This window comes from Corvus hawaiiensis, chromosome 4 (assembly GCF_020740725.1).
Source record: "Corvus hawaiiensis isolate bCorHaw1 chromosome 4, bCorHaw1.pri.cur, whole genome shotgun sequence".
NCBI lineage: Eukaryota > Metazoa > Chordata > Aves > Passeriformes > Corvidae > Corvus > Corvus hawaiiensis.
In genome coordinates, this window is record NC_063216.1 from 42,040,083 (window position 1) to 42,183,819 (window position 143,737).

General features: G+C 42.9%; 3 protein-coding genes and 1 long non-coding RNA gene across 8 annotated transcripts; 3 read left to right on the forward strand and 1 right to left on the reverse strand.

Annotated features, from left to right (window-relative positions):
• The first annotated feature begins 8,980 nt into the window (after nucleotides 1-8,980).
• NAP1L1 (nucleosome assembly protein 1 like 1) lies at nucleotides 8,981-44,765 on the forward strand. Of its 4 annotated transcripts, none has more exons than XM_048299951.1 (15): nucleotides 8,981-9,078; nucleotides 29,794-29,828; nucleotides 30,533-30,621; nucleotides 31,702-31,804; nucleotides 32,845-32,986; nucleotides 33,450-33,530; nucleotides 33,775-33,903; nucleotides 34,404-34,475; nucleotides 35,080-35,219; nucleotides 36,956-37,101; nucleotides 37,187-37,206; nucleotides 38,361-38,483; nucleotides 39,724-39,756; nucleotides 40,179-40,229; nucleotides 41,980-44,765. In XM_048299951.1, the coding sequence occupies exons 2-15, from the start codon at nucleotides 29,812-29,814 to the stop codon at nucleotides 42,013-42,015; spliced, it is 1,182 nt and encodes a 393-aa protein (XP_048155908.1). In that variant the 5' UTR covers nucleotides 8,981-9,078; nucleotides 29,794-29,811; the 3' UTR covers nucleotides 42,016-44,765. The 4 variants fall into 4 exon arrangements, with proteins under 4 accessions (XP_048155908.1, XP_048155910.1, XP_048155911.1 ...); XM_048299953.1 differs by having other exon boundaries at nucleotides 33,778-33,903; XM_048299952.1 differs by lacking the exon at nucleotides 8,981-9,078 and adding an exon at nucleotides 15,931-15,966.
• A 4,115-nt stretch (nucleotides 44,766-48,880) lies between these two features.
• On the forward strand, nucleotides 48,881-50,487 carry LOC125325137 (translation initiation factor IF-2-like). The gene is made up of 2 exons (XM_048301884.1): nucleotides 48,881-48,911; nucleotides 49,853-50,487. Exons 1-2 carry the CDS (start codon nucleotides 48,881-48,883, stop codon nucleotides 50,485-50,487), a joined length of 666 nt encoding a protein of 221 aa, XP_048157841.1.
• LOC125324302 (pleckstrin homology-like domain family A member 1) lies at nucleotides 50,402-54,815 on the forward strand. Its single transcript, XM_048299955.1, has 2 exons — nucleotides 50,402-50,961; nucleotides 51,069-54,815. Exon 1 carries the CDS (start codon nucleotides 50,501-50,503, stop codon nucleotides 50,954-50,956), a length of 456 nt encoding a protein of 151 aa, XP_048155912.1. The 5' UTR covers nucleotides 50,402-50,500; the 3' UTR covers nucleotides 50,957-50,961; nucleotides 51,069-54,815.
• Nucleotides 54,816-126,920: 72,105 nt separating this feature from the next.
• Nucleotides 126,921-127,691, reverse strand: LOC125324367. 2 transcript variants are annotated; one of them, XR_007202948.1, is made up of 3 exons: nucleotides 127,561-127,691; nucleotides 127,305-127,432; nucleotides 126,921-127,102 (listed from the first exon to the last, which is right to left on the reverse strand). It is a non-coding gene; the product is annotated as an uncharacterized LOC125324367 (long non-coding RNA). The 2 variants fall into 2 exon arrangements; XR_007202947.1 differs by lacking the exon at nucleotides 127,561-127,691 and having other exon boundaries at nucleotides 127,305-127,547.
• Between the last annotated feature and the right edge of the window lie 16,046 nt (nucleotides 127,692-143,737).

Sequence of the window (143,737 nt, forward strand, 5' to 3'; positions counted from 1 at the left end):
TTTTCTGCCTAGTTTCTGCCCTGCCTCCTTTTTCAGCTGATGTAGCAATACCACAGAGTTCTTAAGAACCCCAGGTCTGCTTATTGCAGTGGGAGACAGAGAAAGATGAAAAGCAAAAGCATCAAAACAAAGCAACAAAACAGAATGATAAGCAAAAAAGTCAAAGCAGTTTTAGCAGTACCATCAGCTTTTAAATACTGTTATATTTTGTAAGAAACCAGCCTAAATTAGGCTACAGATATGATTTGAAATGTGTAGAGATTATAAGGCCAAATGATGCAGAAGCAGTCTGCTCTCCTGCAGAATGCTAAAATGCTATATTTATAACTGGGACTCAGCATGGCTTTCTAGAAAGAGACCTAATAAATAACAGAAAATATAGACAACTTCCACTTCCCCAAGTATGAATGCTTTCTTTCACCATGCAAATCTGTCATGCAAACCATAGCGAACAATTTTGATTTGCCTTCCTCATGGACATTCTGGAATTAATCAGATGACATGTGAGCATTGTGTATGTGAGGCATGCTGTGCTACTGTTCTGGTGGTTTTAAACTAATGGTATTACATTGCAGTTTTCATAAGGAAAAATTTAGCTGAGAGGTTTTTTGCAGCTTTTCTATCTCACATCTTTCAACATCAAATGCCAACAAGGCTTTTATGTAAATATCATAGAATCACAGATAGTCATCTAGTCTAAACTCCTGCTCAAAGCAGGAACAGCTAGAGCAGGTTGCTGAGGGCTGTGCTCAGTTGGGGTTTGAGTATCTCCAAGCATTCAAACTGGTATCCTGTGCTAGTGTTTGATCACTCAGAGTGAATAATTTTTTCCATATGTGTAAATGAAATTTATCATATTTCAATTTGTGTCCGCTGCCCCTTGTCTTTTCACCGGGCACCACTGAGAAGAGTTTGGCTCTGTCTTCTTTATTACCCCTAGGCAGGTGTTCATAAATATTGATAAAATTGCCCTGAGTAGTCCCTTCACAAGACTAAACAGTCCCAGCTCTCTCAGCCTTTCCTCCTATGAGAGATGCCCCAGTCTCCTAAGAAGGACAGCTCTTTTCCAAAGCTGGTATGTACATCCATGTCTTATTGAAGAGCCCTTCAAAAAGGGAAGGGACTCAGCACTACAGATTCATCTCACCAGGGCGGATCAGAGGGGAAGGAACACCTTCCTAGACCTTATGCAACCCAGGAGGCTGTTGGGTCCAAACTTTCACTCTGTCTTCTGAGACCTGGAACTCCTGAAGGCAAATCTTACCTGTGAAAATGGAGGCAAAGGCAGCATTGTGCATCTTGGCCATTTTTGTGTCATTTGTTTGTCCTGTTCAACACAGGGCTCTTCCTGCTGAGACACTTGTAGGAGCCCTTCTGGTGGCCTTTCATGTCCCTTAACAGATTCAAGTCCTGGTAGGCTTTGCCTTTTCTAATTCTATTCTTGCATGCTCAGACAGCACCTCTATATTCCTTACAGGTTACATATCCCTAGTCCCACCCCTTGTGATGCTTCCTTTATATGACAGCATTTTTTCAGGAGCTCATTGTTTGTCCATGGAGATTTCTTGCCACCTTTGTCTGGCTTTCTGCAAATCAGGATGGACTGCTCTTAAGCTTCGAGGAGGGGGACCTTGAAAAATTAGTAAACTCACCAGGACCTCTCTTCTCTGCAGGCCTATCTCCTATGGGATTCATCTAAGTAGGTCCCTGAGCAGGCCTTTTACCAGGAAAAGTGTAAGAACTTCCCTCATAATGTTGTTATTTTAGCACTTTCTTATTTGGGTGTATATGCTTGAAGTCCCCTTCAGTCCTGTACTGCTGGTTTCAAGGTCTCTCTTTTTTACCCTGCATCTTTTACTTGTCAGCCCAGGCCATCCCTTCCTCACTTGACTATGGTTGTCATTTCCCTTTCCCATCTTTCCCATTTTCAAAACGTCTTTTACCATGTTGGCCAGCCTGTTTTTGGCCTGCCTACTGTGGTGGGACCCCATCTCTTCCCCAATGATCTTTGATCCTCACAAAGGGCCCAGGCTCATAAAAAAAAAATCTCTGTCATTGACACGAGCTGCACAATCACTTGTTGGTCCAAAGGATTCATTCGCTCCATGTCCAGCCCTTCCCCTTCACCAGCAGGATCAAGGACAAACGCATTTGGCCCCCATGCTCTTGCCCACAGTCATGTAGACACACTCCATACACTTCATGTCTTCCCTGGTAGTAGCTTTGGTGTCCGCCTGGAAGTGCAGCAGGGGTCAATATTCTGAGGACTGGGCAAGCCACATCAGTGTCTCCACAATGTCCCAGATCTAAGCTCCTAGCAAGTAGCAAACCTCCCTAGAAATCAGTTCAGGTGGGTAAACGGGACCTTGAGCAATATCAATATCCAGCATGATCTGATCAAAAGTGCGCTTTGGCTATTTCAGTAAACAGGATTTAAGCGTCTGAGAACCCCACTGGTACAAACTCTTCCAGACACCCTCTGGGACAGAACTGGTGTCAGCTCCTGCCATACTGTCCTAAGAATCTGCATTCAAGATAGTGCAGCCATTGGCCCAAACTCAAAGACCTTCAGCTGAATATCCTTACCGTTCCTTATGACTCCTCTCAGCTCTAGCCCCAAGCCACAGCTACAGAGGAAGCAGTACAGGAGCAAAGAGAAAATGAGTCTTACACACCATTTCTTACAAATTTACTTAATAAAGCTTGTTCATATCCCTATATTTACATGCTTCAGACAGCTTTCATCATGCAGCTGATCAGACTTTGAATGAATACTTGAAGTGCTGTGTTTTGAACTGTAATTTTGAGGCACCCTTAATTTTTTTGCTGACTGGAGCAGCTACCATTCTATCCACCTGTATTCTGTACAGCTATGTGGTGCCAAGGCACCTGCCTTCAGGGAAAAAAAAAAAAAGTTTTGCTCATGTTGCTGAAGAAAACAAAGATTTAGAAAACTGCATTGAGAAAAGCAAGCAGTGTCTGTGTCTATGTACATTGAAGATTCATCATCTTCTGAGAAATCCAGCTACAAGGGGGGAAGGAAGTAGCTCTCCTGCGCTAGGTCATACTCTGACTAGAGCTGCTGAGAATTTTGTTTTAAAGGCCAAGGTCATACATTAAGTTGGTTATTGTCAATTCATTGAAAATAAATTGCTTGTCCAAAAGGGTTAGTCTTAGCAAATGTTTCAACTCAAGACATGTATGGGACAAAAGTGCTAAAATTGTCAAAGTTCCATTTTGTTATTTTTAAATTACAAAATGCAAGATTTGACTTTATTATGACTTTTAGTTGCAAACATTAGAATTAATGCTAATAAAGGGATAGTGAAATAGTAAGAATAAAATTAAACAATTGAAGATGATCTAAATAGAATGTTTGTAACTGCTCCATCTGTGATTTTTTAGAGGGAAAAAAGGAGGGAGGGAATTCTGTCCACAAGAATGGGTTATTGTTTTTTCCCCCTTATTTGGGATGCTATTTTTTTTTTTTCATATGGCTCCAAACCATTTCCTGCCTCACTGTGAGGCTGAATATATATCCAGGGGTGCTACTGTGGGCACTTGAACAGCAACAGAGAGTTCTGGCACTGGCTAGTGCACTCTCTTACCATGAAAAACCCAAATCAAATCAAACCTAACTCCAAACCGTTAAACCTGATAAGGTCAAAGAACTGGAGTGGTTTAAGGGAGTGAGCTTACTCCTATCATGTATAAGCTATTGGACACCCTTTAAGTTATGTATTACATTCCTATGAAACCAAAGCAAACCCCTTGACTGTAACTATCAATTTTCATGGCATTTATTTTCTCAAGTGAAGTGACCAGTAATACTAGAAACAAGAACCCCTCTGGACATAGTTTTCCTGTTAGTATTAGATACATTAGTGTTAGATACTGTGTTAGTGTTAGATACATTAGCACCAATCTCAGGGACTACAAGAGATACGGCTTCTTTTTCTATTATTACTTAACTAATTCACATGCATTATAAAAAGATTTGTTCTAATGTAATGATTTAATAATTCATTAGTTTCCACATACAGCTTCTCTAAAAAGTCTGTTCTACAGTGACATTTCAGTTAGCACTCTTGATTTTTCCCCAATAAAATTATTTCACAGTAAGTACAATATTAAAAAAAACAAACAAACCTGTAGGGAGTTCTAGCCCCCAGCAATTACCCTAAAAATACCAAGTGTGCCGTACTTGAGATTTTAACTTCTGTACTACCTCTAATGTACTTGTACATACATTTCTTCATTGTTTTCAATACACGAGAATCATTTACATTTTTTTGTCCCACTTTATCACTATACACAGTATCCCTATTTTCTCTATCTCTCCTCTAGGTTTGGATTTTTTCTGGTTTTTTTCTTTCTGTTACTTTTAATTTATACCTTGTGCATCTATGTGCAATTGCTGTAATGTAAGGAAGAGTCATGATTTAGTCCCTGGACAGTTAAAAATACTGAAAAATGAAAGATGTTGAAGGTTTATTGTATCAAAAAGCGTATAATCTTATTTCAGCATTTCACTTTTTTTTTCAAACCATGTAATTTTTCTTTGTCTTTTATTACAGTATGTCAAAGGTTACACACACTGTATTTCTTTAGTTTGCTGCTAACCCCTGCATTCCCTGAGGGAAAATTTGCACTCATTTCACAAAAGTAGAAGCAAGTGCAAACCAGAAACCTGTGAGAACTGTTCACTCAGCTCTGCAGGGGAATTTGCATGATTTGCCACGTGTTATCTCAGCAGAACTTTCTATGCTGCCTGTGGCACTGTTTCTAAACTATGACTTTCTTTCTGGGATGATGTGTTTTCCTTTATAAAACAAGTAGCTCCTCAAAAAGTAAACAATACAAGGAAAAACTAACCATATCTGTGCTGTGTCATTCATTGTCTAGCCATATAATTTAGAATAATCCAGTAAGAGTTGAAAGAATTGCTTTTAGCCACAAGAAAGCAATCTAGTCTTTTTAAAGGAATACTCTGGATTCTCTGTTTTCACTGTGTACTGATTAACCTAGTAGTTCCACATGGGGTTTCAATGCTATTTGAAATTGTACCGAGGAAAAGGCATCTCTTTGTGGCACTTGGAGCTTTACTCTGTAAATGGTTGAGTGTTCTCATTTTCAGTGACTGATGATAACTTCCATGGTGATTGTAGCTCAGCCAGCTACCAGAGACACAAGTAGACAAGGAGCACTCATATCATCCATTGCTCTAACTCAGTGCTCACATTTGCCAACAGATTTCAGGAGACAGTAACCTTGGGCAATTGGTCCTTTGGAAAACAGTCAGAGTGAGCTGTTCTGAAATCAGCTATGATCAGAAGAGAATGTCTTGTCATAGCTTTTCATACATTGCAGGCTTGCAGTGCTGATCAGGACATAAGTCCTGTAAAACTGAGCCTTTGTTAGGTGCCAAACCTGTGCTAGTAGTCTGAAGGGATGTCTACGTGTTCAGGTAATCACATCCAGGTTCATACTAAGGACCTTCTGCATTTTTCTAGTAGTACAAAGGAGACTGAAAGCAGCTTTAATGTTCAGTGAATCAGCTGCCACAGCGAAGTACTTGATCCGAAGTAAGCATACTAGGCTTCATGGCCAACACATTTCTCTAGCTAAGGCACTGTGGCTTTAGCTTGGCTGTAGCCTGAATGCAGCACAAGCACACTGGATGCTGTGCTTAGCGAGACTGAGCCTGGATCTCAGTGCCAAACCCATCTGTTCTGCAACAGGCTGTTACAGAAACACTGGTTTAGCCTCCTGCAACAGCATCAGTGCTTGACCTTCTTCAGGGCCCACCATATACAAACCCAGAGCTGTGCTTCAGCCCTGAGTGCCCTCCAGGCTTCTGGAGACAGCCTCTGCTTGAGCCCCCCTCCACAGTCAACGACTGGGTCAGTGATGCAAGCTCTGCAGGGAAGGACTGAGAAGGGAGCATCACTTATAAGTGCCAGGCACTGAGGGAGAGGTCAGATTCCTTGGTATTGTATAGCTCCATGAGTAAGACACTCAACTAGCATGTGAGGGACTGGTTCAAACTCTTCTTCTGCTGATTTGGAGCAGCAATTTGACCTCAAGTCACTGTCCCCAGAAGACATATCCCAGCTTCTATGCTACAGGGAAGTTCTCCTAGTGTCTCTCATTAAGGTTCTTTGTCCCAGCTGGGAGAAAACAGTGTGTCTCTGTGTACTCAGTGACCACACCTCAACATTTCTTACACATACGTTCTGAGTCTTTTAAAAAAGTTTCAAGATGTAATATTAAAAAACCCCCATGTTTACAAGGAAAATATATCTATGTCAATATCTAAGATATTCTCAGGTTACTTTATTCCCATTATTCAAAAAATGGCATTAGTTTGATGTTCTGTGCAATTCCAAGGCAGTACATCAACTATCCAGACAGACTGAAACTAGAAGTTACAGAGCATGCTCATAGGAAACACACAAAAAGCAAAGAAAAATACATCAGTCATTAAAACTCAAAGTTTCTTTATATAATTTTCATGACTGTACAAATGTCAGGATAAGTTGAACCATTTGACAGCAAAACAACCGAAACTATAAAGCTTGCATGTGCATAAAATTCAGATATTGTAAGAAATAACTTTGTCTTTCCCTCTTTTCATACACCTGCGATGGCAGGTGCCACATGGAAGCAGGAGCTGTGGCCTTACATCCTGTCACTTGTCCCGTTCTAGCAGGTCACAGAAACTGCTTCTTATTAAAAAATGTTTCCATAACTTGTTTTAGCTGTTCTTCAAAAACTGCTAAAACGCCCTTGGTTAAGGACTTTGGTTTTATTTTGTCTTATGAGAAGGGGCTGACTTACTTGACTAATTCAAACCCCCAAAAGACATTTCCGAATTCTGGTTGAAAAGAATTTCCCTCCAACCTAGAGGTACGCTTCCAGCTTAGACATGCTTAGACCCGTGCCCAGTCCTTAGCTGTGGCTGTTGACTACCTTATGCTCTCTACTCCGCGCTGCTGGCTTCTGCACGTCTCATTCCTTCTGTACCTCTTCACTGGGTGTCACCTCAGGGTTCTGCAGGTCACGAGGTGCTAGATCTCAGAAAGACAAGCAAGGTGAGCCACTGCCTTGTGAATCACTTGTTTACAAGCTGATTGCCACTTTAGCTGATTGAATAAAGGGAACGCCTGCAATAGCATATAATTGTTGTCGCAATAATATCAGTCGACTGCTCATTTTTACCAAATGCCTTCTGTGCATCTCTGCCCTCTTCATATTCCCAAGCAGCAGATACCTCGGATAAATAAGACACTAGTATCCAGTGCAATTTTAAAAGGGTTGCAAGTGGGGGTAGAGGTATTTTAATTTTAGGATCATGTGGCATCTCCATCTCTGTTTCTCCCAATTCCTATCACTTGGACCATGCACCCCTTGTCCTGGGTCCTTCCTTTTCTTCCTTACAGTTTTGTGGTTTCTAGCTATTTAAAACTGCATGATATAAAGAAGCCCTTCAAAATTTCAGTGTGCTGGGGAATAGGAGGGCATCCTTAAGTTCTCTCCATAAACTTCTGTCTTGCAGATGGGATTTATTTACCACAAAGACATCTGCTTTTGGGGGCCAAGATTTTACTGCCAAACACTGGAACAAAGCTGGTGTGGCACCATATGGAATAGAATCCTTTACAGTTTCCTTGTTCTTAATATAGAATGTGTTGCAGATACTTGGCAGATCCACCACTTTTTCTTCTTCTTTTGCTTTCTGTTGTCATTTCCATTATTTAAATAGATACATTTACACTACAGAGTGCTTTGACAAGTAGATGGAAGACTTTGGTAAATTCCAAAGAGTACACATTAAGTATTTGGCAATATAATCCTCAGCAAACAGCTCTTATGCCATCACACCATGTGTCTGGCCATCCCACCTAACTATATTTGGAATCATTGGCTCATTCCAGCCAACGGGAGCTAGAAGTCTCAAAGACACTTACACTTCTGTAAGTTCAGAGTAGATCACAGATGTCTTCTCCAAGTGTGCTCCATGCTATTATTCAAGACCATGAGCATGGGACAGAAACCTTAGAATGGAAACAGCTTTAGGAAAGCCTTAGTTTGGACTTCGAAGTCAGGCATAACAGGCATTTGCAGGAAACCAAGTCCCTGGCAGGCAAGTACAGCAAGTCAAAACGGGAGGGTTGAAGCTGTTGCTGCCTCTGGCTGTTCACGCCAGCCAAGGCAGAAATGGTCGAAACCCTGATGAAAGAGCTTTCGAACCACCACAGTGCTCATCTTGGTCTTTCAAGGTAAGCAGTGCTGACTGTGGTTTTGTGGTACCTGTGGCCCGTGTGAGTAGAGTTTACCTGCCCGAGTAACTTCTACTGATACTCAGGTGCCTTCAGAAACCGCCGAGACGGGGCTCAAGGCAGCACCGAAGCAGTCGGAGCAGCATCACACCCTGACTGGCGGGCGGGTCCGCCCTGGCCCCGCTCCTGCCGGGGCGGCACCTGGCGGGTTGGCTGGCGGGCTGCCCCGCGGTGAGGGGCACGCTCCGTGGGCCCGCGGGCGAGCGGTACGTGAGCGGCCACACGTCCCGGGGGTGGCAGTGGCACGCGTCCCGGGGGTGGCAGTGGCACGCGTCCCGGGGGTGACAGGGCCACGCGTCCCGGGGGTGGCAGTGGCACGCGTCCCGGGGGTGGCAGTGGCACGCGTCCCGGGGGTGACAGGGCCACGCGTCCCGGGGGTGGCAGTGGCACGCGTCCCAGGGGTGACAGTGGAACGCGTCCCGGGGGTGACAGGGCCACGCGTCCCGGGGGTGACAGTGGAACGCGTCCCGGGGGTGACAGCGGGGGCGGCTCCGCGCGCGCCGCCGCTCGGGCCCAACGGCCCTCGGCCAAGGCCGGCGCGCGCTCCCGGGGCGGGCGGGCGGCGCGAGGGCGCGCGCACGCGTTGCCATGAGACGCGGGCGCGGGGGAGGGGGGTTACGTGCTGACGTTAATTCTATATGAGCGCGAGCGGCGGGAGCGCGGGTCCTTTCACCGCCGGCCGCGCGGCGCCTCCGCCTCGCTGCTCCTGAGTCACCGCCGCCCGCGGGCCGCGCAGGTACCGCCGGAGCGCGGCCGCCGCCGCCGCCCCGGGCCGGGGGCGTGGGGGGCACGGGGGGCGGGCGGGGGGCGCTGGGCCCCCGCTCCCGCGCGGGGAGGCCGTGGGTGCCGGCCCGGCCTAGCGGGGCCCCGCGGCTGGCGGGGCGCGGGGGGCCGGCGGTGCCCGTGGCACACCAATAACCCCCCCCCCCCCCCGCGCCGGCCGCGGGGCGGCGGCGCGGCGCCGCTGCTGCTCGCCCCCGGGCCCGCAGCGGGCAGCGCTGCTAGCCGCCTCCTGCGCGTCTCTCCGCCGCGCCCCGCGGAGCGCCCGGGCCGGGCTAGGCCGGGGCCCGTGGCGCGGCCGGCGCTGGGGGGAGGCGGGTCGGCCCCGCAACACGTGGGCGCCGAGCGGGGCCGCGCCTGGCCCGGCCGGGGAGCGGGAGGGCGGCGGGGCCGGAAAGCGGCGCGGGGAGGAGCCGGGTGAGCGTCCGGTCGGGCGCGGAGATGGCGCGGGAGGGGCTCGGTGCCGGTCCGGCGCGGGGCCCGCGCGGGGTGTGCGCACATGGCGAAGCGGGGAGCGGCGGATGGCACCGCGCCGTGGCCTTGTGCCGCCTTCCGCGCCTCGTTCCCGCTCCCGCGCGGAGCCGCGGCGCGGGTGTGCTGTGCTGGGCTGCTGGCAGGGGGACCCAGAGATTCAGCCAGGGGTCGGGCAGCTCCCGCGTCCTGCCTCAGGATGGAGTGGTGTCCGGGATTCAACATGTCGCTTCTCCGGGTACCTGTTAGCTGGTATCACCCAAATTAGTGTCCCCAAGGAAGGCTGAGAAACTACCTGGAAGATTTAGTAACTACAGGTGGAAGTATTATCTTGTGTTCAGCATTCATCTAGCTCTATCTGCGTATGAAACATACTCTGTCTACTCCGTATTGGATGTTTAGGGCCTTACACTGCCAATACTTGTGAGGCTTTCAATATTGAATAAAAAACCTACCTCATTTGCTTGCAGGAAAAAACACAAGCCTTTTTTCAAGTGACTGGTATAGTAATTGTTCATCAGCACCTTCCACAGTTTATCTCCAAGCTCACTCTAGTTATGTACGTGTTTGAAGCCCTTTTGAGATAAACTTAACATTTCATGTTCTAACTCATTTGTGGAGGGCAAGAGAAGTGGGCACGGTGTCTGCCAGGTATGACAAATACTGTCGTCTGCTCAGCCCCTCTTGGGATTTTAACATCTGCTGGTAGGTCCTACATTAATCAGGCAGGAGATAGTGCCTGATAATGTTAATTGCAGTCATTAAATAAAACTTGAGAGAAGAGGTAAGGCCTAAGGCTGTAAGCTGCTGAAGGTAGTTTTTGACAAAAATGTTAATAGTTTTTTAGCAGCCTTCCTGCTGTGCCCATTTTACAATGTACTCTTTAAAGAATGAGAGAAGCACTGTACTTTGAAGCAGGCTGAGTGGCTTCCAGTCTCTTGTAAGTCCAGAAGTTATATTAATCCTTAGTGGAAGATAGAATTTAAAATCTACATACATGGAAATTTACGTGACTTGGATGCTTCTGTACCAGACAAAAGTTGAGGCCTCTCAGGCTTTGGATACCCGAACCATTTATATAAGTGCTTAGAACAGGCCGTGATACCTAAGCTTGTGTTTCTGTGTCCCACTTAGTCCTGTGAGGGTGATACATGTTAGCAGTCTTACTGCCCTCCACTTTTTCTGTGTTTTGTCACAAGTCTTGGATATCACGGACTCTTGGTTTCTTAGGACAGAGTTGTAGAATGTTGGTTGTGTGCACAGGTGGTAGATTGGTGTTTTTCAGAGCTCCTAGTCTTTCTCTGACTTTGACAAGACTAGGAAGTGAGTGTTGGAAACACGTAGAAGTACTGTGCTGCATCTGTGCTGCCAGCCCAGTGTTCCCAGAAGTGCCAGATCTGCTGCAGTGCTCTCTGTTTATGAACAGCACAGTAATGCTCCTGCCATCCTTGTGCATCGTCTAGCCCCTGCCTCACTCAGAAACTATTCCTGGAAGCAGGTGGGGGTCTTGTTATGGTGACCTGCTTACTGAGCACCCTGGAAATGGGTGGTGTGGTTTTTTCTTAGCTTTGAGCATGTGTGCACAAGCAAAACTGAAACCAAGGCGCTGTGGACATGGTGTTATGAACCTTTGTTAACAGAGTTTTCACAACCCTGAGTGAGACCTGGATCTTCTAGGCTGAAGCTGTGTTCCCTAATACAGAACTCCACATCTACGAGAAAACTTTGGCTTACCCTGTACACTTGATAAAAAATTGTTTATTCACTTGGCTCCTAAAAGTTGAAGCAACTGTAACACGAAGAGCTTGACTCATCGTGGCAGAAATTGTGTTCCTTCAGGGAGTAAAATAGCTTGAGGATATTTATTTCAATAGTGAAAAGTCTTGGGAGGGGAAGAGGACAAGAATCTTGTATTTTGAATTTTGGTTCAATCCTTTGGTGAAAGCCAGCTTATTCCAGTAGAGCAACGGGTATAATGAACATGTCTCTGGTATCTTCACCTTTTTGCTAATGTAGTTATAACCCAGTTCATCTTAGGGTTCTTGTAAAACAGCTGCAAACACGGCATATCTCAAGCTAAGGATCTGATTCTAAAGGAAACTGCAGGAATTGGACAGGTTACAGAAAATGGAGATGCAGGTGTTCTTTCAATGCCTGTTTGTTTTTCTGCATTTGTATATGCATTCAGGGGAACTTCAGCTCTGTGACTTTCCATGAACTGGGAGTGCTTTGGTATTTGTGAGGTACTAATAGCCATTTACACAGAAGACAGTGCTTTGCAGACCGAAATGAGACTTTTTAATGCTGGTTTTATTTTAGTACAGCTGAGGAGTCTTCTCAACTGGTCTGGGAAACTGCATTCCATCGAGCTTCTCCTTAGGGAAGCGGCTAGTAAATAATAGAGTGGAACTTCATAGTACAAATTGTGTCTAATCTGAAGAAGGGTTGTGATGATAGGTTTAATGCTTATATGTCAGTTTTCATTTGGAAATTTCTTAGCGTTCAAAAGTGCTTATAATTAAAGCTAATTCAATCTATCTGAGTCTCACTCAGCTCAGAGGTTAGTGCATTTCCTCATCACCCAACATTGTTAATTTGGAGAGTAGGTCTGGTGTCATAATGTATTTGTCTAGAAAACCAGACATGCCCAGAAGGCATCACAGAAGTTGCTTGGGGATTTATTTGATGACCTTCTGAGAAATTAAGCTATTTAGAAGCTTTGTATGAGGGCTTTGAGGGCTTCCTACACTAAATGATTCTATGATTTTCTGAATCAGCAAAGTTAATGCAGAAAGAAAAAATCTTAATTACTGATGTGGCCTTGTGTATTTAGTCGTAACTTTTGATCTTTTCAGGAAGACTTCACATACTACAGATTAAAACTTCAGTTGCATTCAAAAGAAGAAAAAAAGAGTTCACTAATTTACCTTTGATACTCTAGGGTTACTTATAAATAACTTAAGATATGAAGTAACTTATATTTTCCTGAAAGATGAATATTTTAAATGAATTTGCATAATCTGCTTAAAGGAAGACATCATCTGCATCTTAACTATTTGTCAGAGGTTAAACTGCAGGTCTTTCCTAGATGGAAAGCTGTTTAGATTTTAGTACTGGAAAATACAGATGCATTTGGGGGCTGTGTGCTTAAATGTGCATCTGCACAGACATGACTTGAGCAGTGGTGATGTCTCAGTTTAAATCTTAACTTGCCATAATGAGTAGACAGTTTGCACATCAACTGTTTCACCTGGTCTTTGAGGACTTTAGAACAAAGTACTACCAGTTTATCTGTAGTAGGTTTTTATTTCAAAAGGTGAAAGCAAATTTCAGATATAAAAACTGTGGGGTTTGGATATACCTGTAGCTTTGAAGTATTCAATCGATGATTTTACATTTATTCTTAAAAAAACTACCACTACCACCCCCCAAATAACAAACAAACAATGAAGAAACCTTTGCCCAAAACATCAGAGATACTAGAATTAGCCAAGTATTGAAAATTCTTAAGGTATTTGACAAAGTGGGTACCTGGAAATCTGGAATGGACAAACCCCTAGACTTCTAAGACCCAGGTTAGAATCATAAATGCTTGTTATCTTTTCTGACCATTTGCACTGTGATTAGTTCAGTCCACTACTTTATTTAGGTATTGTTTAATATGCAGTGTTTCAAAGGAAGGAGAAGCAGTTCTTTCAGATTTCTTGCCCATGAGGGAAAGTTTTGGTTTAGTTCAGGCCCTAGTTAAAAACCTGACAGGCATTGAAAGGTCAAGTTGAGGAACACAGGGTGGGCACATAAAAGAAAGATTGTTCATACTGAAACCAAGTTTGAATCAGTTCCTTTTGAACTTCTTGTTAACATAGGTATTTTTGTGTCATTTCTTGTTGCTCTCCTCTCAAATACTGTTAATTTAAAATGTGAACCTCTTCTGTTGCTCAGGTATTCACGTTGCTAGGCCCTTAACTGAGCTGGTTCCTCTCTTCAGTGTTGAGCAGTGAATACAGTATTTTCATTCAGGGTACATGACTGAAATGCACGATGATCATATTTTGTGTTGTGTGTTTTAGTCACCATGCATTCATTTCAGACCTTCCCACTTACGCATGTTGAGTAGAAGTCTTCAGTGGGCTGCATGCCATCGTGTGTGTTTTTACATAGCAGGTTTTTGACCTTTTGAATTCTAAATTAGTAGGAATTGCATCTTTTTATTTGTTACTTTAGATTTTAATACTATTTATTTTGCCTCACTTGGGTCACCCTTTTAAGCAGTTGTTAATTTGTGATACCACAGTTTTGGAAATTACTAATCTTCAAATGTTTAAGTGTGAGCTGGCATACTGCTTTATGCTGTTTCTTGTATGTGCAGGGTGGCACCATCAGAAACGTGCTTGCTATGTTTGAACAGGTGAGATCTTCATGACGCAGCCTCTTGATTCTTTTGCCACCTTCAGTGTTTTGGAGGCATCTCGTACTTCTATAGTGGCACCAGAAGCGCGATGGAGTGAAATTCACAAGATAATTATTCTGAAGATAACTTTGTAAACAGTGCTCAAGTTCCATGGTTCAAGTTCTCTGTAGCCCTAGTACATGTTTACAGTTGCTTTTTAAACTGCACCTGTATTCATTAGAAAGTGACTTGCTGGAACCATAACTGTGGGCATTCTTCTGTTGGGTCTTAACTGCCAGTTGTTACATCTCATCCCAACAGCCTCCAAAATGTGTTAAACTTGTGGTTGTGTTCTTTTTTTGGTGCACACTAATTTGTTAGTTGAAAACTGGGTATTTTAAAGTTGATAGTTTAGTTAGAAGCTTGGCTTCCATGGAAAAAACACGGAATGGAAGCTAACAAAGAAGTTGTGAAATACATTTTAGGAATTTCACACATTTTCCACGTTTCAACTTTATAGTGCTCTTTAAAGTTTGTTGGTTAGTGAATGAATTTAAAATTGCATTCATCACATATTCTAGCAAAAAGCACACTTCTGAAACCTGTACATATTTTTCAGTGGTTTTTAACTTTCCTTTCACATAAGGATGCTTAGATGTTTTTGAAGTCAAATTGGATAAAAACTTTAATGCTGCAGCGTGTGAGTTTTGCAGATAGCAATGTAATTGCCAGTATGGTTGTGTTTGATTATGTGGCGATATAGGTAGCCAACTAATGCTCTCCTTCCCATTGTTTGATGTTGTGGCATGGACAAGTTGTTTTTCTTTTTAAACTGTTAGAGTGCACTTTGCTATGTGAAGAACTTTGTTAAAACACAATTATTTTTTTATTACTTTGCCACTTTTTAACGAACTGAATACCTATACCAACATGGACTGTATCAAGAAGTACTCTTTTAGGAAATTTCAAATATTTCTTTATACATAAAGACTTTGATTTCAACCCTCTAGGATGGCTGCTGTTCTTCCCATTATCTGTGAGGGAAAGTAAAACCTGTAGAAAGCTATACTGAGGAGTTTGTTTTAAAAGAAAATAAATAAAGATCTTGTTAATTTTTTCCAGGTTTAAATCTAAAACTTGTTACATTTCTAGTAATGAAAGATTGTTCTAAATAAAAATTGTTAGGTTTTCTGCTACAGAATCTTGGCATTCAGAACAAAGGCAACATTGTGTGTTAATTACCCTATTTTTAGAACATGATCAGGGAGCTCAGGTCAGTAGCATAGACAAGCATGCAGATATAATTTAGTCCTGCTTTTAAATTGTAATTTTGTAGTCCATCTACTTCTCAGTGTGTGGAGGTTCTTTCTGGTGAGAAACAGGCACTATCTACAATGCAGTAAAAATGCTGCAAAGATAGGAGTTCAGTATTTGTTGATTGAATCCTCATTTCCTGATTGAAAAATTGTTTCAAGGAAAGCTTAGAATGGGTTTCCACATGAATGAAAACAAATCCTGCAGTTACTGATACCAGTTACTTATATGTATTATCCCTCTGTTTTGTTTTGCAGATTTTGACTTTTTCCCATCAAGTAACTGGTATTCTCATGCAGCTGTAGAGCACTTTAAAGTTGAAATGTGGAGAATGTGTTTTCATGCTGTAACATGTATACATGTATTGTGCAGAGGCCTGTACGCACTAGTGAAATAGTTGCATTGGCAAATGGCTGAAGTTGATGCCTCTACCTCAGGAGTTATTAGAGAGTGCAAAAGGAAAAACACTTGAAGGGGAGAGAGCAGACAGTTTCAGTTAATTGTGTTGTGTTACTTGGTTCAGCATTATCATGTTTTAGTGATTTTTTTTTTTTTGTTCTCTACAGCCAGATTCTGAATTTTGCCATATTACCGTAAGCTGAGATGTAGCAGTACAGTTTCACAGTAACTTCAAACTTGCTTAACCCTTTTCATGAGTTGTTATAAAAGGTACGTGCTTGTGGCAGCCTCTGTCTCTTGACCTGCTGTTACTTGTGCGACTGAAGGTCTAACACTGTACAAAGAAATGCTTAAAACGTTTTTTAACTTTAGAGTCATTCAGACTGGAAGATCGTTTAGAAGAGAAACTGGGTGTTCCCTTTATGAAAAGAATGTATCTAGCCCTTGGTGGTATGAGTGCTTCCCATCTTGGATATTGTCCTGGGTTGCAGTGTATTCTATTACCATCCCCATCAGCTGTTGAAATCAGGTGGGGCAGTGTTTTCCTTGCCTCCTCCCCCTAGACTATCTTTCTGTTAATTGCCCATCATTGTCCTGCCGCCTGACTCAGAGATAACTCCCTCCGGACTATCTTCTGTTAATGAGCCTAATCAACACTTGGCCTCATGACTCGTTACCCCATTGTGAGATGCTCCACCCAGAGGGAGGAACCAAGCATCCCATCCTGGATATAATCTGAGGCTGAACACCAGAGACACCGGCTTCCCACTGGATTTCCAGAGGACAGGAGCTACACAGCCACCATTGGACTTCCTGAGGAAGAGCAGACTGTTTTACTACAGGATCACTGCTTCAGAGGACTGCAGCCACCATTCTACCAGACTGCTACCACCACCCTGCCTAACAGGGTGTCAGGTTGTACCTTGACTCTGTCAGTTTGACAGTGTTTTCTTTTACCTTTTTTTTCCCCTTTTCTTTAATTTCCATTAAATTGTTATTCTGACTTGGTGCCTCCCACTGGTTTGTTTTCAAACTAGTACATAATTTGGCGCCCAATGTGTGGGGCTTGCTCTGAGAAAAAGTCAGAATTACAATTTTGTATAAACAGAAATCTATTCACCATGGTGCTCAGCTGGTCTGCATGGGTACTATATCTTGCTCTCTGTATTTTTCCTCACATGGGGAACTACCTGCCTGTTGTATTACTCCTGTTAAAACCAGGGAATGGTATGAGAATTGCTTTATTGGTTTATTATGTCTATAGCATAATAACCTGCGAGGCGATGAATACCATTCGGAATATATACTCAATTTTGTTTGGCTGTCCTAGTCTGGGCTCCTATGTCTGGGACCTCTTCAACAATCACAGCCAGCCCCTGGTGGGAGGAGTAGAGAGTGGTTTCTTCCAGCCTTTCAGGCCAGGCACAGCAGTTTTTGAAAAAATTGAGTTCCCTCTGGATGTTAAGGATGGTATAATCTTCTTGTCAGTTCTCTTCTCTTTTTTCTCTATGGCCTGCATTGTGTACACCATGCTTAGAAACAAAACACTACTTAGTATGGTGCAACGTCTGCTTGAGGAGGAGGTAAAAAGGAGCAAAGCAGCAAATACCATGTCTACACAGACTGTCACACAGAAAGGAGCCAAAAGCAAAGCAACCGCATCCATTTCTACGCAGACTGACACAGAGGAGAAAGGAACCAAAAGCAAAGCAACCGCATCCATTTCTACGCAGACCGTCACAGAGGAGAAAGGAACCAAAAGCAAAGCAACCGCATCCATTTCTACGCAGACCGTCACAGAGGAGAAAGGAACCAAACAAAAAGCAGCAGTGTCCATCTCTACGCAGACTGTCACAGAGGAGAAAGGAACCAAACAAAAAGCAGCAGTGTCCATCTCTACGCAGACTGTCACAGAGGAGAAAGGAACCAAGAGCAAAGCAACCGCATCCATCTCTACGCAGACTGTCACAGAGGAGAAAGGAACCAAATGTAAAACAACAGCGTCCATGTCTACACAGACTGACTCAGAGGAGAAAGGAACCAAAAGCACTGTCAGCGTCCCCATGCAAACCATCACTGAACCAGAACAGCCTAAACCGATTGCAGTTGCCCCCGTGCAGAAGAAGAAATCAAAAAGCAAATCAGTCCGCATAGTGACTGACGAGGATGCAGCAGGACCTTCGCACCCAGCAGAAGAGGCAGAGCCAGAGATCATCACTCGGTCACTATCCCTGGATGAGCTGCGAGACCTGCGGAGGGAATTCACCCGCCAGATGAACGAGTCTATCCTGACCTGGCTGCTCTGCATCTGGGACGCTGCAGCCAATGACACCATTCTGGACGGAAGTGAGGCCAGGCAACTGGGATCTCTGTCCCGGGATGTGGTCATTGACCAGGGGATCGGGAGAACCCAAGAAACCCTCAGCCTCTGGCGGCGACTGCTTACAAGTGTAAGGGACAGGTACCTTTGTAAAGAAGACCTCCAGGTGTACCAAGGAAAATGGAGCACAATGGAACAAGGTATCCGGTGCCTGAGGGAATTGGCTGTGCTGGAGATCATTTTCTCAGAAGATGAGAGATTTCCTAAGAGCCCAGATGGTGTCCAGTGCACGTCACAGATGTGGTTGAGGTTTGCACGCCTTGGACCAGAGATATACTCCCGTTACCTGGCAACGCTGCAATGGAGGGAAGGCGAGGACAGGGTGGGCGTCTTGGTGAACAAACTGAGGATTTACGAGGACACTGTCACAGCCCCGTTTCGCACCCATGTCTCATCCGTGGAAACAAGTCTTTTGGCTGAGCAAGTCCGGAGCTTGATTGAAGAAGGCCATCAGAAATTGAAAAAGGAACTTAAGGAAGAGATTTACCAGATCTCACCAGAACCAACAAGAGTCTCTGCCATTAAGAGCCGGCGACCCCCAACCAGGGAGAGAGGATACACCCCACGAGGTAACCTCTGGTTTTTCCTTCAGGAACATGGAGAAGACATGAGTAAGTGGGATGGAAAACCCACCTCCTCCTTAGCAGCTCGGGTATGTGAACTAAAAAGAGGGACAACTACCACAAGAAGCGCATCTAGAGTCAACATTGCTCCGGTCTCCCACACACACAGAACTCCAGACGGTACCGGAATGATAATATGACCGATCCTCTTGAAGGGACCTCAGGAACGTATTCACCGGAAGGGAGCAACATGCAACATGACCAGGAATAGAGGGGCCCTGCCTCTAGCCAGGTAGAGGAAAGGGAGAATCGGGTCTTTTGGACTGTGTGGGTCCGATGGCCTGGCACATCTGACCCACAAAGATACACGGCTTTGGTTGACACCGGTGCTCAATGTACTCTGATGCCATCAAGGTATGTGGGAGCAGAACCCCTTTCTATTTCTGGGGTGACAGGAGGATCCCAGCAGCTGACTGTACTGGAAGCTGAAGTGAGTTTAACAGGGAACGAGTGGCAGAAACACCCCATCGTGACTGGCCCGGAGGCCCCGTGCATTCTCGGCATAGACTATCTCAGAAATGGATATTTCAAGGACCCAAAAGGACATCGCTGGGCTTTTGGGATAGCTGCTGTGGAGACAGAAGATATCAGACAACTGAGTACATTGCCTGGCCTCTCAGATGACCCCTCTGCCGTGGGACTGCTAAGAGTTGCAGAACAACAGGTGCCAATCGCCACAGCAACAGTGCACCGTCGGCAATACCGCACCGACAGAGACTCTGTGGTTCCCATCCATGAGATGATTCGCAAACCGGAGAGCCAAGGGGTGGTCAGCAAGGCCCATTCACCTTTCAACAGCCCTATATGGCCAGTGTGTAAGTCCAGTGGAGAATGGAGGCTGACGGTGGACTACCGTGGCCTGAATGAGGTCACGCCACCATTGAGCGCCGCTGTGCCGGACATGTTGGAACTTCAGTACGAGCTGGAGTCCAAAGCAGCGAAGTGGTACGCCACTATTGACATTGCCAATGCCTTCTTCTCCATTCCTTTGGCAGCAGAATGCAGGCCCCAGTTTGCTTTTACCTGGAAGGGTGTGCAATACACCTGGAACCGACTGCCCCAGGGGTGGAAGCACAGTCCCACCATTTGCCATGGACTGATCCAGACTGCATTGGAAAAGGGTGAGGCTCCAGAACATCTGCAATACATCGATGACATCATCGTGTGGGGAAACACAGCAAAGGAAGTGTTTGAGAAAGGACAGAAAATCATTCAGATTCTCCTGGAAGCCGGCTTTGCCATCAAAAGGAGCAAAGTCAAGGGACCTGCCCAAGAGATCCAGTTCCTGGGAGTAAAGTGGCAAGATGGACGACGTCAGATTCCCACCGAGGTCATCAATAAGATCACTGCGATGTCTCCACCGACCAGCAAGAAGGAAACACAAGCTTTCCTAGGCGCTATAGGTTTCTGGAGGATGCACATTCCCGAGTACAGCCAGATCGTGAGCCCTCTCTACCTGGTTACCCGCAAGAAGAGTGATTTCCACTGGGGCCCCGAACAGCAGCAAGCCTTTGCCCAGATCAAGCAGGAAATCGCTCTTGCGGTAGCCCTTGGCCCAGTCAGGACAGGACCAGAGGTGAAGAACGTGCTCTACTCTGCAGCCGGGAACAATGGTCTGTCCTGGAGCCTCTGGCAGAAGGTGCCTGGTGAGACTCGGGGCTGACCACTGGGATTCTGGAGCCGAAGCTACAGAGGGTCTGAAGCCAACTACACTCCCACAGAGAAGGAAATCTTGGCAGCCTATGAAGGAGTCCAAGCTGCCTCAGAGGTAATTGGCACTGAAGCACAGTTGCTTCTGGCACCCTGACTACCGGTGCTGGGTTGGATGTTCAAGGGAAAGGTTCCTTCCACGCATCATGCCACTGACACCACATGGAGCAAGTGGATCGCCCTCATCACACAGCGTGCTCGTATTGGAAACCCGAATCGCCCTGGGATTCTAGAAATTATAACAAACTGGCCTGAAGGTGAGACTTTTGGATTATCCTCTGAAGAAGAGGAAGAGCAAGTGACTTGTGCTGAGGAAGCCCCACCATATAATGAGCTACCGGAGACTGAAAGACGTTATGCCCTCTTCACTGATGGTTCCTGCCGAATTGTAGGCGCTAATCGAAAGTGGAAAGCTGCAGTATGGAGCCCCACACAACGAGCTGCACAAGCTACCGAGGGACAAGGTGGATCGAGTCAGGTTGCAGAGCTTAAAGCCGTCCAGCTGGCTTTGGATATTGCTGAACGAGAGAAGTGGCCGAGGCTCTATCTCTACACCGACTCATGGATGGTAGCTAATGCTCTGTGGGGTCGGCTGGCTCGCTGGAGAAAAGCCAACTGGCAGCGCAGAGGGAAACCCATCTGGGCTGCTGACATTTGGCAGGACATCGCCGCCCGAGTAGAGAAGCTGACCGTGAAGGTTCGACACGTGGATGCGCACGTACCCAAGAGTCGGGCTAATGAAGAGCATCGCAACAACGAGCAGGTGGACCGAGCTGCCAAGGTTTTCACCTTGTATCACAGGTGGATCTGGACTGGCAGCACAAGGGAGAATTATTCCTAGCTCATTGGGCCCATGATGCCTCTGGTCATCAGGGGAGAGATGCAACATACCGATGGGCCCGTGACCGAGGGGTGGACCTTTCCATGGACAGCATCTCACAGGTCATCCACAGTTGTGAGACCTGTGCTGCAATCAAACAGGCCAAGCGGGTGAAGCCTCTGTGGTACGGTGGACGATGGTCAAAGTACAGGTATGGTGAAGCCTGGCAAGTTGACTACATCACCCTTCCCCAAACCCGCCAAGGCAAGCACTACGTGTTGACCATGGTTGAAGCAACCACTGGATGGCTGGAGACCTACCCTGTGCCTCATGCTACAGCCCGGAACACCATCCTGGGCCTGGAAAAGCAAGTCCTGTGGAGACATGGCACCCCTGACAGGATCGAGTCAGACAACGGGACTCATTTTAAGAACAGCCTCATCAACACCTGGGCCAGAGAACACGGTATCGAATGGATATATCATATTCCTTATCATGCACCAGCTGCTGGAAAAGTTGAACGCTGCAATGGACTACTTAAAACTACCCTAAAGGCACTTGGTGGGGGGACCTTCAAAAATTGGGAAGTGAACTTAGCAAAGGCCACCTGGATAGTCAATACCTGAGGGTCCATCAATCGAGCTGGTCCTGCTGAGTCTGAACCCTTGCACACAGTGGATGGAGATAGAGTCCCTGTGGTACACCTGAGAGGTATTTTAGGAAAGACTGTTTGGATTTATCCCACCTCAGGCAAAGGCAAACCCATCCGTGGGATTGTCTTTGCTCAAGGACCTGGTTGCACTTGGTGGGTAATGCAGAAAGATGGGGAAACCCGTTGTGTACCACAAGGAGACCTAATCTTAGGTGAGAACGGTGTGTAGGTTTCACTGTGTATATATATATATGTATGTGTGTTTTAGAGTTTAAGAAGGTATTGATTTGGGATAATGTAGATGGTAATAGAATAAGGGGTGGATAATGTCCTGGGTTGCAGTGTATTCTATTACCATCCCCATCAGCCGTTGAAATCAGGTGGGGCAGTGTTTCCTTGCCTCCTCCCCCCAGACTATCTTTCTGTTAATGGCCCATCATTGTCCTGCCGCCTGACTCAGAGATAACTCCCTCCGGACTATCTTCTGTTAATGAGCCTAATCAACACTTGGCCTCATGACTCGTTACCCCATTGTGAGATGCTCCACCCAGAGGGAGGAACCAAGCATCCCATCCTGGATATAATCTGAGGCTGAACACCAGAGACACCGGCTTCCCACTGGATTTCCAGAGGACAGGAGCTACACAGCCACCACTGGACTTCCTGAGGAAGAGCAGACTGTTTTACTACAGGATCACTGCTTCAGAGGACTGCAGCCACCATTCTACCAGACTGCTACCACCACCCTGCCTAACAGGGTGTCAGGTTGTACCTTGACTCTGTCAGTTTGACAGTGTTTTCTTTTACCTTTTTTTTCCCCTTTTCTTTAATTTCCATTAAATTGTTATTCTGACTTGGTGCCTCCCACTGGTTTGTTTTCAAACTAGTACAGATATTTAAGCACATGCACATAGCTAGAAGTTCGGAGTGTGTTTTGTGAAATGCCGCTTCTCTTCTGAATTTCTTACCCTTTTCTGCTTGGTCAGGAGACCTTACTTCAGCTTCTGCTAAGGATTCCCATATGTTGCCATGCCAGTTAGCATTTCTGTTGTTAACTGTGCATGTCTTTTGCACATAGTGGATGAGTTGGTGCTAGGCACAGTAAGTTGTGTCAAAATGAAGGGATTTGAATTACTGCAAGGGTCCGGTGTCACCTTCTTGTTACTGTATTGAGGCACCTGATGCTTCCACTGACCATTAGCTCCTTAGTCTCTTTATCCAGAACTTAGTAGCTTCTATATTAGTACTGTCGTCTTTATTGTATCACATTCCTGTTTTCTGTGCTTGTATTTGGGCAGACAGTTTTAATTATCTACTCTAGATTTGAAAATTTAAATAAATTTTGTCAAATTTGCTCCTACATTAACAGTTAGAAATCTTTTGTTAACATAATAATTTTGATGCACTAATAAAGGAATTGTCTCTGGGGAGTTTGGTGGCTGATAATGTCTTTCATCACATAGATATGGTATCTTGATGTTGTAGCACTTCACTGCTCTTGCTCATTTAATTGACATTGATTTTTTTTTTTTTTTTTTTGGACCTTCAGCTTACCTGAGAAGGCATATTTTTTCCCCAAGATGAATGATATAATCTGTTTAACGTGTTTATCTGCCATGTTAAATCATAGAAACATAGAATTGTTTAGGTTGAAAAAGGCCTCTCCTCTAAGATTGAGTCCAGCTGTTAACCCAGCACTGCTGTGTTCACTGCTTAACTGTATCCTCGAGTGCCACATTACATATCTTTTGAATGCTTCCAGGGATGGTGATTGCAGCACTTCCCTAGGCTGCTTGTTTCAATGCCTGACAACCTTTTCAGTGAAGAAAGTTTTCCTAATATACAATCTAAACATGCCCTGGCATAACTTGCGGGCATTTCCTCTCATCCTGTTACTTGTTAACCTGGGAGAGGAGACCACTTCCCACTCAGCTACAGCCTCCTTTCTGGTAGTAGTAGAGAGTGATGAGATCTCCCCTCAGGATAGTAATAGATACACTCTCCCCTTGTTTCATGACCAGTTTTCATGCTAATGGTAATAGATGCATGAATTTGATCTCACACATATAAAGGAAACACTCGGTCTTCTACTTTATTCCCTTTTTAAAATGGCATTTTCAGCCTGATGTATTATTCGATTGGCTCTTTTTGAAGAAGAGCTAAATGTTCTCCTGGTTTCTTCTTTTCTCTCGTAACGATTTCCCTACCCAGTGATATAGTAGAAGTGGGATAGCTTCTACTAACAGTTTTGGAATGATAGGTGCATTTTTTGGGTTGTAGTACCAAGACATTTGAAGTGTGAAGCTCTATACCGTGTACTGTGCACTTTTTAAGCAGTTCACTCAGTTCTCACAGAATTGTTTAGGTTGGAAAAGACCTTTAAGATCACTATGCAGAGCATCTGAGGTCTTCAAAGTTACAAACCTCTGTTAGAGGTTTTGAGGAAACTACTCCAGACAATTATTTTGAACATTTCCAGTCAAAGAGTGCTTTCTAATGGATCTCTACACTGTTTTAATTTTTGTTTTCTGTATTTAATGATGATTATGTAAGGAGAAATCTTACAAGTTGTCCTGGAATTCTAGGCAAGAACATCAGTTTGAAGTAACTTGTAGTGAATGTATTGCTCTTGAGTTTGCCAGTCTTCAGTGAGAGTTGAACTTGGCTGGTATGATGTCATTTGTCTGGCACCTTTGGTTTCTGCACACATTGCAAATAGTTTACCAGACTTAATCCTGATGATTTTTTTAATACAACTAGCTGTCCTCCAGCTGGACCTCCCATTTCTTCACTGGCATCTGACTTAGTCCACTGCTTAGTTTGTTATGTTACATTGCAGCTTCTGAATGCCCTATAGGGCTCATTTGTTTTAGGTATTTTCTGTTAATGTATTGCTTTCAGTTGCCCAAGGCTTGCCAGGGACAGGAAGAGGCTGATATGCTAGTCTGTGGACAAGCTGACTTGTATTTGTAGTGCTCTGAATTAGTGACTTCTGAGGAAATCAGTTTATGCAAAATGAGTATTTCTTTTAAAAGTGTGGCTTAACAAGGCTTGGCTGTAGTTGGCGTCTCATGGCCTCAAAAAGCCCATTTGTGACTCTTGAACAACTTGAAAAATTTCTTTTAATTGCTATTCCAAGGTAATTGTGTGAGCAGTTTGTCTAGAGAAGGGTAAGAGGTGTTTCCTGAAAAGGAGGGTATGGGTACTGTTTGTAGCATGTTATGCTCAGAGGTGCTGAGCAGCTGAGATGTGTTGTGAGCCTGCCAGCCTTAGGGCTTGTGCAAAAATGCTGTTGTTTTGCTGGAGGAACTGTGTCTCAGGAATGTCTTGCTGCCTCAGCTGACTTGTCGTTCACCTTGCTGTGACCTGTCTTCCTGAGGGAGAGCGGATGTCCGGGTAATCTAATAGTGGCCTGCTTACTTGGGACATGTAAAGCTGGTCTGAAAAAAAAAGCTTTCTTACCAAAGCCTGTGTCCTAGCTGTAACATGGCTGGTGCCTCTGTGCAAATTCAGATTAGTTTCTGTGTGGATAAAGGAAAGATTAGGAAGTGCTGAACACTTAAAGTTTGTATTTCTATCTTCACTTGTGCAAAATCACTTAGTGAAGAAACAATAACCCTTGAAAACTGAAAGCTCACTTATGACTAACTTGAGGATGAATACATGAACATTCTGCATGTATCAAACTCCATTTCTTGAAAAACATGGCAGATTAACAAGATCAAATGATCTTTATGCCTAATGAAAATAGCAAATTGTCATACGGTTTTGATAAGTTTTAAATTTTAGGGGGATTTTTCTAATTTTTAATAATTCTGCAGGATGTGCTCAAAACTGTGGGTAAGCTAGTGCTAGTCTTCTAACCTTTCCATTTTGATAAAGAACATGCTTTCTTGTGATGGCAGGCTTAAGATACCTGTATGAAAGAGGTTTTAAATTTGAACCTTTAGGAAACTTACACAGTAGCTTGCTTTTCTGTACTTTTGCTTTCTTTTTGTAGCACAGACTTCCTACACATTCTCTTTAAAGCGCTGCAAAGATAATGTAACTGTTTCTTTTCTTCTGCATATTTTTACAATGAGCAGCAAAACATTGTAAGCAAAGCCTGTGGGCACCTTTGTATTTGACCATAATGCAGTCTACTGCATTCAAACAGCTAGTGGCTGTAGCTGTTCAAGTAACAAGGAAATAAAATATTTTACTAATAAGGTTTTTTGCATGCTGGCTTTATACAGGGGTGGAGACTACCCTTTATTTGTGCTCATAAGCCTTTTCTTGCAGTGAGGAGGCTTAGATTCCAAGCAGTATCTCAGTCCAAAACAATCACCTAGACACTGAGGCTTGAAGTAATACACCAGGAGTAGCCAGGTTTGTTATAATCCTGCATTGACAACTGGTGAACTGATATCTCCCTGGAACTACTTCAGGGAGTGATGGAAGTGGTTCTTGTTGCTCACATGCCAAGGTACAGCTGCTGTCTGCAAACCTAAATGCACCTATGAATGAACTGGGAAGGACAGCTGTGTCTTATGGAAAGTGGAGTGATAAGAGTTCTATATTTAAATATTTAGTGTTGGGGAGATAGTGCAAAATAAATACTGCAGTGATGTATTCTAACGTTACTGATTGTGGTATGTAGTGTATTTGAAACTCTGAAGACTAGATCAGGACCTTGTACTGGGTACTGCACGATGATAGTGGAGTTTGTTTGCTCTTAAGGAATGCATTTTCTCAGTGCATTTCTGCAGTGTTTTTGTTTCTGTTTGGCTTTTTTTAGCCAGTAGAGCTGTGTTTGCAGAGAAGCTTATGGTTGTTTAAGTAAATGACAGTAAACAAAATGGAATGCAACTACATCTCTTCCATGCTAGTGGGTTGCACAGATTAGCCTAAATGTCTGCCAGCATAGTTTTCTTGGCAGTGCCTTATAGTCTCCTTACTCAAGAACAGTTGTCTAGAGCTGGCACATAATTGTCGTGACAGACACTAGTATCTCCTCAGTTTTCAGAAGATCTCTTCCAACTGTATGCATTCTGATACTGAGTTGTGTAAAAAGTGGAGGGAAGATTAAAGGATGGGACATGAAAAAAAGACTGATGCAAGGAGAATAGGAAAAATTGGATATGAGAAACACTAGAGGGAGGCTCTGAAGTTGACAGCTGCTTGATACAGTCTATTTTAATTTCAAAAAAAATCTTTGAAGAACGTTTTTCAAAATCTTTGAGTGAACTGGGCCATAATTTGAAAACATAGTGCTTGCATGGATTGTTTAAGAGCTAGAAAGCAGACGGTGATAACTGCCCATTGCTATGAGGAGAGAGGCAGATGCTGGAGTCCCACAGGGTGCTGTAGCAAGATGAATGCTTTTAGCAGGGTCAGAAGTGATCTTGGAAAGAGGATGAACAGTGAAAGGATGGATGAAAGTTTATGATGACAAGTAGTTGTTCAGAGGGTGAAAACAAGGGCCCAGGGAGAAATTCAGTAACACCAGACTGCTGGTGAAACTTCCTCTGCTACACAGTTGTGTAGTGTAGAAAAATCTTAGTTCTGAGCTGAATATTGCAACTCAGAAACTTGAGTGATATCATCAGCTTACCTGCATGGTTTGGGGGAAAATGAGGACTCCCTTCTGAAATAAAAATTTATGACATTGTCGAATACCTGCACTTCTGAGCCAGTGTGTTTTTTCTGAATGTGATTGAAAGGTAGAAGTGTTTCTGGGGGAATTCTTACCATGTCATTGCTTTTTTCCAAGGCATTGGCCAATGGCTGTTGTTGGAGATGGGATGGCTGTTTCTTAAAGTTTTTAGACATCATTTGTTCATAGACAGCCTTATTTTCATTTAGGAAAAAAAAAGTTTAACTGTAGAAGTCGGTCTCTTTCAGAAAACCTCTGAGGTGTTTCAGCTGCTGTTTCATCTAGCCCCCTGGCTAAGAGAGACCACAGGGTTTGTGCTGCCACTGGTCATACGTTTGTTGAAAGAACTGCCTTTCATTTTATGGATGTTGAAGCTTTATTTGATAGGGAGAACAGAGAGAGGAAATGCTGGTTGCTGCAAGGAGCATCGCTGTGTTCCATTTGCAGAAAAATGTGGGGAAGGGCAAGTGAGCTGTGCATCGTCTTGTGTTCTTTTGCACAGCAATACTGTCAGCCTCTGTGAAATGGTCCTGCATTAAAAACAAGTTAAGAGGAAGTGTGTAAGGAAAAAGTTGACTATTTTGCATGGATACAATGTTCTGTAAATCAAAACTAATGCTAATTATGTTGCTCAAGAAAAACAGGGACCTGTATATGAGAGTTGTAATTGTAGTATGCTTTCAGTTTCTGTAGGTCTGCAATCCATGCTATCTTTGAGAATGGTATTTGAAGGAGAGCCATTGAAATTGTTACATGGACAGCCTGCATCCATGTGTAAAACTAAAATCACAAGACAGGCAAATGTGATCTGAATAAAATGAGTCAAGAGCATTGTTGTAGTTCCTGTTACTGAACTGTCAGATGTACTTTGGTTTATAGCAGTGCTGCCATTCTATTTATTAGCAAATACTATATTATTTTTCTGATACAGATGGACAAGTACTTGATTCTTTCATTTCTCTGCATATTAGGGAATTGAATCTTTTGGATTACATTCTAGATCTTTAATTTGCACTATAAAGTTTTGGTCCTAAATGATGCCATCAGATACTTTCTTTCTATGTAATTGTTGGGAAGTAGTTATGACGGCAGGAAAAATAGATTATATTTACATACATGTAGGTGTTTAATTCTGAAGCTTAGATTCTAACATGATTCTTCATATTGACTGTTAATATCCTGATCTTACTGGGATTGTGTTTTTGTGTTACACTTTGGACAGATCAAATGCAGTTTTCACTTTTTCTGGACCACATCCCTCCAATACTTTGCTAAAATTCCCATTGGAATGCATTATAAGAAGTTGAAATTCCTGAAGGAAACTTGAATTTTTTTAGTTTTTTTTAGTTTGCAGGACAGCAGGTAAAATAGAGACTCTAAAGCATTGGTTTCCATGCTTTGTGAGCCAGTGAATTATTCCTGGTGGCTGGAGCCTCCTGAATTACTGGAAGATGGCAGTAACGGGACAGTGTTTTCTTGTGCTTGGTATTGTCTTAGACTTCAAGTTACCTGAAACATCTTTTTGGAAACTAGACTCCCAAGTACTGTTTTGCTGGTAGAAAATGTTACTCATTTTATAATATGTTTGGGAACATAGGTGCTTCATGGTATGCAAGATTTGCAATAGTCTCAATATTAAATGTTTCTAGTTACTATGTATGGAATACGTTTATGATAATACTGAGATATTTTAAGAAATTAATGATCATTCAGGACATGGGAATTAGTCATGTTCAATAGCCTGGCACCAATTTTTTTTGTAAAATGTTGCAATATTGTGAATATTCTGATGAGCTACTTGGATTGGTTTTATAAAGTTGGGATTAAAAGTAAAGCCACAGAAAGGCATCTTCATTCTTAAATTGATTTAGCTGTTAAGTATCCCCTGTCTGCAATTACATGCTGGAAATGAGTAAATAGTTACCAGCACACTTTTTGCTTCAGTTTTTCTCAGGTTATATTCCAATTTTGTACTTAGGACTAGTTTTCAGTCAGTGATAATAATACAGTCCTAAGATCCAAAACTCAACATGGCATTTTGCTGATACTTGGTACTTCAATTTGTGAGTAGGTCTATAGGTTCTAAACCAGAACAAAGTTTTTCAGTATTTCTGTGTGTTTTAGACTGAGAGCTCAAAATGTGCGTAAGAGATGTATCACTCATGTTTCGTAAAGCTGACATGGTTTGTGTTTTTTAGTGGCAAGTGACCACAGAGTTTATAACTGAAATCTAGTGCTGCTGTTCTTACGTGTTGATTTTTTTTTTTTTTTCCTTAGGGTTTGAAATCTAGCAGAATGGCAGACATAGACAAGTAAGTAAAATCTGTAGGTTACTGAGGCTCTGAGTGTGTCCTGTGCTGTACTTTACATGGCTGGGCTCTCCAGATACTGGATAGGCAGGGTCTAGATACTGCCCTTGAGCACTGTGGCAAGACCTGTGGTTTATAGCATGCGGGAGAAAAGCTTATGTTGCTCATGATAAATGGGTTTGTGATCTTAATTATAAGTAATATAAAAGTGGAAGAAGGCACGAGTCAACTTCCTATGTTAGTTGGAATTCCAGAGGGGAAAAACAGATAGTATTGCCCATTCCTATTGTTTCACTCTCTGTAGGGTTTTTCTGTACTTTGAGTGCTCTTATTTTGTGGCATTTGAAGTATAGATTAGGTGAACCTACCCACAGTTCTCAAGGCGTGCATGTCTTAAGGAAGATGATATGTAGAGCAGAAGGAGGCTTTGACTTGTTGATGAGAACATGAGATGAAGGACTTCTGCAGAAAGGAAACTTTGTAATTCTGGAAAGTTGCTAATGCTTTAAACTGTTCTGGGTTTGTCAAATGTGAAACTTCTATGAAGGCAAATTTGGCTTTTTTTGGCTATTAAGACTTGTTTGTCATAGAACAAAAGATGCAACAGTTTGCTTCTACCCATGCAATCTCTAGTTTGATGTCTTTAAACTCATTATAGTGTTTTATAAAATTAATCTATTGATGCTGTTTTTGAATATTTCTAATAGCAAAGAACAGTCTGAACTTGATCAACAGGATATGGAAGATGTTGAAGAAGTAGAAGAAGAAGAAACTGGTGAAGATGCCAACAGCAAAGGTAATGTTGAAACAGAGTTTCTAAACATCTAAGCATATGTGGTTTCTAGTTAGTGTTAAAAGGATTTTACTGCAAAAAATAATAGGAAATGGTAAAAGAATTTCAGAAGTACAATTGTCTTTGAGTTCTGAAGCAAGGACTTCATTTTTTTTAAATTGTGAGATTTTTATTTGTTGTCTGCAGTTATTCATTTTAGTAATGGTCAGGCAGTGCTGGCCATCTGTATAATTGGGAAAGACAGGATTGTTGTGGATATGTGACTGGATTATTTGAAAGCTGTAAACAGTTAAAAACTTCACAAATCTGAAGCTTTGGGTATAAAAAATTAATGTACATATATGTGTATGTGTATCTTACTTTTTGATTAGTACTTTGCTGCTGAGTTGACTGTGAACAGAACAAATTATGCTTAATGTTACCACTCTTAAAATTAATAAATCGGTTTTTTTCCCCTCAAGAAAAATTTGAATGCATATCATAATGCTTGTTTTGTCAGTGCTGAACAGTCTTACTCATGCTTTGTATTTAAGGTCTGGGGGCACAGATAGAATCTAAAGAGCAATTAGCCAGAAGAGAAATAACTAATAAACTGCAACAAAATTACTTGGACTGCTAATAGTGCCATGTTATGTGATTGCTTGAAAAGAATAATAACATGAAAGTAGAACATTTTGCTCAAGATGTTATGCTTTGCTAACCTATTCAAAGAAGTGTTTTCAAAACTGGATTGCAAAATTTTGGGGAACACATTCACTAGCTGAAGTAATTAAATGGCGTACAGTAATTAAATGGTAAGTGTCCCACAGCAACCTAGAGATGAATAATGTGTATTTTCAGTGATTTCCTAGCTATTATAGGTGAGAATCAGAGGGGAAATTATACTGTAGGAATTCTGGAGAGAAATTGGATTTTATAAATCAGAAACATGTTTTGGTAGTAGGGAAACTTGACACAGTTTTCAGCAGTTCTTCTGCATCTGTAATTCTTGTCTAATTTTCTTCTTTTATATACACAATTCTTTCTTTCAAGATTAGTCCAAAAGATGCACTTTTTGCTTACATAATTTTCTTTTTTAATTAGCTCGGCAGTTGACTGTGCAGATGATGCAAAATCCTCAGATTCTTGCAGCCCTTCAGGAAAGACTTGATGGTCTCGTAGGAACATCTGCAGGATATGTAGAAAGGTACAGCATTTGTTTAGCATGAGCAGAGTGTTATAAATAGTTCTTTTGCTTTCTGAACAGTATTGTCTATGGCATTAGTGGTCATAAACCACTGTGCTGCTCAGATAGTAGAAAAACGAATACGGTCTGTATGTAGTGCATCTCAGAATTGAAGAGTTTTTAGTTGAGTTTTTATGAAGAAAAGAATGCTAATATTTATAGTGGCTGATCTTTTCCCCTGCAGTTACAATATGGCACACTTAAAACACTTTTCTGCTCCTTGGAATCTCTTTTTTAACTTTGCCTTAGTCATGAAACATCAGTTATTTAAACTATAGAGAGATACTTGGAGGCCTAGTGTCTCTAATATAGTCATTTTATGCTTTGAGTGTAGCCACTAGCTGATAGAGGAAACCACTTCATGTGGTTTTTTCATGTATCAAAACTTGCTATAAATTCTTGACAAAATTTTCCATAGTTGATCTGCATTTATGAGGAATGCAATAATTGCTTTCCTTTTACACATTTGTAATAGTGGCTCATTTAGCAAACCAGTTCTGGCTCACTTTGGTACAGACAGTGTGTTTCAAGACAATGCTACCATATGCTTTGCTCAGTGAAACAAAGCAGCAAATTTTGAAGATTAAATTTCTTAAAGAATAACTCAACTGTCTAACTTTTTCGTAAAACCAAGCAAAGTAATGGTGAGTCCTTTCTTAGTTGTACTCAATACTATGAATTTACTTTGTTACTCATTGGTAATTTAGAACTTGTTTTAGAATGAAGATTTATTGCACAAGTTTCTCTCATGATTTGCCCAGGTGTTTGTAATACTCTGGTTCTAACTGTGGTTGAGCCTCAGTTTAAGAGCTTGTGCTAAGGATTTCAAACTCGGTGGTGAAATTTGGTTGTAGTTTTGATTTAAGATTTCTAAATCTTGAAATAGTGTGTAAAATGTGTTGTGGTACGAGTTGGTTAACTTGCAAGGGGTCTGGTTAAGGAGGGATCAATATGTGCTTAAAATGCAGTGTTAGTAACAGTTCTGCCACTGAATTTTTCAGCTTGCCTAAAGTTGTTAAAAGACGTGTGAATGCTCTCAAGAACCTTCAAGTTCAATGCGCACAGATAGAAGCGAAGTTCTATGAGGAAGTTCATGAGCTGGAAAGAAAGTATGCTGCTCTCTATCAGCCCTTATTTGACAAGGTATTTTAATGCTACTCTGATTTGGACTGTAAAGCTTCATCTAAAATACAAAGGAATATAAAAACCAGAAAACATATTCGTGTTCCTAATTACTTTGGTCTCATATGTGCCCCTTCAATTCAACTGATACAATTTTGCCATTCAAGGGAATATCAACTAAGATTAAGAGAGCGAAAGGTTAAGTCTGTTTCATGGTTACCAAAATGACTTCAATATATCAGCCTTCATTTTAGTTGGGCAGATGTCAGATGATACTGTATCTTTTCTGGGACTTCAGTGTTTATTCTAGTGTGTTGAAAACCTCCTAACTGCTGAATCTATCCTCTAGAGCCAGAAGAAAAAGTTTTGATAAGTAGTTAATATATTACTAATTGTGTAATTTAGGATTAGGAATTTATTGGTTAGGGCATTGCTGATTGCAATGACTAGGAAATTTGAAAATATTCTTGGTTTAATCTTCCAGCGAAGTGAAATCATCAATGCGATTTATGAACCTACAGAAGAAGAATGTGAATGGAAAGCAGATGCTGATGAAGAAATTTCAGTGAGTATCTTAATTGGTTCTCATCAATATCTCGAGCTTTAGCATGAAACAAGATTCAATAACCTGAAATTTTTTTACAAAATCAGGTTTGTAATGATTACTTGCTGTTAATAACAATATTAATTCTTAATGGTTGCTTAAAGCATCCACATGAAACCTAATCCATACTGCTATCGACAAAGAACTGATGAACCTTTTGGACACTCTTAAAATTAAGGAAACGTAATATTTTTATTTTCTCAAGGAGGAAATGAAAGAGAAAGCTAAGCTTGAAGAAGAAAAAAAAGATGAAGAAAAAGAAGACCCTAAAGGAATCCCTGAGTTTTGGCTGACAGTATTCAAGAATGTGGACTTGCTCAGTGATATGGTTCAGGTAGGTGGTGGTCTAGGCTTGTTTAAAGTTGCATTGGTAATTAATCCTTGTGTCTTTAAGAAAGCAGTGGATACACTATGATGCTTGATATGTCTGTTGGAGAGCAATAATGGAACTGTTAGTTGGATGTCATCTCTGGTAACTTTCCAAGTGAGAGTATAAAGCACTGAAATACTTCCCTACTGTTTTATTTTTTGAACCTATTCTATGATCCTAATACATTTTCGGTGCTTATAAAGTGTGTGTGAAACGTGTGTTAGATGTTACCAGAAACTATACTTGGTGTTTGCATGGGTTTTCGTTGTGTGCTCTGTTGGAGACTCTGTACCCAGCCATTGTTGCCATCTGCTGGTCATGTTCATGGAAATATTTCAGTATTTTAACAAGGTTTTTGTTCTGAGGGAAACTTGTCCTAAACGTGGCTTTTTATCTCTGCAAGGCCTTAAATCTGTGTATAATTTAATGTTATGAAAATTAAATACACTCTGTTTTCTCTACAGGAGCATGATGAACCTATCCTGAAATATTTAAAAGATATAAAAGTGAAATTTTCAGAAGTTGGACAGCCTATGGTTAGTTTAACACTTTTGTGTTATCTTAAGAATTATTTGTATTTTAGCAACATGGTCTGTGATTGCCAATTGTCTTGTGGAAGTCATGAGAAAATATACAGCTGCTGCTTCTGAGAAAGGAGTACAAGGACTAGTGGTAGTCTTGCACCACCCTGTGAATAAACATGTACTAGATTCAACCTTCAGCTTCTGACGAGATTGGCCTTAATATCTGGTGACTTAAGTTTCACCATCTCATTTTGATACTTTTGGGTACTTTTTGTGTAACTGATGTAATTTCATAGATTTCCCTGGCAGAAATCAGACAGTTTTCTAAGTTCTAATATTTTTAAATTTAGAAGTTCTCCCTGTACATCAGCAGCAGGAAAGCTGTGTGCTTGGGAGATCTGTCATTACTGCAAGCAGTATAACAACTAGTAAGTGCAAGATCAAGTAAATGAAAGGATTTGAAGATTTATGTAGAACTTGGGTAGCAAATAGAATAAGCTGTGGATGTATTGGAGAGAAGGTGTATTCTGTTGCATGGGTATTTTTTGGGTTTGGCTTTTAGGTGTTAAAGGTGTTTGTAAATAACTAAAGTTACTGCTCTGCAATTTTTTTCAAGAGTTTCACATTAGAATTTCATTTCGAACCAAATGACTACTTCACAAACGAAGTGTTGACAAAGACGTATAGAATGAGGTCAGAGCCAGATGATTCTGATCCCTTCTCCTTTGATGGACCAGAAATCATGGGTTGTACAGGGTAAGTGCTAATAGATAGCTTTAAGGCAATATAACAGTTTCTTCCTTAGCATTATCCAACTATAGACTTATACAGCATCTTGGGGAGGTGCTGGAAAAGATAATTCCCCTAGTAACTTGTGAACAACTAGGTTTGACTTGAGTGTTTTAGTTGTTATCCGTAACACCAATACAATATAGAAAAAACATATGATTTATATTGCATAGTTTATAATCATATATATTATATAGGCATATAAATTAAAAATTTAGTCAGTATTGTATTTTTTTCGTAATACTGTTCTGCAATCACAAAAGGTGAATTGAAAGGTGGATGGTGGTATCTTTTAGTAGGCCTGGAAAGCTTTTGCTAGAATTTGTTTGATCGCTTCTTTTAATCTTTTTGTATTTCTGACATACAGCATTTTGGGGAATTTATTACAGATTTACTTTTAATGTTGCAGTTACTCATTTTTTTTTTTTGTGTTGACTGTTTGCCTCTGAATATCTATCCATTTGTGAAATGGGGAATAGTCATCAGTTTATTCCAGGTTACTCATTTTTAAAAAGCTGTCATATTCCTTTCTTAGTGAAATCTTCTGTTTTAAATTAGCTAAGTAATTTTTTCTCTACATGCCCTTTTTTTGTGAACAGAGGGATGAGAGAAAACTGTTGTACATAATTACCTTATGAGTATACTTGGGCCTGTTCAGTAGCTTTTGTGTTCACGTCTCCAATGTTCTGACTGCTCTTCTGAGTAGTGATGTAGTGATACGGCCTATCACTGCATAGTCAGTGTTGGTTTTATTCTTACATTCATCTCCAGTTGCTCATACTGACTTATTTACCACTTTATTTCCCAGTCACTTCACATATTTTGCAAAGTCCTGTAAGTTTTAAATGCTTAGGTAGCTTTGATAAACTGTTTTGTCTTCCCCAGTTTGGACTGTTTTTGAAAAGCATGAATCCTGGCAGAGTTTGGTGTGAGATGCCACCGCTTCTGTAAAAATGATTAACTCCTAGTCCTTGTTGTGTCTTTTAGCTAAGATAGCCCCTTCTTGTCCCAAAGCAACTCACTCCATTTTTTTGAGTCTTTAAAAGAATCTAATCAGGTACTTTAGCAAATGCAGTTAGTTTCACTGATGTAACTTTTTCATTTATGTGGTGCCAGAATGCTTTGGCTGTTAGAGAAGCCTGTAGACATGATTTTGCTCTGTAAGCAGGGTGGAGTTAAAAAACCCCAAAACAATAAAACCCAAACAAACAAATAAAACACAAGAAGACAAAACCCTCACAAACAACTCAAAATCAGCCAAAAAATACATGCCTGCTTGATGCATTACTTTAAGGACTTACTGGTTATAATGATAGATGCAGTGAACTTTGGCATATTACTAACAGGCCCAAATATGACATTACTTTATAGTGGATGGGTGGCTCTAAAAATGGTGCAGTACTAGTGGTTGATAGGAAGCTAGGCAGTACTTGGTAGCTAATGAAAATTAGCATTTCAGAGATTGAGTGGAGAAGGAAAAACTTCTGGATGGAAATAATCCTAAAATGAACCCGTTACTTTTGTTCTCAACGTATAAACTAATGAAAAGATAGCACTGAATAAATACAACCTTAAAATTTTCTCTTCCCTGTGTCTCTTGCAGTTGTGATAGTCTCAGTAGATACTTGTAACAAGGCGAATGGTATGAAGCTGCAGCTGGTTGTGGGGGTTTTTGTGTCATTTGTTTTTTATTTACTCTTTAGTTGCCAAATAGACTGGAAAAAAGGAAAGAACGTTACTCTGAAAACCATTAAGAAGAAGCAGAAACATAAGGGCCGTGGAACAGTTAGGACGGTGACAAAAACCGTTTCCAATGACTCTTTCTTCAACTTCTTTAGTCCTCCGGAGGGTAAGCTGAACACTAGTTTATGTGCATTAACTTTAAATGTAGAATGTACCTCACTCACTTGTTTCTTCTGTTCTTTTTTCTACAGTTCCTGAAAGTGGAGACCTGGTAAGTTGACTTATTTAAAAAATGATGGTGGAGTGTTTATGGAATTTTAGAATTTGTTAAACAGCCTCAACTTAAAGACAAATTCTGTCTTTAACTGAGAATACCTGTGAAGACTAGTATGTATTTGAGTTTTCTTCTTTAGAAGGAGTGTTTGTTGAGTTGGATGGTAGAGTTTCATTTAGTCAACTTTAACAGTTTATGCTTCCTGAAAGCTACCTTGTGAATTGTTAACAGTTGTAGAAATGTAGTGATCCACATTGTCAGTCTTCGATTTAATGGGTGGTATAAGTCTCTCCCTTCAGGCATTCTTTGGATGATTTTATCTAATGGCTGAATGTATCCAGTTTGTATTTTATTTTGTTAAAAATTTCTCAAGCTGTTACATCGTGAAGAAAGTAATAAAATAAGAATGGAAAACTGCAAGAGCCCGCTTTTCTGTGTGCTCACTATGGCAATAAGCCATGTTTTTGTAAGGAGAAAAACTACCAAAAATACTTAACAGTAGGGAATATGTTACACAGTTTGAGTGAGAAATACGAAATTAAAGCTTCCAGAAGCATGCTGTTAGAACCCTAGTTGGCATGGACACCAAAAGCTGTATGTTCATGTTTAGGAAAAAAAAACAACCCAACCCAAAAAGAAGTCTTTTGAATTGAAAATAATTGCTCAGATGGGAGACAGCAGAACACTTGGGATTGGATCAGGGAACATTTTTAGGTGTTCAGGTGCTTCAATAGTTGCCTGTCTAATGGGAATCAAGAAGGAGATGTGCTGTAGGAATCAGAAGTAGGTTGTAAAATCTTTAATGTGATAAGCTCACCTGGCTATTGTTCAGTTCTTAAAGAACATTGTGCATATGAACTGAAAAGTCTATGAGAGATACTAAATAATCTTTCTACTTGGAACAAAAGGAACTCCAGAATTGTATATAATTAGGCTTACTGAAGCAGCAGCTCCTGACTGTATAATGTAGATGGGCTGTTGAAAGTGTCAAACTTGGCTCCTCAGTTTCAGTTTGGTTAAGCGGGTCTTGGAACAAAAAAGCCAGTAATGGGATTTGTGTAAATCTGGCCACATCAAAATCCATGTAACTTGTGTGTATGTGTAAAGTAGTTACCATCTTATAGTTCAGGAAATAATATTGTTTTATACAGGATGATGATTCCGAGGCAATCCTTGCTGCAGACTTTGAAATTGGTCATTTCTTGCGTGAACGCATAGTCCCCCGGTCAGTATTGTACTTCACTGGAGAAGCTATTGAAGATGATGACGATGATGTAAGTGTAATAGTTCATTCAGAACACTATAAACCTTGAAATAGTGCTGCTTAAAGACCTTGGGTAATTTCTTACATTGGTATCTTTAGAATGGGATGTACCAACGTTAGTTGCAGCAGAGCTTCCTTGATTGTTCAAGAAAGCATGAAAATAATTCATCTTTGAAGTAGTGACTTCAGAGTTTTGTGGCAAAAGCAGTGGTAGAAGCTGAGCATCTAGAGGATGTCATAGTAGCATTTTGTGTGTAAGGCATTCCTAGAGAGGTGTACCCAATACTTTGTAGAACTGTAATGAGCTGCCAGAGAACAAATGAGAACTGTATCTAGCTGCTCAGCCTGTTCTTTGTGCTTGCAGTGATATTGGGCTATGAAATTTCATAAGATTCAAGCCTCTTCCATTCAAAAGTACTCTCTTAAAAAAAAGCTAGATAAGCACATTCAAAGCATGCCAAGATAATCACAGCAAGTTCTGCAAAAGCTTAAGTATTTTAAAAGAGCTAAACTAAACTTGAAATTGACAAACCATGAAGCCTCAAATTTATACAGGTGTAAAACATTTTTCTGTCTCCTGCCTCCGCTCAAACAAGGACAGTTTGATAGTTAAAATGGCTTACATAAGTCCTGTCTTAAAATTAGTTCTTAGAATCCAAACTGTTGGCCCTTGTTGCAAAGGCTTGGCTGCCTGCGGCTTAGGAGGAGGGAGGTACTGACAGGTCTGGTTGCCTTGGGCTCTGCTGTCCCCTGCCGTCCCCAAATGGTACCGCAGTGTAATCAGCTCCTCTCGGGCTGCATGGAAGGGTGGAACAGTCTGCTCTGCCAGAGCTTGGCAGGGGAAGTTGAACATCGCTCGTGCTGATGCAAAAAGCATTTTTAAATCTGACAGACACAGGAGCTTCTGGGCTGAAATTGAAAGAGCGTAGGTTTAGATTAGATATTAGGAAAAAAGTCTTTACTGTGAGGGTTGTGAGACGCTGGAACAGGTTGACCAGATAAACTGTGGATGTCCCATCCCTGCAGATGTTCAAGGCCAGGTTGGATGGGACTCCAAGCAATCTGATCTAGTGGAAGGTTTCCCTGCCCGTGGCAGGGTGCTTGGACCTAGATGACCCTCAAGGGCCCTTCCAACCCAAACCAGTCTATGATTCTCTTAAGAGCACAATACAGAGTGCTCTCTGACATCTACTTGAGCTATAAATGACTGCATTTATGGTGCTATCAAAACTATTTATTTTCTTTTCTAGTATGATGAAGAAGGTGAAGAGGCAGATGATGAGGTAAGATAAGATTCCTTTGACTCAAATAGTTTACCTGTTGTAGTTTATTTTCTGGAATAAGAGTTCCTTTAGTTTTTGAGTGCTCTGGACACTAAGTTTAAGAATTACTTCTGAAGTAAGATAGAACACATTGTTTTGTGGATCTCAGGTGAATAATTTAAAAAAAATCCAAAAAACTAGCAAGATGACAACAAAAAAAAAACCAACCCAAACCAAACTAAGACAATGCTTAAGGTATCCTAAAAATTAAGCTACAACTCATGTCAAAAGATGCACTTTATGGAGGATAAACTAATACAATATGTATAACATAAAGTGGTAATATTGTATTTCTGAGTACAATTTAATGTTAATTTTCATTAAAATGGCTCAGAAACCTGGATGTGGATAAGCTAGAGAAATATTAACAAGTTTTCTTTCAGGAGGGAGAAGAAGAAGCAGATGAAGAAAATGATCCTGATTATGACCCAAAAGTAAGGAATTAAAATGAATGTTTGAAGTTTGTGTATGCAACAGACATTTAAAATTTTATGTATGTTGAATCTTGATTTTAATTTAAGTATTAAATCAATAGTTCCTATGGTGAGCATGTGTTGTTTTGAGGCTGTTTCAGGCCTAGTTCTGACAGACTAGTATTGGTAGAGAAACTTCTACAAAGTTCTTTCTCCAGGAGTCATTTTGTAAAAGTAACTTTGGCTTTGAGCACTGAGGTTACTCAGGCTTGGTGTTCTATGAACTTGTCTTGCAGCAAGTTGCTGCCTAATGATGAAAATTGCAAAATGGTTGTAAGGACGTGGAGAGAACTGTGTAATCCAGGTTCAGTTTTTGGGAACTTGCTACAAGCTGGCTCTGGCACAGGTTTTCATTGCAAAATACAAAATAGGCCCTTTCAGGTTAGATAAGTGGCAAGTTTTTTATTGTTTGAGGTAGCAAAAGTCAAGGTTCAGGAACACATCTACAGCCAAGTGCTAAAATGAGAACAGCCAAGAGCAACTGGGAGCTTTCTTACACATGGGAAGGGCAGATCACTAATCAGGCTGGAAAAACAATTGTGAGCCACTCAATTCATAGCTTTTTAATAGCTGAGGGAGAGGTACATCTGGCCACCTGAAAGCATCTGATGGTGGTAGGTGAAAGTTGCAGTCATGAGGTCTGCTCCAAAATGCCTGCTGTTAAAAGGGCTTGTCATTTCAAATGAGTGCTTTTCAGTAGGAATGGTTTGAGCTACTATTAAAGTACTGTTGAAAAAATTACATAATCTTAGCATTGTACATAGAAAGACAGGGTACAAACTTGTAATCAAAATGTACAGCCCTCTCGGTGATGTTTCATCTGCTATAGTGTATTCAAATTGCTTCCTAGTCAAGAAAGCTTTGGAATCAAAATGAAACAGCTGCAAGTTGGACTTATTCCCACCATTTCAGATTGCTTTTCTGTTTCACTTTTCTCAGTGAAACAGAACTGAGAAAGGGCAAAGACTATGGTCTGTTTGAGAGCTGCTCAAGGGCTGGAGATAGTAGTGGTAGTATAGTGTTGTAAGCTGATTTCAGGCTGTAAGCCAGCTAAATGTATTAAAGCACTGTGGTCCTAGAATAGCTGTCCAGACCAAGGAAGGTAGTGGAGTAAAACCTGCAACTGAACTCTGCCCCCCAAAACACTTTCTTAAATTCCCATATTTCTGTGACAGATTGCTGGCTGTCTGTTTCAAGAACAGAAGACATTTTCTGTGTTAAAATTTTTTAATAACTGGAATTTATTGCAAAAGATATTTCCAGAGCATTAGGAACTGTGTTTTGACATTTCATTGCTTTGCTCTACAGTGTCTTTTGGCGTAAGGCCATGCTCTTGTTACTGCCCATAGGAAGTTTCTTTTGTCTCAAACTGTGAAGAGGGTCTGCATGCTTTTTCTGAGCTGGGTTGTTTGTTACTGCACATCACTCTTCTCCTTTCTCCAGTTAGTGTCTTTTAGAGTATTTTACCACACTTAGTTCTGAACAGATTTTTGTTCTGGATTTGTATCCTGATGGGTTGACAAAGCCAAAATGAATGCAATGTGGATGTTGCTGCATCTAAAGACAGCAGTGTTGCTAATTGTAGACAATTAGTGCAAGGAAAAGATGGAAGAACTTGAATATTGCAGCTTGAGAAAGCATGCTTAGCAATATTGATAGTTCTTTTAAAATACTGATTTCTGTAAACTGGTATTTCCTTTTTTCTCAACAGAAGGATCAAAACCCAGCAGAATGCAAGCAGCAGTGAAGCAGTGTGTCTGTGGCCTTGAGGATTACCTGCACTGTAATAGCCTAAACACAACTATTAGTTACTTACAGCCTTATGTTTTGTATCTTGGTAGAATTAAGTAACCAATTTGTTAAAAAAAGAAATCGAACACTTAAGAACCAGTTTAAAATGTAGGTTCAATCTACCTAGCATTTTAACAGTATAATTTTCTGCCAATATGTAGAATGCAGTAAATCCCCTAAAGCATGAATGTTAATTCATTGCTACATAGTTTGGTTCTTGTGAAGTCTTTGTCATGTAGCTATTAGACTGCAGCTGTGAAGATGATCAGAACTGTTAACTGAGACCAATATTTGTTTAGAGAAAACTCTCTCCTGAAGAACCAACCAAAGTATTTTTTCAGCCCAGTAGTCTGAACGGGTTTAAGTCTGCTTGCACTAGCTGTGCCTTTATTACTTTGTTATAGAAATGGCAGTGACCTGTACTAACTAGGAGATGATGATGCATTTTGAATTTGACTACTTGAGAAGACTAGTATAACTTGTTTAATTTCCCAATGAGACCACATTAAACATTCATAACTGTCAGCTTGTTTATGCTATGGGTTTTGTATTTTATGTGACATAGTGATCTACAAAAGAAACCTAGTCATCATATTAAGGTTATTGTTTACCACAGGGGTGTGAATAAAACCTAGTATTTTCAGAAGCTAGTCTTGTTTTATTACGTGTGTATCTGCATGTATAAACTGGTAATGCATATCTTACATGCTGCAGTTTGTTTTACTAGAAACAAAAGCTGGTAATTACTGAAAAGTAAATTATATAGCATTTGAAGAACAAACACAATAGTTTGGAAAGTTCGATGCATACTTTCCACTTGCAGTGTGATACTTGTGAATCTGAGCTTGATGTTTCAGTGATTGGTCCACACTGCCATTTTAGAGAAGACAAGTTCTTAGAAGTGGGGCTAGATCTGATAAAGGACTTCTGTATTGCTGTGCCTGACTCTAAGGCATTGCTTGTTAGTATGAGATCTGGAGCAAAGTGCCTTGGATTTTCAGTCTGTGTAGATGAAGCTAGGTGGTCCTGAACAAAACATGCCCTGCAGCCAAGGGGAGTGCTGGAACACTTGGCTGTATTCTAGTTTGTCCTCACTGTATCAAGCATTATGAGGAAACAAACCCAAAGAAATTCCACTTTCTTCACCTAATGTCTGTTCACTGTGCTTGTGTTTGTGCATTCTGGTTCATACTTTGTCCATATTGGATATTTTTGTCAGTTGAAACACATGGGCTAGAAGATCTTTCTCTTTCTGACCTTGCCCCTAGCCTAGCAGTGGAGGTGCTTGATGAGATGTGGATTTAAACATATTCAGCTGAAAGAGACTATGAACTGATGTATTCTGAGTTTTTCCAGTCAGTAGCATGCTACTGTACTCTGTGCTGTCTTGTCTTTCACACAACAGTATAAGTTCTGATCTTCTAAGCAAGTAGGTAGCTTTTTCAGGGATGGAAGGGTCCTTGTAGTGTTAAAAAGAAATATCCAGCTAGCCATGGATCTATTTCTGCAGTAGCTACTTTTTTTTTGTGACGCTTATACACTTAGCCATAAAGATTTGAAAAGAGCAGGGCAAGCAGGAGGTAACAACCACATTAGGATGGGGCTGGTGGAAAAGTTTCTCTAGCATGTCTCTTGCCTGGAGGGTAAGTAATACAGAATGAAGCTTATCCCAAGTGCCCTTCTGAATCCTCAGCCCCCCCCAAGAAAAGAAGGATGGGTCTAGTGTCCTCTGAGTAAACTGTTTTAGTTTTGTTACTGATTTTTCTTTTTAATTCCTTGAAGGCTTAAAATCACAGTGCTTCTTTTCAGAATCCCTGTCAGGCTTCATCTCTCTCCTCTCCAGATATCCATGGATTTGGGAGAAGGAGCTTGTTATCTGTAGCTGTATATAAAGCAGGACCATTGAAGCTGTGATCTTGGGTGGTTTTTAGGTAATACAGATCATAGCATAGAAAAAGCAGTTATAAAAGTTTAACAACCACTCTCAGTAGCTATGTGTTAAAGGAGATGTGGTTGGTTTTGTGGTATCAGAATATGCTTATCCTTTGAGGCACTGACCCTGCCAGGTGTTTGGGTTTCACATGGTCTCTTCTCTAAACATCTCCCAGGGTTAAGTTTAAACTTCAGGACATGTAGAGACCAAACTGTGATGGTATGTTCTGAGCTTGAGAAGTCATTAAGATGGGGCTTTGGAGTTCATACTTCTGGACACGGGAAGGCTCTGAAGTCCTTACTTAGATCTAGCCCATTTTTGCTAACAGCATCTGGTAACTGTATTTTAAAAAGAAAATGAACTTTTAAAAGTTGTAAGTTTCAAAATCCACTACTTAACAAATTCGGCTTGCTCTTTGATTACTTTCTCATTTAACACCTTCATAACATACAGTGGGATACAATATTTGAAAAGGGGAATTGTTAGATGTCAAAGCACACCTGCAGCCTGCAAGATTCAGGGTTGTGAATATATCCTATTGGCGCATTTTGGTAAGCTTCTCTCCAGATTGACATGCTAGTTCTAAATCAGCAGTTCTTGTGCTCTCCAGACTGCAGCAAAAAGAAGAAGAATATAAATGAGGTGCCAGTTCTTATGGCATTGGTTAAATTAAAACTGTTCTGGTGCTTACTGTAGTTTTGTTACCAATGACACTCTTGTTTAGCAGTTCTGAAAGGCAGTATGTAGCAGGAACATTAAACTTTCAACATTGATTGGAGTGTTGTGACTCATTCTTTTCACTTTTCATTTGTACCAGGTGTAGAGAATCCCATTTAGTGTTTGAGGAGGGTAAGTTACCTTGTTAAAACAGGTTCAGGCTAGGAAAATGTGTCACTGAAATAAAATGTCCTTGGCAGCAGTTGCAGGAATGCACCATAATTTAACATCTCTAAATGGTGTCTTCTGTCCAGTTTTGGTTGCTGTATTGAAGGGAGAATTATTTTTTGGGGAAAAGTGGTAGGTTGGTGAGGAAAGAGAATTAAGTGAGACTGGATGACAGGGAAGGGTGCTTGGGGCTTATGCTTGATAGAGAGGGAGGTTCCTTTGCAATCCTTTCATAGTTGCTTTTAGCAATCTAGGTTAGATTAGATTAGCACTGAAGAGTTTGCCTGTCTTATACAACTTTGTTCATGTTAAAAAAAAAAAAATTAACAGCATTGTGAAGTAAAGGAGCCCAGATTTAAGTTTAGCATTCTGAAGTTTACTTTTTGGAGAGGAGTAATGTCAGGTGCAGTTAGAAGTGTTACCTTGGATTATTTGAACACTGGGCATAGCAACACTGCTTACCAGCGTCTCATAGCTTCATAAGGTTAGATTGTGTTCTGCGTTCTTAAAATTGATGTTTCTGAAACTAATAGCAGATACTGTAATTTTGACTTCTTTTGCTTTTTAAGTGAAAAAGCCAGCAGAATATAGAAAAATGCAGAAAATGAATGTGTTCAACTTCGTTTTCAAGCTGATACTCAAACTTTCCCTGTGTTTCAGGGCCCATTGTTGCTGACCTGATTTGGAAATTGATAGGAAACTTACATAAAGATGAATGATTAACCTTTCTGCTAAAGGTTTCCTATTTCCAAAGGTGTCTCTGCAGCAGTTGTTTATCAAATGCCTTCTTTTGGGCAGAGGATTGTGCTGTGACACTGAGCATCTTAAGGAAGCACAATGCTACACCACTCAGTACAAACAGGGCAGCCTGATAATGAAAGCATGAACAGCCTTGATGGTCTGTTAGGTTGGGGCTAGAGCTACATGGATGTTGGAGTAGATAGACTCAGCTCTACAGCGCTTTCTCCTTTGTTCTGTGAAGTTGTGGTCTTCTCCAATCCAAGACTTTTCTTTTACAGGTTAGAGAAGTTGCAACCACATCTCTTCATTTTCATTTCTTAATAGCTGCTCAGTAACCTGTTTGAGGTTCCCCACAAGTTTTCAAGACTGTTGAAATGATGACTTTTAACTGCTAGTGCTTGCCTAAAGTGAACATAAATTATTTGCTGAAAATACTAAGTCTTACTTCTATACACCAGCGAGAGGAGGTAGAAGTTTGTCCACATGCCATTTGTCTCATTGCTCTTTAAATCCTCTTGTCAGACCTTTGCTCAGGCCAGGTAGTCTTCCACATGTGGCCTGTGCCTCATAGTTTGTAGGAAAATCAGAGTGAGTAAAGCAGACAAGACAGGGTACACCAAGCAGATAAGTTATTCCATATTTGCCTCTGCCTGGTGTATATCAGGGATGGGCAGACAAGGCTTAAGAGGCTATGGCAGAAGGGCTCTTGTGTTCACAAGTGTCTAACTAAAGCTTGTGAGTTGATTGACAACACAAGTTGCCTCTGCAGCTGCAGGAGGGGCTTAAGTCCTGAGCTTGCTGTTAGGAGCTTTGCTTCTGTGTGCTCAAGTGTTGGCCAGAAATGCTCAGATTTACATTTGCCCTGCAGTGGAGAAACTTCTGAACTCATAGCATGTTTTATTGCAGTGGTCAAATCTGAGAAGCTTAAAAGCCCCTTTACAGCCCAGCTTTTCTCTCCAATGTGTGTGCTTAAGTTGGAATATTTTTGGAAAAAAACTACCATGGAAATGCAGAGGACTTTGAAAAAGCCAGGCTGGAGAAGCTGCTGTGCCAATAGTTGGTGGATTGCCCACAGTTTCTTTATTTGGTACTGCCATGGGTTTTAAGGAATGCTAAGGCCTGGGGCAGTGTGGTTGTTGGTTATGGTAAATTTTTTGTCTATTTATGCTTGGCTTACTGAGGGGTATACACAGGTATCTGTGAGATGGAGTTCCTGAAAGGAAAAGTCTGCTCCTAGGTCACATTTTCAGTGCTCCAGTGTTCTTTCAGCAGAAAGTTCCAGTGAAATTACTGGGAGATAGTAATGGTCAAGAAAATTCTTTAAGGTTTAGCCACTTACTGTCTACTTGCTTTAATCACATGTTGCAACACATCTATTTGTCATGTATTTCTCATGAAATTTCCCCTGACTTTTTTTTTTTCCTCATTTTCCTTCTGTCTAGCAATGACCAGCTCATAATTAATTTAAGTTTCCCTCTTAAACCCTTTTCTGTTTTAGCCACTTCTCAGTAATAGAAGAAATGATGCTGAGGGGTTGTCAGTTGGGATGGGCTTAGCATCCCTTTGACACTAAAAGTTGATTGTCAAGCTGCTGGCTGCAAATTCATTACCTGGGAGAGCTAGTAAAATCATGGGCTTTTTAGTTTTTCACAATGGCTTCCCAAAATAATGTTTAACTTGCCTCAGGGCTTAAAAAGAACACTTTAAATACTCTTGCTATAATTACCCTTTAATTGAAGTTGCACATACAAAATTTCAACCACTTGAGTCTAAGTTATGGAGTTTATGATACAGGAGACCAGAGTACTTAACAAGCAGACGTTTCTGCAAGTATCAACTTCTAACATAGAAAAGGAAAAATTCAGTAAAAGAAGAAATAAGCAATACTCGTATCTGAGAAGTAGAGACGTCCGTGGATCAGTGTTTTTTTCAGACTGTAGTATTTCAGGATTGACAGTAGGAGGCATCTTCACACCAGCTATTTCTGGAGGAATGGCTGCAGAACCTGCCTAGTACTTAGTGAAACTTTGATAAAGGTAGCTGATGTGAAGCATTTAATATTAATGCAGTGGTTTAAATGTATATTTCAAGAAAAGTAACCTCTCAGTGGGATATTGTAGTGTGTCTGACTGTGTTGAATGTGGTTTTTCAAAATAGTAATGTAAGAAACATTACAGAAGTTCAGTTTTGACTTGCATCTAGGAAAAAGGAAGTTATCCTTTACTGGCAAATTCTGCACAATATTTTGTTCTTTTATCATGGAACTGTCAGTATTTCATCTTACACTAGTCTTGTAGCTTTTGACTGATCTGGTGGTTTTGGTCAAACAGTGTATTTTAAATGGCTGTTAATATTTGTTGGCTTATAGAATACAAATGTTTTGCATGTTTGCTTCTGACCACATGCTTAGGTGAATTTCACCAGGAATAAACAGTGCTGTGAGTCTGTATATTAGCAGAGTATGTCCATCAGTGTTTGGAATTGCGTTAAAAATCTCACATTCAATGCTTTGTCACGGAAGGGCAAAGTGGAATGAATTTAGTCTCTTTCTCCGGTACGTTTGATGGAATATTTGGCCTTCCACACTAGTCTCCCTTTTTTCATTTGATTAATTGCAGTTTACTGTCAGTACTGAGAACAAGTAAAAAAGCTCACATTAAATTATACAGATACAGGTTGTGTGTTAATGTCCTTAAGTGCTACAGTGCAGTGTTGCGGGGTGAAGGGGAGAGTTTTTTGAATGCTGTTGCAGCGTAACATGTGGCACTCTCAAATCTAATGCAAGTTTCCACACTACTGGTTAGTGCATTTACCTGGAATCAAATGACTGTTCGCTTACAGCAGTAGAGCAGCAACCAAAACTGAACAGGTGAATTGCTAGAAATTGGTCTTCTGTAGGTTTAGTCTAGTGTCCTATGCCTTACATAAACTCAGTATTTTAATTAAGCTGCTCTGCATAGAAGAGTGTATTTTAACCAGTTTGCTTTAGTAGAAGAGTTTCAAAATCATATGTCACATGCACAGAGACTTAATAAGGAGCAAAGAAATAGGTGCAAAACACATCAGGTGAAAAGGCAGGAGTTCTCTTATGTTGCTCAAGCCATTTTTGAGATACCTTGTATATGCACCAGCAGCTGGAGATGCAGATATTCGTGCTGGGAAATTTAGGTTCAAATGGCAGTCAACTGCTGTTTGAGGCAATTGTGAATGGTGTTCACATCTTTTGAAAATTAGCATGTGCCTCTGTTAAAATAGGTGTAAGATGGTTGTGAGAATGACTTACGTCTTACAGCGTATCTATTCAGCTTTGGGGAGAAGGGACTATTCTTTATATAAATGGATGTTTTAGGATATTAATTTCCTTTTTTGTTTTAATTTATGGCTAGTCAAGTTGCTTTTGTTGCTGAGTGTTTTCCAGTTACCGCAGGAAGGGTAAACCGGCTACATTTTTATTTGCTTTTATTGCCTTAATTGTTTACCCCTCAACAATTAATCAAAATTAACTTTGAACTTCAAGAGAAAAAGATTGTGAGAGGAAATCCTTTAAAAAATGTTATCAGAGATAAACTCCATTGAAGCTATCATTAATGTTGATTTTTTTTTTCTCTAATCTGTTGGAACACAGTACATGCTGCAGCATGATCTGCTTCCTAGCTGCCAAGATTGATGTGAAGAGGGTTTTTTAATGGCCATGATAAATGCATATTTAAAAACAGTGCTCTCAGACATAGCATGGAACTTACAGCATTCAGTTTACATTGGCTTTGTCAGCCAAATTCAGCTATGTGGGATTTTGATTTACATCTAATACATCAAAGGATTAAAAATTAAGTAGTTTCATGTTAACCTTAGATCACTGTACTTTTCTACTCAAATTTATTCAAAAGCTGACCTCGGGGTAACCAAACAATAAGCAAATGTGTGGCAACAAAGCAGAATAATAAAAACCCTCCTAGCGGTTTGCCAGTTGGGTTTTGTTTGTTTGTTTGGTTTTTTTCCCCTAGTCTGCTTTTGCAATTTCCATGTACTGAGGTTCTACTGTTTCCTTAAGGAAGTGGTACAGATCCATGCTTTCTTTAGACATTACTCAAACTGCTGCAGAAAGTAAATATTTATTTTATATATACAGTTGAAGCTGCTTCTCCCCAGCCCAGCGTAGGGATCAAGCTCTTGTACCAGGTTCTTTCAGGCTCTTTTCCTTTCTTTAATGAAGCGACGATCGCTTAAATATCAGGCAGGGTGTCGCTGAAAACTGGCACCGGGTTTACTGGGCTTGAATCAAAAACACGCAGAAGCGGGCTCTTGGCTGCTCTTGCTCAAGGAGGCAGGCTGAGGAAATGTGTTTCAACTAAACAGTGCGGGAACACCCCGAGGAAAGCAAACGAGCGGTGTATTAGCCTAGGGGGGGTTAACTACGGCACGGAAGCCCTTCCTTGCGCAGCCCCGCCGTGCTCTGCCGTAGCCTTGGGCGAGGGGCGGGGAGCCGGGCCGGGCCCGCTGCCGCCGGGGAGCGCAGCCCCCGCCCCGCCTGCCGGGCGGCCCCGCCGCGCCTCCCGGCTCCGCTCCCTCACCGCGCTGGGCTTCCCCGCGGCCGGCGGGCGGGAGGAGCCGCCGTTTCCGCTGGGTGTCACTCTGGGGTGGGAGAGGCGCGTTCAAAAGCGGAGGGGAGGGAAAGCCCGCCGACAACCCCGGCCGCCCGCTCTGGCAGCGCCCGCCGCTCGCCACGCCGCGGCACGGGCGGCAGCCGCTCCGCTTCCTGCGGGCTGGGGCACTCCCGGCCCTCCGCCTCGGAGCCGGCGCCCGGCGGAGAGTGCTCGGCTGGTGCCGGCTGCCCCCCGAGCCCAGCCCCTGCGGGCGGAGGCCGTCTAACTCTGCCAGAAGGATGCTGGAGAGCGGCTGTAAGGCGGTGAAGGAGGGCATGCTGGAGAAGAGGAGCGACGGGCTGCTGCAGCTCTGGAAGAAGAAGCGCTGTATCCTCACCGAGGAGGGGCTGCTCCTCATTCCCCCCAAGCACCCCCCGCCGCCACAGCAGCAGCAGCCGGCGCCGCCGGCCGAGCCGGCCGCCAAGATCAAGGAGCTTCACTTCTCCAACATGAAGACGGTGGACTGCGTGGAGCGGAAGGGCAAGTACGTGTACTTCACGGTGGTGATGGCCGAGGGGAAGGAGATCGACTTTCGGTGCGCGCAGGAGCAGGGCTGGAACGCGGCGATCACGCTGCAGATGGTGCAGTACAAGAACCGCCAGGCCATCCTGGCCGTGCGCTCCACCCGGCAGAAGCAGCAGCACCTGGCGGCGCCCCACGGCCCGCGCCTCCGCGGCGCCTCCAACTCCGCCTAGCGCAGGTACGGACCCGGCAGCGCGCCCGCCGCACCGCACCTGCGGGGCTGCCGGCCCCGGCCGCCGCCTTTCGCCTGACGGGCCGCCCTCTGTGCTCTCTGTCTCACTGCAGGTTACGCTCACGGAGCGCTTCGGGGAAGAGGGACAGAGCGCGTTCGTGGCGGACCTGCTTCAGGGGCTCAGAAAATGGGCAAGCGCCGGAGGTGCAGGTGGACCGGAGAGAAGCGGCTCAATAGCCTGAACCTCGGCCAGCTGCTGCTGCTGCTTTGCCGCCCTCGGTGCCGAGAAGCATTTCAAATCCATTATTTATGAACCTTGGAAAAGATCCTTTGGTGCGATGGGACTTCTAGGAGACATGATGTACTGTAACTTTATTTTAATGTATTTTATTTTATTTATTAGGGTTGTTTTCTTTTGTTTTCCTTTTTTTTTAAGGCTTATTTGCAAGAAATTTCTGAATGTAGGCCGTATCAAAAAATAAAGGAAAAAACGATATGCATGTTAGCTCCTAAAAAGAACTAAAAAGTTCTGGGTACTTCAACTGTGTGCAATTTGACAAAAAAGTTACTCGTTTTTTACCCAAAATACACTATATTCCACCAGCATGGAAAATGTGATGTGTGCTTCAAAATTTGGCTGAAACCTATACTGCATATGAAATCTGTTTTCTCTAATGAGAACGACAATTAGAGTCTGGGATTTAAATTTTTTTTTTTTTTAATATTAAGCATGGTGGAAGATGATAAGTTATTCATGCTCAGCTATTCAAAAAAGCAATGTGGCTTGTCATTCTGAGATTAAAACCAATCTGTTTAGTGTATGAGTGGAAGGAATCCGACTAACTTCTTTTGCGATACAGGAATCTGAGTTGGATTCCAGCTCTCTGTGTGATGTGTTTGCTCCTAGGCTGCTGGGCCGGAGCTGGGAAGTGTTCATGAACGTTTCTTATTGTCCAAGTTCAGGGCTCCCTCTGCATGCCCAGTTTTTAAGTGATCTGGACTCTCAACCTGTGTTGCATTTTCATGGTAGTTTTTAAATGCCTTGCATTAAAGCAGTTCATAGTTTAAAATCCATTTTATGTATGTCTTAGTGTACAAATGGATTATTTTGGTCACAGTTTTCATAAGCTGAAAGTTGCTCTCTAGCTGAGATGAACTAGATTAATTTTGGTGTTTAGCACTGTCAGATGTTGAGAGAGGCGTGCTATCTTGCCTCTAAAAACGTTGATGAAGCCATAAAGTTGGAAAACAAAGGGCTAATTGCACAGCTGGTGTGTGTTTCTCTGCCTCTTAAAAGTCAGTGGGAGTTTGGCTGCCGATGCTGGCGGGAGCAGGTCGGAGCTCTTTGCCCAGTGCAGAGGAGGGAGTCGGGCACGGGCTGGTGAGCTTTCTAGGACAGGGCCCTTCTGATGATGGGTGGCTTCACGTTGGGCACTGCTACCACCCTGGTTCTCTGGTTTAAATGAAGTGGGGAGGCTGCAAGTGGGACAGAGTAGTGTGGTCCATTATCTCTGGTCCAAGGTAAAATGTCAAAGCCATGGAGATACTTATTTTGACTAGTGTGATGAGGAAAATGGCTTTTGGACCCTTTGCAATTTACATTAATATAAACAAAATCTTTTAAGACTACATATCCAAGGCTTTTCTTTTTGTGTAAGTGAGGTGTAATTTTACAGCAAGAGCCTCATATTCTCAGTGCAAGCTCATTTCTGTAAGTGTTTAAAGCAAAAGGCTGAAGTGATACTCAAAGGAAGATTTTAGAATTCGCTACTGTGTATGTCGGCACCTTGCTCTGCACTCTAAGATTAAGCTCAGTCCTGTAAGGAGTAAGTTGAGGTCTGTGTTAGCCCTCCTCTTTTGTTCCTTCCCGCAGGTGTCAGGGTCACATACCTAGACAAGCAGAGCATGTCATGGTGCAGAATCAAAGCCCTGACGATCCTCTGTAGTTACTCCTGAGTGCTTGTCTCCCACCTGGCCCTTGACAAGGCTGCGTGATGAGCTCGGGGTGGTAGATTACAGCTGTCCTAACAAAGTCATTATTTTGCAATTAATTGAAATCGAAGGTGCCCTGCATCTTCCAGGATTAGGTTCGCTGGCTTGGCAATCATAATACTCAATTTCCACGTCTCTGTACATCTGCCATTATCATTCTGCTAACGCTTGGATGTTAGAGCTGCAAGGGGATTCTTTAATGTACTAGTCAAAGACTCACAAAATAGACTGTAATTTGTAATTTGGCTCCTCTCTTTAGAGTGATTAATTACAGTTTACTGAGTAACTAATCCACCTTTTCAGGTATACAGATGTATTGCTGATTTCACCTACTAAAATACATTTTAGCCTACTGAAGGATAAGTGTAACCGATGAGAATTAATTCCTGTTTGATCAGAGACACATGTATTTCTCTGAGAGAGGCAGTTATTCTTGTCCTCAGTGGATGCAAGCCTCTGAATGCCACAAAAGTCTATGGATGTAGTCTAAAGCTGAAATTTTACTGTTCTTCTGGCAGTATTTGTACTTTGAAAGCTAAAGGTGACGATTTTAGTGAGAAAATGGACATGAAGGTATGAGGAAACAACTTTTGTTTTGAATTTGCTGTTCTTTTTCACTGGTTCATGGTCAATACCCCACTTTTATCTTATGTTTCTTGTTTTAAGTTGTTCTGAAGGATGATCTGAAAACCTCTTGGACTGATGTAGTTCAACAAATTTTTGCTGGTTGTCATTGCCTGCTGTGTTACCTGTCTGAAACCCTTGGTGTCAGCCAGCCTCCTAGTGTGAGAGGTGGTCACATCACAAAATCTACCTTGATACCTCCAGCCTGAGTTGGTTGGATGAGTGTAAGGATCAAACCTTTCCCTTGTGTCTCCAAACTGTCTCCTGGAAACTGAGTGGGAACAAATTGGCTGGGGTCCCCTGGGGACAACTGGACTGTGTGGCTCATGCCCTGTCAGTATAAATAAGGCTAAATTGTCTGATGGGGACAGTCTGACAACTTTCTCACGCTCTGAATTCCACGGCGTGTGGGGTTTTTTTTGGTTTTTGGCCTATTTTTGGTTTTTGGGATTTTTTTGGATTTTTTTTGTTTGTTGGGTTTTTTTTTTTTTTTGCCTGATAGTAATTTTAGACCAAGAAGTTGTTTGATGTTGTAAAAAGTACTTCTGGGTTTTTTTTTATCTTGCCCCTCTATTACTGCATAGTCTTCATTTGAACTTCTGGATTTAATACTGTCTGTTACTGCCTTGTAAGCAATGGCTATGAAAATAGGTTCAGCACATCATGCTCCATCTTATTGGAGCTTTGCAAGTAAATAAGTCAAGTTGTCCTTCCTCTTCCAGAAAAACAAAAAGAAAAAAAAAAGAAAAGAAATTTGAGAGCATATGGCTGAAGTAAATTCATTAGGGAATAAACAAAAATGCCAGTAAAACACAGGCAAATGCTTGGTATAGATAGCAAAAGTGGGGACAGTCCGTTCATAAAGAGGTCAAAATTACTTGTAATCAAAAAAAAAGTAATCAAGGGGCAGATTCAGCAAGAAAATCTAAGCTGTGGTGACCAAGACAATTTAGGAACTGGGGGGAAAAGGAAGATCAAGTGGATGTTGTTTCTGTGACATCCTGAAGTAATTCTTCTTTTTTAAGGTTCATGATATGCAAATGCCAGCTTCTGAATTATAGCTGCAGTGATGTACCAAATGTTTTCTAGCATATCCTCTTGTGAGCAGAAATACCAGTGTTGTCAAAAAAATTTGTGTGTAAATATGACTCATAAATGATTTCTGAGAGATGTGATTTATTTTTCATATTTTTCAAGATACATTCCATTTCAAATAAAGAGGTATCTATTGAAAGAGCTCTCAATATGTTGGAAGAATGGTTGTTTGGTGGGCTATTCGTGATGATTAAAGCCTGGTCTAAACTTTTCCAATGTTTTAGGCTCAATCTAAGTGCCTAAGAGGAACACTTTGAGCCTGTGTAGAAGAAAAGACCCACTCAGATGCTCCAATTAATCTTCATATATATAGCACAGTTATGAGACTCGGAGTCCTCAGTTTTGCTTCTTGCAGTTTGTGATGTGTGAGCACCCACACCAAGTGTAGCTGATTTCTGTAATACTCAGTGTCACAGTTCATGTACAGCAGGTCTTTGGGACACAGAATTCAGGCTCATCACCTTTACCTGTAAATGCCTTGCTCTGTGTGACATTAGGAATCTAAACTGAAGCATTAAATGTGCCTTGTTTCTCTTTTTCACATATCTTAAACACTATGATTGAATTTCAAATAACCTGAAATTGATCCAGAAAAAACGCTTCCACCATTTGGCATTAACTCCAACCTGTTCTTTTCTGGCTTCATGGGAAAAGAAATGGGGTATGACAAGAAAAATGTGCTGCTTTGGAGTCTCCATAGAGCTGCAGCTGCTGAGATGTCTTGAACTCCCCTGACATGTATTTGTATTGCAGCAGGTCCTCATTTTCAAGCATCTCCCGAAGGCGTATTACTTTCAGTGACACAGTGTGCATTGACCTAGACTTGTTGGTGCTGTTTGCCTTCACTGGAGAGATGTCAGTAACCTCATCCATAAGAAGGTTTTTGCTGTAACAAGTTCTCTTTTCAATAGTAAACACACAAAATGTAGGCATTTGAACTTAATATTGATATGCAAATGATGGCTTAAAGATCTGATCTCTCACAAGCGCTGGTGCTCAGCAGCTTTGAAAAGTCAATTAAGCATCTCTAAATTTATTGTCTATTCAAGGACCCACTGTTGCTTACAGCTGTTAGAGGTATCTCTTATGAGCTTTTAATAACAGTGGTGTCTCTGAAAGGACATAAATATAGTAGAACAAAAGTTTTATAATTCATGGTTGTTTCTGCCCCAGCATCAATGGTGATATATTTACAAAAGTGCATCAAATACATGCTTCTCTGCTTTAACTTTGGATTAAGAGGATGTAAAATAAGACTGCTTGTATATTTATGGTACATATGAAATGGTCCTAGAAATAGGGCCATTATTTTCCTAATGGAGAATATTGTCTTACTAGGGTTTTCTCTTAAGTTTTCTCTCATCTGCAGTACAATGTGGGATACAGAGAGAAAATCTGGATCTGATTCAAAGTTCATTGAAATCAACCAGAATTTTTCTCGACTGGGACAGATGTTGACCTTTTTCACAAACGATGGCTGCTTTTCTTTTGATGTAGAAAACCCAGGAATGAAACCCCAGAAGCAAGACCTTTGCCCGTGATCTATGCCAATATTGATGATGTGTGATTAGGGTAACACTGACATTCTGGCCTTTCATATTTTCCAATTAAATGAGGGAGAGAGGAAGATGAAATAATGCCTATGCTTTTTGAGCAAAACAAAATACAAAAGAAGACCAATCTAAATGTGTGTGTTCTCCTTTCCCCAAATGAAATGTAGACCAGAATGCAATTTCACTGAATTCACAACACAGCTGAAACGGAACAATTTTCTTTGTAATTGAACCCAAACCAGAACAAAATGAAAGCCTTTACTCCTTTGACTGCTTGTTTCTAGCAGGAACATCTCAGTCCTTTTTAGAAAGTGCCAAATTATTTTCCACACCTATCCATATTTTTTTTTGTAAAATCAACCATCAACTTTCAGTCTTTTATAAATTTGAAATAAGCTTTTTTTAAAAAAAAAAAAAAAGTTATAAATAGTATTATGGGTGTTTGGGAAAAGATTTTTTTTCTGTCTTTCCAGTGTGGGAGTTTTGATGTGTAAGGTAAGGACCCTGGTACACACTTCTCAGAGCACTGCTTTGTGCCTTCTGTGCTGAAGATGAGCAGAGCAAAGGTGCCTTTGAGCCTGCTAAGAGCTGAACCATCCTCAAGGTGTCCTGACACCCAAAGGACCTGGGAGCTGCTTGGGACCTCAGCATGGGGCACGATTACTTGTAGAGTCTTGGCCTAATGGTACACACTGAATTTACGCAGAAAGGGACATCAGCTCCTGGGTGAAGCACTGGGAAGTGAGGCTGTACTGCCAGCTGGCATCTGCATGAAGCTCATGCTGTGCCTCAACAGCCTGGTTGGATTGCAGCACCTACAAGTTTTCCTTAGGAGACTTGTAGAAAAAGCAGAGGGGAGGTTTCTGTGCTTAAGTGCTTGGGATGTTTTTTGGTTTTGCTTAGGCTTTTAGAAAAATATCAAAGCAGAGAGATGTATCCCAGCACAGACTCAACACGGGAACTTTAAATTAGCCACTTCTACAGCCTTTCCTGGTCTTCTCGTAGATGTCTCTGACTATGCCAGCCACCAGTGCAGGGGAAATTATTGTTTGAATAGGGGTTTGATTTACCTTTTGTTTTGTATTGTGCTATGACCACAGTGGATTTTGCATAAACAAAATTTCTAATGACCCTGCTTCCTAATCTTTACCTTGCAATAGTTTGTGAGCAGCCGTAGTAGATTAACTGAACCAGTAAATATGTATAGAATCACTAACCATTACAATGAAGCATACAGCCCTCTGTGGTCAGCAGAATATTTCAATTGAGACAATTTACCCCATGTTTTGTAAGGCTTCCAGTGAGATGAAGAAATCACTGCTTTTGTTTTTAAGATCTTGTCTGTGTTTTGTAAATATTTCTGATATTTATGACTGTACATATGGCTTTGATTGTAACTCACAGGAGGCTCAAGAACTGGGTTATATACCATCTAGGAGGAGATTATTTCATTATTGGTAATTTTTGTTGGGTTTTGAGGCTCAGCCTTTAGGATCTCTTGCACCTAGTGCCGTTTACAAATGTAAAAGTATAGCAGTGAACCTGCAGCTCAGAGAACACATACAGCCTGTTCTTGGCTTGGGTGCCAGAGCCAGGGTCCTTTGAGGGAATGGCTCTCCATGTTGCTGTGCGCTTTGGACCTGGGCCTGGGGATGATAATTCCCTGTACCAGCGATAGCACCTCTCTGCAAGGCTCTCAGCCCACTTGTTTATCATATCTCTCTTTTGGAGAAGAGGAAACTCGGGACCAGAGAGCCCCTGCTGCCTGCCCAAGGTCACGCCTTGGGAGCCAGAGGGCAGCGTTCCATCCATGGCCAGGGTCCCTGTCCCTGTGTGAGAAGTGCTGCCTCTCACAGCAGAGGCTGCTTCATTTTCTGTGCTTGGTGGAGACCTTCCTTACAACCACCTGCACGTGCAGTGTCCAATCCCCCTGCCAGTGCCACGGGTCCTTGGATGGAGACCTAAATGAGTGACTGCCTTGCCATTTGACTTCCAGCCTTAAAAATTCATCCTTGCAGACAAGAGCAAGGCACAAACAGCTCGGCTTCACTTGGGATTTAGCAGAGTCTTGGAGGACTTCAGATTATTAGATCAGCTTCTAGTTATTCCCAGCACTAGGCATTGTGCAAACAGTGTACTAGGAATGAAGGAATCTGCGAGTTGTTCCTTATTTCCTGAGTGATTAAGCTCCTCTATTTACTGTGGATTACAAGGACGAAGAGAGCTTATCAGCCCCATAACAACTTGAAAGGACTCTGTAGATATGAATCCAGTGTTAACGAAGCTTTTCCAGCCTGATACCTACTTTGACTAAAACACACAAAGAAATAAAAGGGGGGGAATAATTTTCTTTACTACTCTGCTATCATTTAACCATTTCACTCAGAAACAAGGTGCTTTGAGAGAAATCCTTTTAGGCAAAGACACTTATCCCAATCTTGTTTTTCTAGCAGAAAAAACCAAAACCTGACTGGTGCACAAAGCTGTAGTAGCCAACCCCGCTTATCCTAACTTGCGGCTGGAGGGTGATGGGGCTGTCTATCTTTGTGGGCTTTCACAACAGCTCCTTCAACCATCTGTGGAGCTGAAAGCTCCATGTCCTTTCCTGTGCTGCAATATACAGATGACTTTGCTTAAGGGCTTTTCTTGTACACAGATGAACACATGAAAAATTACTGTTCTTTTGAAAGTTAGTCTTGAACTGGAAAAGCTATTTCTTTATTGTTTTTTTTCGGAGGCTGTTGCTACTCGCAGCCAGTCATGGAGCTGTGCCTCCAGCTGAGTTAGATGTGTACTGGCTGCTTTTTTCATTTTTATCACAGATTGTTGATATTTCCTATTCCACTAAGCCACGTTTCCCTGGTACTCTTTCCTAGTGCTTGGCTCCTAAACAAAGTCACAGCTCTTGTCACAAGGCAGCAGGCTGCATACTTATCCTTTGTGTGAGTGATGACTGAGGGCTCAGCAGTAGGGAAGTAACGCTGACAGCTCTGCTCCAGGACGGCAGATTGTCAGCATTCCTCACCGGGGCACCCAGCTGGCCTGGGAAAAGGCTGCTGTTTTGGGGGGTGGGGGTTGGGCCTCTAAAATAAACTGGCTGTCCTTCCAGAGCTGAGGAAGATGGAGAGGGGTGGTCGAATGACCTCTTTCTGATCAGAGGCAGAGTCAGAGTTATGCATCTGCAGAGCCCAGAGCGAATGCTCCGATTCTGCAGGCACAAGCTGAGTTGTTGAGTGAGAAGAGAGAGGGGTATCTGAAGGCTGAGATGGCAGTAAGACATCATAACATGATGATAAATACGAACACTTAGCCATTTCCCCCTTCTCCCCCCTCCTCCTCATCAAGAGAAAAGAGTAGCTTGCATAAAAGGGGAGGATGACAGGTGGGCCTGTTCCTGTGCTGAAGATTTAGCCCAGAGAGTTGAGAGCAGCAGCTGCAAAGGAGCACTTAGCTTCTGCTGCCGCAGGGAAGCTGCTACAATCACTCCCAAACAATTTGGAAAGCGTTCCTATGTGTTTTCCTGAGGGCTTGAGAAGCTTGCAGTCCTGGCCCACAGATGGCTAGAGTTGTGAAACTGCAGCCATGGGGCAATCAGCTGCCTGCCAGCCTCACCGTCATCCTTAGTCATCTGGGAGGGAGGCTGAGGAGGGGCTCCCCAGACAGGAGCTGCCTCCCAGAGCGACTCGGGGCAGCCAGATGGGTGGGCTCTGCACTCACCTCTGTCCTTCTGCTAGGTACACCTGATCAGAGAAGTCTTCCTGGGCCACTCACTCCAAAGGCTTCTGTATCATGAAAGAGGGACAAGCTTTGTCGTAAATGACATTGAAGGCACTCACTAGCCCCCCAGGGCTGTATCATGCCGCTGCCTTGCTGGCAGCTTCACCAGCACTGCCGTTCCTCACCAGGGTTCTGTGAGCTCCAACACTGCAATGAGCAGCTGAATGGGTTTACAGGGCTCTGCAGAACACCTTCAACCCTGCAGTTCTGCTGCTAATTAGCTCAGAAACAGCTCCAGTGACCTGTCTTGAAATGGCCTGGGTGGAAATTGGTGCTCTGAGCTGAAGGCATGAGGTAAACACACCTGGAAGACAGAGGTCCCCTTGCCCGGTGGGCTTGGTGCTGGTCATCCCAGGAGTGGGACTGGAGCATCCTTGCTTGGTGGCACCTGCACTTGCAGGATTGGGGTCTTTCTTTCTAGTTTTTCCCTAATTCTGCTGGTTTCAGCTATAGAGCTACCCACCAAAGGGTATTTTCTTCTCAAAGGTAATTCTAAATAATTTCGTCAATTTTCCTGGCGGTAGAAAATCCTCAGCAATCTCTTTTGCTGCTGAAACACAGTGCAAAAGCGTGAGTGCTTATGCAGGTAATCTTAATGTAGTATTTCATTTTTGGCCTGGGCAATGGTAGAGATCTAATACAATGCAAAGCTTGCAAAAAAGTAAAGATTATATATATTTGCAAATCTGTTATGGCTACAAAGATCATATGGCTGCCTTTGATTTCCTAATGTTTAATTTAACTGAATCTGAGCAGATTTAATGGTTAATTTTCAGAGTATTCACTTAACAATTTTTTTCACTCAAAGTTGAAACCTTAAATCAAGCTGAGTTTGAGAGAAGTAATTTACTTTTGCTGAGCTCTGGATATGCTTAGTCTTTCTTCAGCCCTCTTTTTTCCTTTTTCTCATCTCTGAGTTGAGCACGCAGCGTTTGGTGGGACCCATGATGACAGCAGCTGCTCCACCACCCACTCTGTGTGCCTTACTGATGAGGTTAGTGTCTCCTAAAGGTATGGTAGCCCTGGAGCAGCCACAGCTATGTCCTCTGCTCAGTCTGTATGCAGCCATCCTCTATTAGATTTGCCCTTGTAAAATGAAATTCCAGCACAGCTGGAGCTTGCTCTTAATTCAGCTGTCACAGTCTGCACTGAACTGGCCCAGGGGTACTTGGTAGGCAAAGCCCTACAATAGCAGTGCTGCACCAGTGTCCTTCAGGAGGGTCTTTTTTATTGCCACACCTTTGTTGCAGTCACTGAAAAGCATTCACAGAAATCAAGATGGGATGGTGCTCCCCCTCTCACAACTGCGAACATTGCTTTCCTCATGTGATTGATTAAGGTGAAATCTGGTTTGCCTTTGCCGCCATCATTGCTGTCTTTCTGCTGAAGGCAAGAGTTAAGGTGCACTGAAAGGCAAGAATGGTCTAAAAGCTCAGGGAATTTATGTGGTACTCTTAACAGGTCTTCCAATACTGTGTGTGTGGCCTTTCTTCAGCCTAGATTTCACAGAACTGCTGTAAAATCCAGCATCTCACTGACCTGTAGCCTGGGAGAGGTCAGGGTGGCAAGGTTTGTATGTACCACTTGGAAAAGAAAAATGCTTTTATAACAAAGACTTTCCGGTTTGTGATGCAGTGCAAGCCAGGTCTCGTTCAGTATGATTCTTATAGAGGTACCTAACTCCTAATAGCAAAACATTCTCTGGGTTAGCCCACATTTAGGGCCACTCATGAGCGCCACCCCTGTTCCTGTGCACAAAGGCATACCAGGATACAGCTGTTTTCAGCTCCCAGATGTTGACTACATGACACTAGAAAGCTGTATCTGAAATTTACTATTGCTGGTCTGTTTAGCAGTGTTGCTATAGATGCTACAGTGTCAGTGGACTAAAAAGCTCAGAACCACAGTGAACTATATTAATTGCTGCCCACTCTCAACCCATAAAAATCCTCAGCTTTTATAAACTCTGTCTCCTTTTCTCCAGCCCTTTACATCCTCTTCTGGCTTTTTGAAGAGGAAAGCTCAGTTTTTGTATACTTCACCTCTCCAAGAAACCTTGCTCTTAAGTTTGTCAGCAGTTTCAAAGAGATCTCCAGCCCCCAGGTTTGCACACCACCTACTCAGGGTGTTCAGTTCCTTCATGTTCACAGAACACGTGCAAGTGAGGTGCTAGGAATGAGGAAAAATTAGTATATTCAGCAGCCAGAGATGTTCAGTAGCTGCCCATCCTTGACAAGCTGTCATATTCCTCCATCTTGCAACTCAGGACATAGGGAGTGTTTGAATTTTTCATACTGGATGATTTCAAAACTCTTGGGTCTACTCTGCTGAAGAAATTAATGCCTGTACTTCAGTGTGCGTGGAGGCATGCACAGGAGCAGAAATGCACACATCCCCAGGGTTGCTCATGGGAGTGATGGAACACAGAGGGCTCCGTGACAGGAGCCAGAGCCCAGGTGCCCACAATGGAGGTGAGTCCCAGGTAGAGACATCTAGATTGCTCCTCTCTGGTCTATGGCACTCTGCAAGGCTATTCTGCCTTGGATTTGCTGCTGGCATGTTGATGGAAAGTGGATGGTGGAGGGGGCTGCATAACTCACCCCCCTCCCTCTGACTTACAGCTTGGTCTCCTTGGCAATTTGATCTGAGGCCAGCCCAGAGGAAAGGACACACCATACTTTAACATTCGCCCTTAGGCCTAAGCGTTACCTAGGGGCCCAGGGAGAGCCTTGGTCCTTTGGTGGGAGCAACACATTGGTGAAATGGCCTAAGAAACAGTGACCTCAAAACGAGCAGCTCCATGAAAGGTCTTGAGGATATGGGACACCAAGGCCTCTCCCTGCCCCTCCCTGGCCTTGTAATCAGATAGTGCCCATATGTGAGGGAGTCTTTCTAAGAGACTTCAAAACATGCTGGTGGAAGCTTTAGCGAAGACCAGACCTGGCTTTCCTCAGACAGGCACCACCCATGGAGACCCCTTCGACCCCCAGGTGAACATGTTTCTGGTGCAGCCACCTTTGCCATGCTAACAGCACTGATTAAACCTTTCCAGAAATTTAGAACAGCTAAAGTGAATGGGGCATTGAGGAAAATAAAGAATAAAGCTCTAGAGGTGTAATTACGGCACTGCTGAAATCTGTGACAGAATTTCGCTGACTTCAGTGAAGGGCTTGCTGCTTTAGGAAGTCTGTGATCAAAATGGGAAGCTTGGGATCCATATCCATATTGGGATTCATATTCAATTTATATTCAATATGAAAAAGACATTAAGAAACAAAATCAGTTGCATTTGTCATAATTTGCTTTAGCTACCCAGTTATTGGGAGGAGAGGTAGGCACCAAAAGGAAAAAGTACCAGATATTCAGGTATTCACCCTCTGATAGGGTGATTTCTGAGAAACTACTCCTGTTGGTCCCAGGAGAAGCTCCAGTGATTGCTTAGATGATAAAGAAAGAGCTTCATTGGCACATGGTGCCCAGTTGTGCACCTTTGAAGGGACAACTGACATGGGTCCAAGTCTGTAGCAGCCATTTCAACACAGTTCCACTTTCCCAATTGTCTCTGGGAATTCAAAATTTGTCAGTGGTAACAAAATAGGTATTGTTCATTAATGATGGAATTTTGCTATCTTTCTCTTTACTTACATTTCTCTGCAGGATGCTGCAGTTGGGAACGTGCTTTGAGGACAACAGAGAGGAAGGTAAACCTCTGTCATACTGGCAGGGATGGGTCTATATGGCACCAAGCGGCTGAAATGCTGCTCTTGGTCACTGGTTCCCCAGAACTCTTAAACCACGAAGCCTGGCTCATCTTGGTACCTCTGCCTGCTTGCCAACAGCTGCCTAATAATTCTTTTCTCTGTGCAGCATAAATAATTACTGAGCTGTCCTGTCCTCTGTTGCTCACCCTGCCTCTGAGCCAGCCCTTGCAACCACAGTTGTATTTATGCTGTCGCTGAGCCTGCCTGCAAACCCTGACATGCTGTCCCATGCAGCCTGCAAGGAGAGCTGTGCAGGGCAGGTGCTTCCCACGGAGGAGGGCCAAGGAGGAGGTGGCACTGTCCCACCTGCATGGCTGCCCTGAGGATGCTCTGTCAGACAGCTGCCTTCTCCTGGGCAGCTGGAACCCTGTGCACCCCACATTTGGATTCACAGCTGCTGCCTCCTTTGCAGAAACACTGTCACTGCTGGGAGGAAAAAAGTGGAAGTCCAAATTCATCACAGGGCACTGGGAGCAGGAGCAGGAGCAGGTGCTTAATCTGCCTTTGCATGGTCCTACATGCCCTACCCTGGCTGCAAGTCCATGTCCTCATGCTGTCGTCTGTAGGACTGGTTGGTCAGGCAGCCAGCTGCCTGGGGGCAAGCCAGGGCAATTCTGAGGGGCTGCCGCCCCAAACTCCAGCACAGCAGTGCCCATGGCAGCCTGCCACACTGGGGACTGCCTGCCCAACCCACTGCAGGCTGGCCACAGCTATGTGCTGCAGCTGGGGCCACCCCAATGTTTCAACTTGAGGAAAATTCCCACCTCTAAAGACTTATGCTTTCCCTGCGAGTACACGTTGGCTGTTATACCCTCCATCCATGTTCACTGTGTCCAAAGGTGGAGGTTCTGCTATATCTGGTACATGAAGAGCAACTTGTACCTAGAGGCAACTCTCACTAAAGGAGAGTGAACCGTTTGCCATTCTGTCTTCCTCTGTGGCAACTCCTCACAGAAGTATGGAGTTAAAACTAAGGAGCAAGTCTCTTTTGCCAGGTCCTGGTGACATTCCTGCTAGTTTAGGCATTTCTGGTGATAGCTGTATGAGGCATGCTGCAAGACTTGGGAATACTGCTCTGCTGAACGAAGTTGAAGCCCAAAATTGTGTGATAAAGAAATGAAAAGCGTTGGTCCTTTTGGTTGTCTTTGTATTTGGACTGAAACAAATTCTGGGATGCTTAAACTGGGAAGTTTCAATGAGAGATCTGCCTAGAAGTGGGGAGGACCTCCTAGGTCATGAGGATGGTTCACAAAGGAGACAAAGAGGAATCCATCCTTCCCTCTTGCGTTTGCCTACCATCTGCTGTACCCACTCCTGAGACAGAGCTTTGGGTCCCAACCCTTCATCCCCTCTTACCTGTGCAGCATGTTGATGCCAGGCTGCAAACCTAAGGTTGGGCATCCTATGTCCTGAGGAACTTGCAAATGATACCAAAGCGATATTATTCTTTAATGACTGCTGACCTGACACTGTGAATCCCACAGACTGTGTGTGGCATGAAGGATATTGGTTTTATTAACTCTGTCTATTTTTTTTATGAGACATTGACTTAACGTATCTGCAAAGAGGAGACCAAGGGATTTCATCCAGCTCTGACCCTTCCCTTTCAACCTCCCCTGAGTCACCTCCTCCTTGCCTAATTCATCTGTTTTGCCCCAGTTATGTTCTCCTATGAGTGTGCCTGGCTCACAGCAAACATCTCCACCATTAGCACAGGCAAGGAAGTGGTTGCGTGATGTTGCCGTCAGTGGATGGTTTATCTAGTTGTAATTCCCATGGCTCCAGCTCTGTGAGTGCTTATACACAGACCTCATTTTGCAGGGGTGGCAAGGGGAAAGGTCAGTATTTATGAATCATTTCCTCCTGGCTGTGGCAATGAGGTTGATTTGCGGAGTGAGTCATGGAAGAGCAGCCTGGAGAGGCAATGATGTCTGAGCAAAAGACCTTCAGGTTCTTAGTGACCCTTGGACATTGCAGCCAAGTTACCATCATCATTTCACATCCCCAGTCACAAATGTCTTCAGTTACTTAGAATTGTAGGCTCTGTAGGTATCATATACATGTCTGTGAGAAATCTTGCTTCTTCTAGAAGTATTGCAAGGACTCAAATATACGACTGCCCGATGGCAAATCAATTATCACATGGCAAAAAGACAGAGGGAAACCTATCATGCCTTCCTCTGTTATGAAGATGGACTTGTGTTTGAAATGCCTATTTGTTATGGAGGAGGAGAGGTTTCCCAAAGGGAAGTGACCTGATAAAACAGAGTAGTTGAGGCTGGGTTGATTACCCCTTGGAATGAAGTTTCCATGTTAGTACAGAAGTGATTCTGCTGCAGTGTTTTGTCTTTGTATTAACACTGAGAAGCCAGTGTAGTACTGCTGTGTTATGAGCTGCAAAAACTTGGAACAAGCCCATCCCCACAATGCAGAGCATAAAAACTAAAATGACTGAGATGCTGAGAGAAGTTGTATATGATCCACCTCAACACTTTTGAAGTAGCATCAGAAAATTAAGAAAAAAAATTTTCCATCATCAAGCAAAAAAAAGCATCTGCCCAAAGGATGCATCCTCTCACTCAAGAGATCCAGTTTTAGTGCAGACTTCCAGGGGAAACATTTAGTTCCCTGTATTAAAATGTTTTCCAGAAGACCTGCCCAGCTGCAAGCTCTAAAATGTTCAGAACTTCCTCCAGAGTAGAGCTATTTATTTTCGCTGCCCTCTTTCCCCCATGCTCTCTGTTGCTGCCATTAGGACCATAAGGAGCTGCGGTGGTGAGTCAGGCTCCTTCTTCACCGGATCATTTAGAGTTTTCCAGCCTTTTGTCTTGTCACGTGTTAGCCTGGCAGTGCCAGGACAGGTGGAGAGAGCAGGGCTGAGTTTTCTCCAGTGTTTGGCAGCGTCCAGACACATTTGGTGGAACAGAGCCTGACCAGTCCTAGAACTGTCCCTGCTGCAGATGGTCCCTCTTGGCTGTTGGACGTCTGAGAGGGAAGCATGCCCATCCCATCCCCACCCTGGTGTGGGAGTGCTCCTGCAGAAGCTGGAGTCAATATCTCCCTGTTTGTCCAGTCAGAGGGCAGAGGTTTGAGGGGCTAAAAGTAGAAGGGGAGCATGTCAGCTGGTGGTGGTTCTTGGGTGACCCACTTCCAAATAATATTCCCGGCTGTTTCTCTGACAGGGCATCCACCTGAACATCATCCTGGAGCCACACGGGGCTTTCACACTGCCACCATAAGGCCATGGCCCTACTGCACTAATTGTTAGCTGAAGACAGGAAAGCTAATTAAAAGGGAGATGAGCTACAAGGGGATAACATATGGTGTGCTCCCTCTCCATAGGCAGGAAAGGCAGGCAAGGGGAGGGCTCACTGTGAGGCATGGAAGGGTTGGGAAGCTCAGACCAAGATGCTTCAAGTGCTTGCTGCGCTAAGGGAAACCTCTGGCACCTCTAGCTGCCCTTGCACTGTGCAGGAATACATTCCTTGCAGGAATAATTTATCTTTGGCCAAAGAGCTTCCATTTACAGTGACCTTGAGGGCTCTCAGGCAGGGGGACGACCCTGGCAGCTGAGGGTCTGTACTGCTACCAATGGGATGCCATGAGCTGAGCGTGCCTGGGCATCCCACCTGCCTTGTCAGCCAGCAGTGCTGGAGGCTGCCGGGAAAGACTTGTGCTTATGCATTACAGCCTTCCCACTGCAGCAGGGTTTGGCTGGGCATCTTCTGCAGCACATCCCTGGGCAGGGACAGTGCCCACTGACCCAGCATGGCCACAGGAGGAGCGTGGCTGCTGGCAGTCTTGGCTGGGTGATGGGCTGTTGGCACTGAAACCCTGCCTGTGGCAGCCTCCAGAGAGTCTGACCACGTAGTGGGAAAGCAGGCTTTATTTAAGAACAGAAAGCACAAAATGAAGTACCCACCTGTGACCTCCTGCAAGCAATGACACTGTGGCTTGGGCAGCTGAGCTGGTCTTGCTGCCACCATGCTGGTTGTGACTGACACTGGCAGCATGAGGTCTCAGCATTCCACACACCTGAAGGCCCGATCATTTCCTCTGAAAGCAATCCATAGCCACCTCTGATCACCACAGAAACACAAAGGTTGTCTTAATATTGCAACATCCAGTGCTGAATGCTTTTAGTGCTGATGGCTGCACTGTGATTAGCGAAGAGGCACCCCAAATCGCAGCAGTGATTGTCACATATGCACGGAGGTATTGTTCATCCTCAGGGATTCAGAGCACTGTGGAACAGTATTAACAAATATAATCGCTCCATTCAGTTTAGGACTTGAAGTCTTTCTCATATATCTTCAGTACCCTCAGAACAGCTAGCTAATTCACAGGAAAAGCCTGAATGTGAAACACATGTTTCAGCAGAGTTTTAAATCCTCATAGTCAACATTTGGCTAGCTCTTTTTATTTCCCGCAGGAGTTTACTGATACTGTTGTTCAGGTGCACAGTAACCCTTGGAGGTTTTTGCTTCCTTTGTGCCTACTGAAAGGCAATGGGTTTGTCTTGCTGAGTGATCAGCAGTAATCAAGAAAGGGATATGAGATAATTTTAAAGTTGCACAGTGCTTTTCCAGGTTGGACTGTGCTCAGTTTCTTGGCACTACAGTCTTCCCCTGGGTATCCACAAGACAGTAACATGAAGCGCCTGTACTTCAAAAATCCTTCCTTCATTTTTTCTCTAGTCACAACTATTTGGCTCATTTTTCTTTACATGCCTCAATAGTGAATCCTCTGATTTAAACAAAATATTCAAGACTTTGTACTTCAAATATGTTACTAACATTGAGGAGACACGTTTATGGTCATGATCAGCGCTGTTGTGTCTATTCTGTATCATCACTGTTCTGAATCAACTGTGTGTGTAAGCCAGTGACAGGGTTTTTTTCAGCTTTCCTTTTTGGCTTATCTTCTTTCTTTGCTTGAATTCTCTTGTCATAAACCTATTTAGAGGAGGCAGGATGACATGCTCCACCTGTCTTTAAAACCACACAGCTCTCAGGGGTGTGTGTGGTCTTACTCCTGAGTGTGAATTAAGGCCATTCAAGCGCTTGGCACTGACCTTGGGGAGAGGCAGGAGATGGGTAGATGTGCCCAGACTGAAAGTCCTCTTTGCAAAGAGTTTTGAGCTATCAAATCTTTCTTTTAGATGTGAAGAGGAGGATCCCACTCCCAGAACTCGGCTACCATTTTCCGTACTGTGTATTTCCCCTGTGGAATGGTTGCTTTTCTTGCTGTCCCCACTTTCTGCCTCCCAACACATTGTCAGAAGAAAGCATGCAGATAAGTGCTCAAGCATTTCCTGAGCTCATAACTCTGTCTCCTGAGGGACAGTTAATCTGATCCATTCAAAAGCTTGAGTACCAAGTGTCATTCTGCCTCTTACATACATACTGAATGAAATTTTGAAGGCTTTTTTACAGCACTGAATAAAACACTTGAAGTGTTCCTGTCTCTGCAACCGCCTGGCAGCAAGGGCATTTTTGCTATAATATTATGTATCACATATCTAAATATAATGACATTCTTTGTTATATATAGACTCCATATATATACATATACTGTATACACACAGCATATATTTTAAACTATTAGTAGATGTTTTCATCTTTTTGGGGATGTGAGGAGCTTCTATCAGCCATGAGGCTTGTTTGATTCAAGCAATGATCTTAAACTCGTGGTCTGTGGGTAACTGAAGGATCTTCAAAATGGGACTACAAGAAAAAAGCAAAAGCCACCAGACTTCAAAATTTCTACCCAGGGCTCTACATATCATGGACTGGAAAAATCTTAATGGGACTGAAAGTTGCAAGAGGTTGAAATGCATTGGTCTGTGGTCTTGTTTCTGTTGCTTGGTAAGTGTACCTGGACTATTCAGTGAAATGGCATTGGGGCAACAGATATGCATATATTTAAAAGAAGATTCTTCCCAATTATCCTCCTGCTACTAAGCCTTGTCCCAGGGTTGTCAGGGTTGTCAATCCTTTACTTATATTCTACCTGCTTAATTTCACCCATCCACTTATATGGAAGCTATTTAGTTTTCCTGTAAGACAAAAATAAAAGCCCAGCTCTTAGGCTGAAGTTGCTCCAAGTCTAGTTTCCCATCAGCAAATCTTTTCCTCTTTTATTTTGATTTATTTTTTTATCCCAACTCAGTATATTGTTTCATTGCATGGAGAAAATGTTATCACAGTGGGTTGGTAGAACACCTGTTGCATAAATCTTGGTGATTTTTAGAATGTGAACTCCTGCTGGCAGAGACAGCTGTGTCTCACATTAAAAACAGAGTATAAGGTATCCAAGGAGGAAGGAGAGAAAAAAAAGGCTTAGGATAAGAAAACAGTACATGAGTGGCCAGAATCTGTTGTCAAGATTTATAAGCTAAATGAGTTACAGTTGAAGGGGATATTAAAAGAAAGCCATTCTATTCCTAGAATACAAAGTGTGTTTTCTCATAGAGATTCCCAGAGGACTTTTCATGTCTGACAGCAGACAGAGTAGACAGCTGGTCCACATAAAAATGTTTGTGCTAATTAACCTATCCCTCTCATTACACCCAGAAAATATTTAACAAGCAGAGACATTGCTGAGGAATACTGGCAAAATTTGAGGGGCTTCCTTGCACAGTGCCAAATTCTTCTAACTTTTTATTCAAGGTCCTAAGTCTTGTTGGTTCAGCAACAAGCACAAGGAAGGAATACAAGGACTGTTGCCTTCATCAGCAGAACTTTGCAAATCTTGGGGTATGTTTTTTTCATTGCAGTTCAGTCTCCTCCTCCTCTCCACCACTGCCTGGTGACAGCAGTAGGGCCACAAAGTCAGGTGGCTGCTAGCCCTCCAGACAGCCCCGTTCTGTGTGAGTTATTCCCCTGAGGAGGTTGCTCAAGCCCCGGCAGTGGTGGCCTGGAGATGCCAGAGCTGGTGTTCTCTGGCAGAAGTGAGATGTAAAGGTTCTCTCCACCCACATTTTGGCTCATACCTTGCGAGGCCATGGGGCTGATCCTCACCTGGACTCTGGGTTGGAGATAAGGACAAGACTCCCCAGCCCTGCTAAGGAGTTGATATTTTCAGCAGCGTCCACAGCAGTACGGTGTGAACCCCATGGGGCATCTAAAACCAAGGAACCAAATCTAAGTTGAAAGAGTTAACTCAGCACAAGGAGCTGCTGTCAGAAATAAACACATTATAGTAAAAACCAACTCTCAGAGGCAGCAGTGGAAATTTTGTCTACACACAAAGGAGAATTAGGTCTTCAGGGAACAGCCTTAGAAGCAAATTAGAATAACACTGTAGGAAGGGTGATGGTATGAGAGAGGTCAATGCTTGCAACCAGATCAGAGTGGACTTTTTCCTTCAGTGTTTGATTATTTGTGCTATTACTTAGATCACGTCAAGTTGACTCAAGCATAGTCGTATAGTGTTCTCCAAAAGCTTATCCCAAATATTTTAATTCACTTATTTCTCTCATCCGCTTCCCTTTCCTCTTCCACTTCACTATTACAGATGTCAGATCAACAAATAAAGTATGTGGGCAGAACAATGAAACTATTCTCTTGTAAAAAAAGAAGAGATTATTTCATTCTCCTGTCATTAACTTTAAAAGAAAAGGCCTTTTGTACCTTTTATACAAGCGTGTGCAATGATACGATTGTGTACCTCATTTCCTTAACCTCAGAGGAAATGATTCATGAAGAACAGTATATGGTTGTAAAGGCTGTGGGTATACCCTGAAATTCCTTTTACCTAGTAACTGTTTTCAAGTAGGAAATAATAATTCCCGAGCATAATGTGACACAAGTAACCTGGGCTGAGCTACTTCCATCCTCTTCCACCCTACTCCAAAATCCTGACTGGGCTGTGAAAGAGTCTGAGCAGTTCTCCGTCTATTTAGATATGTTATCTGATTTTCCTTACTTTCCACATTTTTTTTTTTGTTATGAGGGCAGGGGAATGAGAGGGAAATGGGAGAAGAAAAGGCTAGGATTGGGTGAGGAAAAAATTGGTGTTTTTAGAAAAAAGGTGTTGATGTTTTGCCTGATGTGTATTATCAATCCAGAGAAATTAATAAGAAAATAAATAACTATTTTGATGTAAACTATTAATTTTTTTTTTGTGCCAGAAATTTTGCTATTGGTACTGTAAACTTTGACAATAAGAACATGTATACTGTGGCACTGTCTTTCTAATCAGAAGATGCCATGATTTTTCTCATATCTTGAATTATTTTCTTTCCACTCGTGGCATGGGATGTGGGTTACTATGAGTATTTGAGCATCACTCTGCCTTCCATGAAGACACATTTCATGTGAGGCCAGCTGGATTTGGTGCCAGACCTTTCAGGCAGTTTATCAGTGCAAGGGCAACAAAATCCTGCTGCATATGGCTTCCACCCTTCCAGCAGCGCTCCTCTTCTCCACGGGCCTCTGGTCTGTGACTTCTCTCTCTGCAGCAATTCGTACTATGTGCTTGGCCAGCCTGGAAATGGGGAAGAGCTGGTATGTCTCCAGAGGAAGAGGATTTTAAATTAGCACAAGAATGCCCTCCTGGGTTCTGTGCTGGTACCAGCAATAGCTGTGCTGTGAGGATACAGCCCTCTGGAGGGGGGACACAGCTCTGGTGCTGGGGGGGCCATGAAGGGCTGCCAGTGCTGCTCCATGTAATGGGGCGGGCACGGCTCCGCTGGCTGGCATTTGGGCCCTGCGTGGCTCCTGGGCATGAATCACACGGCGCCTTGATAAGGACGGACATTACTCATCAGAATACCATGGACCCGATGCGGCAAAAGTGTCACGGTCTATTTTGAAAATGTTATCTCATGCTCATTTCCTTGTACATCAGGCATTAGTTTCAACAATGGCCCACTAAAATAGTGTGTTGTTTGTTTCCAGGAATGATCTTCTGCTACTTGCTGTCTTTCAGCTGGGCTTTATTTGTGTACAACCACCCATAGTAGGGATTGAATTTGGTTCAGGGATTCAGCAGGGATTGAATGAAGCCGATGGGTAGCCAGCCTCTGAATGCAGAGCTGCTTAACCAAGTCCGGTGCCAAGAACTTAGCTTGTCCTGCCAGCATGCCTGGGTGCTCTCTCCTGCACCCAGCTTTCAGTGGGGGTTACCATTTCTGCCCACATTTCATTCAGAGGATGGTCTAATTCACTACATTTATTCTCTTGTTTCAGATTTTGATGCCATTCAGGTCATGACCAATATTCATATTAGCTCAGTACTGGGGTTTTAATTAAGTACTGTGTGATTGATAAAAGGTTTGCAAATAATCTCAGGAATAAGGGGAAGGAATGAAACCGACTTTATTAGAGACCAGATTTGGACATCCTTCTGGTGAAAAATAGTGAAGCCTTTGAATAGTCCTGTTACTTTAATTTATTTCTGTGGATCTTCTTCCAGGGCAAGACTTTGTGCAGCATAATCTGGACCTTTATGATTTAATATCTTCTGCTGACAAGGAAGCTTTACTGCTCAAATCCTCCAAGTATTTTGAATATTTCATAGCTTGTCTCAGGTCTGATATCTCTATCTTCCCTTAAAATGTGACTGGAATTTGGCTGCTAGATCACAAAGCTAGATCTATCATCTTTTAAGCTTTTCCTGAGTTCTTGAAGAGGTCACTGATTGCGTGTCACATCTTCCACAGAAAACTAGTTTTCTGACAACTATTTTACACCAATATTTAAGCATATATATATACAACTGCATTGCAGACCAATGGGGTGCCCCCCCAGCACCAGTGCTTAGTTTAGAGTTATGATAATGTTTTAATTTATTCTGGCCTTTTTGTACTCAGGAAAACACTATCAGCCCACTAAACAAGACACCTGCACACAAACACAGATGTATAGAGAGGCCTACTAACACCTATATGAACATACTCTGCTGGACATTTTACCAATGTTTTACCTCACACCTTATGAAGAAGAATTTCCTCAGCTTTTCAAATTTGATTTCTTTGAGAATGATAGAAAATTCTTGATAGAAAGTCTTGAAATAAAATGCATTGCTGTAAAAGAAGGTTTGAGCCAAGCCATAGAGGAAACATAATTCTATATTGACATATAAAACAGCTGAGAAGCTCTAGTGTTAAGAGCTGACCTAAAAAATGATGTGTAGACGTTTGAAGACAAGTGCTGACTCAATCCTTGCTGGCAGAGAGTTTGCAGGAGAAAGTCTTGGCTGTGCTCTGGGCTGTTCTGTGTGTTTAGGAACCTGTCTCATCTGCTGCCTGTAAGTAAATTCCTCCTTCCTTGCTTCCTTATAGGAAGAGGACAAAGCCAAGGAAGAGCCTGTTTGAAGCCTTGACTAAGGGTTGTGGAGGTGGTGGTGCTGGTGGTGCTGTTTCTATTAATCTGTGGAAATAGTACGAATTGAGGTTAAAATAGAATCCTTTAAATCAATGGTCTTTACTTTTCAGATTTAATTTTCAGTCTTTTCTTTGAACTTACTTCCCTATTAATTTTCATGGCACAGTAGAGTTGGGAGGAAGTTATCCGTCTGAAGGAGTATAGGGAAGTATTTTTTCACCCATGTTTATCAAAAATAAGTTTGCTGTTTTAAATTCTCTTCACCTTAAACAAGGCCATTCTGACCATATTCTTTTGAGGCAGTGTGGTCAAGCTTTCAAGGCTGGGTTTGGTTCAAAGTAGGTATATAAAGGAAACTTCTGGGTTTTATTTCTTTCTTTCTCTCTAGAGAATCGGTCTTTTTTAGTGTTTCTTGACATCTTTTCATCCCTGTTCTCTCAGATACACCCTGCTTCTTTTCCTCTCCTGCTCTGGTTTCACATTTATGCCCATAGCAGAAGCACTCGGCAGGCTGCAGAGCGTTCAGAAGACGTGAGCAGACTTGATGTTTTCTCAGCCCAAAGAGACATATTCACCCTTGACTGAATCCCATTAGCTTAATGTATTATGCACATTAACTTTTGCTATGCTGTCTTGGGTACTTGACACAGTCCATGACACCTAATCCTTTTTCTAGAGCTGTAAATGTAAATCAGTGTTCCTGATGGTCACGTCCCAGTGACATTTGTATAGATGAACACTACGGTCTGATTTGTGTATCTCCTATTGTAAGCCTTTAATTTTTCTAACACAATAGCTTGCAGGGCCTGAAAAGGAGACTTACTGGGAATTTAAGACAACAGGAAAATTTTAGAATTGAAATATGAAGGAATTAATGTGGTTAATTTTATTCTATAATTGCATGAATTGTTATTTTTCTACATATTTTTCTGCTCTCCTATGAAACATAAAAGCCCTGTATTAATTACATTTGCTGTGATCTCAGCAGCAACCATTTTGATCGTCACAGGAAGATGGTATCTAACTGTCAGCTCACAGCCTGCTTTTGCTTGCATATAAAAACCAGTATTTCAGATTTTTTAGCAGTATAAAAATTAGGTCAGGCTATGTGAATCGATAAACCACGCCATCACTTGGTCTTGGTGACAGGGCAAAGCTGAGTTCCAAAGCAGTAACTGTCATGTGCTCTCAGGGGGAAGTCCAGCCTTGTTTCTTTGCCCATCTTCCTGGCTGTGGGAGTCCTTCCTTGCCCTATCCCACCAGTGACCATTACCATGCCTTTTCTCTCCAGCCTCTCTCTTCTGCTGGATTCCCCTATGACTGCACTTCTCTCTTTTCAAAGTGAAATAATATTTTTCAAATTTTAAGCTGTCCCCATTGCTGGAGGTGCATTTATCAAGCAGGTCTTTAACCAAGGATGAGAAGGCACTGTAGGATGCCATGGATGAAAGCAGGAGGTAGACCTCTTCAAAACAGAAATATGGCACACCTGTAACTTTTACAGCCTAGGGAGGAGCAAGGCTTGGGAGGGCAGGGCTGCAGGTTGCTGTGCCTGTAGTCTGCACTGGTGGCCCTGAGGCACATGGCACGGCCAGGGATGCACTGTAGAGCCGCTGCTCAGGTCAGCAGGGAGCACAGGAGCTCCCTCTCTCCTGCTACCTGTCTTCATGTTGTTACTGAATGTACTGCTGGTCATCTCCCAGCCCGCCCATGAGCTACCCCGTGTAAAGCTAAAACGTGCTCACTGCCTTGTGCTGAGGAGCAGTAGTGAATTGCTGAGTACTGCCCTGATTCTGCAGGAGGAACAGGCAGGATCTCACAGGTTTTGGCACTTTCCTCGGTGGAAGCAATAGAGCCTGCAGTGGAATGCTCACGTTCCAAAAAACTGTGATTTTAAAAAAAACTGAAAATAGCTCTTGTGCTATGTGCCAGGAGGCTCAGGACTTCAGCTCCATCCAGGGAAGTGATCCAAAATGCACAGAAGAGACTGCAGCCCCTATCATAAATTCCTGGCAATTAAAAAAAAAGTTCCCGATTTGGGAACTTGGTATTATTATTATTCATCTCAGCACAAAAGTAATTTTTATGGGGAAATATTGGAGTTGAGTCACTTCTCTTTGTTACTAAATAAGCAATATCAAAGAAGAGGAAGCATGTAGCAGGTTGCACAAGCAGTTTGTGCCGCAGGCAGATACCCCTATACGAGAACGCCGTACTGCTCTCTCATACACACACACACACAGACATTCATCGACAGAGTCATTCCTAACAGATTACAGAATGTGTTTCTGTGTCAGCTCTTGTATTTTTAGCATTTATGCTTGTGATACTGATTTTCTATCCCGCTGTGAAGAGGAGACATTATAAAAGCAGCAGCCTTTTGGGAATGCAGAAGTAATTCCCCGTCTTTCTTCTCATACAATACTCTGTTTTCAAAATAATAATAAACATGTATTTCTTATCTCTCAAACCTACTGTTTGGGTTTTACTGCAAATAGGTAACTTTCAGGGAAAGCTAGGACTCTGTATCCTCCTCCAGAGTGCAATTATTTCTTTATAATTAAAAAAAATTAACTCCCTTGCTGTTTCTCTCCTTCAGGATAATTATTTAATGTAAATGAGCTGTTCTTGCACAGACACTGCCTCTCTTTCTCGGGCTTTTCATCTCTGCCAGAGCTGATTAAAAAGCCCGTCTATGACTGAGAGCTCAGCTCATGTTTGGGAATAAAACTGAAATCTAATGTTGCAATTGCAGCAGCATAAAGGGCTTCTTTGTGCTTCTCCTCACATGTCTGAATGCTGAAACCTGGCTGCCCTGGAGGCTTACCCCCTCGTGGGTCAGGAGGCCAGGATGTGCCCCTCTCCTGTGTCAGAGTCGCTGTTGGGCACATGTCCTACCCCACAGCACTGAGAGGGAAACCTGGTCCAGCCTGGAGCATCTGCCTGGGCCCACCTATATGTCTCTTACCTAGTTTTCCCATTTGAACAGGAGGCTGGGGGAGTTGTTACCTGCTTAATTGTGAGATCTGGTTTATTTGTTTTCCTTGTCTTGATAGCAGATTAGTGTTACAAGGCAAATTGGAGAGCTGCCCTCAGACTACATTTGGTAGACAGTTTCCAGTTTCAGGACATTTTAAACAAGTATTGTTTAGCAGTGTTTGTTAAATAGCAGAGCACAGTTTCACAACACCCATCTGTATTCTCTCACCGTGTTCCCTCCTGCATATTATCCTCACTCTCACAGGACCTCTGGGTTGCCTGTCTTGCAGGCAAGGAGCTTTCTGATTCCCACTCTCCTTTCACAGGTCTACCGAGTTTCCTGCAGATTGTAGCAATATTGCCAGGAGCTTGTGAGTGCTGCTTTCCTTGCCTGCCTCGATCTCCATTTTGAACCTCTCCACAGAGGACAGTGCCCATTGGAAATCAGATCCCCGTGAATGGGTGTGAGGAAGAGATGTAAGGGACCATTAAGTGATGAAGATTCCTCTGAATCAAGTTCCCACAGATTTGGAGAATACCCCTCCAAGCCACTTACTTCAGAAAGCTCATCACTTAGATGTCAAAAGATTATATTAACAAAGGACTTTGTCCTGCTCTCACGAGCGGAGTCCTGATAATTCCACTAGGAAAAGGGTGGACCTTAATGATATCCATTGAATCATCATAGAATGGTTTGGGTTGGAAGGGACCTTAAAGACCTTAAGTTCTAGCCCCTCTGCTATAAAGTGCAAGGACACTTTCTACTGGACCAGGTTGCTCAGAGACCCATCCAACCTGGCCTTGAACACTTCCAGAGATGGGGCATCCACATCTACTCTGGGCAACCTGTTCTGGTGTCTCACCACCCTCATATAAAAAATTTCTTCCTTATATCTAATCTATCTAATCTAATCTGTCCACTTTCAATTTAAGGCCATCCCCCTTGTCCTCTTTCATTACAGGCCCTTGCAAAAAGTCCCTCTTCAACTCTCTGTAGCACCCTTCAGGTTCTGGAAGGTGCAAAAAGATCTCCTCAAAACCTTCTTTTCTCCAGGCTGAACAGCCTCAACTCTCTCAGCCTGTCCTCATAAGGGAGGTGTTCAGCCCTTTGATCAACAAATCAAATAATCAATTCTGATCATCATGTCATGTTGTGAGACCCAGTGTGGCAGGAACGCAGAGGCAGAGAGAGGTAAAGGGACTTTGCCCTTGACGCAACAAGAGTCAAGCCTGGGTTCATATTTTGGGATGTTTTACTTAGAGCAGGACTCTAGTGTTCACAGGTGACTTGTCCCATTCACCCTGCTGTCCTCAGTCACGGACCAGGTCTCCAGTGGACACTGCGAATGGTTGTCTGCGTACATCAATCTCATGTGGGAAAGCAGCCTTGTAAAAAAGAGGAACAAAAGAACAGTATTTCCATTTCCAAATGCTCATATGGTGGTTACTATGTAGTAACTATTAGATTTTGAAAGCAAAAAAAAAAAAAATCAACAATATAAGAGCTTTTCCTTTTTTCCCCAGATTTCCTTGTCATGAAACCTTCTCACTAGGAAATGAAGAGATTTTAATTCTCTTGTCTTGGATAAGGGCTTCTAAGGGAGGCTGTAACTGGAGATTTCTTTTGTGAGCAAATGGATGCATTTGGGGAACATGAACAATCCTTATGTCAGGACACTTTTACCACGGAGATGAAATTTCTGACATTATTGAATTTATTATGTGGCATACATGTGTAATTCAGTAAGCATTTGAACAAAAATTAATTGTCCAGGGATCATTTGTAACCCAGTTCATCTTTGTAAGTCTCTCATGTTTTACGTAGCCTGTACTCAGGATGAACACTAATTTGAATAAATGAAGGTGAAACTACATTAATTACTTCAAATTGGGCCACAGATATTAAGTAATTAGTTGCTATGATGGTTCAAATTCCAAGGCCTTTAAGGACTATGGAGTTTGGAAGGGGCTTTAGTCAAATTTAGCCATGTGTTAAGTGCTCAAAGAATGAAGTTCTCTCTTTGTAATGTTGCAAGGAACATTTTCCCAAATAATTAGGCCATAGGCAGATAAATGAACAGGAACCATCCCAGTACCACTGTAGGAACATCAGCTGAAAAATGCAATTTTGCAAACCCCTTGCTAAAAGGCTAAGTGGTCTTAAATGTGACTAAAATCAAGACCCTCAGCAGAGTGCCTGCTTGGACGTGTGCCAATAGTGACATGTCCCTGGCAGCTGGACCCAAGCCAGCTCTGACCCTTGGCTCACCCAGCTATACCAGCATGATCCTGCGCTGGAGCCACTGAGGCTTCTGGTGTCCTTGTGTAACAGCAGCTGGTGCTGCTCCCTGGAGCAGCTGGGGAGAAGGGCTATCCATTGTTGGGCCAGGGTCTTGCTGGAGAGTCTGGCCTGTGCTGGCTTTTCTCATCCTAGGCATTTCTCCAACTAAGTATTCATTGAAGATCCTGCTCGCTGATTAGGCTTATGATGTCACCTGGCCAAATGGACATGTTCAAGTTATGGAATGTATCGGTCTTCCTGGAAAGCTTTTTGTACCCATTCAAATTGGTGATGTTACTCTTTATCCCTGGGCATCTCAGCTGTGTTCCACTTCATCAGTGAGTATGTGTGACACACAGTGACTTCTGACTGGCAAGGTGTAGGCTGCATATGCCAACATCGGTGGTGGCATAATCGAGACCTGCTTTTTATAGATATTCTGTGAGAGTTTCATAGAATATGAATGTCTAGTGAATATCCCTGTCAGAAAGCAAATTCACCAAATGTTTGGGGAAGAGGAGACAAAAGGAGACATAACAGAAAAATATACTTCAGCTGCTTGCCTAAGTGAAAAATTTTGCATTTTAAAACATCTTGTGTTTCAATTATCTGCCTGGCTTTTGGTCTCTTTTCAGGAGATGACTAGAATTGTAGGCACACTAGCAGATGGGGATTAACTGATTCTGTACACAGAAGAGAGTGTCACCTTCTTGCAACCCAGGCTGTCATGCTGTGAACAGTCAGGGTCCAATTTCTCAAGCTGGTAGACAAGTCAATATGCACATATGCTATTGAGTGAGTTTCCAAAGCACCTTGGTAGGCTCACTGTCTGAATCTTCTTGGATTCAGTAGGAGAAAAATCATATATTCATGAAAGGACTTGCGTATCTATGACTCTGTTTGCAAGGACTGTCTTCTTTATGTTCTACATACAGTGGTTCTCACTTTACAGAGCCAAGTTATTTTCTAGCTTAGTTTCTGTCTTGCCTCATCACCTTCCCAGACCCATCTGCCCAGAGCTCTTGCCTCACAGGAAGGGATGGGAAGGAGTGTTTTCCCCATAGGGTCTCTCTATGAGTATTCTATATCCAAGGCCAAAAGCTAGGGGTTACCACATCTTTTGACATTGCTCTCTGAGGCAGCAGGGGTTTTTTGTTAGCTGTTTGATCCTACATTTAATTTCCTTAGCCATGCCTTTGTTAACAGACAAAATATACTGTATAGACTGTGTTAGGAACCTTGTTGAAAAACTGCTGATTTTATTACATTATCATCCTCTTTGTGTTTCTAGCATTCTTTAAATCAACCTGGGTTCAACAAGACTGCTTATGGCGCTGTCTGTGTACAGAGAAAATGAAGAAGTGACCCTCCATGTGCCAGGGGACAACATGCTCATCTTCAGAAGGGAGGTGTTGCTGTGGCTCAGTGCCTCAGGAGGTGCTATGTCTGAGAAAGCTGCAGGAGCCATCCCTTGCCTTTTAGCATCTTCTCAGGTAGCTACATGGTGTGTGCTCAGGATGCCATTTTGAGATGTGAAACTCTTCTCCTAGGTTACATGTGAGCAGTTACTCTTAACCTTAGTCTGTGAAGTCCCCCACAGAGCTGGTCACTTGCTTGCTAGGCACAGGACTACACCAATAATGTCTTTGAGACTCTGGCAGGAATCTTACTAAGTGAAACTGCTAGGAAAATCCCACAACATTTTTCCATAGCTTTAAGTCCTTACTCACCTAGCAATAGCTGTTCTTCAGGTATCTTCTACAAACTCAGTGCCTCAAGTGCTTAATACAATGCAGCTTCCTAAGTCTTAAGATTTAGAGTATTTCATGCTCTCTCTTTATTTATGGAAGATGATACTTGGCAAATAGGACAGCTGCTGTGTATATTCATTATAGGGTGTGCTGTGGCAGTGCCCTTCATCCATCATCTTTCCTTGATACCTGGAAATAAGATATTTACACTTTATTTTTTTAAATTTCTGAATCATATTAGTTAGAGCAATGGAAAAAATGCACTCTCTGTTGTGATTTCTTAAAGCACTTTCTTAAAGCACTTTCCATTGAAGTAGCTTTTTCTCTTTGGTTGACTGTTTCTATAAAAGTAGATCTGCAGTACAACTGACCAAATGAAAGCTATTGGAAATGAGCCAGTTTGATTAATTAGTTAGCCATTTCCTAGCAATGTTTTTAATCTTACATAGTCAGTGACAGAACAGATTGTGGCATAACTTAATATACGTAATTAGAGTCAGCATAGATTGTGTTTCTTCAAACAGGCTCCTATTTAAAAAGGAAAGCATGTCACAGTTGATCAGGCTTTAATCCTTCTACTCTGCGGCCTCATAAATAGACTGTTAGAATACATTTATGAAAACATCTAAGAATACTTCACAAAATCAATTTTAATATTGTTTAGGTGGCTCACTAGAAAGAACCATCCATGCAGAACCATGCAGCCATCGGTTCTGATTGATTCTTTCTCGGCTGACAAAAACAAGCTTTAACTGCTAGTAGTCCCAGGTGAAGTCAGGAACTTGCAAGTGTTCCCAAGACAGTTAATTTGAGCTGAATACTTGGTGATGGATGTTTAGCAGAGGTACTGATGTGGTCTTGTTTTGCCTATCACGAAAAGAAACATCCCCTCATTCTCATGTTGTCTTTACTGCAAAGCTCATTATGTGTCTCCCAGTCATGATGTGGATTTAGCAGGGGAAGAAAGTGAGAGAGCTAAAAAATTATAGCTGTTTCTCCCCACTCCTGTTAGCAACCCCTAGTGCTAGCTGGCATCCCTGCTTTTGCCAGTAATAGTCACCTGGATGTGCACTCCAAGAACAGAGGTATCTGCTCCTGTTCCAGGCAACAGGCTCTGCTGCACAGAACATGGAAATAATTTATGTGCATATAAATGAAATTATGCACTTGAAAATCTACCAAAATAAGTGGATGTTTTTCTTCAAAAAATACGCTGTAGAGAAAAGCTTAATTAATTTGGGAAATCTGTGTCTTGCATATGTAGACATATTTAGATTATCGTATTCCCTTCTGGCCATATAATCTACAAGTGGGTTTTTCTGCAATACGGTACCCTTTCTTGATTTGCAGCTTTTTCAGAAAAGTCCTTTTTTTTATTCCATGTAAATAGAGCCAGAGGAAGATGGCTTTTGATTTATACATAAATCAGTACTCCCTTCTGACTGAACTGAGCACTGTGCTGCTGTAATTATATTCATGAATTTTGTGTAGGTGTAAGACAGGAAGCAATTATCAGCCACAGTCATGAACGAATATAAAAGAAATCTCACTTTTCTTTGGAACCATAACATTAAAGACATTCTCTATTTAATGTCAGCCCCTTTCACATGACTTCTGCTAACTGCACTGTTGTTTAGCTGAGGAAAAAGTAATAGCAGATATCTGTGACTAAAGAACATCTGCTTGAATTTAGGGTGCTGCAGTGTTTGGAGCTTTGACTTACTGAAGAAAACCAATGTTTTTAATTTGTATCAAGACAGGTGATGGGTTTTAGTTCAAGCATTTTCTTTTCTGAAAGCTGAAACTTAATCATGACTGTAATTCATTCCTTAGTGATTTTCTGCAGTGGCAGGTGTTGCAGAAGCATTTAAGGGAAGTGTCATCAAGGCAGTTTCACTGGGAAAAGCGTAAATAAGGATGATCTGAATCATTTTAATTACCAGCACTCAGTCCCCAGTGGGCTCTGGAGGGGTATCATTGTAACACAGGCATCGTGAATGTAAAAAAACTCATCACCGAAATGCTAATACATGATTTTTGACATTGAAGCGCATCAGTCAGCAGGAGGCAATTGCATGTGCTCAGCTGAAGTGTTCACTTTGTCCCCAAGGTGTATCCACTCACGAGTACTATTCTTACCTCTCTCTGCTCAGCCACAGCTACTCTTGTAACAAGGACTGGCAAAGACCATCTTGAGGACTAGGAAAAATGTTGTTGGCCGCTGAAAGGATGAAGAGCCATCAGGGGAGGTTTGGGGGAGCACTGCTCCCTTTGACCTCCTGTCTGGAAAACAGGAGGAGAGAAAAGTGGGTTATTCGGGCAGATGGTATCTGGCCTCAAGCTGCAGAGGGTTTGTACAGAAACTCAGGGAGTTTTCTGTTGTGGTGAAGTCAGGGTCCCAGTGTTGCAGGAATCAGGGCTCACCTGTTACTTCTGAAGTGCTGGTGTAAGGTCACAGTACTTGTCACAGTCTGTGCTGTGACAGAGCTGTGCCATGCCAGGGGATAAAATAGCTTAGGCATCAGTGGTAAACCCAGATCCGTCTGGGTTTAGGGGATCTCGGAGTTCATTGAACTGATTTGTCCCTTCTCTCATTTGGCAAGGTGCTTTTACAATGAATTTTATCACAGACTTTGTATCACATCACACTTACTATATCACAGATTGAAGAGCTTCTATTTATGACTATTTGCTGCTTCCACCTCTTAGAGGGCCACTTCCAACTAGCTTTAAAGTTGATGTGCCTGAAGTGGGATATTTTTCTTAATGATAGTAATTAACCTCTGAATTGCTGACTTCACCCTTGGTTATTCCTTTCTGCCAATGCATTTTTGCGTGTGTGCAAACGATTATCTATAGAAAATGGAGACCTGTTAATCCATGTACTTGCACAGCTCATTTGGGGTGCAAGGCTAAGTACATACATGCCCTAAGGATACATTAGCTTTTTTCCCACTTGAACAGACATTTTTGCATTATAATCCCAATTCCACATTTAGAAGTCAAAGCAGATTGTCAAAACCTTTATTATAGTCTTTATTGTAATAATAACTACAATATTCACAGATTTCACTAAAAGAATGCTGTTGAAAACCTGATAATTTATTAAGGGCTTAAAAGAATGCTCAAAATGTCAACTTCTCCCCCTTTTATAAAGTAATAGTTGGGAAGAGAGGGTTGATCTCTGTAGCAGGTACTTCAGTGTGTTCTGCAGAAGTGTTACATACATTTCTGTGCCTAACAGACAGATATAACTTAGTCTGAAGTCAGTGAGTGGCAGCCTGAACCTCAGAGATCGCCAGTGCTGCAGCTCTCACTGGAGTGCCCCATCATACGTGCATGTTCAGATCAGGTGTGCGCATGTGCATGTGCTGACATTGCTGTTAAATTTTGCAAAACACATGATGTGGAGCTTGTGCTGAGGATGTGGCCTGATGCTGGCAGAAGGACCTGCAGCTGACACTTGTACTAACATAAAGCTCCCTCAAACAAAGTCAACAAGCTGAATTGCTTTGAGGACAGACAAATGAAAATGGTGAGTTTGTGTTGTCTTGGTGCTTGGCATCCTGCAGTTAGACTGAGAATGCTGTCAATGTGCCATGAAGCCAAGAACAGAATGACTCTGATCTTCAGCTTTCTGAAGCCCCACAGGAGCTGAGCTGGCCTTGGGATAGTACAACTGGTAATTGCTTTAAACTAAAAGAGGGTTGATTTAGATTAGATACAAGGAAGAAGTCTTTTACAATGAGGAACAGGAACCTGAATGGGTTGCCCAGAGAGGTGATAGATGCTTCATCCCTGGTAATATTCTGGTTGGATGGGGCTCTGAGTAACCTGGCCTAGTTGGAGATATCCTTGGTCACTGCAAGGTGAGTTGGACTAGATGGTCATTAAAGTCCCTTCCAACACAATCTATGTGGTTCTATGATTCTATGGGTACACTGAGCCATGGAGTGTGATGAGGAGGCACTCTTTGGTCTACCAGCAGATTCACAGTGGCTGGGCTGATTGGCACTGCTGAGATAAATAAAATCCTGCTGAATCCAGATCAGTCAGACTGTCAGCATAGTAAAACACCTGGGGACGGTGCTGCTTTCACTGGGTTTGAGCATAGCAGAGCCCATGGCTGGGAATCGTTTTGAGTAGATGCTGACAGATGCTTCATGTTGCGGTGGGTTCCAAAACAACCAGCATCTATTCCCCCCCTCACAGAGTAAGCAGCAGCAATAAAAAAAATAAATACACAAGGAGAGAAGATGCAGATCTGTGAGAGCTAGTCCCCTGTCTGCCCCTCTTTTGGCTAGCTGGGCTATTTGCCTTCTTATATTTTGGCTTTACTCTGCTGGTGGGAATGTACATTCCTCATGATTTCAAACAGCTGGATTCTGTATTTGAGAGCTCAATCTCCCAAAGTTCAATCTAGATTTATACAAAATTTACATAAACATGAACACAAATAAATAAATAAATGCGAAAGCTTTTAAGCACATCCCCTCGCTTCCATCCCTTCTCATTGGAGAGGGTGTCTGGGTATCCCAGATTAACTGCTGAAAGGCCAGAAAAGCTTCAATGCAGCAGTGTTTGATTTCTGGGAAAGATCCCAACAGCTGGACTCTTCTCTGTGGGATACTATGCCTGGCTTTGGAAAGAGCCCCTGGCATTAGGGTCCAAAGGAGGACGGGCAGTAGTGTGTGGGTGTGAGATGTGCACATGCACAAACAGAGAGGGATATATCAGCTTTTGATTGCACAGCCTAACAACCAGGGGTTTGCTGGTGGGGATTTTACTTCTATCTTTTGGGAAGGGGGAGGGGAAAGTACATATTTCTCCCCCTCACCCTTTCATCATTCATTGCAATCTCAAGCTTCCTGTATTTGAGTAAATAATGTTATCATCTGTTTCCAGAAATGGTTTGAGACAAATTCTTCTTAGAAGTCCTTCCCACGCAGTTATATTTTTGTGTCCTTTATTTCCCAGGCAGGCAGTGAGATCTCATGGTTAGGTTATATCAGTTTCCCCTCCCCATCCATCAGCTGTCTCCTGCCCTGAGATAGGACCACCTAACGCGATGTGTTGTAAGTGCTGGCGGAATAACCATCAGCAGAGTTTGCCATGCCATAGTTAGGAGAACGCGGGTTTTCACTGACAAAGCGGGCTTTGAAAATTGAAAACAGCAGCTAAAACTTATTTAGCATTTATTAGCGTAAAAGCCCTCAGAATCTGTTTTTAAGTTGGCTCTCTGAGATATACGGAGAGTCATACACATTCCAGGAGCCTGACAGTTTTGCATGACACCGCATGAGAACCCATAACTCACTCAAGCTGTTTTGCTGTGATGAGAGGCTGCTGTCTCCAGAGGGCAAGCCTCCTCCCATCCTTCTAAACACAGGTGCCTTGCAAAGGTCTGGCTTGGTGTCTGCAAAGCCTGGCTGACCAGGGGAAGAGCCTAAACTCCGTCCTGAAGGGTGTAATTTTAACAAAAAGATCGCTGTGAGTCACGCAAATGATTCACCTGCACTCACCTGCAGCTGCTGCCTTGGGGAGCAAGGCCGACTGCCTCCTCGGGCAGACTGTGGTACAAGGGTTGGAGCCACCTCATCCGCTCTTGCAATATGAAAGATAGGCATCAGCTCTGGCCAGGACAAGTGCGAAACAGGCTCATGTCAGAGGCCAAAGCCAAGTATCTTCTCCTTACGGTTGTTGGAATGGGCCACCAATCTACAAGCCATTCACACCACTCCCACCTCTAGCTGCTGGGCTGTGGCCCACCCTCCCAGACAGCATTTTCACCTCTTAGAATCAAAGAATCATAGAAATGTTTAGGTTGGAAAACACCTCTAAGATCATTGAGTCCAACAGGTAACCCAGCACTGCCAAGTCCACCAGTAAACCATGTCCCCAGGTACCACCTTTACATGTCTTTTAAATATTTCTGAGTATAATGACTCAACTACTTCCCTGGGAAGCCTGTTCCAATGCTTAACAGCCCTTTCTGTGAGGAAATTTTTCCTAATATCCAATCTAAACCTCCCCTGGTGCAGCTTGAGGCTGGAGAAGAGACTGATGCCCAATTCATTGCAATCTCCTTTCCTCCTAGGTGTTTCCTCCTTATAATAGCCACAAGGAGATGTGCTTAAGGCCTTGGCTTCATAATGATGAGTAACAGACACAGGCCATGGATGAGCAAAGCTCCATGGTTGAGAATGTAGGGCAGAGGACCATGAGATCCCACACCTCACACTCATCCTCCTTTGGAAGTCACGAAGAGTTGTGTATGGAGATCTGGCCTTGGCTGCTTTGGCTGAAAGTGTTTATGGAAGCTCCCATTAACAGTGAGCTCTGTAATATGTCCTTAATGATCATAATTATAATAATTAACAAGATTACAGGTGATCCTAGGCTCTTGTCTGCACAAATTGCAGGTGCATTGGGGATAGCTAAAATACTAAGACTACATGAGCACAGCACACCTTGGATGGTCAGTGTGTGGGTCAGCACAGCAGTGAGAGAGAGAAGAGCCTTCAACAGAGGAACAACATTATGAATTTCTTTTTGTAAGTTTTTACTAAAAAATAGCCCAAAAGGGCAGTGGACAAATTGATGAATTGATGCTGTGACTGTGGCTTAGGAAGGACCCTTGGCTTGTTTTGTGGCAGGATGTTTTACCATGTAAAGGAACAGTTTCTTTGCTGTTCAGTGCCATGTTTCCTAGCCAGCAAGTCAGAATAGAAGCAGGAAGTCTTGGATAAGGGACATCTTTGCTGACTTGAATCTCTGCTTTTTATGAGGATTTTGCCTCAATTGGCCATGTTTCAGATCTCCAATGAAAGGGTCCCTCTGGTCTCATCCAGATGGCAGGCTCAGGTTCTGCAGCTCTGCCCTCCCAAGGTGTTTTAGCTGCAAGCTGTACAAAATGTGTGGGAATAACTACAAACAAAAGCAACTTGCTCTTATATTCTCTCTTTCCTGCCCATTTGCAATTTTGATTGGACGGCAGTGCCTAGAGAAATCAACTCAGCCTCTGTGAGGGATGGTAAGCCTCAGAATAGGGCATAAAACCAGCTGATATTTTAAGACAGATGATTAAAATAGACATCTGCAGGGCTCAAAGAGTACAGCTGCTAAATGCAGCTTTGAGAGTTGAATCAGCAGATTCAGGTACAGCCGCTGTCCTAATGCATTGCAGCTCTCCCTGTTATTTTGGTGCACACATGGTAATGTACATTGAGATGGTGTACCCGGCCTCACCCAAATTACCCTATTGATCACAGCATACCCAGTGCTCCTTTCAAATATAGAGTCTGGTGTAATGTGACAGGGGTCTGCCATGCTTTATTTTCACATTTCAGAGGAGCCAAAGACATGTAGTGCATCCCAGAATATCCTTTATCTGTCTGCTCAGCCCCCTGCAAAGGAGACACCTATCCTGCCATGGTGGAAGAGTTTAAATTTTACTAAACTGGAATTAGAACTAAACTGTAATCTTACTAAACTGTCAAGAGGGAAAGAATGCAAAGATTTGAAAGCTGATGGGAAATGTTAAGGGGAAGAAGTGTATGAAGGGTTGTTGTTAGGAAAGAGGGCTCCTTTCATATTATGAGATTCTTGCACCGTGAAAGAAGAGCAGACCCTCAGCAATATTCAGGACCAGATACAGCATTCATAGATGCACCTACAGAGAGACAAATCCTATGGATTATCCCAACACTCTTGACAGAAGAGAGGACAATAAATTCTAATTCCTTTGGAGAGCTTCAGTGGGCTTGTGCCGGGGGTTCCCTGGGAGCACTCACGCTGGGGATGCAGTGTAACACTGTGTGGAAGCACTGGACTTCCATCCCTTTTCTCTTTGTCCTGCCTGGACTGGTTGTGGTGGCAGGTAAAAGGGGGACTTGAAACACAGTAATGTCTCTCCACAGAATTGCCTCCCTAGTCCATTCTCCAGGAGGAAGTCTCTGCACTGAGAGCCTCGTGCTTTGACCTGCATTGTGACAAGGTAAATTACACTCCTGTAAAGAACCATCTTGATACGCTGGCTCAAAGAAGCCATGTGTGTGCTTTGTGAACCATGCTATTAGCCTTCCTTTTAAAGTGGAGCTGACTCCCTGGGGTTGGTGCTGTCTGAAATAGGTAGTTATTCAATACACTAGAAAGTGATTGTCCTACAATTAAAGCAATTTCAGGTTGTACAGTTGCTGACCTCTGCCTGGACACTCGAGGGGCAACTGCCTGCTTGTGGGCTGGCTGAAGATTTGCCCTATGGATACAGCTGAACCCATTTTTAACCATCTACCATGGGTGTTGCTCTCAGCATAGCCACAGCAGCTGCAGGGACTGGGAAGCCTTCCTGGTTTTTTTTCATTCCTGGGAGAAAAAACCATGCAGCAGTGATCACTGGCAAGTTCCTGGGCTGGGTAGTCAGAAGCTCAGCCCAGAATGCCTGTTGTCAACAGGTGCCTTTAGTTTCCTCAAGGGCACAACATTTCCTTGTTGACATTTTGGGTTGCATTCTGGCCTCTCTTTAATATTCAGGCCTGCTAAGGACTGGTGGGAATTGGGAATTTCCTCCTAAAATAGTCTGGACTTTGGAGCTGGACCGTCTGGTGTCAGCTGTGTTTGCTTTGGTTTGGAGACCTGTGCCCACTGGGTGGCTGCTCCCATGGTTTGCTGATTCCTGTGGATATAAATGCTTGGGGCAGGGACACCAGCTCCTGGTGGGTTGGGGGCAGACCAGTGGGCACTGGTGTGCAATAGGGGTCCAGCAAAAGGAGCACCAGTGGGTAGGAAACCTAGGGGCCTGGGCTCAGCAGAAGCACTTCTCTGGGCATAAGGTGTCCTGAGAGATGTCTCCCAACAGCTTTGCACAACCTGGCTTTCTGTGCCACGTGCTAGAGACAGCCTCTTCCCATATTTCTGTCAGCTTTTGACCGTTAACATTTGATATTCTGTCTTGAACCTTGTTTTTCCCTGCCTTATTTTTGAATTCTTTCTGTTTTTTGTTTGGAAACAGAGCTTCAGCTATGCAGGATTCAAGGCACTGTTGAACTACTGTAATAAATTCCCATTTTTCCTCCCATCCATTTTTTACCCCTTTTAGGATCTCTTGCCTTTAGCCCAGTGAGTATTAGCTAGGAATCTTCATATAATTGTTCCTATTTCTGTAAACAATTTTGAACAAAAGGGAATGGTATCCAGTGTTGCGGTTTTATCAGAACATGGATTTCTAAATATTTACTAAATTAGCAAACTAGCCGAAAAAGAAAAAACTCCCCAAGAGAGGCTGGCAGCAATATTAGCTAGTGCTAAGTGTTTTGCTGGAGCAAATGCACTCCATGTCCTTGGGGATATTTAGTGACTGCAACAGGATCTGACAAATGGTGATGTCAGAGGAATCCCCGTTTTATATCACTTAGTGCCAAAAACACCAACTCAAGGACAGGGCTGGGATCATGCTCCTGCAGGAGTAAGGTTTTGTTGCAGAGAGCATTCTACAAGTGTTAACTGAAGTTACTTCATGCCTCCAAAATTCACCCTTCTTTGCAGAGGGTAGCCTGGTACCTGCTTGGCATTGTTGAGCCAAAAAGGCAAAGGAAGACACAGGTTAGTGTGGGAGGTCTCCCAGCCTGGCTGATAGAGCCTTGCAATAACCATCAGATCACTGTTTCCTTTCTCTAAAATCCTTATTTTTTCCTAAATTATTACCTTCTACACCTGAAGTTTTGTGTAAAATTGAAAAATGACGAGCTCACAATAACTGAAATCACAGTAGCAAATGAAATTCCCTGGAGTGAAAGCGAAAAATGAAATAATGATAAATCCAGCCTGCAACAAAAGTCAATTTTACAGCAATCCAAAGGGAGACAAAGTGACACAATTTGACCAAAGTGAAGTAATTAATTGGCAGCATGGATGGAAACTACGGGGAAAAGCTAATGTTACGCACACAGAGCCTCCCCCCTCCCTTCCTTCTTCAGGATTCCCTAAAAGGAACGTCCATCCTGGTCGCATCCCAGGGCTGCCCAGTGGAAGACAAGGCTCAGGATCATGGCTCATGGTGGGAATTCCTTGATGTTTCTATTTTACTGTGGCAGGGGAGAAAGGAGCTCACTCCTTCCTTCTGACTGACTTAGAAGACACCTGATCTTGGGGCTCATTGCTCGAGGAAGAAAAAATTCAGCAGGAACTTTTGAACTCCGAAATGAACTCTGTGTCTGCCCATTCCCATCAGTCGGTGATGATACCCGTTTCATAATACAGTATCCCATGACATTGCAACATACTGGGAAAAATCTGACTGTGATTTGCTACTTACAGAGCGTCCAATATTAAAAGTTATTCTGCCCCTGTTGTCTCTATTTAATTGCAGCTATCACCATTAAAAAAAAAAAACACAACCACAAAAAAACCCACCACAACAACAGCAAAAAAACCAGGAGCAAAATCCTGCTTTACAAAGGTCCTGAGAGCTGTAGGAGTAACAGTCATGTTTCCTGAAAATCTGTGGCCATCTCAGGGGAAATTGGTCCAGGTCAGGATCTTGCAATAGAATGAACTGTGAAATTTTGCAGAGTGACTACATTTGGTCCTTGGGTCCATCTTGTGCCCTGGCTCTGGCCCCACTCTGGTACTAGGCTGCCTGGGGTTTATAGGACTCGGTTTCTTGAGTTCATGGGCAAGGGCTGATGACTTTGTAGATTGCTTGGGATAGTGACCTTGGAGAAGAGTTGTTGTGGCAAAGCTGGAGGGGTGTGTACACAACACAGTCATTAGCAACAAAACCTAATCAAGATCTACAATGACCATCTGCATAGGGACAGGATATTTAATTTCCTCCCTCACTATCTCTTTGCCACGTCATCAGGTGTCTGTGGTTTAGACCCCAGTTGTGCTTGGAAAACATAGGAAAATATGGTTAGGTGGTTCAACTGGGTTAATACAGTCCCTTGAGAAATAACCACTGAAAAGGCAGCCACGGTGATGGTGGCTGCATTCTCAATCCAGGCTACCTGGTCAATCCTTACCTACCCCCAGCACACCCCAAACCTGCAGAGACAACCTGTGTATCTCTTTCTGACACTCATTTTGCCTCTGAACGGCCATTCCTATGCCAGCGAAGTCAACCCTGAGATTATGCTCCTCAACACTTTTGCTATTCTCCTCTTGGCTTTATTCCTTCTTTTTTTTCCAGGAGCTGAGTTTACCAGTGACCTAAAATGAGCTTTACCTACAGCATTATCTCACTTCCTAATCAACAGTAACCAGCACCATGACATCCTGACAGATCCTGCAGACAGACTCTCCTGCTGGGGACAGCCCCTGCTTTTGCACCGGCTGCGTTGCAGCTCTTTTCTGCAGAGAGAAAATGCAAAGCTGCCAGCAGAACCCAGATTTAAAGCGGAGGTGCCAAGAGATAGAGTGCTATGGGGAGGAAAATGAAATATTGCTTGCCTCTGCCTTTGCACAGCTGCTGTTTTCTAGGATGTGTTGACTTAGGAAAGTCTTTCTCTGTGTAGTCCTCTTTCAGATGTTGCTTAAGTGCAAATATGGGCTGTTAGTTCAAATTTAGCAACAATCAGGATTGATGGAAAATCTCATAGTTGGATGTGACAAAGAAATTCAATTACATACATACACTTGATTTCTATGCTAATAAGACTTACAGTAGTGCTGAAGAAACTGCATTCTTGACTACAGTGGCAGCTGGGTTTTGTCACTGAATACTCTGTTGGCAGCATACTAATGACTCATTTCTGACTGCCGACAGCTTCTCAAGTGACTCTGTACAGTGATTTAAAGCCTGGTGCCAAGCCTGTGGGAGCCATTGCGCCAGTCCTGGGACCTCTTTGAAGTCAGTGGAAATTATGCTGGGGAGTGCAACAGGGTCAGGCTTTGGGTTAGCAAGCACTGCAATTAATGTCAGCAAGGCTGGGATCAGGCAGAATACCTGAATTTGCTTTCTTACCTGAGAAACAGGTGGTACAAATAGGCTGCATTCATGTTGGCAGCTGGGTTGAAAATGGTGCATGTTTTGGGTTTTTTTTTTTGGAGCAGGAAAGTGGAAATGAAGTTACGAATAGTGATTTTGGCTGCAAATTTCAGACATCACCTCTTCCTTCCAAGATGACGTGAAGATGGTGACATGGGCAGCCACAGAATCATCCCCATCTTGGTCTTGCCATTTATCCAATGTACAAAGGCTGTGCAAATGTGGTAAGGTGGAAGTGAGATGGTAGTAGTCACTTAAATGTTACTTGTGCTCAGGGAGTTGGTATTTGTATAGGGGCTGAAGGGAACGCAAGTAGCAGCTGCAACTCGGTTGGATTTTCCCTGCTGGCCCTTTCCCAGGAAGAATTATGGCAATGCCTCCATCCTTTCAATACTCACAGTTGAAAACTGCATGTTCTCAGCCTCTACAGCTCAAAATGGAGCCCTGATATGAGTAAGGGCAGCCCCCTGGAAGCCAGCTTGCACCTCAAAGGGATGGCAACATGAGACTGGAGCAAGATGTTTCAGTCAAATGTGAGTGTGTTTTTTATTTAAAGGTTAATTAGTACACCACCCTAAGTCTGTGTCCAGCTGCCTTGGTGATTCAAAGCAGCAGTAACAAAATGAGGCCAGCACCACTTATAACCCTAAGTAGTGTGTAGTTTGAAGGATACACTTCTGTAGATGCCTTTTCTTGGAATACTCCTCGTACACCTCTTTTAAAGGGAAGAGAAATCCAGGTGTAAATGTCTGTGAGGCAGTGCGCAGCTTGTGTTCTCTTACGCTTTCAAAAGGAATTGGATTTTGGGTCCCAAAAGCTGAGAGTTTGGTAATAACGGGAACTTTGATGGTGTTTTTTAATACTATAGCACAGATATTCATTCTCTTGCTTGGGGACTCTGGAAAAAAACTCCAAAACCTATTTATTTCCCACAGGTACATACACTGAGAAGTGATTTGTTCAAAACTTAGACAATTTTTTTGCATGGTACATTGGAAGCTTACTGATAATTGTTGCATTTGATTCTCACCTGGCATAAATACAGCAACCTGGTGACTCCTAGAGCTGAGCTGCTGCAAACTAGTGGGCATCCTGGCCCAGTGGGATCTGTGCCTGAGATACATGCTGTGTGTCTAGCATGGTTTGTCTTTCATTAGTTACTGACCTCTACTGAGGCTGGATCTCACCTGTACCTTGGCTAAGGTAAATCATGTGTTTGTGTGGAACATAAATGCATGATGGCCCCCAGTTTGCAAGGTGTCTATGAAATAATGTGTGTCTCTCGAAGTCTCTCACCCCGACAGCGCATCTCCCAGCTGCTCCGATTTGCCAGTGTATCCTTCCGCATGCCAGCAAAGAGAGACACCTGGCTCTCAGAGGGTGCAGGTGGGGTTGTGAAAACACCCTGGTCTCCGTGGGGATCTCAGAATATCCTCACTCCACGCAGAAGCTAAGTGCAAAGCAATTTTGGAGGGACCAGTCGGCACAGATCAAAGCTGTGCCTGGGAGCACCGTGTGCCATCTGCTTCCTCTGGGGCTGCGGCATCAGCTGCCTGGGAGAAAGCATCGGCACTTGTGTTCCAGGCAAACAGAGGCTTTTGTTTCCTAAAGCAAATAACCTTATCTTGGGGAAACTCTTTCATACAGTTATTTGAATCAAAGAGGAAGTCTGTGGTATTTTAGTTTGCTATTAAAATGAGCACTTGGCTGTTTTTGCAAATGCTCAATGCATCAGTGAAAACTGGAAACTTAACGTTTTTTAAAAAAGAAATTTTCCACTAGGTTCAAGCTGTTCCATTATATTTACCTCCTTGTAATTACATGTACTTACATTGTGCTCGCTCTCTATAAACACATATCGTTATATTGGTGTGTGTGTATCTATATATACACACACAGAGCTACTTACTCTTCCTGGTAGACAGACTTCAGTATTTATTGCCTTACATTAAAGCTAGTCACATAGGAAATCCGTAGGCGCAGAACACCTCTACAGGCTCATCACTCATGCTGAGAAAGGAAACAAAGGGAAAGGAGAAAGCAAAAGGAAGGAAAAAAAAACCAACCCAGAAATTTCTGCATTAGATTTGTTGCCTTCAACAAAAGGTGCCAGTGCTGCAAGGGTGACTCAGAGGAGAGCTGCAGAAGCCAAGGCTTTGGCTCAGAGCAGATAATCAAGCTGAGAAGGCAAGATGAGTCTAGTACTACAGCAAGAATTGGCTCCCCTACAGCCACAGAGGTGCCTCCTGGGGACACCTGGGGGAAAGGGAAATAAATTTCACAGGTTGGAGAGGGGAATTTTCCAAGAAATGGTTTTCCTTCTCCTCACCCCTGCAGAAAGGTGGCTTTGTACCTTCCCCAGCTCATGCCATAGGCTAAAAGCTACCACTAAAGCCACAGAGGATGCGGTTAGGTGTGGCAGAGGTGTTGATGATTTGTATAGCTTGAAAAGTGTGATGCAGAGCTTTAAGGAGTAAAACTAAACCCAGAAAATAACAGAAGGTTCATGGGTTTTTTAATTCCTGGGAGCTTCCCAGTGGATTCTTTTGAATTTTGCATTCATTAGCTTGCAAGACTTATTTTCCATTAACCAAAGTCAAAATTGTTGCAGGATACAGGCTTGGAAAGCTAGTCCCGCTGGTCCATGTTTGTGGTGTTTTTATATCTCACTAGAATACAGAAATGCCTTCTCTTCTGGTGTTTCTCTTCAGAAAGCTTTGGGAGTGTTATAATCCGACAGCAATTGCTCTTCCTTCTCTAACATATCTGGAGATCTGCCCTCTAAGAACCTGTATTCCACAAAAAAAGCAATAAAATCATGGCATCTCAATCTGAACATTATTTTGGGGCAGGGCTGGTTTGCTCAATGCTTCTGTTACACACCTCTGGTGTAAACTGCTGATGGCTGTGCCAGATAAACCCATCAGACATTAAATTTTTCATTTTGACTGTCTGTGTGAAACCGATTTTTTGTTCCAAGCTTGCTACCAAAGTAGTTCCACAGTTTTCCAAAATGGAGCCAGAGAGGAATGTATTATTTCACTTGTGTTGAAACATCCTGGCAGAACTGTATGCTTGTGCAGGTAAGGCACACAGAGACACAATACTGGCCTCACCAAAACACCCACGGAGTCAGACTGGTGTCTGGCACTTCAGGGTCCTTTTTACCACCGGCAAATGCCAGAGGAGCCCAGATATGTGCCAGCACAAAGCATCTCACCCCAACTCTGTGTACAAGTGAGAGGATATCAAATAAATGCTGCTGCCAGCTCCCCTGTTGGATCAAGTGGCAGAGGTCCCTTCTCCTGAGCTCTCAGCTCCCCCTTGGAATATGTCCCTGGAACCACGCACAGCACAGTTTGTGTCCTGTATTCCTGTTTTTTACCCCAGAAAATGACAAGTGGTTGTGTTTTAAGAGTGCCAGGCTTGCAAACCCAGGGTAGCCTTGCTGCAGCCTCCTGTGATGCTCTGATACAGCCTTTAATTACATGGTCTAGCAGTGTTTTCCCCCCACAGAACTCCTGTGTCTTTCAGGGTTTGGGATGGCTGGTGCTTTTCTAATGAGCATCTGTTCAATATTTGGTTTTCTCCTCCTTTCGCAGCATGCGGTTCTAGGGACCATTATTCAAACCCTGCTATGAATACAAAATTATTCATTGGTTTGTAAGTTTTTCTTTTCTCAGTGCTCCTTGCTTGACACCTCTGTGCTTCACAAATGTAATTTTGCAAGCCTCAGGTGAGGGGGTAGAAAGGAAAAACGAAGAGTAAGGCAGAAGAAGCCATTCCACGGAAGTGAGGGGATTTTACTTCAGATGCATACCTTGCAAAGTAAATGTACAAATAAATTTAAACATTTAGCTGTTTATTTGATGAAAAGACAAGGGACAGCATGCAGCAGGGTCCACATGCTGGCAGCAGGAGGGCTGCATGAAGCTGCAGTGCTAGCAAGTGAACAGAACCTCAAAGCCCCTGCCCTTCTTGCTGGAAGGTAATGATGGGTAGTTTCCAACTCCCTTTACCTGCTCTCTTCAACTCATAAACCTGGCAAGTTCTAGCCAATTCCAAATCTTCACAAGGGTGAGAAGGAAGGAGGTGACAACCGTAATACATTCAGTAATTTATGGCTGCCCATTCTGTGCAAGCTAATAAAGTCAATGGTATTTGGAGCCGTGTTCTGGGAAAACTTGGATTAGTCTGTTCAGAACAGGCTGTCTAACATAATCTACTCATTGTCATCAAGCTTTAAAATTAACAAATTCTCGCAGTTCCCAAAACTGAATTGGAAGTAGTTTGGTTTTGTTTTGGCTGAGGTCCAAGGGCTGTTTGAAGGGTGGAGCTGCAGAGAGTGATACTGACTGACTCCAGGTGACTGCTGTGTCAATTAACCTCCTGAAGGTAGATCAGGTCACCAGCACTAGCTGGCAGTCATTTAATATGATTATGACTTAGCTCTGGTTTTCAGAGTATCTTCAGACAAAGCAATTACATGTTGATTAAAGCAAGTTTGCAGTAGGAGGCTGTAGACACACAGGTTTTCATATACTCACTCTTTTGTTTTTTGTGGATAAGATTTGCCTTTAGGAATTCCAGGTTCTGGAAACCGTGGGAAAGTCTAGAATGAGAAAGACTTACCTTGGTGGAGGAAGATCAGGACAGGGAACATTTAAACTAAATGGACACACAGAAGTCTATGGAACCTGACAGATGAAGCCAGAACTTACAATGCCCTTGTGAGGCCACTCTTAATTGTCTTTGGAGGGTCACATCAACTGGGGGAGCTACTGAGAATCAAAATAAAGCAGATGTCCTGCTTTCTTCAAGAAGGGTAAGAAGGAGGATGCAGGGAATTACAGGCCAGTCAGCCTCGCCTTGATCTCTGGGACAGTGATGCAGCAAATAATTCTGGGAACCATTTCTAAATGTGTGGAGGATGAGAAGGCGACTGGGAGCAGTGAGCATGGATTTACAAAGCGAAGATCACGTCTGACCATCCCAGTAGCCTTCTGCAGTGCATTGCCTGGCTTGGAGCATGAGCAGAGAGCAGTATGTTGTTTATCTTGACTTCAGCAAGGCTTTCAACACTGCCTTCAGTGATGGAGTACAGGCTGTAGAAAAGGATGAAGGAATGGGACTAGGCTGTCTAGAGGGGTTAGTTCTAGCCTCAGCTATTCCATGATTCCAAAACAGGACCGGGCTTTAGTCCTCCAGCTTAATACAAGTGAGTATATTTGCTTTTCAGCAAGCACATTCTGAGTGTATCCAGGGCAGTTGGATGAGATGCCTCAGGTATCACCTCAGGTGTCATTTTGCTCTGAGAAGAGACTTCTGCCCTTGATGAAAATAATGTTAAAACCTGAAGTGAAAATGAGGGTGGATAACACTACGGGTCATTGTCAGAGCAGTCTTCTCCCACATCCAGACCTAGTAGCTGCCTTTCAGGTCTGTTATCCCCTCTGATGAGCCAGGGTGGTGGTTGCACTGCAGCACCCTCCAGCCAACTCCCTTAGGAGGCAGTACAGCATGAAGCTGCTTGTACCTGTGTGCTTCTTCATGAATGCTGACAGGTTACATCCAGCCTGGGAGCTGGGTCGACCCTAATATCTCTTCATGGGCCATGCAGTACTCCAGGTGAGTTCAGGAGAGCTGTTTGCCTGGCTCAGGGGAGCCTGAGGGGCTTCCTGCACTCAGCAGAGGTAAAAGGCACCAGTACTTCCCTCCATGACATGGGCTGCAGCAGCAGGGAAGCTGCTTGCTCAAGGCATCTTCCCCTGGGACTGAATCTTACTCTCAATCCATAAAGTGAGGACATATGAGGTGAGATTAGAAAACTGCTGCAGAGAAATGGAAACCCCAGCTGGAGCTGGGAGGCGAAGGTCTGACCGGATGTCGGCACCCCGGCGGCAAGCCTTGGCTTTATTCCCCAGCAGTGATAGATAGAGAGATGTGAGCAGGAGCTTCACAGGATGATGGTTACTATGGCTACCCCCACACCATCCATCCAGGCATCCATCTGCTTGGCTCCTAGCACTGGAAAGATAGACTGCTGCTTTTGAAAGCTGATGATAATTTATCCTTGCTGGCTGGACAGCGATGATATCTTCTTCTGGGATCAATTTTGCCCAGCATTTCTTAAGCTATGAAAACCGTTCTAACAGCAAAGTCATGTTGACAAAGAGGGTGTTGTTTCCTTTCAATTGTGTTATTGTTACCAGATAAGGGGTACAGTGATAATGGAGAGGTACCAGTATGTCCCCAGCACACTGAAACACCCATCCTCTTCAGTGGGAATTTAACCCTTCAAATTTACTTTGGAGATTGGCTGAATGCAGCCAGCATGTCATGGTGGTTTGACACATTCAGAGAGAAGGGAATGGAAGTTGGAAAGGCAGAAACTGATGTCTCTAGTTATTTGTTCATGAGCCTTTTGCATGGCCACACAGGCAAATCGTGGGATAAATGGATAGATGTTATGTCTGGGTAAAAGTGGGGTATTTGCTGCTCTGCATGCAGTTGTTTGGGGGTTTTGTTGGCAGAATTAATGCATGGGAGAAAGTTCCACATATTCTGAATGACAATATCAAGCACTGATTTTGCAATAGATTTTTTAGAAAAGCTGTGCTAGGAAAATCTTTTGAAAAATATTTGTTTAAATTTAACAAATCAAAGAACAATTTCTTCAATGGAGAGAGGATCAGATAGAATTTTCATATCTTTGCATTGCAATGATCCTCTGTGTGAAGATGGTCTTTCATTTAGAAACTGGTCTAGGATGACAAAAATTCTACCAAATGCCAGTTCACTTGCTGTTGCAGTTTCTTAGTCCTCATCACTCAGTACTACTGTGACTGTCCCATTAAATATTTCGTATGGTTATTCCTCTTTGGAAAAGTCCTGCAAAAGCAGAATTCCTGATAGACTCGCAGTTGACATCTGTGAACTACAAGGTACTATGTTTGGCTATGGAGGTAAATATGAAAAGCACAAGCACAGGTACAGTGCAGGATTATTGCGTGCATATTGAGTTGGGTGCCTTGAGTGCAGAGTATGGCTTTGTTTAACTCTTGGACTGCCACTGGTGTTAAACACAGCAGTGGTTTCCTCCTCCTGTGTCAGTGTGCATTGGGATGAATGGGGGCTCCAGGGAGCTGAAATTATGTTTTCTTTTTCCTCGGGTAGCTGTGTCACACAGAAGAAGAAATAATTTCACAAGTCAGTAATTTTTCTTATCATTCTCCTTCCTGCCAGCTTTATCTAAACCCTCTGTCTTCCAGCAAACTGGAGTCTGTTACATCACCAAGACAGGCTCTCCAGCCCTGTCTGATAAAGGTGTTGACTGTGGACCCCACAAATTATTTTAGCTAGAAAGGCTTTATTGCCAAGGCAAGTAGGATGTAATGTGACAGCAATGATCCACATCCTAGGCATAAATGTGTGCATGCATGTGTATATTTAAATATACATTTCTATTTCTGTTCAGCAACATAAATCCACTAAAAAAAAACAGTTTCCATGCCTGATCTTTGGTGTAGCAGATGCTGGGCTGCAGGAGGCATTGGCTTTCTAGGAGAGGGTGGATTTGTGTTTATGATCTTGCAGCCTTAGTCTGATTGTTTAGGGATGCTGAAGGGTAAGAAGAACAGTGTGCCCTACCAACGTCCTGTTCTCCATATTCCAACTTGCCTGTTGACTTGTTCAGTATATATAAAGGGGTTAGAAAATATTAACATTATTTTCAGATGTCTGATTTTTGGAAAATTGTTGATTTCAGTTTGCCAGATGGCTGAGGAAAGAGCAGTCTGTGCTTTGTGCTAAGTGTTTGTGTGAGAATCTGAGGAAGCAGAGTCCAATTAACATAAAAAGCCATTGTGGTCTTCCAAAATCTGGGAATTAAAAGTCAATGAAACAGAAGGAGCAATCACCTGCCTAAAATAAAATTAATTGCAGCTGTAAATCAGGCCAGCTCAGTGACTGGTACCTATCTGAGTCCACAAGCCTCAGAAGTGATTAGCCATCAAGGATGACAGAAATGAAGCACCATTCTGGCTCTGGTGTTAGGTATCTCAACTCCATCATCTATATGGCAAAGATTATATCATGCCTTCAGGAAACCCATCTACCACATATATCCAACTTCTGCCCCGGAAAGCGTTAGAAAAAATCAACAGGAAATGTCATCCCGACTGCAGATCCACATCCACTTGAATCCTAATCTAATGTACTCAGGATATAAATGCATGCTTTTGATCTGAAAATGTGGTGCCCTTGACCAAAACTTGTTCCATTCCTTGTGACCTCCCACAAAAAGTTATTTGTGATAACCTGGAGTGGATTTACTGGAGGCAGGATGAAGGGCTGCACCCCATACTCCCTGTACACTGTGTCTACTCTGGGCTCATGTGGGGACGGATGGGCAGTGTAAAGGGCTGCTCAAGGAGGACTGTGCACTTTGGCCGTTCTGTCCCCAAGACTGCCAAAGAAGGACCTTCATCTCTACTCTGCCTTCTGGAAGTGGATCTGCAGGGACTGAGCTTTTGGAGAGACCCAGCCTGAAGAGAGGCACTGGGCAGGGGTTTCCTCCAAGGGGAGTGTGATGTTGCCCCGTTGTGCTAAGGGGAGGTAGAGTGGGGCTGTCTCTACAGCTATGAGAGCAGCATACCAAGCTGTGTCCGGACTTATGGTTACATCCAGCTCCGCCATCATGTTTGGCTTTTTAGAGGTGAGCAAAATTTGTTTGCTGTGTCCCCCAAGACTCCTCTTACCGGTTTATCTCAGAGGATATAAAATCTATTTCAGACTCACTTTCAAGAGTACCAGTGCCCCTTTGTCCCTTTCCTCCTCCCAAAACATGATGGCCCTTGCCAGCCTTCCTCTGAACACTCACACTCATGTACACACCAGTGCCCAAAGCTTCCCCACAAGGATTTCAATGGGGACACTGTTCTAGGGATGTCCAATGGGGAACAGATTTCTGTTGACCTTTATCATATCTCACAGGCTTTCCCAGATTTTCTGAAACTATGAAGGGAATGTGCTATACACAGAGCAATTTGAAACAATGCAGTTGTCTCATTTTTAAGGGCAGGAAGTGAAAATGCAATATTAACTCCCCTGCAATTGCCAGTGGAGGTAGGGATCATGTAACTGCATTAGCTGGAATTTAACCACAGTTAATGAAAACGTCTGTGCACTACAAAAAATGCCATTAGATTTCCAGCGACACGAGTAAATAATGTTGGGAATGTTGGACCAGCTGAAATGCAAATGCTTTGGAGCAGTCATTACATAGATACAAGAAGGAAATAAATGAGAGTTAACCAGGAGAGGGGAACAGGCACTCCTCTGCGTGGGAGTGTGTTGCCCAGTAGCTTAGAGAAGAACCACACAGGCATTCAGCTCCACATTTGGATCATAGCTGGAACAAGCTCTAGTGAGAAAAAGTCCCTGGCCTCAGGGACATTTAGAAAAGCCCGAGCAGCACAGTTGCTGAAAAGCTTTACCACTGCTTTACTTCTAATTTGGGGCCTCGGGACACTGGTTAAATAACTTGCCCAAGGTAATAAATAAGCCTGGAGGAAAGCCCGGCAGCTGAAATTCCCATCCCAGGGCAGTGCAGTATCTATTCCCATTCTGCTGAGATGTGTGAGCTCTGCAACACTAGGTGCCTCAGCTCAGCTGCTCCCTGTGCTCTGCCCCAGGGAGTCTGCCCCAGGCTTTCTGGTGTTGGAGAGAGTGGGTAAAAGAGTAAACCAGGTTTGTTGATTGTATGCATTTAGCACTCACTTAACACCGAAGTTACTCCTAAGATTAGCAGAGTCTGGTAAATGTGAGTCTTTGAGACAATGAGCAGGAAATGTAACTGTAATGTTAAACATAAAAAGATTAAGTAGCTCCCCATGGCATTGCCTATGGTGTGGTATGGACAGAAACACCACAATTCCTATGAGGAGCAACTGATGGACAAAAGGAGGCTCAGGGGGAGACCTTACCATGCTCTCAACTACCTGAAAAGGGGTTGCAGCCAGGTGGGGTAAGTATCTTCTCCAAGGTAACCAGCGATATGAGGAGGAAATGGCCTCATGTTGTGCCAGGGGAGGTTTAGATTGGATATAAAGAAAATTTTCTTCACCAAAATGGTTGTCCAGCACTGGAACAAGCTGCCAGGGAAGGGGTGAAGTCACCTTCTCCAGAGGTGTTTAAAAGCCATATAGATGTGGTACTTGGGAACATGGTTTAGTGGTGGATTTAGCAGTGCTGGATTAACAGTTGGACTTGATGATCTTAGAGGTCTTTTCCAACCTAAATGATTCTATGATTCTATGATTTAATCTTCTGTTTCTGCAGCCATCAACCAGACAAATTGCTCCACTGTTTCTCTTTGCTTGGAACAGGCTCTTAGCTGGGATAAGTTAGTGTTATGTATATGTAAGAGACAGTCCGAAAATCCCTCATCTGCCTCACGATCATCGCCGAAGACAGAGACTGAACACAGCAGTCCTGGCCTGGCTGAGGTGGGATTGTCTGCCAAGTGTTGCCTACAGGTGTGCCCACTGGGAACTGGTACGCATTCCTGAGGAAAATTAGTGCAGGTCACAATGGACTGCGCCGTTCTTGCTGCCCAGGCGGGAAGGACTGCGCCGAAGCGGAAAGGAATGACCTGTCCTGTACACCTCTCCAGTACGTCTGTCCTGTACCTGTTTCCCAAAGCAACGGACCCCATAACAATGGCTGTAGATTTCCCAACCTCTTGGCCAGTTGCCCCTCGCTTCTGAAAAGGACTATAAAGGGACCTTCTGAAATAACCGAGTAGGAGATCTCCCCACGGAAAGAAGACGAATCTATTGGCGGAAGACCACGAGGACTTCGTCTCATCCGTTGGTAGCTATTGCCCCCCTTTTTCCCCCTCTCTACTTTGTTTCTCTCTCTCTCTCTCTCTTACTCTCTTCTATTGCATTACTGTGTTGTGGGCACTCAATAAAGGTGCACTGTTTTGATTAAAACTGAAATCTCTTGTGTCCTTTTACACTCTGAGATCGATAAACGAACCATCACGACCCCCGCTTGCATTAGTGGATCGTGACAGTATACAAGCCCGAAATGCTTCTTCAGAGCCATAAGTGGCAGAAATAGCGAAAAAGGGAAAGGGCTGCAGTTCCTTCAGAGAAGGAACAATGCAACTGTATCTTTAGACACATTGCTTATTGGGGTTTTGTTCTTCTTTCTGTGGGAGCCCCAATTCATCGCCCTTCAAGCCTAGCTATGTCAGCTGCAGTTTTGGGTCACTCCTCATCTCTGGTTACCTTTGTGAATGAGTATTTGAAGCTTCTGAGACTCAGATCAGGTGTGTTAGTGCTTGTATAAATATCAGACCTAACTTCACATCTCAAAAAAAATCCACAAGTGTCTGTAATCTTCCTTCTGCTTAACTGTAATTTTCAGGGAAGACAAGAAAGAAAATGAATATCCATTCTAAGTATCCTTTTGCTTTTTTCATTTATCCTCTGAATTACAAAATCAATAAGGAAAACACAAGACAAAGCCTTGGGGAAAAAATAATTAATTTGCATAATTTCTTAGGATGCTGGAAAGTCCTGTGTGCCCAAAAGCTGCTGTCTGTAGGAGGAGTAGAATATAGCACACATTCTTCTTGGTTTGAATTCATCATTTAATTTGCTGATATTCCCCTTCTGACGTGCTATTTATGCCCTTGTGCATCACTCTGAAATTTGACATAGTGCTTCTTTTCCTCTTGTGCAAGTTTAAGTGTCTTCTTTTTAATAAGCATAATATTCCAGTTTATAAAAATCAGCTTCAAAATAGACTTTGGGCCCTGTTTTAAGTATTTCAAGGTCAGACATTTAATCCCCTTGGAAGCAGAGGGGATTACACATAAATGGAGACATCTGCTTGTGTGTGAGCAGCCACACCTGGCGTCTTCAGGCTGCCTCATGCCCAGGCCTCTAAGGGGTTCTCAGATCATCTCCTCCATGGCCTCTCTCATGTTCTAGACCTTATTTTTTTCTGATTTTTTTCTAATCTGAGGCATTCTCAGAGCTTGTCTGCCATGTTAGGCCTCACACAGAAGATAGCTAGAAATGAGACTGTCTTCACAATTTGCCCATCATATCTGTTAAAGTAGTGTACTGGGGCTTGTGAAGCCACAGTATTCTGCCCTGTTTGATCATCAACAGAGTTGGTAGTGTGTCCTATGGAAGCCTTTGGGGTAATTTTGAGATGTGTTGTCCTGAACATCATGGGTCAGACCTTTTTTACTTTACTCACTCTGCTGTGGGTTCCACAGTGCCTTTCTCCTTCAAGGCCCAGATGAGTCCCCCTGCATCACTGTGGTGAGGGATGCTGCTCCAGCTTTCATGACTCAGTACTGATGAAACTTAATCACAGGTTTCCAGATGTGCCACCTCTCCCTGTAGACTCTGGCAGTCTGCTGGCTTGGCTGTCTTCTGCAGATCTCATTTACAAGTACTTCAGTCTTGATGCACGTTGTTGAGCAATACCTCACAGCTTAGGTCTTTGAAGATGCCTGTCTGTGGGGTGGTGGGAAATTAGGAAGTGCAGTACTGTAAGTGGCAACACTTAAAAATCCCCCATGAGACCTGTCTCTGGAATTTTCTCAACTTTGGAAAACCTCCCACTTGATGTATACAGTATTGGCTCCTTATTTTTCAGCGTCCCACTGGAAGTGACATCTTGCCTCCAACACCCTACACTGTACCTGACTGTCTGTACAATTTGTAATGTGAGGAAACTCTGAATCAGCCTCCTCAAGTGATGATTTTACTCCCTGGAGTACAATGAACATGAAGTGCTGCTTGCTTGAATAGCTGCTACAGTTATTAATAGTCTTAAAAAACATCCTGGAAATTCTTTTCAGTCCATTCTTAGTACTTGTTGACCTCAAACTGGCAACCACATGAAAAAATGTAGGGAGGGGAAGCACAGATTAATACAAGTAAATAGAAACCACATGGTGGAGGGAGGGAAGATCAACAAGGCAGTATTACTGAAACAGAGAATTCCTTCTCAATACTCTTCCCACCTCTTCTCCTCCTCAGCATTTTTTTTCAGGGATTACTCCTTTCTAACTGTTATTCTTTCTTATTCCTGTAAAAGGGTGAGTCTGTCCTGTTGGCTTGTCTTTCTCCAAGCAACAATCCAGCAGAAATGGAATTTTTGACTGTTATTAATTGTTGCCACTATTAATTGGAAGGAAGGCTTCTCTGATCCATTTTGCTATTCTTAGATGTCTCATCCCTTCCAGTTTGCATTGTCAATAGGTTTCAGGGGGATTTGGGGCATGCTGGGATCTTGAAGAACTGGCCTGAATAGAGAAAGTGGCATTGCATCTAATCCTGTCAAAAGAATTTGAAGTGGCATTTTGCATTATGAAAGCTGCACATTTGTACTATAATTGAATAGTAATAATGATAGCTCAACTAATAAAGATGGGATTTCAAAACACATTTTCTTTCAAAGCTCAGCCTATAATTCTTAAATGGCTCCCTGCCAAAACTTTGAAAGCCAAAGATTATTATTTTTCAGCTAATAAAAATTGTGTGCTAAAAGTTTAATATCCTATGTTTTGTGTTGTTTATACTACAGAGCTAACAGGGCTACAGAAATATTGCTTTGGAGGCATCGCATAGATTTTATAACTTCTAGGAATTTGTTGGCCCTGTCCGTAAAGAGGATGAAAATGGTTATTTTAACATGCATTTAGAATATGTTTTTCTGTCTGGTTGGTAGAGGCAGGTGTAGCCCTTACCTGGTGCAAAGATGGACACTCGAGCTCCCCTCACCACTCTGTGTGACATTAAGGATTAATTAGCCCATACTGGGTAATGATAGAACTTCCCTATCCCCTGTGCAATCCTCACTTCTTTTCAATACTGGTGTCTCTTAGTAGTGAATGGATCAAGCAAGTGTTAGTAATTTTCTCATTCTACTTTGTAGGTGCATCTTTAAACAAATGATGAGTCTCTGATATTACCTCAGTTTCTCACAACAGTTTTCTTGAGTTCAGATTTATGAGGCTGCTGATACAGCAGGCTGGTAATGGGCATTTTGATATTGTGCTTTGTTCTTCTCATATTTCAATAACTCGACATTTGATAGTGTTGCTTAAGAGAGGCATGACTCTTACAGTCTCAGAATCCTCTTTTGACCTTTATCATCTTCATTTTATCCCTCCAGAGAAGCACAACAAACACACCCTGCCACCCTTTCCGCCTTGTCTTCAGCATTTGGCAGCAACACGTGTGTCACCTCTACACCTGCTTTTGTTACATTCTATTGCAGTGTGCAGTCGGTGCACTTCTACACATCCTTGACTTACTGGGAAGGTTTATCATAATCATGTCATCTGTTTTGTCAGGTGACCAAAAGAGGAACCTCCTGGAGTGTTAACTGATCAGTATTGGCAGACTGGTCTTTCTGGAAAAATATTGCTCTGAGCTCACTGACTTAAAAACAAGTCAATTAAATTGAACAGGTGAGGGAAAAGGTGCCCTTTCAGATTTGTTTCATGGGTTTTTTTCTGTAATCTAGCTTACTGTTTGCACTATCTTAAAATAAAACATCTTTTTATCTTCCTGTGATTCCACATTTTATCAGAGAGTATGGTCTCCATAAGAGAGTCTTCTTGTTGTCCATGGCTTTCTAATAAACAGAATTCAGACCCCAGGTGATCCCAAGAGCATGAAGCTGGAACCAGAGGTTGAATATGAAGATGACAGTGAGGCCTTGATTATCTAGCTCCTTTCTCTGGATTTAGAGCAAAGGACTTTGCACCCCATTATCTCTGTGGACTGGTTAGCTCTCAGCTGAAAGCCAAACATAAAGGAAACAAACACCACCGAGATATTGGAACATACCCAGCCAGCACTCGCTCCACTTCTGACCCGTGCACCAGCAGCAAGGGCACAGGATGTGAATCTAACCAAGGCAGAGGCAGAAGAACATACAGACCCTTTTCTGAGGATTGGCCTTATTTTCACAGAAACTCCCATTACTGGCTTGGACCACCTGAGCTTGTGCTAGCAACTTCAGCCAGATGATTAGAGGATGCATTTTTCTCTTTTTTTCCCAACCATGCTGGATAAACCAAACAGCTCTACTCAGGATCAATTTTCTTTGTTAAAGAGACTGATTTGCTGCTTTCTGCAGCTGCTCAGTGCCAGCAACATAGTCCAACACTTGCCAACATTGTGGGCAGAGGTCTTAAGAAATCACCTCAAAAGATTTCATCTGAGTAAAGTGGAGATGGAAGGGCAGTGTCTGACTTTACATGGGCTTTGAATTGCTGTAGAAGGTGTGACTTCACTGAGTCTGACCTTCCCCTGAATGATGGTGGCAGGTGTTGCATTTGGGGTCATCACACAATTTAACACTCGAAGGTAGTGAGTATCCAGCCCCTAGCTTTGTTTGCTTTGGATCTAGACATTCCTATTTCTGAGCACGCACTTAAATGTTTCCTATAGGTTAGGCTCCCCTGAAGAACACTGAAGGACAACAAATGACTGCAGTTGTACATGGCAGAAGTTTTACAATCCCATACATTGTCTAGGCATAGCTGTGAGATGGTTTGTGTTCCCTGAATTTCAAAACTGAAGTTCACAAAGGTCATGGACCTGTAGCTAATTGAGACCTAGAAGTCTCAGTGCCTTCACTAGCTTGGAAACAAAATGCTGAAGTGAGATATGCTAAAGGGCCTAGCTACATAAATTTCTATGTCCCAAAAATTTGGAAGGATGCATTTGATCCCATCAATTTAATGAAACGTTTACAAAACCTCTGAATGTCTAAACAATTATCGGTTGCTTCATTTATTTAGACTTCTTGCTTCTACTTCTACAAATAAACTGTTGCTCTCATTCCATTACTCTTCTTGCTACATATGTAAAACTTTCATGCAGCTGGCAGTTCATTTTTGTTGAATCTTGGCTCCTGAGAGACAGATCTGGAACATATTTGCAGGGAGAAATTTTCTGCTTTCACTGGAACTACAGAGATCAGAAACTTCTTGAAGGAGATCCCTTTCCATGTGAATGCAGTTTGAACAAGGCCACATAAGGGTAAATGAGTAGAGAAAGGGTTATCTTACCAGGGACACATATTTTACCCTCAAGGATTTTGAAAATAGAAAATATTTTAAACAGTTGAACCACCTCTTTAATATGTTTTTGTTACAAAAGCAAGACACTAATATTTTAAGTAAACCTGAAGACTGGGAACCAGTAGAGCTCTTAAGGATGGCACTGACCACAAGTGTGACTGGTACCGCTAGATTTGAGGTGTTTATTTCACACCTTTAAGCCCATTACTCTTCAGGCAGGGAGGTTCTACCTCAGGCAGGAGTTCTGTATGTGGCAGCTACGATTTGGCTCTGTCCTGTTGTATGCCCTGCACAGGCAATCAGTATGCACTTACCCAGATGCACAGCTATAGAGAACATTTTAATTAATTGTGCTGATCACAAGGGACAGCATGGGGGCAATGTGCATGGATTTGGTTATTTATAATGCTCTGCTAACTCATGACAGTTGAAGAAACAAGTGGGTTTTTTAAGTCCACTCTGAAAATTCAGCCTCTGCTTCTGCTTTTTTTCTCCTTTTCTTACCAATAAGGATTTTGGAGGCCGAATTATGCTCACATGTACAACCCTCAATCTGTGTTGCCATTGAGGACACTGAATGTGAGGTGGGCTGTTGAATAAGGGAATTCTCTAAAAGCATGTGCCCATCTGAGCAATGTGAGCGGTGTCTAAAATTTGAATAAATATTTGAGATATCAGACCCAAATCAATCATGATAGAAATCTGTCAGATGACCTTGACTTTTGGGTGTAAGCCTGATTTAACTGTGTGGCTCTTTGTGGCCTTGTATGGAATTTGGAGTGGAAAAAATTTTGGTCAGGTTTATGACTGTAAAGTATATTTGGAATTATACTTCTCTTGCTAATTTCAAAAATTCTTCAAGTGCACAGTTTAAATTGCTGATTTCTGGGTTTGATTGAATTGGGTAAGGAGCCCTTTCAATAGCATTGCCAAAGTAATGGTGACCTTGAGCCAGAGGTCAGCAGAGACCATATGGGCCAGACTGGGAAAAGCACAGCTGGATCTGGGAATGTACATCTGCCCAGTAACCAAACCATCACTTCTGCTGCACACTAAAAAACTAGATTTAATTAGGGTGCTGTCATTAGAGATGTCTTAATCTAAGAGGGGAACCAGCTTGTTTGTGAACAGATGAGGTCAGTGTGGCTTTGACCAGAGGTATCTCGCTGCTCATTGGTGTGGTGCACCAAGACCTGCAGGTTGTCCCTGGGTATGCTGGAATGCCCCAAGGCTGCTTTTACTGTGCCTCGGTTACTCTGGTTGTGTATTTGCAGAGCATTTAAGGCTGGTTTCATGCAATGATTATTCACAGTATATGCATAACACTAATTCGCTCTTTCTTCTGGAATTTTTTAATTGTGCAATCAAAATACTCTTCTCCCTGTAACATCCATATGCAGGCTTGTGGAAAAGAATTGGTATTCACTCTGCAAATGCTGGTGTTCAATTTAAACAGGTGTCAGGCAAACTCATCTAAAGAAATTATGAAGCTTAATGGTGTCTTCACTTGTCATTTGTCACTTATGGCATCTCATACAATGAAAAGGCATTGCCGACTACTAACTGTCTTCAGGGACATTCTCCATTTGAAATTGCTGTAGAAGTGACTGAATATTATTTAACCAGAAATTTGAGAGCAATAAATCGTGCATTTTAGAGACTGCCAAGAAGATTGACAGGAAAAGATCTTTTTCTCTTTCAGACTGTAAACAAGAAGCAATAAATTACCTGGATTAATCTCAGCAGTAGGAGTTGGACTATGCTCTATCTACCAGAATAAGTCTTGCTCTTACATGTGACTGCCTTTTGAAAGAATAGGCACATTAAAAAAAACAAAAATACATGATGTCCATGGAAGAGTCTATCTACTTCCACTTTAAATATGCATAGAAAAATGGTAAAGGCAGGAGGCATGCAAAAGATCTGATGTGAAGTAAATGGCAGAGAGGCCCTTAGATTAATTAACAACTTTAAAAATTACTCATTTCTGACCATACCAGTAATGAAGCTTGAATTAAAAAATATACAAGGCTGGACAACAGGTTATGCATAACCAGTCTACCCAAAGAGGCAGCATAATGGGCATTTACTGTCGCTAATGAAGAATGCAGAGGAAATTACCAAGTAATTGGTAGATAGTAAATAAAGTTCTCTAAACAGAGAACTGCTGACAAAATAACACACTTCTTGTTTTGCTCATCTGAAAACATTGAAATATGATGAATTGGGTATTTCAAGTCCATGAGGTCTTATAATAAGAGCTGTAACTGCTTTCTAATGTCTGAGGTATTTTGTAGAGTCCACGTTTTTGTAGTCACAAGGTGGGAAGGGAAGGGAAGGGAAGGGAAGGGAAGGGAAGGGAAGGGAAGGGAAGGGAAGGGAAGGGAAGGGAAGGGAAGGGAAGGGAAGGGAAGGGAAGGGAAGAGAGGGGAGGGGAGGGGAGGGAAGGGAAGTCGAATAATACAAAAATCTGAAGCTCCTTGTTAAAAACGACAGCCTATAGCAGCGCTGTATCTGGTGCCTGATCCAGCTGAACGGAGCAGTTATGTTGGCAACCCAGCTTATGCAAAGAACATATAAGATGTCCAAACAGGAATCAGGCAGCACAGGGATTACCATGAACACTGTCAGCTCTGTAGGAGGCAAAAACCTGTGTCCTTGACTTGTCTATCTTTAGATATGTATGCATATAGCTGTGTGCTATATATAGATGTATAAATAGCATATATAGATGTGTAGACAAATAGCTATGCATGCATAAAATAACCTGAAGAACAGCATTGACGAACTGTGAGGCAGTGAGGGCATGAGCTTTGGGGGAAGAAGCAACTGAGAAGAGTCATGGGAGAAAAAAAGAACCACCATTTTTATTAAGCAAGGAGCTGAAAGATCTATTTTACATTTGTAGTGACAACTATGTTAATAACCCCCATCTTCACAAGTTTTGAATTTTCCCTAATGTTTTAAAAGAAAGTGTTGCTGTCTGTAAAATTATGGCTAAAACAAAAGCCAGTTTAAGTGAAATCCACTGGCTCACTTGTATGCTAAGCACAGTTGTGTGTCTGCTTCCTTGGCTGCCCTTTGGAAGAGCCCAGGTCTTCCCCACAACAACTATATCACCGTCAGGTACCACATTTGCCCCCATGGCCTGGCAGCACCCTGGAGAAGCCCTAGACATCTACACCTCTGCAACCTATTCCTGTACATGGAGCCATCTGGGGTGATCCCCAGCACTTTGGCACTTCCCAGACTTGAGGAGAGCAGAAGAGAGACTCGGGGAAATCTGCTTTGTCCTGCGGGACACACTGCTCCTTCCAGTCTCTTCTTTTTCCTTTCAGGAAAAGCAAGCTCCTGTGTTAATCACAGCAGGTATGTCACCAGGCCCTTGGAGGACAGCCATTCCTGAGCTGTGACTGCTGTTTCTCGTTTCTGTTCAAAGACATAAACATGAAACCCAAGTCTTTGACTGTGCAAAGTGAAAATGCAGATCCATGACTCACCACAGCGACAAAACTGTGGCACTGCAGCTCCCTGTGGCAGCAGCACGTGGCCTCCTGCACCCCAAAGGCAGCACTGAGTGGTGGTGGAAAGAAGCAAAGGTGCAGTCAGTGTTGTTGGCTTGCACAGGAGGTGACACCAGCTGTCCTTAAGACTCCCAGCACATTTACCCCAGGGAATGGACGTGAGGAAGGTTGTATTTGACTCTCCTTGCATGACTCACTGCGCCCACCGTTGTGTGAGCTCTGGAGCCAGTTGCTGTGTCTGGAAGCACATCTCTGCCTGGGTGCACATCTTCTCAGGACACATATTCTTTCATTTCTTTCATTGCACTGCCAGTTGTGGGAGGTAACTGCAGATGTTTACTTTTGCTATCACTGGATCATCTGGCAAGGTGTCTCTTTACCATGCCTTTCTTCTCTCTGGCCATGCAGATGCCAGCCAATAGGCAGAATATGATCCCTTCCCTTCCCTTTCCCTTCCCTTTCCCTTCCCTTTCCCTTCCCTTTCCCTTCCCTTTCCCTTCCCTTTCCCTTCCCTTTCCCTTCCCTTTCCCTTCCCTTTCCCTTCCCTTTCCCTTCCCTTTCCCTTCCCTTTCCCTTCCCTTTCCCTTCCCTTTCCCTTCCCTTTCCCTTCCCTTTCCCTTCCCTTTCCCTTCCCTTTCCCTTCCCTTTCCCTTCCCTTTCCCTTCCCTTTCCCTTCCCTTTCCCTTCCCTTTCCCTTCCCTTCCCTTCCCTTCCCTTCCCTTCCCTTCCCTTCCCTTCCCTTCCCTTCCCTTCCCTTCCCTTCCCTTCCCTTCCCTTCCCTTCCCTTCTTCCTTTTTCTCCAGATGTTTTTCTCTCAGACAGCTGTTTCCCTCAGCAGCCCCTCTTCTCCCAGATCCGATTGCCTGCCTATGTACTGCTCTTGCAGCCTGACCACAGCAAGGTCAGCAGTGGTTGCAGTACCAGCACTTGCCCCATTCAGGTCAGAGAGCATGGACAGGGCACAGGGCGATCGAGCTGGCACAGGTGTAATGATACTGAACAGCACTGTGGCACATTTTCCCTACTCCTCCCCTCACACACACTTAAATCACCTGCAGGGTTCGTAATGTGGCCAAACCCAAATGCATTTTCACAGCTTTTGCCCTACAAAACTAAGGCTATCACCTCCCCCCTTTATCACCAGTCACATTTCAAGTCCCTGCAGCACAGCATGGAGACACTGCAGCTGTTCAAACAAACCATTTCTGGAAGTGCTAACACAAGCAGGCAAGAGGAGAGCAGGATTTGGAAACGGCCAAACCATTTGGCTGCAATTTTCCACTGAATTTTAGTTGGAGGTAGTACCACCCCCTTGTCTTCCAGAACCAAAGATTTCCACAATTACTGTTACAGGCTGATAAGGATTTGGGGTTTTTTTAATGTATAAAAGAATACAGATGCCTGCCATCAGCCCTGCCTAAACTGATAAATTACAGGATCTTGCCTAAAGTAATTTACTTATTGTACAGCATGCACGATTCCTGCCCTGCAGAGTTTACAGTCTCAGCTGTCTTTTGGGCTTGTCACAGTGAAATGCGTGGGACTTCTTAGCTTCTAAGTGATATTCAAAAATTGAGTTCATCAGCAATCTCAAAATAAAATAAATAATAAATAATAAATGAGTCAGGAATGCTGATATAAAAAAACTATGCAATGAACCCCTGTAAATTTTAAGATTTGACCCTGAAAATCCTAACTTATATTGACTGTAATAATTTTTAAAAGTTCATTGTAACCAAAACTACAGGCTTATGTTATGTAAATTTTACAGGGTTGTTGATGCTGCTGGGTTGCCCTGTGTTGGTTGTACTTGTGCAACTGGTATAAAGTGGTTGCAAAATGTTATTTTTTTCCAATATGATAAAAATTAACATCCTTTTAAGCCATGGGGAAATGATTGCCTTTAGGCACAATGCTAGACAGTTTGGCCTGTAATTTATGTGGCCAGTCCAGACAGTATGAAGAGATATCTGTAGCTCTGTATTGCTCCAGGCTTCTTCAGAGACTTTGTGTAGTGAATTTAAAATTATTTTTCTCTCACTTGCGAAGTGATTTTGGATTTTTCTCTTAAAAATGCCCAGATCCACAGCTCACTGGTTCAAAGATAAGACTTATATCTCTTTAAAAGGTTTTCATTCATCCAATAATTTTAACTGCTGTACAGGGAAGGAAACACGCAGACTTTATATTGTTAGCAGGCTGCTCCATGCTCCTCTAGGTTGTTTGTTGTTTCTGCATTCAGTCTTTCCTCACTGCATGAGAGCAACTGTGACTCTGATGACAGGCTGTGACACGCAGGGAGATCAGCAGAGTCCTCAGGGATAGCAGGCAACTTTAATCACTAGAGTAGATGAAAATCAGAATGAAAACATGTTGCTGGGAGTAAAAAAAAGATTCAGTTCACGGTGAATACTGGAAGGGAAAGACAGGATGCCTTAGTATCTTTGGCTGTGATGGCTGCTCTGTTCTTTAGCTCTCTCTCTCTTTTTCCAGATGAGTTGGGCTATGAAGGTCAGCTTTCTGTGCTCTCTGAGTAGAAGAGGTACTTACAGCAAGACAAATCTAAGTTTTCTAAAAGTCATTCAATATCTCTTGACACCTTACTTAATAATTACCTCAGATGACCCAAGGCTGAAGTCACTATCAGCACTGCTACAACAGCTATAATGGCAAACTACTGTCACCTTAACGACTTCATGTATTGCTAAGTTTAATGAAAAATGTGCCACTTCAGTGAGGCCAAAGATACCAGAAAATAGGTTTTGGGAAATAACGGTATTACCTCAGAAATGTCATCTCCTTGGTGGTTGAAGAAATTAATTTCATAAAGGTGTAAAAATCCTCATAAATATTTGACAGCTTTATGTAAATGCAATAAACCAAAAGTGTAGGGAGAAGAAATGAAACTCATTTTGCATATATGATGTACAACAAAATTATAGCGCAGATGAGGACAAAGTGACTTATAAATGTTAAACACATGGTTTAATATCTAATATGGCAACAGTGGCCCTGCTGAGAGAGTATGCGCAGTACTGTGACATTATGGGCATCATGGCTGGGGTCGGTTGTGAATGAGCAGTGCACAACTCTCCTTCCTTGAAATCATGTGTTGGAGTTTGTGGGCTCAGTCAGAAAAAAATCAGAAAATGAGAAATGTTTGTGAATCACATTTGTGACTGTAAGAATTGTAAGTCTAACTCTTGGAAGCTTAACACCAGTAAGAGTCTGTTTACCTCTACTGAAGGCTTTTCTTCCCTAAAGGGTTGAAGTTACTGTGCAGAAAGCTTTGGCCCATAGATGCTTTCTGAGAACTGCAGGTATCTTTTATTTGGCCTAACTTGACTTCCAATTGCTGTTCAGCTGAAATTTCAGATTCAAGCTCTTCTCATCCCATTAAGGGTGGAAAGACAGCAATCTGTGAGGTGATCCGCTGAGGACCCCTCAGCACATCCAGACAGAGGGCTGGGTGCTGCCCCCATCCATGGCTGGCTGTCCCTCCCTGTCTCCTCTCCCCCTCTGCCAGACCGCATTCAGTTAAATATGCAGATTGCTGCAAGATCCAGTATGCTTGTTCACTGCACAGGCACACTGGGGGACCAAAAAAATCCTCTCTTTAAAATCTCATGATGCTAAAGTAGACAACTGATGCTGTTCTTGAACATATGTTAACGTAAGCCACGTTGCAAATAGTATATTATAGTTATGCCTGCCAGCATCTTCTCCGATGATGAGTTTTATCATCCTGTTGACCCTTGAGCACAGGTTTATTCTGACATATGTAAGACACATGTGCCTGGACCTCCTCCTTCAGCACAGAGCTGCTAAGACAATGTTGCTGGATGTCAATTTAGAGCAGGTTTTACTTTTGCTTGTAGTAGATATCTGTGCGCAGAGAAGCTCCTGGTGCAGATCCTGCCCTTCCTATTCTACTGATTTCCATGGCAAACTGGGGCCTTTGGCTTGCTTCCCTTCTCTGCTGGCAGCAGGAGGAGGGTGACCCACCATGGGGGGCCTGGACCACATTGCAGGAGCTGAGGGGATTGCTAGCACTTCTGCCCCAGCTGTCCACCCTGCCTGTGGCACACGGACAGCTGGACGGGAGCTCTCGCAGGCTGCTGAGGGATCACTGACGGTGAAGCGCTGCTCTCTAAGCCGTGGCAGCTGGGCAGCTGCTGGGAGAGCAGCTCAGGAGGCCATGCCGGGACTGGCACGGACAGCCGGCACCGGCAGCCCGGCAGCTGTGGCTGCCTGTGGGTCACAGCCCTTGTCAACCTTCTCCGAGTATTAGAGCTGACCCCTCAGCATAGGGCACGTTTGGGCTTTTCCATTTGTTTGTCTTCCTTGGTCTTGTGCTATAATCTTTTTCCATCATTTCCACCATTGCAAGCCATTCATAAGAATTAATTTCAGAGCATAAATCAGAGCTAAATGGACTAAAGGAAACTGAAGAAAGAGCAAAAATTGATTTGATGCTGTAACACCAGTAGGCATGCCAGATTTTCAGGGAAAGAGCTGAAGACTGCGTTAGATTGACTCATCACTATGTTTGCAGCTCTGGGGAAGTTTGCAGCTGGTTGGGTAAGTACCCTGAGCAGAGTAAAAATTGTTGAGTAAAGATGAAAATAAATCCATGCCAAAGGCATACGGGCTTGTTCTGTGCTGAAATTTAGACAAAGGCTGTTATGAAGTTGTTTTCTTAATGTCTAGAGCCTGTTTCAGACCATGTTCAAATAGATCTGCAGACTGTGCAAGCTCCAATATACAAGTTTATTTTGATGTATGTGTGAGATTTCTCAAAAATCTGCCCATGGCCAAATGACTAGGGTACCCTTTAGTAAAAGAAGAAGTATGAGGCTGCCCACCCGTCAGCTACAGTGACTCTAGCTCCTAAGTCTCTCTGACTGTGACATTGCTGTAAACACAGCTGCCATCATATTTGGAAATAAAAATCCCATCAGGTCCTGCACAAGGGATGGGGAAATCCGAACCACAGATTCAGGCTAGGCGTAGAATGGATTGAGAGCAGCCCTGAGGAGAAGGACTTGGGGGTGCTAGTTGACGAGAGGCTTGACATGACCCAGCAATGTGCACTCAAAGCCCAGAAAGCCAACCATGTCCTGGGCTGCATCAAAAGGAGTGTGGCCAGCAGGTGGAGAGAGGTGGTTCTCCCCCTCTGCTCTGGTGAGACCTCAACCAGAGTAGTGTGTCCAGCTCTGGGACCCTCAACATAAGGACACGGACCTGATGGTGCAAGTCATGAGGAGGGCCATGAAGAAGATCAGAGGGCTGGAGCACCTCTCCTATGAAGATAGACTAAGAGAGTTGGAGCTGTTCAGCCTGGAGAAGAGAAGGCTCCCGGGGCACCTTATAGCACCATCCAGTACCTAAAGGACCCTTAGAAGAGAGCTGGAGAAGGACTTTTTACAAGGCTGTGTAAGTGATAGGACAAGGGAGAATGACTTCAAACTGAAGGAGCGTGGGTTTAGATTGGATACTAGGAAGGAATCCTTTACTGTGTGAGTGGAACAGATTGCCCAGAGAAGCTGTGGATACTTCATCCCTGGAAGCATTCAAGGTTAGGCTGAACAGGACTTTGAGCAACTTGGTTTAGTGGAAGGTGTCCATGCCCGTGGGGGGACTGAAACTATATGGTCTTTAAGATCCCTTCCAACCCAAACCATTCTATGATTCTATGATCTCATCAGGAGTCTGAGCCATAGGTTGGACCTCAGGTGCCTTGAGGTGTCCAGACAGCACGGGATGTTCAGGTAGAGCCTCTTCTTCACTAACCCTGGCCTCAGGGACATCATTGTAGGGGACTTTTTAGTCATCTATGCAGGAAGTGAGGAGCCCAGGACTGGGTCAGGGTGGCAGTCCAGCAAACTTCTGGGTTCTTCTGTTTAATTCAATGTGCTTTTTACTTTGGTGTTGTACTAGTGCTGTACTTGTTTACTTTCGTGTTGCATTCAGCGTCAGGCACAGAACTTCCTCTGTGCTGCATAGGTGGCAGGGTAGTAGATCTGGGCACATGTCTGGCCTAAGTGCTCTGCCATCAGCCTCACAGGGCCCTATACACTGGTGAGGGCCACATGGCCCACGTCGGGGCAACAGGCTGGAGTGTTTTGTTCAGCAGGAGACTGAAATGGGTCGGGTGGCTCACGTGTGTGTGGGTGTGCACAGCTCAACACACGTCCTTAACCCAGCCTGTTGGTTGGGTGAGTGGAGCTCCAGTAACAGACTCCAGAATCACCCACCACGTAGGCATACCCACCCCCGTGTCCTTGGGTCACTCTCCTCTGGGTATGCACTCAATCTTTTGCATTGCAAAGATGATGCTGGAGGACATGACGTGCTCTTGGCATCTCACCTTTTATTTTTTGTATGTATCTTACTTAAACCTGAAAATATGAAATTAGCCCCAGCTAGTTGTTTTCTCAGTCTTTGGAAGACTGTGTTGCAGAAAGCAGTGACACATGAATTGCTTTACTTTCAGGACATTCTACTGATAGAGATTTTTTTCCTAATTGTTCTTCTATTTTTTTTGATTCTTCGATTTTATCCAGCTGCCAACTGACCAGGAAACTGTAAATATACCAGAATTTCATATCAGTAAATAATTGTGTTTATTTATTGTGTTTCCTTACAGTTTGCTCCAGCTTCAACTCTGACCTAAAGCAGAAAGCACAAGAGGAATTGCCTGAAGTGAATATGGGTTTCTAGGTCAAACAGACCTTTGGGGCTGAAATTACAAGTATGCATCTTATTTGTCCCAGCTGTTGAGGTCTATGTTTGTTTTGTAGTGACTACTTGTGTTCTGATAGTTCCAATTAGGCAAGAAGATACTGCAGCATAAGAAGTCCTGAGGAATTTATAGTCTACTTGTGGCTGAAGTGAAACAAGCTAATGACACAAGCAATAGGAAGGAAGGTGGGAGGAACAGCAGGGATAACAAAAACAGGATTGCGTGGTTATATAGAGAGATATATGTGGGTAGACTGTGGTTCTGAATCACATGCAGAATGGATACTGCTGAAATCCAAAGAGCTGACACAGCACTGCTCACCCTTGTACACCAAGGTTCTTGTGGACAGCAGGGTCAGACACTGAGGGCATGGACCTGGAAACACAGCCCAGGGGAGTTGCAGGAAGCTGGCAACGAGTCCCTTGCTTGTAATGATGCTGTGAGAGACCTGGAAAGAAAGGAACTCTTCCAGACCAAATTATAGCATAAAGTATTTTGGGAAGACTGGTGATAACATGAAAGGGAAAGGAGGCAGACTACCAAATGACCTTTACTTTTTGACTCACAAGGTTTTTTTTCCTGTTGCTGTGTTTACCAGCTAATGTTATAAAGTCAACATTGCTTTTGATGTGTTCCAAGGTATTATCAATGGTGTGCACACTAATTCATTCAGGTGGGTGTAGGCAATAGTCTAGGAACAATTTTATCTAGGCTATAGTCTATAAAATGGCTGCTGCTGATTCATACTGCTGTTGTTTGCCTTACAGTGTTTTGCCAATATTTGCCTACATAGCACTTGCCTAAAGATGATATCTTAATCAAGAAATTTTGTATCTTGATGTAATCCCTCATGTCCATGGCAATTTTTTTTATTGAAACACTTGCATGTAAGACCCACAGCCAGTCTTGGTCCATCAGGAAGAGCATACAAAAGCACAGCATCAATTCAGAAGAATTTTGTCATGACAAAAATGACATTTAACATGAAATGATGCAGAGAGATGTGCTGTCAAACAAGGAAGAAGCAGAGATAGGTCTTTATACAAACCAGTAGGTTTTTGACTCTCTTGTTTTTAGAAGGTGGACATCACATTTGCTTGTGAGGTTCCTGGAGAAACATTTGCAAGATTTGTGATAACTGCTCTGGCTGGAGAGCTGGTGGGAAGGGGCTGGTACTGGTGGTCCTGAGTTCTCTCTCTCCTTGGCTAGGTACCGTTTTGCTCCTTTCTCTTCATTTATCTATCTGAGGGAACCGTGCTTGTGTAATAGCAATCTCTTGTTAAATTCTAAGGCCCACGTATTGCCTTTTCCTCTCTCTGGGCAGAGGGAGAAGTGTGAGGATAGGAGCACACTATGAGCTGTTCAGATTTAGCCTGCTCCAGAGTGTATTTCCCTTCTGGGCTTGAGAGTGGAGAGAAGCTGCCTGTCGCTTTCTAGCAGGTGTATGGAGCATGTTCAAAAGGTGCTTGCATGCTTGACAGATGCTTTCCTTTTCTCATTTGCTTTCATTATTAAAAATAAATAGCAAAATACCAAGGACCAGAGTGCCTGTATACATTTCAAAATTCAAATATACAAATATGATTTCTTCCTACTTTGATGGAAATAAAAAGAAATTATGAGAAATTCATTCATTTTGCACCTTTAAAAATATTTTAGATGTGAATTCGGTTATTACTTTCTCCCTCTTTAATTTTGTGAAGCCTTGAAGTCAGGCCATCAGAATACTCAGTACAGCAGTTGAAAAAAAGTCAGAACAGGGAATACCATGCCTTTCCATCAATGCTGTGCCACCCCAGCTGCTTAAACTGCAGCTCCAGCTGCAGGCTGAGCCCCATCCCGTTGCCATCAAGCGCTGCTTCCTGGGCCCAGATTTCATTTCCATGCTTGAGTAAATCCACCCACATGCCAGACTAAGTCCTGCTGTGCCTGACATTTCTGTTCTGAACAGGCTCTGGGATTCAGGAGCTGCCTGGAAAACATACAAGTATGATTCAGCCATGCAGGTCTGCTTCCTTACTGTTTGTGTTAGCAGAAAGGAAAGCCAGAGGGGAGTTCAAAGGGAGACCCACTGAGCTGAAATGACATTTAGAAAGATCAAGCATCACAGCCTTGTAGTTGGACACAGTCAGTCCAGAGCATTTTATTTTTAGGGAATCACACCAGAAACTAAAATGGCTCATTAAGAAAAATATACTAGGAGAGAAATGCAAATCACTGCTCAGATTTTCATGCTGCAAAGAACATGACAGAGCTACTCAGGGGCTACACAGGGTCTACTCCCTGTGTGGCTTTGGACCCCATCTGAAGTGACATAATTTTTTTGCAGACTTCTGCAGAATTGTCATTGTTACTTGACCACGAGGTCTTTTGGCCACATTCAGCACTTGCAAGATAAATCCAGAACTAAGGACCCAAGTGTCTGGAGAATTCCACAGAAATTACACTGGTGCTGCCTGCCCCTGCAAGGCAGGTATTTTAGAATCACCTGAAGTTAAACCACCAGCTGAACAGAGATGGGGGAAAAGTAGGCTCTTTTTCTTGTTTAAAACTCCAGACTGTTGTACATATTGTGAGGCTAATTGCAAATGCTGCTTCAGTTTCTTGGTTTATTTCTCATAGGGGGAAAAAATCTGATGCAGTTCCTTTCTGTTTCCTATCACATAATTAATGTACCAGATGGGCAGATGAGCAAGCAATTCCTACCCCTTGTTCCACAACCTCAGTCCATATCTCTGAGCAAGTCAGATCACCCATCCAGCCCTTTGTGTGTTTAGCCTGAGATTTTCAAGACACCATTTGGTGTGAGGTAAATTCCCTTCTAGTCTTTGAAATCCTTCCCTAGGGAAAAGGAATGCAAATGTCCTAGGCAGAGACTGTGTGCCATTGTGTTTGTAAGGCTGTGACATAAATCTTGGTTTTCACCAAGCCTTCAGGTGTTTGTGCAAGGCTAGAGCCATCATGATAATCCTTCTTTTCCATGCTCAGTGGGAAAGAAAACCAGGGATTGACAATAAATACTGGAAGAGCAGAGGGGTAAAAAAAGGAGAAGTATACTAAAAGGAGAGAGAAGTAAAAAAAAAAAAATCCAGGACAAGAACAGCAAATAGAAAAAAGGGCTTTGCATGCAGGAAGGAGAGAAAATGAAGCAACAGCACAGTGGGAAAAAAATAAACACAAAAAATCAGAAATACAACTACTAACAGGTGGAATAGAGCAGATGAAGCAAAAGGACAAAAGAATGGTTCATGAGGGAACAGAGAAAAGAGACAGCAAAGGGAACAGTGTGTACTGATAGCTGAGCACTCAGGAAAATTCAAATGATGGTGTTTAAAAAATCCTCCTGTGTTGCTTGGAATTAGGATGCTTTTGGCTCTGCTGGAGGACTGAGAGGGAAAGCCAATCTTCTTTGATCTGCTCCAGTGGTGCAGAATGACTCTAAGGGAATGTATCAATTAAGAAAATATTGAAATTGCTAGTACAGCATTTCACATATCTTAGGTTCCACTGAAAGTAGGTTGCATTGGAAAATAAATGAACCATAATACTGGCATGACAACAATCCACCGAGCTCTTTGTGGAAAAGGGTAGGAAAAGGTATAGTTGTGTATGTTCTGTGGATCTTAATGATGACCACTGTGTTAGAAAATTGCTGTGCTTTTTGTTGCTAGGGCTCACCTCCCACAGTAGCAGTGTAAAACAGTGCTTCATGAATTTGGTAACCTTTCTCCCCATGAAAATATATGCTGAACTCCTACCAGTTAATTTCCTTAAGGCATGAGCAAAAAAACAGATTCCTGGTGAAAAATGTCAAATATCAGACAAGATTGGTCATAGGAGGAAAACTGCAATGTTTAGAGGCTGGTGATGACAGATTTAAGGCGATGGAGATATAGAAGATTAGTTTATCACAGAATGGCCCAAACTTTCGGGTGTTTAAACTCTCACAGTTCTTCATGCAGTACTGGATCTTCATTCTTGCACAAGGTATCCTGACACCCTGGCTGTGAGTTAAAGTTTTCTATTCCTGATGTACGCATGGGAAAAATAAGGGTTGAAAAATTCCTAATGGTAAACTCATTCCCATGTCTTTGTGCACCTAAAGAAGTGCTTCCCACTCCCTGCTGTTATTTATTTAAACTGAGACATTTCAAAAGGGCTTTCAAACATAGAAACTTCATTTTCTTTACCTAAGGCCACATAAAACATGACTGGAGATCATTCACCCGATCCATCAGGTCCATGGCTACTCTGTTATCTGGCTTCACCAAAGAAGAAATCATTTAATCTGCTTCCATCTTTGTCCTCTCATGAGTCTGCTGATCCCAGCTTCTGTTGTTCATCTGGGTTATCGGGAGCACCGTGTATAATGCAGAGTATGAGGTCAGTTGGGAGCAGAGAGGAGTGTTAATGCTATGAGTCCTGTACTGACTGCAGCCTGTCATAGCTGTGCTGCTGCCTCCAGCCACATATGCACTCAATTTCCTTTTCCTGGCACTGTATAGAGTGGGAAGATCTTGTCAAATAGCTTGATTAATATTTATCTTTGACAAAGATGAGGAAAGGAGATGTGGATCTGGGTGTTCTTTCTTTTTTAACCATAGCCAAGTAACAATTATAGGTACATCTTTTATGATGTGATTTTTTCCTGAATCAAAAGTCAATAGAAAAAACATCAGGTACAGCAATATGCAGGAGCATATCCAGATTTATTCTGCTGTGGAAATAAAATGGGGAAATAACACTCTCAGCAGCAGTGTGTTATCAGCCTTCAAAATTCCCATGAGGAAATTATGTAAATCTCTATTCTATTTCTAGTCAAAGTCAACAGACTTGTAGGAGAGTCAAACAAGGGTACTTCCAGATGAATCAAACAAGGGTAATATATGAGTAATGTGGAGGAACAGTCTATCTGCCTTCCTGGTTGCAGGTGTTGTACACTGCACTTCCAGAGGCTGTTCAGGGCAATGGAAGGAAGAGCTGCACAGATAACCAGTACAGCTGGGACACAGTTCCAGAAAGCTGGAAAAGAACTGCAGTTAATTTGGGTGTTGAGCTATCATTTCTGTATTTTTAACTATCTGCTTGTTAATGAAATGTCATTTTAATACAGAAATGAAAATAATGTTTTCCTTTTTTTTCCTGAAAAATATTAAAATAAAAGAAGCCGAGGACTATTCAGAGGGACAACTGTGTTAGAGTTTTAAACCAATAGGATTTGATAAATCATTAAGTGTATGGGTGTACCCAAACTAGTAGGTTCTGTACAAAGAGAAGGCTCCAGTCAAAACTTCTCTCCAGCCCAGCAGATGATTTGTTAATAGGAGGGGTGTTTTGCATGCCTGGCTGGAAGTTATGAAAGGAACTCATAGGGCACAGGACAGAAACTGTGGAGGGAGGTTTCTCAACAGCCCATTGAGAGCAGTGACCCAACACGGGCTGGAGAAAGATGCAAACAGGTAACAACAATACAGCCAAGGATTAGGATCTTTTGGCCTGTACATTTCCTGTAGGTGAATACAAGAACTGAGCAGCTCTGCTCAGAGTTAGCCACCTGTTTGCTCAGCATTGCAGAGGGCAGCCAGCTTTTCATCATTGATTAGATAGCCAAAAATGTGGCCAACACCTAACTGGGTGCTAATGCCATGCTGCCCGGGTGCAGCATAGGACTCCTCCCACAAAAGGGTCACTGCCAGCAGCAATGCCTCATGTTCCTGTGTGAAATGTTCCTCCATTCCTCCCCGTAGTCTCTCTGTTCCAGGCCACAGGTCACTCCATGTGTTCTCAGTGCATGGTGGACATCTCCTTCTGCTTTTCAGATCATTGTCTCAGCAATCTATCTCCCGTGGTTTCTCAGGACTTCCCCTTTCTCAGCAATGGTCTGCTCCTCACCCCGCTGTTTTTGCTGGTGAGAAGGTATGAGTGGGGTCACCTTCTCCTTTGAAGATATGGTCCCCAAAACCACTGCCTCCTCATGCCTTCTGCTCAGGAGAAATGAAATCCCCCTCCTGGACCCAAAGCCAAATCTGCAGGGGAAAGGGCTGCTCTGGTCCTACCTGTACCAACCATGCTGCCTGTAGCAAAGAAGCAAGGGGCACCATTATATACCAAAAAAACTTTTTGGCTTGTATTTGTACATTCATCTGGGGGGGGCTTTCATTCCTTTATTGTATTTATAGATCCCCAGGCTTGGGAATATTGCTTTAAATGAGGCAAATGGTAACAGTTGAAGCTAAATCCCAACACCTGCTTTCATAAGCTGTAGCTGTCATCTCTGTTCAGCTGTTTTCCATTTTCCTTCACAACAGGCCTGCCCATTGTAATCAACACACAAATTCTCATTGGCTTCATTGGCCAGATCCAATCTCCCTGGAAAAGCTCAGGGTTAGGAAATCTGCACCACTGATCATAGGGGCATGGACAAAACATGAAAGTTTTTGCATGGTTGTTGGGCATCATTGCACAGTGTTTGCTTCTTCTCTTCTTTTGTTTGACTGCAGGTGGAGGTGTGGCCAACATCTCTTGAAAGAGGGCCATGTGCTCTTTTAATATTTTACTTGAGCCTCTTGTATCCATAGAACAGAATGACCTTTTAACTGTGTCTCTTGTCTAGCTTCATTCTCATGGTCAATGAATCACACCACAAGCTTAGATTGACCGAGTGTGAAAATTATGCCATAAGGTCATCTGTCTCTTTGAAAAAGCAGCTGTTCCATTTTTTCTGTCTAATTGAGTTTGCCCTGCTGAGAAGGACATGAAGTTTCTTTTATATTTCAAAGTGATGAGTTCTTTGCATAATTTCAGTGAATTTGGAGCAGGAGAGGGACTGCTTCTACTTATTGCTACTTCATTCTCAGAGGAAATGTAGGAGGCTGATTTAATTATCGATGAAATATAACTCACACAGGCCACTTAATGGCATTCCTGCACCACCGTGATGTGTGGTGATGAGAGCCCTCTATATTTCACCTATTGCTGTCAGGTTGGCATTAACCTGGACTGCTGCAGAGGCAGTGTTTGCATTCCCCTGGAGTAAAGAGCACCTGTACAAGAGACAATTCTCCCATTCCTCTTTGGCTATATAAATGGCAAAACGGTGCCTCATTATCACATTTCCCTGCAGTAATGTACAAGGGAGAATGGAAGAGAAAGAAATATAAACAGAACAAAAATAAAAACACAACCAAAAAAAAAAGGAAAAACAAAAAAGCCAAGCCCCTCAAAAACCAAAGAGCTGCTAGAAGGCTCTCTCCTTTCCTGCTACTTCTAGCAGGAAATAACCAAAGCTGAATCACAGAAACTTCATACTGCTCTGCCTATCCTTAAGCAAGCTTGCAGGTGCAAGTGCTGTCAAGGCAAGGCTAAGACTATGACTCAAGCCATTTTGAGATAAGGAAGCAAAACTGCTTCTCCTAGAGTCATAAAAGCAAGACAAGGTCAAATCTATGAAACCTTTATTTAGCTCATTAAATGAAAGCAATACAGACTGTGTAAAACACTTTCTGCAGCTTCTTTACAGAAGTGAAGCTTTTTTCAGATGAAGCTTATCAGCCTCAGTTCCATCCTGATTGTTATGCAAGGTTTCAGCCAGGTTTGCAGACTATAAAGTGACCAGCCTCCTGAATAGAAAAGTACAGGTTTATGCCAATGTGTGCAATAGTATTGTGCTTTCCTAGAAAAAAGCCCTGTTGCTATTCAGAGCAACAATTTCCACAGTCAGTACTGTCACTATTCTGATCAGCACTATGGTTTATCAGTGAGGACATGAGGGAGACCACTGTGGAGCCAGCCTCACTGGGAGAAGGGGAAACAGGTACTTACCAAGGGTCCCTCTAGCCTTAATTCTGCCTCCAGCAGTGTCCACATCCAGAAGTCTAGGAAGAAGCTTAAGCAACTGGATAAATGATCTTTTCCCGGTGATATCACTTGTTTCTTTTTCCTTTCGTTCTCTGAAAAAGACATTGCAAACCATATAGATCACAATTTCTTAACAGCCACATTTTCTCTATTAGCAACTTCATTTTGAAAATAATTTAGCTCCTGATCCCTCCCTTGCTGCTTATTCCAGCAAATGTACCAGCTTCAGTGAGGAGGCAGTTCAGGGTCCTAGCTACACAGAGACCATCATAGATGAAGAGTGCCAGATCCTATTAATGGTTTTATGCTGCCATAATAAACCTATACTTTTTTATTATTGCCCTTAGCTTAGATTCTTCATCTGTGCTCAGTTATAATGCAAGTGGAAAGTTGTATCAGGGAAGTGGAATAGGCTAATAACTTCACCCTGGTGCCTTTAGCCACAACATCACTATTGAATTCTCTAGACATTTAATAGGACTGAACGTTGCTGGAATCTTTTTTGCTAAAATAATATGAACTTTCTTCCAAGGTCACTGCATTCTTGGGTAGCCAATAAGCTTTGATGATCATTAATAGCTAAAACAAGCCTAAGCTTTAATCAAAGGTGCATTAAGTCACATCCTGTTGTTTGGCTCTATGATTGCAAAACTAAAATGACTGAACACAATGTGGCAACATACATGGTTTAGTAAGCACTGCTGCCAACTGTTCTTGGCATAAAATGAGTGGACTCATCTTGAAAATAGGCCTCTGTTCCTTAAAACTGGGGCAGAATTCAAATGCCTGCCTTGCTGACCACTACCCACATCATTACCAGTGTTACTTGTGGAGCACCAATGCACACTTTCAGAATGGATCTGCAAAAGATGTGTCCTGTTGAGCTGCTGTATTGCAGTAAGATGAAATCACCAGTATGATCAGATAAACCTGTAGACTACGAGTAAACCTAAGGCAGACTACGAGTGTTTTGGGAGGTCTGTCTGTGTAAACAATCTGTCTGAGCTGAGCTCATTCTTTCTGGAAAGTAAAATACTGCGTACTCATTTTGTTGGTTCCTTGGGGATGTGCACTCCATTATCCTAACCGTGAAACTAACAGGTGTCAGGAGACAGAAAGTATGTAAGGGAGAAGAGCAGTTTGTATGTGGGGAAGGATTACTAATGAATGGTGTTCTCCTGAAAAGGCTTGCTCTGGACACTGGATACATTGCTTTTCATTTCTTTGTAATCTTAGCTAAGTTATACTATGTGAGAGAATAGATTTACATTTTCCCACTCAGTTTTATGCAAAGGGGATGGTAACTATTCAGTTTTTGACTGATTTTCCTTCATTATTTCATGTCACGAGAGGCTACGACTGTAAGATGATAATGCAGAAGGTCTGTAACTGGACCCATGCTAAGTGCTGGGTTGAGCTGGATATGGCACACATTAACTCCCCATGCATGGAAGTCCTGTAAAGATATTCTGGAGCTGTACAGCACCCCTTTCTTCCATGCCTTAATACATGTAATTGTTCTGAATAATACAGTCCTAACTGAGAAGTAAGAGAGTTAGAAATGACCCTTGGTTGTTCTGTAGAATTGCACCCAAATCACTGTCTTAAACATTGGAAGAGATCTGATTTTATCCAAATCCTGCTGGCACTCTGTGAAAAATATATTATTCTGAATAATAATAATGACTGTACTAATCATATATAAATTTCTAGTGGATTAGAGACATTAAAGAAACGGAAAAAAAAAGAGAAAAAGATGTAAAAAAAGAAGAGAAAAGAAATAAAGAAAAAAGAAAGAAGAAAAAAAGGAGAGAAAAATGGGGGAAAAAAAGAAAAAGAAAAAAAGGAAGAAAGGATAGGTAAGGATCCAAGTGTAAGTTGGTTAAAATAAGAATTGCCTTTCTCACCCTAGACTCTTCCTAGATTCACAGCAGATTCTTTTTAGATTTAGATTCTTTTAGCTTCTTAGATTCTTTTTTCCACAACCTGGACTAGGATGACTCAGTAAACCTCTGCTAACCTTTCTTCCCTTTCCCTTCTGCTCCATCATCCCAGTATGAGGCAGGCTTAGGATCACTGGCTTGGTGCAAACAGGTTTTCACATAAGAGGTCTGAGACTGGGAAGTGGCAAATAGCTGGGCACTCATCCCACTGGCTGGAGCAGTGGTGTGCTGCAGAGCTCAGATAACGAGTGACCGCCTTTAAAGGCACTAGTTTCCTGGATAGTTTTTGGTTAGTGCTCCTTATTCAGCTGGCAGTACAGGGAGAGACTGTTGGATGGGTCTCACAGGAGCTGGAGTGTTACTCACGCCTGCTCTCTCTGGGAAATCTGGTGTTTGGGCCTTTGAGCTCATTTTATGCACTGCCATGTGTTTTTGAACCCATATGCGTATTGTGGACCTTTTGAACAGTGACTAGGGCAGACTGAACTTGGGAGCTAAGGATGATCTTTTCAGACTTCCCTCTCCCCCAAGTAAAAGTAACTGCAGCAGCAAACAAGAAAATGGATGGAGACCAGAAAAGAGAACTGCAGGCACCGGGATGCCTTTATGGCAATTTATAGAAATTTTGTGGCAATTCATAGAAAGTTTTTGGCTTCCAGCTCGCAACTGGTGAGGTTAAGCATGATGTATTTTTAAAATTTAATGCTGGACTGTGCTTTTCTACTCATGGCATACCACTGCCCAGAGATTTGGCAAGAGTAGGCTCTGCAGCAGTGACCCAGGACAGGCAAGCACTGCCTGTTTAATAAAGAGTAAAGTCTTGAACACGGGTATTTATCCTGCATGCCATCACGCACATGCTGGGCAGTGTGAACATAGTTATATAAACTCCTGGAGAATTTTCTCTAATTCAGGACAGAGTCCAGGCAGCTTTACACCAGGGCTGCAGAACGGCCAAACTCAGCCTCCTTGTCAAGGCCAGTGCCATTCTGGCCCCTCCAGCCCTCTCACCAGAAATGCACACCAAGGCTTGGTATGGGTCTCCTGGGAGAGGCCTCCTGCGCTGTGGTTGGGTAATTCCTAAAGGGTGCAGAGTTCTCTGTCCCTGGCAATAGTGCAGAGTCAACCTGCTGGTGCAGAAGTGTTTGGGGAGGGTAAGTGCAGCTTTCTGGATGATTCAGAGTTGTTGACACACCATGGTGGCAGGTTAAGATTGATCTCCATAGCTGCTTGCCCTGTTTTCCTTCAGGGAGTCATGTCCCCAAAGCAGGGGTGACGGGAAGGCTCATGAGTCAGCTCCTAAACCACCAGAGCCCTCAGTCCAGCGTGTTATGGGAAGTGCCCTTGACCCGGGGTCATGCTCTGAAGCTCTACTGTAAACTGCAGCTGCGTAGGAGCTGATTCACATCCCTTTCATCTCTTTCTGAAGAAACTTTCAGGAACAATATTTGTGTCTTTCCTTCATCTTCCGTTGCTTGTGGGTCAACCTGAAATCCAGAATTAAATGCTCCTGCAGAAGCAGAAGAGGATGCTCCAGTACACCTGCTTGAGCAAAGGTGTTTCTTTTCCTTGGTCTAATTGTCCTTGTGTCTGTCAGTCTGACAGCTGGGTTATGACCTAAAATCTGGGCCTGATGGATGAGCTTCAAAGAAGTTATCTGTGCTTTAGAGAGAGTCTTTCTATTAAATAGAAACAGATGTCAAATCCATTCTTTGAAATTTCAGTCCGACTTGCTTTTGTTGGGCATTTCTCTGGGCCTTGTGGGATAGACCTAGCAAAGAGAAATGGCCTGATTCTCTTAAAAGACAGTAAATTTCCAGACACAGTGGTGTAGCAGTGAGAACAAAACCTAACACTTTTTCTTAATTCTTAATTTTAGAATGGTATTCGAAGACCTCAGCCAACCAGAACCACTGCCCAAGTACATAGTGGAAACCCATCTTTCTTGCAAAGAACTTAAAGCTGATGGTCAGTGAGAGCATTAATACTTCATGTTAATGAAATTCTGCAGGGAGAAGGAACCAAACCACACAGAGGAAGGAATCAGTTTACCTCATATGAGCTACCTAGTTTAGCTAGTCAAAGAAATTATCTTTTTTTGATGGTGGTTTACCTTAAGTTTAGATCAAGGTTGAGAGGCCAGTGCTGGCACCTCTCCACTGACAGGGGAGGAGAGCCTGCTTGACTGGTGCAGACCAGATCAAATGGTCTAATTTTCAGGTGGATAAATTCAAGTGAGATGAGTCCCAGCCTTGTCTTCATTTTCACTGCAGCAGGGCTAAGAACTCTAACTGGAGCACTCTCAAAGGGCAATATGTACTCTTGCTCTATCATCTGTTAGCACTTGGTTCCTTTAGTAGCCTTTGCATAGTGTTCAGATCCTTCCTAAAAAACATTTTTTGTCCTCTCCATAAAAAGCAACATCAGAAAATTTTAATCATGTCTTGGTGTCAGTAAGGCTTTGACAGGGTCTTACATCACAGGCCGCTGAAATACTGTCAAGATGAATCTATGGTAAGATGGGCACCAGAATACCCTAGAAAAGTGAAGTCAGATGGTAGTCACCAATGGTTTACTGTTTAATTGAAGACTACATTGTGTGAGATTTGACAAGTGTCCATCCATCCATCCATCCTAGGGATGACGAAATAGAGTGTGTTTAGTCAGGGGCTGAGAGTCTGGAAAGGACTGGCAAGATGAGTGATATTTCAAGGAATTACGACAAATCAGAGCACTAGTTTCAAATAGCCAGTGTGGAGCTAAGGCTTAGGCAGAATCAGTTTCAGGTATGGAAATGAACATGTAGGAATTAATTCTGATGAAAAGCATGTGAAGGAGTTAATAATGCATCAAAAACTGAAGTAAGTGCTATACTGATGAGAAAAAAAACCAAACCAAATCATCAAGTGAGGACACTTAAATGGGAAGTTTTTAATGTAAACCTAAGCTAATACAGCTGTTCACTTCACTTAATGAGGGGTGGAAGGAGCCTAAGGGAAAGTAACAAAGATAATCCAGAAAATATAACGCATTAAAAAAAAAAAAGAACTGGCACTGTGCAGTCCAGAGGAGGAAAATCTCAAGGAAATGTAGGCTGCAGTCCTCAAATATATAAAAGATCATCATAAAGATGGTGGTGGTTAATTTCATGCCCCACCCATATTCTGCCTTAGGTGAACAAGGAGCAAGAAGATGAGATAACAGTAGAGGAAATAGAGCACAGATGTTTGAGCTGCAGAGTACTTCAAGAGACCAAGGAGCTTGAAGAAGCTTGACAATTTTTAATAATGAGATCTTTTCAACCCTATATTCTAGGAATCTGTGATCTCACCCACTTTATGGTGAACAAACACACATGACCAAGTGCCTGGAATAATTTTCAGAAAAGAGCAATTTTTTCAGCAATGGCAGCTCTTCTTGCTTGTTGCTCTAATCTTTGCCAGAACTTACATCTCTACCCCCTCCACATTTTCCTAGTTGCCAGAAAGAGTGATTTGGCCTAGCTTGAAGCCTGCATTTTAGCTTAGGGAAGTCAAACATTGCTCATACTGTCCATGTGCACATGGTGGCCTTTGAGACTTTTTGGCAGAGCACTTGGCAGGCAGTGCAGACCCTCTCCATCTTGGGGCTCAACTTCCCCAGAATCATTTCATCATCTCTTCAAGCAAAATAAAAGCAGTTCTGGGGGTGGGGCTGAGGAGTGGTTGTTAAAATCTCTTTCCTTGGTGTAAGCAGCATCTTTATGAGGACAGCGAAGTACTACCAGCTGGAGAATTAATTTAGAAATTTCCTTTTATGGAAGAAGTCTTTTTCTAACACTACCAAAGAGAAGCTTTTAAAGAACAGCACTAATTTGAAAAGCTTACTGTTTCCTTTTAGGCTGCAGATTCAGTCTAAATAAAGAGCATCTTCCCATTGCAGTGCAGACATTTTCAAGTGCACTGACAGCAACAGGGAGATTTTGGTTATCAGTGAATCTGTCTGTGTTTTATTCGCCTAACAAAATAATTTTGTTGTTCAACATTAAACATCCATATCAGATGGGAAGAATCTAATTCTCCTCACTGGGGACAGATCCAGCTGTGCCGGTGGATGGAGGAAAGGGGAGAGGGAGAAAAAGGGTGAGCTGTGTGATTGAATGGCCACGGCTACTCCGTGCAGCTGAGGGGGGATGTGCAGGATGCAGCAGCAATGGTAATGAGAGGAGGGGAGACTCCAGCCACCTTCACTCCCTCCTCCTCAGTGTGGCTGTACCTGGTTGTGAGCCTCCAGGCAACCCACCTGCTGCTCACAGGTAGCAATGCTGCTTGTTCTCTGCAATCCTGTGCTGGTGTAGGAATCCTGTTTCTAAAGATAAGACACTAGATTTTGTTTTGGATTCTCATTTTGCCAAGAATGGGTGGTTTGCTTTTGATTTTTCTACAGGTCTCTTATGCATAACTGTCTCAGCCTGTATTTTGCCTTTATTCTATATCCTTGCTTGTATTTGCCATTAGGCTAGTATTTACACAAACTTTGATGTTTTGGGACCTGGTGACAATTTTAGGAGGTGCCTATAACCTCCTAAAACTCCAGGTGACATCAGCTGTAACCGAGCGGAAGAGAAACTGGTGCTAATCCATACAAGAAGCTTACAGACCACGTCAGGTCTGATCCCTGCTGTATCCTTAATGTTCTGTATCTCTCCAGCCCTAGGTGAGGCTGTCAGTTCCTTCCTAGTTCATAGAAGACCTGCATTCAGACAGACAAAACATTTCCTTTTGATTGATCTGGAATGATTTCTTGTGGGCTGGCACAGACACAGCATTCTGCTATGCCTTAGCCTGATATTGTAGGCATTTTCATCTAAAGCAACAACCTGTTTCAGAGGAGTTCAACTCATTTAATCAGTGCAGAGGATCACTGCCTAATTTCCATTCTCCTAAGGAAGTATTTTGCTCTTCTCACTTTATGTCAACAAACTGTGAACTTGTCAAATTCCGCTGCTTCACTGTAATTACAACGTGGGCATGAGAAATCATTCACAGAGTCAAAGGCAGAGATGTGGCTCCATAAATACATTTGTCAAACTGACCTCAAGCTCACAGGCAGGCGGTACCAGTGCCAAAAAATATTTAGCAGGTGCAAGCATGCCAGCCACTTCTGCTATGCAGTATGTTTCTTTAGCAAGTAGATGGCTCTATGTGCTGCTTCAGTATCTGCGGACAATTCTCTCATGTGCTTCTATTTATTTGCCATGGTATTTTGACTGATGCTATGCAGAGCTCCACTTGACAGCCAAGCACCTCACAAACCCATTCTCTCTTCTCTTTTTTCACTTGTCCCCCGAACTGCAAAGTTTGTACTTTTTATCTTTTCCCAAGTGATTGGAATCCACTCTAACTTCAGAGAATTGAACATTTGACTTAAGTAAGATTGAATTCATGCTAAAAGGCAGAGCACAAGCAAGAGAGCAAACAGGCCCACCGGACAGACCCAGGGGAGGCAGGATGGGGAGAAAAAAAAGCAATGAAGAGTCAGGATAACAAATAGATGATGCATAAGTGATTGCAGCAATACATCTTCTACAGTGTAAAAAAATCACTCTTGATAGTGAGGGGGAAGCTTGATTAAATGGCCACAGGGGAAAAAAAAAAGGAAACATACATTAAGACAAGCCAACAAGAAGCATAAAGCCATGCATATGAGACTTGCCTACCAGTATTCTCTATATATCAGCACATTTATTTAAGCAGGTTGGTTGTGTTTCACTCTTTTATCAGCCTTGAAAGAGAAGGACAGTCAGCTATTAAAGCACAAGACAGCCAGGGTAACAAACGGGTATGGAGCCTGCAGAGCACTGGCTTTGAGCATACTCCAGCCTCTGAAGGCTTCACAGACATATAATGAGATGCATGTGAAAGGTTTTGTTTTTATTGGTTTTGTCTTAGGCTTTTTTTTGATGTTAACAACAGTGATTTGCTTTGTCTTCTTGCAAGCCCAAGGGATTTTCGACATCCATATGCCAGGTTTGCTGCCATTGTGAAGAAGAAAAGGGGAAGGAAACCCAGGAAATAATGGCAGAGGGCCAGTCATAGATCCAAAGCAAAAGAAGTGGCATTAGAAGTCGTAAAAGTGGGATGTGACTGTAGGCAGCACAAAATCCAGCTTGTCTGAATCCAGACCAAACTCACCTGAAATGTTCAGAAGGTGCTTCCTAGTAGTTTAAGGCCTGGAGTGACTAAGGCTGAAATTCTCTGGACACTGTAACTTGGTATAAGATGACTTTCTTGCTGAAAGAAACTGATTTTGTGCTTGTTGGCAGGTGAAGTTTCCTTTCTCCCATGGAGCCAGCAGGAACAGAAAAGTGGGAACAGAAGAGGAATATCTGGGAAACATGAAAGGTACTTTGTTCAAACCCAGATCCACCTGAGAATGAGACAATTGCTTCTTCTATATGTCTCTCATCCAATAAAATTGGAGCATAAGGCCTGGCTTGACATATTTTTTTAAAATTTTTAAATTATAATATTGTTTGAAAGAAGCTCTCCTTGCAGTTCCCCTGTGTGCAAAAAGCACAGGACTGATATGCAGCCTTGTGCCATTGGATCTAAAGCCAGAGCCAGTGGTCCTCACAGAAATAATCTGAAGGCATGAATGAATAAACAGGATTGCAACAAACTGGGGAATAATGGAAGAGCAGAGTTCCTATTGTTGCTTAGATCAGACTGCTGAGGCCTGCACCTCACTCACCTCCTCCCCCTCCTGCAGCAACAAAACCATCTTGGAAGCCTAGAGTACTGCACATTATGGGGACATCTGTCAGAAAGTACACCCAAGCTGTTGTGGATGAATGTCAGATGGATAAGGTTGGTCACGGTCAATAAAAATGCGTGGAAGGTAATTTAATCATTCCAGGAAGAGAAACACAGAACAAAGCTTTCTTTCCTACACATGGGGTCTGTAAAAAGCCTTTAGAGACAGGCATCCCCGTTCCCCTCTGCAGCATGTAGACTCAGGGGCAAGATTCCCCTTCTCCCCCTTCCACCTTCAGGCTCATTCCTGTCAGTGTGTCATTTCTTCTGTTCGGCAGCCTGGCACTGATGGGGTTTGGAGGGGGCAAGCACCTGACCTTGGCACTGGGGAGGTGCACATCAGTGCTCATGAGAGAACCTGAAACTGGGCTTCCCATTCCCTGGCTAAATCCCCTCCCCAGCAGGATGCTGTACAGTACTTGACCATGAGCCCTTCTGCCCACAGTTTGCTTGGAGGAAAACCAGAAACACTCCTGGTGTCTCAGGCAGAGAGGCTCGTTGGGAGGATTTTTGCAGGCTGCTGTTATACTCAGATACCTGTAACCCACCTAACCAGCATACAGGTGCTCTTTGAATCCTGTTCTTGTTATCTGTGCGGCTTTGATAACAGCAGTGGGTTCATGCCCACCCAGCTTTTTCTTTTATGAACACATAAGATACAGAAGACATTTTTACAGAATGCAACTAATGTCATCCATGCCAACTGCAGTGGCATAATTACTGTAATAAAAATCCCATACTTGTTTCTAGTTTTAATATTGCCTAATCCCAGCTGTAAAATTGCATATCGTGATGTTTGGAGCACATTCCACATTTTTTAAAAATTATGTTGGTGTTCACCATTGGCATTTATGAAGTTTTTCTACACAATCACTATTTTTTCCTCCTGCTCTGAAGGCTGCCTAAGAGCTACACATTCCTTTGTCAACATTTCTGGAGCAAATGTGCTCCTCTATTTCTAAAGACCATGGTAATGGCTGCTTCAAAGAGTTTGTATGTGGAATCTGGTGAATATTTCACAGATGTGGAGCAGGAGCTCCTTATCAGCCATTGGATCTGACCAGACGAAATTTATAACATCTGCTGTTCCTAGTCAGGCACAGCTTTCTGTTATTCCAGCTGTTGCTGAGCATGCATTAAGCACTTCCAATTAGTTCAACCTCCTCCTAATGTTACAGCAGCTTGTTTTTTTGCTGCCAGAGAAGAAATATTTTTCAAACCTAAAAGATTTATTTGTAGCTGTGATGTTGATACACCCTGTAATGGGCTTTCAGAATTTAGGCCAAAATACCAGAAGCCCCAACTGTCAATAAGAGTAACAGATCGCATGGCATCACCCTTCTCCAGAATTCAAAGAGTGCTATAATGGGTACTGAATTCCCTCTTCCGTGCTTAGAAAGGATGAATAATGGAAAGGATTAAGACTAGAAACAGCCTGCTGTAAACTTAGATGGAGAAACCCAAAACTTTTGCCCTGGGATCTACTAGACAGTGCTGCTTACTATCAGCTACTTTTAGCTGATGTATGTTTTGCTTCAGCTCCATTGAGTTCCTACCATGGCTCGTTGCTGCAGCACACATGCAGGGCTCATTTTAGCCTCACTGTGGTACTTCAGCTCAGAGGGCTGTGGATTGGAGTGGGTTTAAAGCAAAGACAAGTGCTGGTACAGACCTTTCAGCAATGTTCCCCATCTCTAATTCAGTGTGACACTCCCTCCCAGAGCTTCACAGCATCACATCTCCCAGAGGTTTTGCTGGTTAGAACCTGTGGCCAGCGGCGCTGTAAAAACTGTGCCTTTGATTTAGAGGGACATGAAGGCTTTTAATAAGGTCATTTTTTCTTGTTAGTGTCTCTGTCAAGAGAATGAGGCATCATATTTTAATGGCCAATATATTTTGTTAATTATGGCATTTCATTATTTTTCTCTGACCTTGTCAACAGCCAGCATTTTGATCGTGTATATACATTAAATGCATTAATGCCTCTCTTTCTAATAATCCAAACTGTCAAGATGGGGTTCAATAGTCAGGCAGCAACTCCATGGAATAATGAAAAGATCAAAGCAGTGCCACGAACTTCCCCAGTTTGTGCAGCATACAAGGCAATCACTTTGCAATATTTCATTTCTGTGACAACAGCTGGAGGAGGGCACCAGCCTCCTCTCTGCCTAGAGACCTGCGCAAAGAGCAGCAGAGTAAGCTCAAGCAGTTGTCACTGGCACCGTGGCAAACAAAAGCAGCCAGCAATAAATGGCACAGAGACACGAGGTCAGAGGATATGGCCTTCTGTGCATTGTCAGGGAAATGGGAACACTCTCCCTGATGTGGGAGAATGGAGTACTGCGCAGGTGGCTTCTTACAACACAGCTACACATCTGAAATAGTTTTGCTTCAATTAATTACTCTGTGTCCTTCTCCCTTTCTGTGTCCAGATCCTCTCCTCCTTTGTGAAAACCTGAAGCAAAGAAAATCCTGAAAAATCTCAAAAAGCATTGGCCCTTTTTTCAGTAGTACTTCTCTGAAGTGCAGTGATTTGTGCACTTTTTGCCTGAGAATATTTTCTCCTGGTGATTCTTCTTCATTTTCCTTGGTTTTTATTTTGTCTCTTATGCTGGGGAAATTAGTGCCACTTTGATAAAGTGTGAAGTTGTGGTGGCTTGTCAATAATTCATCATTGATCCTTTGGTCAGTGTGGCTCGTTATCTGTGTGGGAGAGGTGGTATCTTCTACCTAGTGCGAGTTTCTTGGGGGAAAAAACACATCTAGCCTCTGTTATGGCTTTCCCTCCCAGTGTTTGGGATTATAAATAGCTATTAGCACACATTTTTTCTGCATTTTTTAACTAAGTACAAACAGGCAAACACAGAGACCTGACAGTCAGGCTCACTTACTGCAGTCTTAGTGGACTAATTCAAAATGAAGCAATGGAATGATAACATTAAGGTTATAATTAAGCCAGAATCTATAAATCAATGGGTTCAAATTATCCAGCCAGTAAATTCATCACGCATGTAATGAAATCATATTGTGAAGTTAACACTAGAAGCAATGGGGTTGTATTAGTTTGTCTTCTGAGGGTTTACGGTGGAGCCAGCTTCCTTCCAGTGTCAGCCCACCAGCAGGGACCGCTTGTATGGTGGGTGCCCTGAGCCTACTGACAGAGAAGAACCATTGACATGAAAAACCCAAAGCAACACAGCACCAGTTTCAATTCAATTTGCACCAGTTTCCTTAGAGCCTGGTCAAGGGACAGCGCCCGGCTGGTGAAAATCCCACATGGTTTTGCACAGTCAACAATTCCACTCCAACAGTCTCTGTTAAGGTATTTTTGCTCCAGTTTCTCCCTTTCCATAGAGCACTGCAAGTTTTCCCCAGCAATGAATCAATCAATGTTTGTAGTAGCTTTTGTATAATGTTGCTTCTTAATTCAGAAGCTAATGATTAGCATGATGGCACCTTGGTGTTTATTTCTGGGAGCCAATCCTCTTGTAATGCACACCCACATGCAGACTTCATGAAGGTGTCTCTTCATTAAACAAATGTCTCTTCATTAAACAAATGCCTGTATTCCTTCTGCTCAGAGACTCGGGAGCTGTGAGCTCTCCCATGGCAGTCACTGATTGCTGTCTGGAATTGGGAGACAGAGGCTCTGCTGAGGTTAATTCCACAATGAACTGGCTGCACCAGAGGGCACAATGGTAACTGTTTCTCTTCTGCTCCACCTTTGCTTCTATAGGGATTGATTCTTGTTACAATGAGCCCATTTTTAGAGACGCTTCCAATTTTCAGTGTGCTGCCCTATGTGCAAGTCATGCCTGGTTACAGGTCCCTCTTAGATGTCACTCATCCCAGTAGTCTCCGCTCCTCATCCCACCTGAAGTCAAAAGCACAGATTTCTTGGCTGATGGGGCACTGCAGTGACTGCACCAGGCTGAGCGTAAGTCCCCAGTGTTGATGTGATCTCCATCTAAGCTGGCTCTGCCACTGCCCCGTGGCTGGGAGCAGCACAGCAGCAGCTCCATGAAAACAGAAGAGCCAGCAGCAGGCAGGTGTGGGGCTGAGGCCACACTGGGGGGTGGTGAGGAGTAAGGGGCTGTGTTGGCATGACTGGGTAGCAGATAAAAAATAGAGTCTGGAGGAGGTTTATACTGCCCATGTTTGGGTGGTCATGTTGTGATCTGGAGTGAGCAGCTTCCAGGTGGCAGAAAAATGGGAGTGGAGCTGGACACAGTCCCTCCTAGCCTGCTCCTCACTCTGAGGTTGTAAGTGAAAGTGATGTCCAGGAATGCAGGGAAGAAGCTCTTCTGGGGCCATCAGAGCCCTCACAGCACCTCTCCCCACAGGGTAAGCGGCCTTTTGTCCAATATCCTGCACCACCTGTCCTGTCCCTCAGTACTGTCTGAGTCACATTTTATATCAGTGACTATCCCTTTAGTTCCCTCTATTATTAGTTTGGTTTATTTTGGTTTGAACCATGATGCAGAAGTCATATTTGCCTTGGGAGTGTCCTCTTTCCACCCCATCATCATCACTCCTCCAACAGCTGTTTCTAATCTCCCTGTTTTGTTTTTAATCTCCTTTTGGGAGTAGAGTGATACTATTTACCACCCTCTCAACAAGGCAGCCATTGCCAATGTAGGGGTATGTGTTACTTGCATTCATCATGAGGAGGAGCTAATCAGAGCCAAATACAGGCTTGGGAGAGGCAAAAATTATTCCAGCCCAGCATGTGAGTCAGGTTATTGTGAGGGAAAGCGGCACTTTGCTGATGACAATGGCACATGAGAAGTACTCTAGAAATACAACTAAAGTATTCCCTTGTGCATACTGGTAAAAATCTGGGGGACTGTAAGCAAAAGTTACTTCTTCAATAAGGAAGAATGCCAGGTCCTGCAGGTTAGGAGAAATAACATCCCCGGGCACCAATATGTGCTGAGGGTGGATCAGCTGGAAAGCAGCTTTTCTGAGAAGAACCTTGGGGTCCTGGTGAACAGAATGAACATTCAGCATGCCCTCACAGCAAAAAAAGCCAATCTCACTCCAGGCTGCATTAGGAGAAAGGTGATCCTTCCCCTTTGCTTAGTGATGGTGAAGCCTCTCCTGGAATGTTTTGTCCAGTTCAGGGCTCCCCAGTACAAGAGAGGCATGGACATACTGGAGAGAGTCCAGTGGAGGGCCCCTAAGATGACTTATATTGGGATACCTCTCTTGTGAGGAGAGGCTGAGAGAGCTGGAACTGTTCAGCTTGGAGAAGAGAAAGCTCAGGGAAGGAGACCTCATCAATGTGTATCTGATGTACCTGACGGGAGAGAATGAAGATAAGACAGACAGACTCTTAGTAGTGCCCAAAGACAGGGGACTAGGCAGTGGGCACAAATTATACATGAAATGCCATTTGAATACAAGAAAACACTTTTTGACAGTGAGGGTGGTCAAACACTGATGCAGTTTATCCATAGGGGTTGTGGAGTCTCCATTCCTGCAAAAATTCAAAACCCAACTGGACATTTCCTGGAGCAGACTGATCTAGCTGTTAATGCTTCATCCATAGGCCCTTCCAACCTCAACCATTCTCTGATGACAGGCTTCTACCTGCTTGCCAGAAGGGGCTTTTGTCACAGGCCATAGAAGGAGGTTTCACTATTTTAGACAAATCATTTCTTTCCTTATGTTCTTGTAATCAGTCCATTTACGCTTCTTCTAATTTTGCCACCAGCTTAGCTGGTAGCAAGGTGCTTAAAGAAAAACCTCCACTGATAAAGGCAAAAAAGTACACGTCCCATTTCTCTGACAAGAGAACCAAAATTCCAGGGCATGCTTGGAGAATGTGAGGCCAGAAAGCACTATTGTAAAAGTTGCACAGATGAAATATACCTGCATAACAGCTAGAATACCCATTTTTCAGAGCTTATTCAGGCAAGGACCATGTCCAAATCAGTGGCATTTTGCCAGAAAAAGGACTAGGTCCTTGCAGTTATTTTTCAGCATAGTCTAGCATTAAACCTTCTTCAGCTAATCTGGGCTGCCATCTCACTAGATATTTTGAACCAAATAAGTGATTTTCAAGCAATAAAATCCCATTGACTTCAATGACTCAGGGAAGAAAAACCCCCCAACTTGTTTCAGGGGCTTTTAATTTTTTTCAGCCTGGAAGAATATAAGCACTGATATTTGCTCTACTAAGAGAATGTGCAGTAAATCTACACTGAAAATGTTGTCTCTCCTTAACCAGCTGAAACACAGCTAGCAGCAGAAGCAACTGCAATTGTGCGTGCTGTTCCCTCCACCCTCTACACAACTTGGTTACAGAAGAAATTGCCCGTAAGTAAATGTGAAAGCAAAGCTTTTGACAATAGGTACAGCTCAGTTTTAGAAAAAAAAGAGGGAGGAGAGGGAAGGGGAATGGAGACAAAGAAATGAGGGGGGGGGGGAGGGAAAGAGAAGGGAGGGAGGGAGTGGAGTAACACTTATTTGGATATTTTTTAAAGCAACAAAGCAAGGGCTTTAACACTAACCTAAGAATCCATTTTGTGCAGGTAATTTCCACTAAACAGAACGTGATTTTGAAGATGTGATGACATTGCAGTAGTGATATGCAAGGTTATATAGAGTGGTACATTCAGGCTATCTAAAGTGCCAAACATCTCCTTCTCCAGGTGACGGGGCAGAGAACAAAATCTGCTACCACCAACAATTCTGCTGGTATTCATATAAACTAAAAGCAGGGACAAATTAAAACCAGAATCTCTTGAACCTCAAAAGAATAGGAAAATAGAAAAAGTCTTAAATGAGTAATAGAATAAGATAAGGCAGTTTCACAGTCAAAAGCAATCTGGTACTATGATGAAAAAATTGTAACTAGAAAAGACAGGCTAGGACTACTATTGGACCTTGTCCAGAGTTTATTTCCAAATGTGTTAAATTAATCAGCTTATACATTTAGTAAAGCCTTTGAATTAAAAAAACAATCAATATTTCAGTTTCTTCTCAAAGCTAAACAGTGTTCTCTACTGATAAAGAAAAATAAGTGTATGCATTAGAGGATATGTCTGGTCTGCCTGAGGTTGGGCAAAATGTAAAATTTTCTATGCTAGAGTCATTAAGGAGAAATTATCTTTAAATTAAAAGTTAATATAGTTTATTCTTTTAGAGAAATATTCATTTTAAGGGAATAATCTCCTCTGGCATCCTTATTATGTATCTTAGAATAAAAGAAAAATTAAAAATGGGTATATGTACAAGCTAACAGCTTTTGTTAGTCAATATAAGCATCCAGAAATCTGAATATTTACCAGACTGTCCTAAAACTGGGAAGAGGCACAAGAATCCCTAGAAGAAATATTTTCCAGACTCTGTAATTAAATCACCCTTTTTGACAAGAGCTGTGGCTATTACTTGCTGCTGTATATAAAGAAGCTCATCGTTTCATTGATACCAAGGCTTGCTGTCAGAGATGTGAATGTACCATTTATTAAAGAAGGTAAAGCCAGAGAAGAGAGGTTGAGCTAAATCAGCAGCCCTTCTCCTGGGGTCTGATTTATGTTAGTGACTGGAACCTCCTGCTGGCTGTGTCAAACCCCCTGACATGTTGGCTCTGTGAAATGCAGGATTTGTTCCCAGATGGACAGGATGGTGCAGGCAGGTGGGTCAGAGGTGAGCT

Excerpts from the sequence above, each read along its gene's own strand:
- LOC125324302 (XM_048299955.1), top strand. The coding sequence starts at position 50,501 with ATGCTGGAGAGCGGCTGTAAGGCGGTGAAGGAGGGCATGCTGGAGAAG.
- LOC125325137 (XM_048301884.1), top strand. The coding sequence starts at position 48,881 with ATGGTTGTGAGAATGACTTACGTCTTACAGC. Across the intron at positions 48,912-49,852 it reads AATGACTTACGTCTTACAGC|GCAGGGTGTCGCTGAAAACT; the intron begins GTATCTATTCAG and ends CTTAAATATCAG.
- NAP1L1 (XM_048299951.1), top strand. Across the intron at positions 35,220-36,955 it reads GAAATCATGGGTTGTACAGG|TTGCCAAATAGACTGGAAAA; the intron begins GTAAGTGCTAAT and ends TTTACTCTTTAG. Across the intron at positions 37,207-38,360 it reads TTCCTGAAAGTGGAGACCTG|GATGATGATTCCGAGGCAAT; the intron begins GTAAGTTGACTT and ends TGTTTTATACAG.